Below are 121896 nucleotides of genomic sequence, written 5' to 3'. Positions count from 1 at the left end.
TTAGTAGCACTGAAAAAGTTCATAAAAAGCAGGGAATAGACAGGTGTGAAACAGTAGTACTCTGGTGCGTATTTGGGTCAGCTGTGGCCTGCCCTCTGGTCCCTTTGAGCCCTTAGAGACAAGCCCAAGTCTGGTCATGCTCTTTGAGTTTGGCTACTAAACTGGCATTTGGCAGGATCATATTTTCCATGTCAAACAATGGGATCAGAGCACTATCCCATTTCCTTTCTAGTTTTGAACCTGGTTGTATGCTTTTGATTTAATAGCTGTTGTTTTTGTTCATAATAGTGAAAAGTCTGAGTTTGCATTCCAACTCAATTCAAGGCATTTACTGTATGTGCACTAACCGTGGGTCACATAAGACAGCAGTAAATACGAGGCCTCATTATTAACTGCACGATTTATATAAATGAATATCCCGTAGCTGAACAGGAAGCAGTTTTAAAGACAATATATTTGCATTCAATCTAGTAAAACCTCAGCTCAGGCCTGAATTTTAGCACCCTTAAGACGTAGTTCTGACTTCAACTTGTTTAAGATAAATTTACCTCTTTTGCTTTTACAGTCTTACGGAGTCACAGATTGTATGAGGGAAATAAGCTCTGAAGTTAAAAACGGGAAAATTTAGTCCACAGGCAAAGTAGCTGAGCTACTGCACTGTATTTGAAGTGAGTGAAGTGAGCAGCCGAGCAACACGTAGTGGAACAACACGCATACATTCCCAAACCAGGCAACTTGAGGCAGCATATGAAGAGCCAATCTGTGCAGGTTTCCATTCAAGTAGTTTTGAGGGCTCATGTGATGGCCTGCGTGTTCTTCAGCCAGATCTCCATCAGCAGCAATGGCAAGGTGTTCAGAGACGAGCTGATAGATGCACAGTCATGCTGAAAGGCTATCAGCTCTGTTCTCACCCTCATACCTCTGACAGCCAGCTGGTCAGAGCATGATTCTCCCAGTGGAGGCAGAGACAGTAGTGGGCGGTACTTCTTACATCACATTAACTCCCCTCTAAGGGGTTAAGTGAAACTACAGAACCCTGCTGAGTGCAGGCTGGGTTCATGGCACTCGGCAAGCTTTTATAATACTGAAGGAGCTTTCAGTCATTTCAGTTTGACCAAACGTGCACTTACCCATCATATAATTGTGCATACAGTATGGACAATTTGAAACAGTATTTTAGTTAAGCCCAAAGTTAAGGAGGAAATGGTGTAGTCGTTTAACGTTAATTATAATTACTGGGCATTTGCATTAATCCAGTGATGGTTAAAAAAATGCTAAACAGAAAATTTCAGTGTTTTTGACTGCAGACTCATCCAAACAAGTTAAGCACTGTTAAGGAGAAGGTCCTTTCAGACAAACTTTCTTTACTCCTTTAATGAGGGACTCAGTGAAAGAGCTGCTCAAACAGTGTGTATAATTATTCTGGGAACAGTGGCAGGTGTTTATTCCTGTGGACTTTGTAGGTACAATAGAACCTAGCAACTCATGTCACAGAGCTGAACCATGGCCATTTGGCAGATATTGATATCTCCCTGTTCACACACAGACCACACTCTTGCTACCTCATGCCAAACGTCTCTCTCTAATACCCAGCACGGTTTACATTACAGATTTCTATGGATCCCGTAAAAACGCTGAACCAATATGTCAGAGAATCCGAGCAGAGTCTGTCCACAAAGATTTCACCAACGATTAAGTGTTTAATTAGTTTCCACTAAACAATACAAACGAAACTGTAGCTCAGCAAAAAAATCCCCTATTGGCGTTTCACAGCACAGCACAAGTTTTTAAAGCACAGTAACATTTCCGTACAGTAACATGGAGCTTAGGAGGTGTGTAAGAGTTATGAAGAAAGAAGCTGAGAAATCTTAATGGGATGATTTTAGTTCTGCATTCACAAAACGCCTTACATTACATGAGTCTTCCCAAGACATCTCACAGGTTGTTTTAGATAAGTTGCCATGACGTTATCAGTGCAGGTATATTGTTTTGGAGATGAGAAACATTATCAGACACATACTGTTTGCACTCATAGTCTCTTAATATAAACCCTGTGCCATTTATCTGACACTGTTGCATTTATGCCTACAACAGTGTTTATGATGTTGCATATTACTGATGCTCATATGCACATTTTGTTCAGAGCATCTGAAGCTTAAACCTTAATGTGAGAGGTATGATTTGTGGGTTTCTGAGATCTGTTTCTGTGGGTTGAAGGAAACACAAACAAATAATTTATGCATTTAAAAAAGGTAACAACCCTACTGTTTCATATTTAGACAGATTTGTTCAATTGTGTTATGATTTTAAATACCTTAAAACACATCAAGTATTTCTGTGCTGTGTGTATGTATTGGTTTAAATTTGAAGTGATCGAGATTTAGAGAGTTACTGCACCTAAACAAACAGCATATTTTTCAAAAAAAAATGTCAAAACATTTGTTATGTCAGTATTTTCAGATATTTTTGTTTCATTTCAATTCTGCCTGTCTACAAACATGGCTTTATGATTATACAGGCTAATTAGAGTCTAAGATGAAGGAACACATTTGTTTTTGTCAGGGGTATCAACTTCTACAACGTCATGCTGCTTAACAAAATAATATACAGTTACTGTAATTGCTGTAATCATTGTCAAATGAACAGTTTGCAGTTTAATTTCTTTGTCAGCATGATTTGGGTTTAATTTGGCAGAATCCATTATTTAACATCTAAAAATGATTCTCCAACAGCTTTATTGGCTCAAATCACAATTTTATTCAAACTGGCAGTTGACCTTGAATTCTCCACTCAACAAAAACACATCTTGGCTTAACTGAGTCACTGCTTGACTTAACAGGCCTTGTGTAAATAGGATTACTGAGAATGCAATTACTCTATGTGGGAAAAGTGAGAAGAGGAGATAAAGAGACAAAAAAAATGAAAATTTGGATATAATGATTAATTTAAAAAATTGACTGATTAAATATTGTTCTTCAACAATGTTCATGCTGACAAAGATAATAAAATAGCCCTCACAGGGAGCAAAGATCTCTGTTCATTATCTTCATACCACAAAAATACTTTGTTTGTGAAGTGTCTAAGCAGTTCTGCTTTTACACAATTTTATTTTCGTGTTAAACATTGTTGTGGTCTGTGTATTCTTTAAAGTGAATGAGTGCTACTTGAAATAGATGGATCTAGCTATTGTACTGCTTTGTCTTTTTCAGACTAAAACTGTGCCTGTAAATGTACTAATATGGATCAGCTAACCGGATTTCGGTTTTAGCCGTCTATGCATTTTAAAAACTGAAAAATGCATAATTACATCTTGTTAGTTGATTCTGTCATTAACTTCATTATTAAGTGATTGCTAAATGAGTTGTTTGGTGGTTGGTTAGCCACCCAAAGACTAAGGAGCTGTAATTACGGTGATTACTGCATGTTAGAGTGGCATAATTATAGTAATGGGTCGAAAGCTGGTGGGATGCCCATTCCTATTTTGGCTGCAGGCCATTCAATTAGTTCCAGTTGTATACAACCATGTACAAATCACATTACAAGAAGTCTGCTCAGTAGCCGCTCACCCCAAAGAAACATCCATTCATCCTCAGGGGCACAATGCATGTGTCATTCATATCAACTTAGCTGTTAAAACCTAATCGGTCGTGTATGTGTTATTACATCTGCTGCACTAATGTTGTGGTAATATTAGAGTTTTTTTTTTTTCCTGCAGTTTTGTTACAGTCAGGAAAAACAAACATTAAATTAAACATTAGAGCTCTAATTTTACTTTGACAGAAGGAGCAGCCTTAATGTTTCTCCTGCCCTTTTCCACATCTCTCTTTTTATTCTCTGTCTCTGTCACTTTCTCTGGCTGCTTCAGTTTTTTACTTTCATCCATGTGAGATGGCAATGTTTTTGATTGATGATGGTTTCTCCAGCATGTGTGCTTTTACAAAAAAGTTTCAGATCTGTTTCTAATTTCAACTATGTCTCCTGATTGCCATGACGCACGTAGGTTTTTGTTGCAGCCAATTTTATCTCTCACAGCCATTACATAGAATGACAGAAACGCATTGTGCAATAGTATTTAATGTTTATATCTGACCATATGAGATCATTTATTTTCCTCTATTCCTCTAGTCTTTGGATTCTTTTTCACTTCAACAGTTCAACTGTTTAGTTAAAACTAATGCAGGCTAGCCTAGTCTCAATTATATAAACAGAGTGGACGATGGTATAATGTATTAAGTACAACAACAGAACCGCAAGCTACATTTTCCAAAAGAATCAGTGTTATCAATGCCTCTCTTAAACAGTTTAAAGGTCTAATTTTGATAAACACTGGACAACCATGATAATGGCACATATCAGTCTCTTATTTTTTGTTTTGTTTTGTTTTGTTTTGTTTTTCAGGCTGTCTTCACCACCACAGTGTTTGAGAAGAACATTATAAAGCCCACCTTATTGTGAAGCTAAATTGCAATTTTTTATTATATCCTAATAAAAATCTGCTTCACTTTTAGTCTCATGCCAAGTGTTTGTACAACCGGCACCATTACACATTGCACTGTCTTGCACCTAAGTGCTTATGTGTGTGTGTGGGTGTGTGTGTGTCAGTCTACAGGTGGGCAGGTGTAATGCAGGGAGGATACCTCTGTGGTTTTCACAGCCTGGAGGCAGGTCTCTGCTGAACGGGTTTATGTGTGAGATGTTTCTGCTGTGGAAAATCGTGCTAACAGTAAAACAAGTAGAGACATTTTGTGCAAAATATTTGTTTACTATATGTTTACTATTATTGTTGTTTTAGAGTTGCTATCATAGATGATATCATTGAAAGTTTTTTTAGTACAGAAAAATCTGGATGCCCAACATGTGTGGGTGGTTTCTGCACAGTGTCAATAATGACTTATATTATAATTTTGGTTTTGGCATCTTGACCACCCACAGGAAAGTATATGCTAATGCTTGATCCTGCCTGATACCACAGACCGTGCCTCCTGCAACAGTGCCCACTTGCTAAAAGTATATTTTATACAGGAAATAAGAAAATAAGTGATTTCCAAACAGCAAGATTTTGCGATGAGTTTATGCAAGACACGAGTCAACTCTTCTACAATTATATGCACCGTTGAAGCAGTCCAGAATATGTCCTATGTTCCTGTGGATTGATATATAAATAGATTGTTTGATTGTTCGACTGTCTGACTAAAAATATCAGATTGAGGTAGTTTTGTCCAAGATTACATTTCATAAGTTTCTTGTGTTGTGTTTATTTGATCCTGCATAAATGCATTCTCCACTGGATATGTAATTATTTTACTCCAAACTGTTTTAGTCGTTGCTTGTTCCCACTTGCCCTGGAAACGCTGACACTGTTAGTGATGCCAGAAGCTCAAGATGATTTGATTTTTTTCATTGGAAATATAAAAAGGTGGATCCAAACCAGACATGAAAACAAAAGGAATGTCTTGGGGAAAATGTGCTATGTAAAATGAAAAACCTAGATAAAAAGATAACAGCTGGTACATAGACACAAGTTAGCCCCAAATATTAGCACCTGTTTGGAACCCTAGCTGTCATAGCTAAGAAGTAAAGGTATGTGCTTAAGACAAAATACCATATGTTTGAAATACCATAAGTTGCTTCATAGGCCTGTAGACCTGACATATGATATATGATATATGACTGTGCGGGATAATTTATATATTGCAATTATCAACAGAATGAATGTCTTGTGTACAAAACTGTTATGGTGAGACCTTGCTGCCCTAATCAAATGAGTAGTATGTGCAAACCACTACTGCCCCCTTCACCAAAAAGAGGTAATGTAACATCATTGCACTGTCCTATTCTGAGTCTTTATCTATCTCTGTGGTAATTTACAGATAAATCAGATACTGGATCGATGTGGGTTTTGTCTTTGTGTTCACTTAGGAACAGAACATTGGGTTCAATGCTCCCAACTAGAGGCTTAAATGCAATTAAACCTCCCTGTGAAACAATCAATCCCAATACACCCTGGCACATACTCACACACAGGCTCTACACACTCAGAGACCTTTCCACCTTTCACGTGTTGAGTGACACCTCTTCACTAGCTGTACTATTTTCTTTTAATGAGTGAGTGAGACACAGCAAGGACGCTTTTATTTTGCATCAAACCAAACATAACGATCTAAATACAACTGACATGTACTCTTTGCTGGATGATATTGCTCTTGTGTTACTGACCTCCAGTAAGAGGAGGAAAGGCTGAAGGGCTGATCGTGGATGACACATATCACTCCAAGAAAGCCTCAACAGACCAGTTCCACGATGCCTCCTGAAGCCACATGTCCAGCCCAGACTGACACCCATGAGACATGAGATGACAAAGTGGCAAAGACAAAATTCTCTGTCCCCACACAATATACTGCTGTTCAGAACTTTTGGACTCCAGAAGATCCTCCCCTCCAGGTCAGCGTCAAATCCACGACATAAGAACCTATAAATGAATCCCTGAACCACACATTGATGTTTGACGCACACTGTATCGCACTCAGAACACAGCACAGAAGAATATACCACACTGGTGAGTAAAAACAATACTATTTGAGCTTTTACTAGCTCCACAGGTCATGTTAAATTTTTTTAAATAGTTTTCAAGTAGGTTTTTAATCAAACCATTTCAGTCAATACATATTCTTGAAATAGAGGCAGAAGTGCCTAATTATTTACTTTGAATTACTCATTTCTGTTTAATCAGTTTGATATTATTTAATGAGAATTTTGCAATTACTTTGCCTTGTTAAGAATAATATCAACCCAGAGAATCGGATGTGAAACAATTGTGAATAAGTTAAAGTCGATGAAGTGTATATATGTGGATGGACGCAATCTTTCATCCAGTTTGATCTTTGATGAAACAGGTGAATTACTTAAAGCATATCGAATACAAATAAAATAATTTAGAAACCAGAAAGATATCTACATAAATACACAAAACAACCTTTGCCACTAACAGGTAATTTAGGTTGAATATTGTTGAGAGCACATGTTAAACCCTTAAATACTGCAGGGTATATAAAAGCTACCTTTTAATATTCTGTTATGTTTATTTCATTTTTAGTGGATATGCCTGAGTAACAAAACAATTGATTAAGTCTGCAAACTCCTGGGACGAGCAACTTGGCACAGCGCTTCACTCCTCCATCAGTGTGATTAGTCCCACGGGTGTGTGTGTGGCCTGAGGTAAAGCCTGCAGCAGACAGAGGTGAGAAACACCATCCACAGAGGGAGCAAGGGGAGCAATGCCATTTTAAACCAGAATAGACCCCTTGATGACTCTACAAGGAACAATCACAGCCTCTGGCTCCAATAGTCCATTCAGATGAGGGAGCTCAGGTGTACTGCATGTGAGGACTGTCACGTTTTTAAAGAGGTTGTGCTACAGCCTGACTCAGAGCTGCTGTAAATAGTCCAGAACAGAGTCAGAAATGTAAAGAGTGTGTTAGAAAAACTGAAAAAAAGATTCCATTTGTGATCTTCCTGTAGGGTCCAAAGAGCTCAAGGCCCAGGACACCTATAATTCTTTGGTTCATGTCTTATCCCAGTTATTATTCCATCAATCCAGTCATTATTACATTTATTTTCCAGGTTATTGTCCTTTTCTGTTCAAAAATTAGCTTAAGAAATATATAAATGTCAAAAGCAGGCTTTTAAGAGCTCCAGGAAATTGCCAAATTACCACTGGCCTTACTAGCAACAGTCTTAAGCGATCGTGTACGTGCAAAATATGAACTTTGCCATTTTTATTTGGGAATAGCTGTCCTTTTATTCTGCTGTGAAAGGGCGGTGCTTTTATCATGTGTCCCTTAAGTGAGTTAGATGTCCCTGCAAACAGGGAGTCACAGTTCCCAGAGGAGAGTCCACACAGACACAATAACAAGATAACAGCCTGAGGAGATGCACTGACGATGTTTGTAACATGTTTTTTGGCCTCTGGGAACCATGTCACTTTATTCTGGAGCTAGTTTAACTCTACTGAGATTAAATCAAAAACAGGAATTCTAATGAACAACAGTATGTTTGACATGAGAAAATATATTATTTGCCTTTGAGTGACAGAAGATAGTAAATAAGTATTTTTGTACCACACTTTTGTTTCTCTCCCATCAGGTTTCTGGTTTCTGCAGTTGTACAAAGAATGGAGCGAAATGTATCTTCATCACTTAACTTGACCTCTCCATCGACTCAGCTCCCTCATGTTAATACCACAGTAAAACCCTTCAGTGTGTTTGATGGCTGCGAGCATCAGTTCGAGGCACTTCTCTTTGACCTGGGCGTCCAGTGCATCAATGTAGTTGTGGGAATCCCTACCAACTTATTTGTCATTGCCATCCTCATCCACAATCGCAAAGATCCCTCCACTTCAGACATATTCTTGGGCTGCCTGGCCTTCATGGATGCCTACTTTGGTGTCATGACCATCATTAACTTCATTAACTTTTATTACTGGCATAGCGAAGTGGTGTGGTCCTCCACTGAGTTCTCCTATGGCGTGAAAGACACCAGTGGCCCATTGTTTCTCTCCTGTATCTGTCTGGACCGCTTTGTGGCTGTGCTGTTTCCAATTTTATTTGGGCAGCATAAAGATGCTAAGTACAGGATATACCTCTCAGTGCTGGTATTTTGTCTCACCTTTGCCTACTCAGCAGCCAAAGCTGTGGGAGATATACCCAACTTTTCGAAAGTGTTCACTTGTGAGATCCTGGCAACATTTACTTGGATGGTTGTGTGTAATATAAGCATTCTGTGGACCCTGAAGAGGTCACGTGGTGCAGGGAAAGATGAGATGCACCCCATGAAGAAGAAGGCTTTCAAAGTTGTGTACTCTATCTTTTGTATCATTGTGTTCAACTACCTGCCACTTGTAGCACTTTTCCCTTTTCAAGACCACTTCTCCCCTGACATGTTTCACTGCTATGTGCAGCCAACTGCCTTTGCCTTCCTCAACATCAGCAGCACCATCCAGCCACTAGTCTACCTTTCTCGTCTGGATAAAGTGCCTTTCCTCCCAGACACCTGCATGAAGAAGTGGTGTACCTGTTGCTCTGCGGAGAACACAACCCCTGCACAACAGCCACCTGCCTAGGTTTACATAAGACTGTCAGACACATGAGCCGTGTGGACCTTAAGAACACATCCTTTAAAGAAGCTGTGAAAATAGGAGCTGAATATATTAAATCTTATTGCAAATTTGTATTTATTTTCGTTATTGATTTTACTTTTTTATAATTTTCCAATATATGAGTTAATTGAATAGATTTCCGACAAATGCAAATATTTGATTTATATATATAATCATCCTATACTATACCCAATAATGAGAAGACTAATGGAAAACAACTGTTTAATTTAAAGAACTAATCACTTTTACAGAAGAACTTAGATGCATTTTTCAATGCTGCTGTCGCTCCATAGCAAAATTCTCAAATATTTGTTGGACTTTGGCGCCATCATGTGTAAAAAAGTGGTCAATAAACAGTAGGGTACAAAATCCTTCTGCTGTTGTTGCGTCCCTTTTGACCTTAGTCATTGACTATATTGAAATAAATTATAACTTAAAGCCACCATACACACATGTATATAATTAAAAAAAGTTTTCAAAGAAAAACCTTGCCTTTAGTGTGTGTCTGGGTGTGCTCATGGTATGTGGTGCATATTTCTTAAGTTGCATGGTGCTGGACATGGAGAAACCTCTCCTCTATCACAGTCCAGTGTACTAGTATAGTTAATTCAAACTCTTGTTATACAATACCCTGATGTTATGTTAATAGCGTGGTGTAAAAAGACAACTTCATAATTTAGCATTTTATGTGTAAATGTGTGAGAGAACGCTTGGAAAGGAGCTGGGCTACCTCTTTTCCAAAATGTCAATCTATTCCTTTAAGGAGGGAGTGCTGAGAAAAACAAATATCAAATGTTTTTGAAGCAGCAAATGTGTTCTTTAACAACCATAACACTGTACTTTTTTCACTGTTGTGATATTGTGACAAGTACCTTCTCTGGTATTATTCTCAGAGGATGAGTGCTCTGTGTGTAAAAATACGGAAGTAAAGTTTCTGTGAACGTGTGTATAAATGCATATATGAGTGTATTGTCAGAAGGATCAAAAAAAGACACTGTCCCTTTGTTGTAATCTAGCTGCACTTTGACCTTTTTTGGTGTTCTTGAAAGTGTCAGTAGAGTGGGTGGGGACGTCATTGCCCTAAACTCTCCCTCTCTGAAACACAGAGTCCAGAAACCATTTTCAGGCCGAGCTGAGATCTCAGCGCTCCTTGATACAGAGGAAGAGGCCACGCCCAGCAGCCAGTCCTGATTGCTTCCTGTTTCCACAACCCACTGGTGACTTCCTGAGCCAAGTGCTGTCATGGCGACCACTTCAGCACTTAGGTGGAAACGCTCCGGGTTGTCAGGGCAACAGCCAGGCTGCTTTAAGTAGTGGAGGGAAGCAAGGTCATCGGACAGGATGAGGCAGGGGTGTGCTGTGTTTGGGTCCAAAATGACTGGAGCTAAAACGTAAAAAAAAATAACAATCCAGAAGGACTAATGTCAACCAGGGTTAGGGTCGTATAACTATCTTCCTGAAAATGTCCAGGAAATGTACTTACTAAAGTCAATGTGGTTCAGCATTTTCTCCCAAACTCTATGCTTAAGATTGCAGAGATGCTCCGACACATTGATCAGTAACCCAGACATGTTAACTGACTCAAGATTGATGCTTTTGCATCTGTGAGAACAAGATATATTACACTGAGAAAATATCATAGCTAACCCATCACAGACAGAAAGAGTACAAATTCAGGATGATGTTGAGCTACCTGTTTTGAGTGTCTTTAAAATTCTGAAAAATAAAAAACAAATGCAGTGTCAAAATGAGAAATCTTTGAAAACACTGATTAAAGAAAACTCTAGTAAAACAGACTTTATGAACCTTTAACAAAATCATATCATCTTCTTTCAGCTGCTGCTGTATAACTGAGATGGCCTCAGTGAGTGACAGCACCTCTGCAGAAAACTCTTTAATTTTGTCCTTCATTGCTGCAAATTTCTCTTCCTCTTCTTTTTTAACAGCTGCTAATCTGGCTGACTCTTCTTGGTAGAGGACCTGGTGGAGCTGCTCGAACTGCCTCTTGATCAATCTCTGTGTTTCCAATGCTTGATTCTGAGGGAAAGTATGATAAATACTAACTTTTTTATTCAGAACAAATATGTAAGATTTGCCATCTCATTGCAGCTTACTGTGATAAACTTCAACATGTCCACAGAGGTCTTCTGAATTATTTTGAGACTGTTCACTTTATCTTGGAAGCTCTTAAGGGATGAAACAAGTTCGTCCTGAAAGTCAAATAGGGCTGAGTCAGCAGAGCTTAGACAGACACATTGATGTTTCAGAACCTTTAGTTCTTTTGATATTTTAGTCCTGGATTGACACTGAACAATAGCAATGTGGATTACAGTCAGGACATACTTGCTAAACAGCATTCTACATTTAGGAGTCACTGTAACTAGAAATAATATGGTCTGTTTCGCAATGCTCTTACAGTGTAAATGGAAAACATGATATTATTTCTCTTACCTTACAGTCTAGCCTTGCTTCTTCTATAGGCGAGCAGTCATGGGTTTTGTGAAGTTTGGAAGACTGGCACACCACACAGATGGGTTGTTTGTCAAGAAGACAGAAGAGTTTTAACTTCTCCCCATGGAGATTGCAGTTCATCATTTCTTCTGCCAGCCCTGAACTCTGCCTCCTGTCCTGCATTAGAGCCTCACAGACATTTTTCAGAGCCAAATTGGAGGGAGGACTGGACTTGGAGGCTCTTTTCCTGCACACTGGGCACTGGCGTAGTCCTGTGTCCCAACAGCACTTCAGACAGCTCCTGCAGAAGCTGTGGCTACACTTCAGCAAAACCGGGTCCATAAAAATGTCGCAGCACACTGGACATGTAAGATCCTCTTCTGGGAGCGACATGATCATTCACTTATTATGTACAAGTAAATCCACCGTTCCAAACAGTCCTCTGGTTTACATCCTTAACAATTTCTTGTTTGACAATAGCAACATAATTTAGAATACCTGCTAAACACATGCCACATACTAAACCCAACTGCCTATTGTTCCTGACATGAAGTAGCAAATGCTCTCGCCTTTCCTGTGTTTGAGTAACATAAATTGTAGCAGAGTTGAAAAAAAAAAAAAAACCCTGCATGTGAAAGCGCTGGGAAACAGGAAATAAGGGCCTATTGGTCAGTTGTTGGAGAGCTCTGGTTGGTAGGTTGCTGCATGTTTGGAATGTAATCATACAGGATATAACTGAATCTTGCTGACATCCATGTTAACAGCCCAAGTTTACACACTTGCAAATTTTTTAAAACCTAGTTATTATTATAATTCATGGTCGAACTGGCTTAGCAACTGACACTGGGTAAACATTAGGCAAACAGAATACTTCAACTAATTTCATACATCCTTGAGTTTCTTAACTGTAGCATTGTATCCCAAACTTCCTGTTGAGTTTTGATGGATGGAAAAGGTGCCACAATATGTTGTGTCATGTTGTGTTACTGTCTGCGTTTTAATCCTTTAGGAAATGAGTTTAACTAAACCAGCTCATGTAGCCTGTTAGGAAGCAGAGGCAACATTTTTTTTACTTGTGAAAGAAGACGCCTTAAAAGGCAGAATATAAAATAGGCGGTAGCTAAAAATAGATTAAAGAACACAGCGAACATTTAACCTGAAAGTCTACTGTTGGTAGGCCTGAATGTAAAAACCTAACAATGTGTAGTAGAGTATCTGTCCTTTAGGCATTAGGAGAGCTAATATTTAGTGTTCACACACTTCTGGCTTTTCTGGCTTACTGTCATAAAAACCTGGAAATAACACAAACTAAACAACTTTAACTTTGAATACTGACTGTGCGACTTAATGGGCTCATTACAATATCTGCAGGGTTGGTTCCTTTTTATGAGATCATGGACTTAATGGACATATTTTCTCTACTTTGCTTTGACAAATTATATTTATTACTGTCCAATATTTTCACACCCTCTAATGTTTTTGTTTTGAAATGTGTAGCCTCTGGTTAGCACTGTTGCCTCAGAGCAAGAAGGCTCCTGGTTTGAAACCCATCAGGCACCTTCCTGTGTGGAGTTTGCATGTGCTTGTGTGGGTTTTCACCAGGTACTCCTGTTTCCTCCCACAGTCCAAAAACATGTATTTCAAGTTGACTGGTGACTCTAAATTGCCCATAGGAGTGAGTGTGAGTGTGAGTGAATGAGGTTGTGTGTCTATATGTGGCCCTGTGATGGACTGGTGACCTGTCCAGGGTGTACTCCTGCCTTTCACCCAAAGAGAGCTGGGATAGGCTCCTAAATTTAGACCACTAAATAGGAATAAGCAGGTATAGATAATCCTATTTTTCTTCTTGTCCCATTTAAATTATAATAGTCAGTGGGAGTGGGCAAACCAGTGACATAAGACACTCGGCCTTATATGGTTGCAGATGTTGGGTATTTAAAAAAAAATCTTTCACCTATGTGTCAGCATGTAGAACTCATTTTGAAGTTGACTGGTTTAAGGTTAAGTTTTGGTAAGGAATTTAGTTATTATGATTAAGTTATCGGTAGGTCTCCAAGAAATTATTGCCAAGGTTGTGCGTCTGTGTGTAGCAGTTGGTGCGGGTATCCTCCCTCCACTCCACAGAATAATGAGATTCTCTTGCAGGGCCCCGCATCCTATCCCCCATTTCCACGGATCTTGGTTTTTCCCTCACCTCCGGTCTTTGGTTACCATGGCGATGACGTCAGGTTGCACCACCGTTTCAGCCCAGTAGACGGTCTCAGAGGCGGTGCAACAGATCCCTGACAATCGACCGCAGAAGCCATCATCCCGTGAATCACTGCTGCTCAGACTTCCATCTCCATCTCGACCATCCTCCTATCTGCATATCCAGAATGCGCGAAATTGTGCATTTGCAAGCCGGTCAGTGCGGAAACCAGATCGGGGCCAAGGTAGGTATATACATATATGTATAAATTTCCCTTTTTTGAGTTTGCATTCTGGTTTGACTTTGTGCAGGTATTCGTGCAGGTGCCCTTTAATCCATCCTCCAAGAATTCTCTAGAAGAAACCAAATGCGGTCTTGCGTTGGTTAAAGCCCCGTGCACTGGATGCAAGTTCATCAGTTCAAGCCATAGACGATTTGATATTTATTATGATTCTTTGTAGGGCTCAGGATGCGTGCACGCACTGATTTATGCAACACACGAAAACATTTATGCATCATGTGAAATGACTTTTAAAAAACACCCTAACTAGTAATTACAGGCAAATATTGATATTCCAGCTATTTTATGGAGCGTTGCAGACAATTATTTAAGTGAGTTATTGTAGTAGTATAGTAACCTCATTGTCAGAGGAGGAGAATCTCCCCCTCCCCCAACACATTTATGACCTATTTTTGACTATGATTCTTTTCCAGCCAAATACTATTAATAATGTTCTATTTTTATACATATTGAATTTGCTGTTTTTCAATTTTCCCTTTATGGCTTTAGTATTTTAAGTTTGTAACCCTTAATAATATAGTGTGTTAGCAATGCATCATAGATACTGTGAAATATCAAATTATCATCTGCTTAATAACTCTTGAGATGATCTGAATTTCAGACTAATAGACTGCACCTGCATGTAACTACAGATTGTTTTGCAGCTTCGTATGATTAAAAATAGGTGCCTATATAAAGTAGCCATGTGAACCTGCATGCATTTTTTTTTATTAGGTTCTAAATTGCTATTTTAACATCTGTCTGTGTGTCCTCTCCTGCCATGCCTGTTTTTTCTCAGTTCTGGGAGGTGATCAGTGATGAGCATGGCATTGATCCTACTGGTACCTACCATGGAGACAGTGATCTACAGCTAGACAGGATCAGTGTCTATTACAATGAGGCCACAGGTACACTACACCTTAAGATGTAATACACAACAGGGGAAACTAAACTATATATTTAATATATTTTCTTCCTTTTATTTACCCAACTTTACTATTGTGCCATATACACATCCATATTTTATGCCGAGCACATCATGCATGACACCTCCTAAGAATGACATTCATTTTCCCTGATTTTAGGTGGAAAGTATGTGCCACGAGCCATCCTGGTGGATCTGGAGCCTGGTACGATGGATTCAGTCAGGTCTGGTCCATTTGGGCAGATCTTCAGACCTGACAATTTTGTCTTTGGTAAGCTATGTAAATATAGTAGAGATGCACTTGTCTATCATCATATAAAATTACAATTCATTTCTTGCATGTATTTGTTATACCAGCTCAATAAATTATGAATTATGATACTGTAATACTCAAATTGTGATCGACCTCTTTAGGCCAGAGTGGAGCAGGAAACAACTGGGCCAAGGGCCACTACACTGAGGGAGCTGAACTGGTGGACTCTGTCCTGGATGTAGTGAGGAAAGAGGCTGAGAGTTGTGACTGCCTTCAGGGCTTCCAGCTCACTCACTCCCTGGGTGGTGGCACAGGCTCTGGCATGGGCACCCTGCTCATCAGCAAGATCCGTGAGGAGTACCCTGATCGTATCATGAACACCTTCAGTGTGGTGCCTTCTCCTAAGGTGTCCGACACTGTGGTGGAGCCCTACAATGCCACCCTCTCTGTCCACCAGCTGGTAGAGAACACAGATGAAACCTACTGCATTGACAATGAAGCTCTCTATGATATATGCTTCCGCACTCTTAAACTCACCACCCCCACCTATGGAGATCTTAACCATTTGGTGTCTGCCACTATGAGCGGTGTGACCACCTGTCTCCGTTTCCCTGGTCAGCTCAATGCTGATCTCCGTAAACTAGCTGTCAACATGGTGCCCTTCCCCCGTCTGCACTTCTTCATGCCAGGTTTTGCCCCCCTCACCAGCAGGGGCAGCCAGCAGTACCGTTCCTTGTCTGTGCCAGAGCTCACTCAGCAGATGTTCGACGCCAAGAACATGATGGCTGCTTGCGACCCACGTCATGGCCGCTACCTCACCGTGGCTGCAGTGTTCAGGGGCCGCATGTCCATGAAGGAGGTGGATGAGCAGATGTTGAATGTGCAGAACAAGAACAGCAGTTACTTTGTTGAATGGATCCCGAACAATGTGAAGACCGCTGTCTGTGACATCCCACCCCGTGGCCTCAAAATGGCTGCCACTTTCATTGGCAACAGCACAGCCATCCAGGAGCTGTTCAAGCGCATCTCTGAGCAGTTCACTGCCATGTTCCGTCGTAAGGCCTTCCTCCACTGGTACACTGGTGAGGGCATGGATGAGATGGAGTTCACCGAGGCAGAGAGCAACATGAACGACCTGGTTTCCGAGTACCAGCAGTACCAAGATGCCACTGCTGAGGAGGGCGAGTTTGAGGAAGAGGGGGAGGAGGAAGTTGCCTGAACCTCAGCCCACCCAAACCTCCTTTCACCTCACACATCCCCCAGCTCCATCCCTTTCATCATGAATTGAATGGTCCACTACATTGAAAAACTTTATCTAGATCACTGTTGCTCTAGTGTTAAACATTGGTGTTAACTGATATTAGTGATGTTTTTGGTTAAACGTTTTTGTATGTTGTGAATGCACTGAACCATTGACGTCCTTACATCTCTCACTGCCTTGCCGAATTCAAAAGCAAGTCATTTTAACTGTGAAGCCTTGAAATTGGATGATTAAAGTCTGATTATGCGGCCAATTTTACTGCCTCTGAGATTTTATTACTTCATTTAATGTGTGATCTGACATTATTACAGACCTTAAAGCACATCAGTGTCTTTGTGGACCATAGTGACATGAGTGTTGTTACTCAACCTCAAGGATTGACCCCTTTTGAGGGTAAGAACATGAATATCAATCAATAAAAACACATTTATTCGATACTGTTTTTAAGGCCTTATTTAAGTCCAATGACAACCTGACAATGAAAAATCTCTATGATCATAACAAGCAAACATGCTGAAGATTAAAAACAATAATATTCATATAATGAATACAAAAGTAGTCTTATCTTTTTGGCCTTAGAACTAATCAGACATGGTCTCTGAAGCGCACTTACTATAGCAAACGAGTATGTGGTATTCAGCATGAAATATTGCATAATCCATCCAAAAATATTTATGTTTATTTTAGCTCTCTCAAAAAGACACACCCAATCCAGGTAAACAGCAGTGGGAAGGGCACTTGGAAAACAAGCAAGTCAGTGGCCCTTGAGGACTGGAATTGCCCACCTTGCTGTAGATGCTTTTTTCCCCAGACAATTGTTTGACAAAGTGTTTTACTGACTTTCTCAGGTACAGTAAGGGGTTTAACCTTTCACTCTGTCAGTCAGGAGTGCTTATATGCATAGTCATTTTATCATCATGAGTAGAGAAATATTATGTTGATAGACCTATTTACATTTTCCCAACATTGCAAGGTATGGTTCATTTTAATTTCCACAAACTATTCCAATGCTTCACAGTCTTATTTTGACTGGGATTGCATACAGTGAATAAAAAGAAGCCTATTCATAAACTACAGCTGTCCCCACAAATTCTTTGAAATACTCCCCTATTATACAGATATTTAATTTATTTGACAATAGCATAAATAAACTTATGATTACTGTGTAAAACATATCTGCATGATTATGTGCTGCATCGCTGATCTTCTGAAATGAACCATTTTAAATAATGTGACTTTAAATCAGTATGCTTACTCAGATAATACTTAAAAGTGTAAACAATTCCTTGATTTTTTGCTTGATATCATTTCCCAGTATCACTGCATTTTCAACATACAGCAGTCTTTTGAAAAACAGTTTTTGTGCTTTGATAAGATGGTGGAGATGAAGACATTTAATTAAGTAAATTATTAGGCTAAAAAACATGTCTCAATTTAAAATGTAGTGGACTCATTGATACTCTCAGTAGCAAAACCAACAAGTATGAGGTAAAGGATTGAATGAAGAATGGAAACATGTTACGGAACGGAATCAAGAAAAACATCTCTAAACTATTAATGTTGATAAAATACTGCAGCGTCTGTTTCACTTGAGTAGAATAAATGTTGAAGACCTCCGTACCTCCATGAAATCTTCAATTATTGTTCAAATCTATTGGAAGATTAATCCAACTGATCCTCCTCAGAGTGCCAAGTCATGCGGGGACTATTCCGTGCTTGTTGAAATTAAGATGTAAGTAAATGTATCATGTTATAGTGCCTCAAAAGTGGCAATGTGACCTCGGCACCTGAGATTTTGTTTTTGGTTGAGGGAGAGTGACTCATCACATGGGAGGCCCCCGTGCATACATTTGCAGCCAATGTTCTCTGCAGGATGTTGCACAAACATAAAGCTGAAAGTGTCAAATGAGTCTTTCCTCCTTTGGTAACTTCAGTGCATCTGGTGCAGCCACACTGCGTACACCAGACTGTTCCTCGGCACTTGGTCTGTACGTCCCTTCAGTCTGCCTCTTCTTTTTCACTACACAGAAGACCCAGCCAAGAATGGCCAAGATGATGGCCAAGACTCCAATGGTGACTGTTGGGGCCACAATAGCTGCAATATTAGATCCCTGCAAATGCAAAATACAGGAGAGTTATCAATATGATGACAACTGATACTTTCTTATTTTATTTATTGTAAATGATAAAGGTTTTCCCTTACATGAGTGTTTTGTGTGGTGGCATTTGTAGAAATGTTAAAATTCCCTGTGAAAAGCACAGAAACATACAGACACTTTAGTGACATTGCAGACTCAGTTTGAATTCTCACTATTTGCCTGAATATACTATATAAATACTAAACTAAGCTAAGTGGACACAGGCTCCAGCCACATATACTGGCAGTGAAGATCACTCTTACCAATAAATCTTACTATCTAACTCAAAAACAAATAAGCATATTTCCCAAAACATTTAACTATTCCTTTAAGTGCAGGCATAGGCATTTGCCAAAAAAATAGCAGGTATACATTCTGTAGATTAACAAAGTAAAATGATGGCTTTGTGAGTGACGATAGAGATACAACTGTCTTTTTCCAAATAATATACAAATTATGAATAAAAATATCAAAATAAAATACAGAAATGTTTAACTAACGTGTGATGTATTAGTTAAACAACTAAGTGAGTCACAGGAGGTAGCCCTTGATCATACTATGACAGTGTGACTTAGTCATGGCCAATTTAAACTCCTTCTTTATTGTAGCGGTAAAGTTATTTCACATAAGTTGAACAGCAACAACAGAGCCATGGCAACAAACAGTATGCAGAATACCAGACATCCTACCAGGCCAGTGCTGTTTCCAGTCATTTTATCCATGACCAGCCATGTGATTGCTCAGTGAGATCATGAAACTACACTGTAGCTACTAGAGCAGGAAAGCAAGTATGGAGGAGGAGAAACTTAGAAATGGAGTCTACTGGAGCTACACAGTCTGCTGACTCAAACAACTAAAAATAAAAAAAATATAACGAACAACGCTTAAATCTGTTATTATCTTGTTTGTGTTCAGCATCACTAAACCACTTATAATCAATTCAATAAGAAAGTATTGCTTTGGAAACGTAAACCAACCCCCCATGACATTTTCTGAGTCAATCATTCACTAGGCAAAAAAAGCAAACTTTGCAGGGAAGAAAGTACAATCTGATAACAAAAAACTAGTTACAACAGGGGGCAGCCATGCTCAAAAGCTAAAGCCAAAACACACTGTGAAAATGAATTCTCTTACTGATAATAAATTGTAACTTCACCTCACTCTCTAATGTCAGAGTACAATTCTTAATACTTTTCTTAGTTCTGTGTTCTCACAACATGATGACAGGCCTGTGCATGTTAAAGATTTACTCTGGAATGATTTTTTTTTAATTTATTTACCACTGCAGGATTGAATAGAGTGTATATGTCTGTGTGTGTGTGTATGCGTGTGTGTGTGTGGGGGGGGGGGTTAATGGAGTGCAAAATAGAGAGATGGTTGCTTACTCACCCCACACAGGATTACTGCTCAGTACTATCAGTAAAACACTTCCAAACATAACTCCAGGATTGGCCAACACATCTGGACACACTGCCATGTCTGCGTGTGACCAGTAGAGCCAAGTGACTGGACTGGGACTGGACATCGGCTTGGGCCCACTTCCTTTGGTCCAACAATCACCGGGTGGATTTATCTCTTCCCTTGAGCAACTGAAGACACATTATTGTCAGTAGCTATAGACAGTATGTCATACACTATATCATTTTGTTCAGTTTAACTCTCTTGAAGGCTCCTTTAATCTGAGGTTTAGTCATGAAGGTAACACCATACAACCACTGAGTCACACATTCAGCCTGATGTTGAATCACCATTAAAACTTGTGAGACCTCAGGAAAATAATATGCTATTAATAGCACATGTGTTTATAAACTGAATCCAGCTTTAAAGTTCCTTTCTTATATGCAATTAAATGTAATCATAAAAATGACATGTCGTAAAGTTAATTTTATTCATAGGCCTACCCATGATCTGGCTGTTTCGGGTGATCGAAGCAAAACGGGAAACATCGAGCAGGTTGAGTCCTTCCGCCTCACCTTGTCAAAAATGAAACTGCAGCAGATGGTGGAGTCCAGTGGAAATAACAGATAACGGCTTAAGATTTAAGAGAAACTGTTTTCGTGAGACTAAAATTACTTTAATGGTCGTCTAGTACGGACTACATTTTCGATTGCACTGCCAGTCAGTGTTTTATGTAAAGCAGTTTTTTTTTCCGCCATTGGTCACATGGTTGAGTTTCGTGTTACATTACCTGAGCGCAGTTATCCACCTGCAGCGAAAGCGAACAGATCCTCCTTTGTACGGAGTCGAAAAACGCAGTTTACTGAAGCACAACGGACTTCTTCTGATACCATAAAAATGCTCCTCATAATATTCAGTACATTGTATTAAAATACATTAATGACATATAGCTATGTCACATTATGCATATTTATCTGCTGGTAATTAATTCAACTTTTTAGATAGTCTGTGGTGTGATGTCAGGTTGCTCTCACATGCTCCAACCTGCTGGAGTACAATGCCTGCCTTTTCTCTTGCCCAACCACCTGTCTGATGGTGGTGGCATGAAACAGCGCCTCCATCAGGTTTCATGTTTCCCAGCATGAGAAAGGATATCAACATTCCTGAGATATTTTAAGGATGAATTCGGTTGCCAGCTGGTCCAGTGGGCTCTAATCCTCACCTAATCTCCACTTCACAGACTCAGCAGGCGAAAGAAAATCTAGGCTGTTTCAGGCCTGATCTGTGCTGGTCAGATAGTTTTCATTTGGACAGTGTATGAGAGCACTGACTTGTGTTTTTAAAATCAACTTTTCCCATTATAGTAGTTTCTGTAGTCTGCCCACACCATTGTCGTTATACGCTATATATACATATATATATACACATTACATTCAAAAATTACATACAATTATTATTATATACACACCAAGATTGTTATTTTCATTGACAAAAAATAAATATAAAATGGGCTACTGAATTTTGAAAGTTATGTTGTATTTATTCAGTGTTTTAAATGTAAGTGCTAATTTGTTGTAAATAAGGCAAGCAAATCAAGTTGAGTTTACAATTTATTGATGTGTGCTGGATCGATATTTCTGTAGACTGGAAGACAAATTTCCTGTCAATCCTGTCAATGTATGACCACCTGGCTAATGGACTGATGCTTCAGTTTGAAAACTGAATGCCAGTGTTAGCCAGCTGGGACCAAATGACATCAGGTATTGGTTTATGCAGGGTGTGGAAATCATGAGTATAATGACAGTCCAGAGGACAGTTTAAACAATAATGTCATCGTTGTACTGGATGCTATTAGAGCGCATACAAACCACAGTGGAAATAAGCTTTTTAGCCCTGAGAATTTCATTGTTATCAAGTTAGTCTACTTATCCTTAAGTCACGAAGCATACATATAAAAAATTAATAATTTCCCTTCTCACCCCTATGGGTGGTGTGTGTTTTCCTCAATCTCGGGTCCTCTACCAGAGGCCTGGGAGTTTGAGGGTTCTTCGCAGTATCTTAGCTGTTCCTAGCACTGCGCTCTTCTGGACTGAGATCTCTGATGTTGTTCCTGGGATCTGTTGGAGCCACTCTCCCAGTTTGGGGGTCACAGCCCCGAGGGTGCCGATTACCACGGGGACCACTGTTGCCTTCACCTTCCACATCTTTTCTAGCTCTTCTTTGAGCCCTTGGTATTTCTCCAGCTTCTCATGTTCCTTCTTTCTGATGTTGCTGTCACTTGGGACTGCTACATCTACCACTACGGCTTTCTTCTGCTGTTTGTCCACCACTACTATGTCCGGTTGGTTAGCCATCACCTGTTTGTCGGTCTGTATCTGGAAGTCCCACAGGATCTTACCTTGGTCATTCTCCCTCACCTTTGGAGGCGTTTCCCATTTTGACCTTGGGACCTCCAGCCCATACTCGGCACAGATGTTCCTGTACACTATGCCGGCCACTTGGTTATGGCGCTCCATGTACGCTCTGCTTGCTAGCATCTTACAACCTGCTGTTATGTGCTGGATTGTCTCAGGGGCATCTTTGCACAGCCTGCACCTGGGGTCCTGCCTGGTGCGGTAGATCCCGGCCTCTATCGATCTTGTGCTCAGGGCCTGCTCTTGTGCTGCTACGATCAGTGCCTCTGTGTATATATATATATATATATATATATATATATATATATATGTGTGTGTGTGTGTAATTACATATGTAATACTTATAAGTAAATAACTTTTAGGGATAATATTTGAGATTGTATTGCAGCATTGCTGTATTGCATTGTAATGCTTAAAGCTATACTATAAAACATGCCTGATGTCCATAATTCTTGGCGTGGACAGAATACGTTTTTTTTATTATTATTTTACCTCCCAACCCAAGCTAATTCTGAACTACTGATTACCAACTCAGCAGAAAAACACTTGTAACAGATGGAATAAAGTTGATAGTTAATAAAAGGTCTATGTCCTGTTGCAATAATGTTTCTTAGTATTTTATGAATCTGGAAAGAAATTCTGTGTAAAAGGTAAATTACATATTTTAAAATATGTTAATAATGTTGTCGGTGTAAGCCCAAGCCTCTTCTTGCCATTGGGGGGTGATAAAGACACTTCCCTTTCGGATCATGGATGCGAAACGGCGGCTTCTCTTCCATGCAAGTAACCTACCGCTTGCCGTAGCCGCGGTGAAGTGTGGGTAGGACAGTCAAAGCGGCGGGAGAGTGGCATATCTAACCTCAAATTAAATTAAAGCTGGATATCTTAAACATTATTAAATAGTATGCATTTGGTCGTATAAAGGGTCTGAAGTTGGGTAAAACCACCGGAGTTTGACAGGAAACACTGCTGACGTGTTAGCTGCCCGTGTTGTTAAACCATTCCCCGGGAAACTGGTTTGAACGTTTGTTTTTGGTTAGCCCTCGTTTAGCTCCGCAGCAACAATGGCGAAGGTACAGGTGTTGAATGTGGCTGTCCTGGATAACCCAAGTCCCTTTGGAAACCCGTTTCAGTTTGAAATTACCTTCGAGTGTATGGAGGACCTCCCCGAAGGTAGGCACGCTTTTAGAGAAGCTGATACTGTTGCGTGTCTGAGGCGAAAGCATGAGCCCTTTGTTAGTTCAGTCTGTGTTGAACTGCTAAAGGCTAACGTAATATTAGCCACATTAGCTGCTTCACCGAAAGAAAGTCGCTACTCATACTTACGAGGCACTAATAAAGTCATGTCACACAGTTTGACTGAATGTGATCTCCGTGGTGGACACATCTCAAAGGTTTTCTGGCGTTAACGCAGATCATATCGCTCAGTAAATATTGTAGTGTCTGATGTTAAAACCCTATTAGTAATGTGCCCCCATATTGTTACCATTCACGTTAGTTACACATGATTTAGGCCTCTGTGTTGGCATTGTGAAAGTATTGCTTGTAACTATAAAAGTGCTATTATTGAGTGTATTGTATCCAGTAACTCAGTTTTCTCAACACTATAATCATTCATTGTATTTTCTAACAATATAAATGTAACTCTTTTTGTTTTAAAGACCTGGAATGGAAGATCATCTATGTTGGCTCAGCAGAAAGCGAAGAGTATGACCAAATCCTTGACTCTGTTCTGGTTGGCCCAGTACCTGCTGGAAGGCATATGTTCGTATTTCAGGTGTGTTTGGTTGGGGCAAGATAACTCAAGAAGTGCTTTCTGTTATATAAATTTATAACAACTTCTTCTATTACAGCTTACAGTCAATTTTCATAGTAATAGTAGTAAAATAAACGGAATTGTTTACATTCCTGGCTTTCATATTGACAAATAATGAGTAATGGTGCTATAATATAAAGAAATAGAGTTCATATTCCTGAAATGAACCTGATTTGTAGTTTTGGTCATCTTTATGTTGTTTCTTTCAACAGGCAGATGCCCCAAACACCGGGTTGATTCCTGAGAGTGATGCTGTTGGTGTAACTGTAGTGCTGATTACCTGCACATACCGTGGTCAGGAGTTCATTCGCATTGGCTACTATGTGAACAATGAATACACAGACCCTGAGCTTCGTGAAAATCCTCCAATCAAGCCAGACTACACACAGGTCAGGCTAATGGTTTATTTCAGGATAATTGCTGTTTGGATTCCAGTTTGATCACTTAATGCTCATTTACTGGTTGGAATTAATATTTTAATGAATAATTTTTCATGAGCTGTAATGAAGAATTGTACTAAAATTGCTCTAAAGAGGTTCTTGATGAGAGGCCTAATGCACTACACAATATTTTAAGCAAGTTTTTTTAAAAAATTCTGTTAACCATAAAAAAAGCAGTCGAACAGCATGGTGTGCTATTTCATCATTGAATTTGAACACAAAATGGTCGTTTAACCCTTCAAAATTTCTTGCTTGCTTAAACAGTTAGTTAAGCAATACATGTCGCCATTCACTCAAAATGAAATATCGACTTGATAAATCACTGATTTACAGTTACAAATGTTTAAAACAAGTAAATAGTTGTTTTTTTTTTATTATTCATTGTTGAGTACATGCAATCTTCTGAAATGCTTTTGTCACCTGATTCACAGGTTCTCCCCACAGTTTCATGCCAAATGAGTGGGATGTTGCTAACTGATGTTAGCATTAAGTACATTAGCAAAAATGAGTGCAGCTTAATTTTATCAGTCAGGAGAAATATGGGGAAAACTATTTTCAAATGCTCTAATCATATGATGGTGGAAAATTATTTAATCAAATATGGTTGTGAAGGGGCATTCCTCAATGGCTTTACAGAAAATTTTGTTCCTTTCATCTTCAGCTCCAGAGAAATATTCTGGCATCAAACCCACGTGTTACGAGATTCCACATAAACTGGGAAGGCTGCGCAGAGAGAATGGAAGACTCAGAAAATGTGGATCCCTCATCAAACTCCATGCTCCCTCCAACCTGTCTCCCAGGCAAAGCCCCACCCTTGGGGATACTACCAGATAATTCTATGGACTGCTTATAGAAATGACCCAAAAGGTGATGACGTACAGCAGGAGACTGTTTCTTTTTGAAGAATGCCTGTGGACATTCTAGTGTGGATGTGCAGACAGCTTTGCCTTATAGCTGCCATTATTTCCTTGGAGCTTAATATCAAAACAAACTCACCTCGAGCTTCACATGAGGAAGGAAGGTTATGAAAACCTCAATGGAGTAATCAATAGCTGAGGACTTCCTTTGCCATTATGCTGAACGCAGTATTGAAATAGTTTAGCTCATGGAAGGGACAACGGTAACTGTGAAGCAGTGCAGCTGAACTGAAACAGAGCAGAAAGCTGTGGTGTCTTTCACCCTTGTTTTGTTGGTGCAAAACAGATTTGTGCCCATATAAGAGGAATTCAGCACTGAAGCAATAGGCAAATAAATTGCAATATGTTGCTGTACAGGAATTTGATAATCTGACATTATATTTGTGTTCAAATTCCTTTTGCACTTAACTGTTTCCTACCAGGATTGTTAATTTTTGGATGGTCTATGTATGGGCTATATGACTTCCATATGTATTTTTTCTGTTTGCTATTTTGCGTTCCAAATAAAAGAACAGTATTTGGTATTAACATATGAATGTCTGTGTGATAGTAAGAGCTACTGCATGCTTGGCTTATGTTGTCTCCATGGTGTATACTTGCTAACTACGACCACACAAGTACTTTAATTTTTTTCACAAGGTTAAACACAACACTGTGCCAGTTCTGTAGCACACATCGGTGTGAGTATCTCCTTATATTTTCACATTTTACTAAAAATAGCTCGTGTTAACGTCACACCCAATCACGGATTCGTCGGGTAAAAGGAGTGGCTAGATATCAGAAGTGGCTTTGGACAATACTGCGCTGAAAATAGAAGGTTAACTGCGGGATCGCAGCCTTTGGTATATAATCTGCACATAACTCCATGTGATAAATACAAACAATCGATAATTTAAAAGAAAGAGTTTCAATTTGTGGCGTATTGGCTACTAGCGAGTCTGGGAGGCGGGACAGAACCAATTGACAGACGAATCACATCAACTGAATGATTGGCTGTATTGTGGCTTGTCCAATCAGAGTTTGAGTTGCCCCTTCAGTCACAGAGGGATCGGTGTATGTAGCCAATCAGAGGCAGCCAGGGGCGGGACTCGGGGGATGGAGGACTGGAGTTTCCCTTGCGGTCTGAAGATTAATGGAAAGGGTCTGTTGATCTTAGGAGTCGACTATCAGATGGTCGGTCCCAGGAAACCATTGCACAGTTTGACGGGTGTATTAGACACGAATGGAGAGCTATCAATTTGAAATAACCAACAGCGGAAAAAACGAATAACCGGGATACAACTTTTGTTATCCAGATATAAACTGAGAAGGCCTGGCTACTCAGAGATAGCACCTGGTTAGTTCAGGCCAGGATACGACTGCGAGGGACGCTAAAAGCTAATGCTAACTTGCTCGTTAGACAGACGGAAAAACAGCTTTCGACGACTCGTCTGATGCTCCAGACAGGATTTTGGATAAACCTCTGCGTATCTGGAAATAAACGAGTTTCGAGTGATATATTGATTTGCCGGTGCTTGCCTGGAAGTTAAGGAGCTAACGCTACCCCCTGGCCATTTCTGCTAGACTTAGCTACCGTGCTAGCCTAGCCATCCGAAAAAGTGTTGCTGTTAGCCTCAGACCTCGATATCACCGCTGGGCTGAAGTGTTTTTCCAATTCCCTGCGGGAAAAGTATTGTAAGACATACATTCACACTCTTTAGTCAATAATGGTGACTGTTAGCTAGTAGATAGTTGTCAGCTTCATCGAGCTCAGCGACTGCATTAGCCGTGTAGCATCACTCAGCGACTTGTGAAGGAAACAGCAGTCTGAACCCAGGGGCTCCACTATCAGCCTGCCATCATGGGCAACACGCCCACTGCAAAGAAGGGCAATGAGATGGAAAGCGGTGAGTAGCCTTAGCTGTGCGGCTAATAACTTAGCCTTATCATCCCGCCTGTCGTTTTGCTGTAGTCATTTCCTGTTTCCCACAATGGCAGCAAAATAAAAAGCACAACCTTGACATGTATTATGCATCAAGGCACAATGCCGCTTAACTGGATTGCTTTCTACAATATTTCACCTCCACCTATAAACTTGAGCCAAGCACTTTTGCTGCTCTCAGCCACCAGCTGAGCAGCAGCAGCAGAGGATGGTATTCATTCACTCCGATGATCCTGTGGGGAAGCTTGTGATTAAAACCCCCAGGTTATATTCAGAGGTACCAGTGAAGATGACAACAGCTGGCCTCATAAAACAGTCAGAGGTTTGTTTGTGGTTCGTGTGTTTCAGATGTTGATTCCCACTCAACACGGTCATGAAAGGCTGCAATAACATCGCAAACTTAAACCCTGGTGTTGAGTTTTTCTCCTCTGCACTGTCTAGTAACCCAGTTTCTTCAGGACTAATAAAATCCTGTTTGTACACAAAAGTGCATGTTGTAAAGAGTAAAGTAAGAGTTGAAAGACAGATACTGTTTACCAGTGTTTATGTAAGTGATGAGTTGAATTTTAATGAAATATGGACTTGAGTTGAGTCTTTCAGATTTTGTGACAGAGTAGAGAGGAGTTAGTTATCAGAGAAGGAAAGAGCCATCAGGATGGGGGTCAGATGATGCAGGAGGGTGTGTCTCTCCAGGCAGAAACTTGGAGTTGAGAAGTCTCTTGAACATCATGTGATGAACAGTTTTTCGAACAAGAGTACTTGCATGTGTCGCTATGTGTTTTTGTACTCATGTTTGCATGTATAACAGAGAGGAAGAGATGTTGTCTTACAACAATCATTTTTAAGGTTGCTTTGTCAAATATCAGAATAGCATCAATTTTTACTATCACATTAAAAAATAAAAAGGGAACATTTGTAAAGGCTGACAGAATAAATGAATGATAAATAAATAAATGATAAATGTCTGCAGCATGGACCTCTAATTTTAACTATGAATTGAGGAGAAATCTTCATTTTATTTCCTAATAAATGTGCACTGACCCTCTAGAAGGCCTGGGAGGACATTCTTTTATGTTTTTGCCATGACACCATAAATAACACTCAAGTGTGCAAAGCCTGAACAGGTATCTGCAAATAAGTGTCAGCTCCTTGTTTCTGGTAGCAAGTAGGTGTGAAGAATGGCCAGTGTTCCCTGTGTAATGTTAAACCATCACTGTAACAAATCCCATTTGCAAGTCTTATTGTGCAAAATTCTTAGAAATAATAGAAAGTGGGGTATTAGAAAAGTTAGAGTGAAGGACATGGAGGCACTGTTGTGAGGTTTGTGCTCATGCCATGCTTCACATCTTTATCAGCCTGATTGCTGTGGGCACGCCCTGATCCCCAGAGACAGGTGCAGACCAGAAGTCCAGAACACGCAGCAAGAAACATTAACTTTCGACAGAGCAGCTAAAAAGTATGGACAGGATGGCAGGCAGCCCGTTTCAGTTTCCACAGAAAATGGAAAGGGAGTGTTTAGAGCTGATTCAGGTGTGGAGAGTCTGTTTCCTCCTGCAGGATGGAGAAGATGAGCGGGAAGTCACTGCAATAGTGTAGAATGCTGATTTCTGGCCCACAGGAAGAAGCAGGGCGGACAGACGCTGTGAAAGGCAGCAGGAAGTGAAGGAGCAAGGAAGGTCCAGCCCATGCTCTGCACAATTGGTAATCGCCTCAACAGCTCTATAAACTAAATACGGTCAGCCAGGGTAGCTTGAAGTTTCGGCCATTAAGACTGCTGTTGGCATCACATATTCTGGACTTTCCATTTGTTATAACATCCGGATATACTACAGTGTTGAGACTCTACATAGGCAATCGACTGGCTTCCTCCAGCCTTGTATAATGTCTGTTATTCACAGGCTGGCAGGAAGGCTGTTTCAACGAGCCGGGCCATGTTTAGGGGATACGAGCAGTGGAGAAGACAGACAGGACCAACCACAGGAGGAGCTAGAGGCTTGCTGCTGGAGTGAGTTTTCATTCTGGAGCTGGACAGGAGTATTGGTTAGGGGTGGAGCTGTGCTTCTTCCTTTGTCCCTCTAGCCTAGCCAGTCACAGTCTGAGCTCAAGCTCATAAATTTAACAGATGATCTTGCCTTTTTTTTTCGTTGATTAGGTTTGAACGAAAATGACTATGTGCTGGTGAGTTTGGCTTTATTGTCTCGGGCGAGGTGATCTGTGTGTGTTCACATGTCCATGCATGCGAAGACACACAGACATAGGTTTGCCTGTTGTGCCCTGTTACCTGCTTTTTTTTTTTGTTGTTGTTGCATTTCTAAGGTGTTGTGGATGTGTCCGTCAGGCACCATGCTGCACAGCATGACACTGTTAGCCTTTAGATGGTTATGCAGTATAATAATGAACCTATCCAAGATCACTTTTTTTTTTTTTATGTGCACTTACTGACTATGTATTCCTGTACTTCACACAGTTAAACATCCGAAGAAGACTACTGTGCTGAATTAAATCGTAGATTATGAATGTGGCCATATAATGAGGTGACACCCTGTCAAAGTGCAACTCCCTCTGACTATAAATATCTGTACCGTTCATGTCCTGCCCCTGCTCTGCACGCAGCTGGCTTGTGTAACAGGGGTAGGTTTGTGTTCATCATTTCCTGTCTCCAGTAAAAGGGGCTTTGTTATAAACCTTCACTGATTACCAGTAGACCATCCTGTTGAAATATCACTGGCACCTTAAGATAAACTTAGAACCCTGAACTGGCACCTTAGCTAACTAACATACTACCCGGGAATGCTCAAGAGACACAAAATCCAGCAGCAACCAAAGCAAAACTGATGGAGCGTAGTGATTTGAAAATGAACAATATTTTGATAGTTGGCTTTGGATTCTCATGTCAGTAGGTGTGGTGGCAGTGTGGATGTTTGTTTGTCTTAATTTTCAAAGGTATAGTCACGCAGGTAGTTCTACTGAAATTACTTGTTTTTTGCAACAGATAAAGCCATACCAAACTGTAATACCATGCTACAGAAATGAAGGCTCCAAGAGGAACAGTAGAAACCCAGGAGAAATTTGTGAAAGTTTGCATTTTGTTTATACCTTTTATGTGAAATACTCTCCCAAAGAGGAAAAGTGAAAACTAAGACTGTGTTCAGCAGTCCTTGTTCATAGTAACAGATGTATGTAGACACCACTTGTTCTCATTTGTTTGAACAGAAGAGAATAGAACATGAAAGTGCATCACAACCATCAACAGTTCGTCTCCTCTGTTTTTGCATTTGTCAGTAATGTAATTAGTCATTGTATTTGCAGCAGTAACATATAAATCAGCTTGTTGATAGCGGTAACTGCTCATTCACTAGTCATAGTAAAATGTCCACTGACAGTGTTCAGCTGATGGCTATGATTGATTTCTTGTGTTTCCAGACATGCAAGCACTGTTCTAGTTCACATACAGCTCTGTTGACCCTCTGAGTAGTTTCTTATGCACCACGTGGGGCTGTATCTGAATAAGTTCTGGTGTGGACTGGGACCTGTTTTGGCGCCCTCCACAGTTAAATGTCGGTCACCTCGCCCTAATATAACCCTTCTGTTTTTGCGTCAGAGTGGGCCAGTGAGGCCCAGGGGAGAGATGCAGAATTGATTTTTAGTGAATCGATTCAGCTCTGGCACTACACAGAATCTCTGGTGCATTTGGCCAGGGAGAAAAAGTTTCACTGTGTGTTGTGTGTTTCTGCTTTGCTTGTGTCTCTTCAGAGAGCTACTTTTATGTTTCTGAAAACACCCAGGTCAGTTATGAAAGTTTTCATTGCAGTTGTGACATCTGATCAGTTTTGCTAATTAGGGGAAGTTTTAGTTACATCTAAATGTGTCTACTTCTCAAGGGTCTTCTGTCAGGCCTAGTTTTCCATAGGACCTCCTCTCTGGGTTGGATAAATATACCAGTTAGTGTTTTATGCCCCTCCCCTTAGTGATTATGCTCCATTTAGATCAATATTTAGTGTTTGTGTGTGTGACATGAGTGAACAGAGTACGTTGTGTACAGAATAAATATTGATACACACCAAGCAAGGGTCCAATTGATCTGTGTGAGTGTAACAGGAGCAGTGCTGCTCTCCCTGCCATGTATGACTGCACACTGGATGTGGATGCAGGTTTCTGAACTTGGTCCCACGGCAAAGTTACAGTCAAAGGAAAGACTGAAGACACCCTTCTGGCAGACACACTTGACTGGTATCTGTGGATAAGTGGTGCAGCTGACCTGAACAGAGTGCTCTCAGAGGGGAAGGATAGGTCATGAGTCAGTGGCTGTGAGGAAGAGGCTGAGGAAGAAGAACAGGGGAGACTTTGCAGGGCTAATGTGTGACAGGAAGAGCTCCAGAAGGCATGCAGGGAAGAGGGAGTCATCTTCGCGCTCAAGTGAATCAGGGTCGCGCTCGGCAGATGCTGCAGCACCAGAGGTACCCATAGTCATCCCAGATGGTAAGACATTTGGGGGGGGGGAACTTTATCACCAGAAACTCCCATGTACTTATTGCAGTCAAGCCACCTAAATCTAACAGAAACACTGCAGTTCAAAGACATTTTCCTTGAGGAAAACCATTCATTTGGCCATTAAGCTCTGGGGTACTTTGTAGCGGCACCTGAGCAGTTCCAAGCTAAAACAAGAAGAGCTCCATTTGTGACTCTTACTGTTTGGAAGTGAGAGTTGAGCAACTTTAACAGGAAATGTTTTGTCCCTGGTGACCAGTCTGCTTTCATAGCTCTCTATGGGAGCAACAGTGCTCTTGACATGTTTATGCGAACTTTGGTCTTTGCTGTTCTTACTGGCTTTCTCCCATCCTATTGTTGGAGCTGATGGTCTTTAGAGAATTTCCAGGAAATCGCATTAGCTAGATGAGGATTAATCTTTCATTTTAGTAATGAGTGCATGCATGTGTCGACTATCAGACGGAAAATACATACATGCCATGCATGCATATATATATATCACTCACACTGCCCATTAAGTTTTTTTTTTTTTTTTTTCATCAGAATGTGATTAATAATAGCTTATGCACTTTCACTATTGACAGCTGACTGGCTTTATTTAAACTATGCCCTGGGCTGTTGTTTTGCATCGATTACCTGGGCAGATTCCACATTGTCCTGAAAGACTTGACATGGTTCATGTTTCCACTCTTTATTTAGCAGATCATAAAGTAATATTTTTATAATGTTAATACATTTTGAATTTGAATTCACATTTATGAAATCGCAGGCAGATAATGTGAAGCACTCAATTTGAATCCCCCCCTTTTAATGGCGAGTATTTTTTCCATTTTCTTGCTTGATATCCACTGTTGTAATTAGCAACACAGTACATTGCAAGTATGGTCTTTTTCTGATTACCAGTAGTACATTTACAACCTTGACCATCTTAGCAACTAACAGTTCTAAATACAGTGCTTCCTCAGCTGGCTAGTGTCCTTAAAACTAGTGCACAGATAGTATGAAGGAATGAGGAAGGACTGGTTATCTACATGTTCCCACAGAACCCTGCGATTAGTCTCATAAAGATAAGGCCAAGAAAAATGAACCTCTGTATATAATGTGGTGTGTGCCAAGCTGTCAAAATCTGTCCACAGGCATACATTTGTTTGTCAGTTTATAATAGCATGTGTGTACATGTATGTGCAGTGTTAGATGTGTGATTTTGTGCTGCTGGTCTGTGTTTGAAAAGGTTTCTCCAGTGTAACCCCTGAAGGCCTTAATGTGTCACACTTGACTCAAACTGAAATCAACTTTGAATTCCTCAGAAATGACAGAATTCATGTTCAAATCCACAAGTCTGATTTTTGTACTGTGTGCTGTGACTGCTACCAGCATGTACTCAGGTTTGTCAGGTTGAATGGGTGTTGTCAATGAATACCAATATTTCCACAAACTCTCAGTAGGAATAAGGTTTAGATGTTGACCAATCCCCTTCAGGATAACATTCCTGTGTTGCTTTGGTTTTTAATATGTGGGTTTGGGATCTGTGCCTTGTAAGTCATGCGTTTCATGTTTTCACGGAGAATGTTTACATGTTGTGCTGCATTCATTGTACTTCACAAGCTGCGCCGAAGCATCTGCTCATTATGATGCTGGCACCACCATAAATCCTACTGCGATGATTAGGCCATGCAGTGTTTGGCTTTTGCTGAACCAGTCCAGTTTTAGTCTCATCAGGCCTTAGAAACTTTGCACTTTATTTCAGTCTCTCACATGACTTCTGGCAAACACTCAAGTTTCACACAAGCAGCCACTTCTTTGCCACTTTTCCATAATGCTGTGACTTGTGCAGCAGCTGGGTAACTGTTGTTGTACACAATGTCTCCCATCTCTGCACAGTAGCTTCTTTAGACTATGTTTTAAGAACAGTCTGCACAAAACAAATTTATAGCTGTGTCATACTTACGATTGACCTTGCTGTACTCTGAGGGAGTGCTTGGCTTTTTTTTTTTTTTTTTAAAACACCTCCTGCCAGTCATAGATTGGTTTGTAATATTTGTTAGTCTTCATTCGTTGTAATATTAGCAAAGAAATTCATAGACTCACCAGCTGTTAATGGCACATAACATGCACCCTGCTCAGTTGCCGGAATACCTTGTTAAGGTCTCCTTATGCACCAGTACTGTCTGGGCCTTGATGATTAGGGGCCCAGGTACTTATTATACAAGATCGATTAAAATGTGGAGCTGGTGGTTTTTACAGTGCATTCACTTTGTCTAAAGGATACACATTTTGTTTGTAATTACAGTGAAGGAGTTTCTTGCCAAAGCCAAAGAAGATTTCCTGAAGAAATGGGAAAATCCAGCACAGGTGAGAGAATTACTTCAGGTTCTGTATAGTTGTTTTCTTTGTTGTTGTTATTGTGCAGTGTTATATAATTGTAGTAATTTTAATTGTACTTAATGTTTACACAGTGCTAATGTACTGTGATAGTATTATTTTATGATCTTCCTTGAATTGCCTTTCACATGCTTCTTCACTTTCCCAGGTGCATTTGTGGAAATAGCCCTGACCATAAACAAATTCTTATTTATTTAAGAGTAACAGTGCGCCCCCTGCTGGGATATAATATATATATGTCTGTGTATATACAGAAAGATACATTTTCCCCAATGGTTGTACCTTTGATCTCTACAAAACATGTTTAATTTACATTCAAACAACTGGCATTATTTTGTCACTACTTATAATTGATACAGTATTACTACATTTTTACCTGGGGTACCTTTTTGAAAATAGTTAAATAGGGTTGTTGATGCTACAGTTGAAAAATGTTATGTACCTTTTCCTACATTTAACTACATCGTCTACTACCTCTTTAGCAAACTGCGGCATTGGACCACTTTGAGCGTTTGAAGACCTTAGGCACTGGTTCATTTGGTCGAGTCATGCTGGTTAAACACAAAGAGACAGGCCAGCATTTTGCCATGAAAATACTTGACAAACAGAAGGTACAGTAATAAAGCATAGCATTGTTAAAAATGGAAAGTCTTATTGCAAGCATGTTTGTGTATTTGAGAACTTTTATACTGAAAATCTAAAACTAAAAAATAAGAATAATCTATACATAGCCTGAAATTGAGGGTAAAGTTTAGACTTTGACTTGAATGTTTTGGTTTGTTTTTTTTTTTAACCCTAAAATTTTACTTTTATTTATTGTTTGGATCTTACAAATTGTCAGATCCAGTGTAACATCACACATCAACTTTTGAGTTCTAGCACTACTAGTGCATCTTCTAATGATGAAACAACCACAGTGATGTTCAAATGCCCTGCAGTGCCATAAACCTACCCTATCACTGAAAGAGGTCTCAGCTTTACAACATATCAGTGCTATAGATCATATCTGTCTTAAATGGGTGTCAGGGGGCTGATGTTTGAATGCTACTAGGGTGTAAGAAGGACATAAACTTATTTTTTTTTAATAAAGCAGCTATGCTCTTTTTTGTATGCATATTAATTTATCCGTTGTGCTGATTTGTCATCTAATGTTGCCTTTGTCCTGATACCACCAAGGTTGTGAAGCTGAAGCAGATAGAGCACACACTGAATGAGAAACGCATCCTGCAAGCCGTCAGCTTTCCATTTCTGGTGCGACTGGAGCACTCCTTTAAGGTTTGCATTGAAGAGTTTATCTGTTTATGTTCTACGTTCTTAACCTTACATGTATGTGTGTTTTGCATGTCAAGGCAAGAGTTTGCTCATCTCTCTACAGGACAACACTAATCTGTATATGGTGATGGAGTATGTACCCGGGGGCGAAATGTTCTCACATTTAAGGAGAATTGGCAGATTCAGGTAAATTGACTTTCAGGTAACTGAACCATAGGATTTCCACGTGCTACTGGTTGACTGTAGATTTTGTGGTTGATCTGTTTTGCAGTGAACCACACGCCCGCTTCTACGCAGCCCAGATTGTACTGACCTTTGAATATCTTCACTCGCTGGATCTCATCTACAGAGATCTAAAGCCAGAGAATCTGCTCATTGACCAGCAAGGTTACATACAGGCAAGGATTGCATGCTTGTTTTCTTAGCAACGACAGTCTCTGTTTTCTTTCAGTACATGGTACTAAGGGGTGAACCCTTTGTCCTCAGGTAACAGATTTTGGATTTGCAAAAAGAGTGAAGGGCCGAACTTGGACACTTTGCGGGACCCCAGAGTACCTGGCACCAGAAATCATCCTCAGTAAGGTAAGTGTTCAGCTCATCACATATTAAACATTAGTGCTTTTTATAGTAAGGGCAAAAGAGTTCTCTTCTTTTGTACTGGGTTTCATTTCTGAAACCACCAACTGTAGATCTGTGGGAACAGTTTGCAGCTTACTGTCTCTTGTCAACATTATAATGTGCAGGTTATCATTTGAGGATGTACCTGATCGTCCTTTAATTTCCTTTGTGTTTTCCAGGGTTACAATAAAGCAGTGGATTGGTGGGCTCTGGGAGTGCTGATATACGAGATGGCTGCTGGTTACCCCCCCTTCTTTGCAGACCAGCCTATTCAGATTTACGAGAAGATTGTATCAGGCAAGGTGAGTTTAGAGAAGAGTCAGTAATCCCTTTTCAGTTTTGTAAGTAGTTTGGTTTTTTTATCGCAGTGCAGTGCACAACTGACTTTAATTTTTCATCGTTTTTATCTGATGTATGTCAGTTTTCTTTTTTTAATTAAAAGGTTTAATGTGGCCTTTGTATACATGTTTTTAAATTCTACAACTTGGTACTACGTGTTCTCGGATATCTGAAGTTGTGAAATGTTGGTGTTGTAAGTGAAGTAACTTTTGACTCACTGTATTTTTATTTACACTACTTTTGGGTATTTGTCTGGTATTGGCGTAGAAATAATAACATTCATACTTTGTGTCCCGGGGGTCTCAGGAATTGGTCACAAATTTTTCTAGTTTATTAGGTACATATATGAGTGCCATACACATTGTACATTTTACAATTGTACAAATTGTCCATCGTTATGTGACTAGTGGATGGTATAAATGTTCCTTGGTAAACGAGTACCCTCAGTGTCCTTGAACATGACATTTGGTGGGACAGTTTTAGTATTTCCCACATGACTATCACCTCTGGCTTTTGTGCACAGTTGAAACTGGTCAGTGAAGAAGGCAAAAATGTAGTAGTGCTAAGTGATCCTGTGGACAAAAATAGCTTAAGCATCATTGTGCTCTAAGGAAAATAGTAAAAACAAGCAGATGTGGCATGAACAGGCAAATCACATCCAAATTTAACATTAGATAGCACATCTCATAGGCTTGTACTAACCTATAGCTGTAGGCCAGAGTCTTGCAATCTCTTTAAAAGAACAGAGTGTTAAGTCTAAACTTGAGAACACACCCTGACACTGCTTTTTTTGTTTTACAGGTTCGCTTTCCCTCCCACTTTAGCTCAGACCTGAAGGATATGTTGAGAAATTTGCTGCAGGTGGACCTGACCAAGCGCTTTGGCAACCTCAGGAACGGAGTCAATGATATCAAGGGCCACAAGTGGTTTGCCACTACTGACTGGATTGCCATCTATCAGAGGAAGGTGAGAGGCCAGTTGTGATACAGTGGTAATGCATACAAATAGAGTCCAACATGCTGATAATTCTAATAGACACACTTTTCTTATTCATCACATGAAATTGCAAATGGTCATTACATTACAGTACGAATACAAATTTTTGGCCCAGATGTACTTCAGGTTTATTTGCATAAGGTCTAAATTTAGTAAATGGCTTCACAGAGGGCAAATAACTGAGAAAATACCCCTTATACCTTGGAAACAATAGATAAAGCTGGGGGAGAAATGAGGCACAAGGAGGCATCCCCCTACCAAGGCATGTAATGAGGGCTGACAGAGTCCAAACAGAAGTTGCATGTTAGTGACAATACATATTAGAAACACCATAGGAATGTGAAATTTAAAAAAAATCACTCTTTGTCTTGATTTATCTCAGTAGAAAAACTTTTGAGCTCTTAGTGTTGGTATCAGTGTTATCTTCTCTGCCATCATTTTTCTGAATGCCACAAGTTTATTTTATTTTTTTTCTTTCTAAGAAATTACCAGCTGAATTAGAAATACAGGAATTAGCTTCAGAGAAGGCAAATGACAACACATGATCACATGATTAGTCCTGTGCTGTGACCACAGTTGGATTAATAGACAAGTCTTTCAAGTATGATTTCTGGATTGTGTAATGCATTTTACACCCACATTAATCACCTTAAGTGACTACGTGCTGATATAAAAATAAGTATTAATCTGTTTTGAGTTATCTCTCTAGCTCCTGGAACCTACTGCAATGCCATCCAGCAGTTTTTGGTGCATGCTGTGGTTTTGGTGCTCTCCAATAGACTACACTGGACTATTCTGATGAATTGATTGCCCTGTGTGTTCTAGGTGGAAGCTCCCTTTATCCCTAAGTGCAAAGGCCCTGGTGACACAAGCAACTTTGATGACTATGAGGAAGAGGAAATCAGAGTCTCCTTCACAGAGAAGTGTGCAAAGGAGTTTGCTGAATTCTAGATTCCAAGCATGAGTAGCAGCAAGAGACAGGGATTTAGAAAGTAAAGGGGGTCTGAAGATGGGAAGCACTAGGGTGGACTGCTAACTTGCTCACTTACAATGACGACAACAATGTAAAATCTCCCCCAGTGGAAAGGTAGGCAAAGTGAAAAAACATCCAAAAGAACCAGCAGTGTTGCCTTTTCTTATTTTTTTTCCTCAGCTGTTAACAATTCATTTTATTTATCCCTCTTGTGTTTGTGGCAGGGGCTTGAGGAGAGCAGATATAGGTTGTGGCTGTTCTGCTAGATTTGTATCTTTCTGATGGTGTAATGACACATTTTTAGTCTTTGCAGGTTGAGGCGCATTGATTTTCTGTTACGGTACAGAATCTGCTGGGCTCTTTGTTTGTTTGTTTGTTTGTTTTGTTGTTTTAAAAAGGCCCTCTCACCTGTCACACTGGTCCGCCCTCTATCTTTCCATCCTGAATCTATCCAAGCAATACCAAGTCTAACTGATGTGCCTATCATAAATGCCAACTGGTTGGAAAACTGTGTTGAAAGCACTGGTGTGCAGCTTTGGCTATGGTGGCGTCGGCCCTTGTGCCCGTTTTGGTTAAAAGCTTGAAAACTCTGCACCTGCCTTTGTCTGCTCAATGTGGCATGATTATTGGGTAGATGATGCACTCACTTCTTGCAGTTGAAGCAGTGGTGACCTCTTTGATCAGCGTGAAAATGATTTATCACAGTAAACTTCATCTAGGTCTTACTCCTTTTGGGGACCTGTAAGAAATGTTAAACATGAGGTCTGCATTTACGACAGTCTTTCTCTTAGCTGAATTTATAGAGCATTTTAAAAAAAAAAACAAAAATCCTATTGGTGATCATTTTGTCCTTTTATGTCAATCTCTGTGCTTGTGTGTTATTTAGTGCTCAAGGGTGGGTTAAAAAGCTGTGATTTAGCAGCGACTGACTAATGTTGTGGTCACACTCCTGACTATTGTTTATTTAATTCATAGTACATTTATACATGTATATTGGGATATCTATATCTATCTATATATAGATAGATATATAACATGAAATATCCTCTTTTTTTTTTTTTTCAACATTGTCTCATAGCTGTGAATCTGAATAAAGATTTCATAAGTAAAGAAATATAAATTCTGCCAAATTTGCAAACTGAGAACATTGCAAGGTTTTCTGTATGTAACTGTTGGTGATGGATTTTAATACGCAAAAAAGTAGCAAAACCTTTCAAAATGTGCATGTTATTTTTGTACAATATCACTTTTAAAGAAAGATGGCAGAGCAATATGCTTTACTTGTGCTGAGGTACCTGAGATCATTGATAGCTTAACTATTAAAATGGACTCTTGGCTGCTCTATTTTGAAGATGAAACAAGACCCAATTAAATATGTCCAAAAGTTTTTTGGTTTTTTTTCTGGGCTTTGTTCATTATTCAGTTGTAGGGCAACAATTTGCTGATAATTGTCACTAAAGTTCTGCTTCTCACTTTGACAGCTGTTTCTCCCCTTCCTCTTGTAGATATCTAACATGTAACACCCTCAGATGAATTTGCAGTCCAGCCATATTTGGGGAGTGCTGAGATTGGAGTGTTTTGTTTCTGTTTTCCAGCTTTCTATGTAACAAATTAAAACTAAGGAAGCTATCCTAAAGCTGTCCCCTTTTGCCAAGTTTGTTTCTGTGGATGCAAGACAATCGCAGACCAAATCTTATTGCTGGTTTGTTGACTGAACACATTGTTTTGATTTCATGAAGGATGTTTGCTTTCACGCACACCCTCTCCACCCTCCATAGTTCCTAGGTGCTAGACTTTGTCCATCTCATGTTAATTGTTTGTGCGTCGGTCTATTTGTCCTAAAGTCTTGTAACATGACATTTTTGAGAATGTGTTAAACTCAATGATTTCAGTAGGCTGGTGTGTTTTTGGCAGTCTCATAGTTGAATTGAGATCAAACGCAGGATGTCTTTTTGAATGTCTTGAATTGTCTGATGGGAGATGCTGTTTGGAAACGTTTTATTTTTCTTCACGTTTCTATGATGAGCTTTGGTTTTTCTCACACATGGTAAAGCAAGACATCCCTTGGACCTGAGACATGTTTGAGAAACTGTTGTTTCCACCAACAGCCTCATCACCGTCTAACCTTTGTTTTGTTGGAGCATTACATTGAACAATGCAGCAGATCACCAACCAACCTATACAAAGCACATGCCGTGTGTTTCAGATGTCCTGTTTAACTAATTTGTGCTAATGCATGTAATATCTGTGGTCTTTTATGTTATAACAAATGACTAAATCAGAGTTGGTGAGTAGAAGGCAGCACCACTTGATCTACTTTACAAACCAAGGACATCACAGTTTTTTTTTGTTTGTTTTCCCATACTAAACTGTCTTTAATTCTTTCTATCACACACTATCAACTGATCATTGTGAGTTCTTCTCCAGTGTTTGCCTTTTATTTTCAGGTTTCCACTCTTTATTCAAACATAACACTTTTTACATCTGAGATGTTTTGCGCTCATATTTTCTAATTGTATTTTCAAAAAAAAAAAAAGGAAAAAGCAAAAATCTTTTCCTCATGACCTGGGTACAGTGATTGTGTAGTCTATTGTACCTTTTGGGAAACAATACTGTATATCCTTGCCTTTGACAGTCTTAACTATCTTTACCCTCTGGAGAACTTGACAGATTCCCTTACAACACAATGACTATGTTAAAAAAATATACATAAAGTAATATTTTGCAAAATGTATCATTCCAATAAAGTTTTACTTGTTAAGACTAATATGTCTGTGTTTTTATATATGTATAAACTCTCACTTGACCTTACACAATGTCACGGCTAGCCATGTCTACATTTTGTTTTCATAACGTGCAAATCTAAATGTAGATATTTGTACTTTCAGACTACTTCCATGGCTGGACCAGAGTAACAGAATTGTTGATAGGCGATGGCAGGTGCTGTATTTTCTCTGTCTTATGTTATTGTAAATGTTTTAAGAGGTTGGGAGGTGCAATTGAATAATGCAGTCTTGTGTTCATCCTGTCACAGTACAGGATCAATTACCTGCCAGCTTTTCAGCCTCACCCAATATATTCCCACCTTCAGTGCACTCCTTTTTAGGATCACATCTTTCTGCATCCTTTATATGTGAAGGGCCTAGAGAGACAGTTAAATGGTTGGAAAGCAATTAAGTTAAACTTAAAAGACCTCATAGTGAATAAATCCATTAAAGACTGAAATGTTATGGAGTAATTCATTATTTGGTAATTAGAAAATAATGAGACTAAATGATTAAATCAATCCTAGAATGATAATATATTTAGAGTATATACATTTTAAGACCCACTTGCACTAAATAAATATGTTTACATACACATTTGGAAAACTCAGAATTTTCAGATTTTATCACCTTTATCAAAACTATGCTGGTGTGAAAACATTTATTTATATGGAACTACAGGACAGCTATAAAAAATATTTTGGTAAAAAAAAATAATTGTGTTTTAGTTTGTAGTGGGACTACTGAGTGTTGTAACTGTGGGATCAAAGATTTGCCTACAAAATAATCTGTGAAGTGATATGAAATAGCATACAATGTTGAAAAAGGTTTTTCAAAGTTTTACTGCAGCAGTATTTTTTTATATTCTGTAACTTAGAGTTTTATGTTTTATCGATGTGTTTGTCTTCACTTTAATGAATTGCCATCGTTTGATCTTGTGATAGGGTAGGACACGGAGCCTAAAATTTACAACACCACATTTGATCGTGTGGAATTGATTTTTTTAAAAACAGATCACGTGAACTTCCGTTCCTTGTAAAGGCCGAAGCAGACACCCCTTTCTAACTTTTTAGAGAAAACGTCACAGTTTGAGCCCATAAGGGTTAAACACGGGGCCGGGTGCGCGCGTTCGTTGCTGCAAATTCCACCTTAAAAGCCCCGTGGAGTGAAACTTTTCTCTATAACTCCGTTGGTCCACCTTAAGCGCACACGCAAACGCAGGAGGCGTACAGAGAGGTTTCCGCTTCTCAGTTGGGCTCGGACCGCGGCTCACGAAAAACACCGTGTGTAACATACAAGGTTGACGCACGCAAGATAAGAAAAAAAAACAACCTAAGAAACCGACCGAGCAAAAAGATGTCTGAGTCCAAGTACCGTGAGTGGATCCTGGACACTATCGACTCGCTGCGGTCGCGGAAAGCCCGGCCGGACTTGGAGAGGATTTGCCGAATGGTCCGGAGACGACACGGGTCCGAGCCCGACCGAACCTGCGCAGAACTGGAGAAACTGATTCAGGAACAAACCGTGTTGAAAGTTAACTACAAGGGCTCTATTTCATACCGAAACGCCGCCAAGGTTCAGCGGAGAAGCAGGAAAAAATACGATGTAACGTTAACGATGGCTGCGAGAAGGAGCGCGGTGGAAGAAGCCAGTCATTCTGACTTGAGCAACGGGGACAGCGCTCTCGGTCCCGTTGACCAGGACGAGGAGGATTTGGAGGTACGTGGGGGCTGATGCGAGGCGGCGTGTTAGCTCACGTCTCATTGCCATATCACATCATATCGCATTAACAGGTGGAGACAGGAGGAAGGTACGGGCTGAGTGTTGTTTGGGAGAAGAAACGTCTTTTTGTGTGTGTGTGCGTGGGGAGTGGTGAGGGGAGTGATTTGCAAGTGCACCCAAAACTGCCGCAGACGGGGAGCGGCGGTTGGACCTCGCACGAGCGCTACCGATTTGGAGAAGAAGAAGAGAGAGAGAGAAAAAAAAAAAAAACAACAACCGAAGGTGCGCGTGTAGTCGGTGTGGCGCATTAGCGGTTGAAAAGCACTTTGTGCGGACGACGCAGACGAGCAAACACAAGACATGAAAAGTTGCACCGTCCTGTCCGTACGCAACAACCCGGTCGAGCCACCATTATCAGCAGCAGAAAGCGCTTTTCAAGCCCCAAACTCGGCATTGAGCGAAAGGGAGGGGGACGGGGGGGCTGCGTCAAGTTCACGCAAACTGAGTAGACTGAGGCCGGATGTTGGCCAAATGTGCTTTCGAAATAAGCGCATCACCCTACGCGCTTTGGCGATGAGGCTTTTATTTTGAAGGCCATGGGCGGAAGTGCGTGTTTTCGTTATCAGCGTTTTGTTATGTTTGTCAATGTGGGAGTGGGTGAAGGAAAAAAAAGTCTCAAACACCGCGGATGTAAGAGCCTGATGGGGGACGCTGGGACATTGTTGGCTTGTTGATTGTTTGTTTTTTTTCTCCCTGAGATACACGAGAGCAGTCACACCAGGGGGAGACGCATAATGTCACCAGAGCCATGACCAGACAGATTTGTCCCCCTTCCGTCTGGACTTTAAAACATGCCCATCACTATGTTTTGCCCCGTAAAACAGCAAGCAAATCGATGATTGTCGATGCCAAAGTACCTATAATAAACACATATCCTGTTTATTTCTGCCAAATGCGTCTGTTTTTCGAGTGATCGGCGATTGGCGACGCAATGCATAAAGTCGAACCTCTAGATCCATTGTCGGACACGCTGCCAAGCCCGGTCACGTCTAATGCTTGGTGTTGGCTGTTGTTACGGCCTCTCTCGTCCCGCACAGCAAAGGAATCTCTTCTCTCTGTGTCAGCTATTTGTTGGCAGTATTTTAGGACGAACCATGGCGCTGCTGTAATGAAATGTGACATAGAAGCCGGTAACAACGTGAGACCTGAACTAACGTGAAGCGACCGCAAACTGTTCGTCCAGCGCTAGATGGCGGATGCGCCTGTCCGATTTGGGTTAAGCTGAGATCAAATTGACTTTGTTCTCTGAAAGGCGTGTGTGTCCCTACAAAACCGAATGCCCGATTACTTTGAACAGTCTGATTCTCGGGGCTTGTTATTCAGGTTTTATCCGAATGCGAGGGTCAAATGTAGACAGTGACGTGTCCGATAACGGACTCATTTTCGTTACTCTTTCCGTTCCTCGCTTTTCCTGTAAATCGTTGACCCGGTGCAAAGTCAAAGTAGACTGCGATCGAGGCGACTGGTGATCGCTGTGAGCGGAGTGTTGCGTTGATCTGCCCGTCGAGTTAAAGCTCGGTTTTTATCCCCGGTCTGCTTTGACGCGGCTCGGCCCCGGGGAGCGCTCCGTTAAAGACCACAGACACAATGGCGAGGTCTTTGCCGCGGCTCCCCAACTCCATGCGCACTTTAGATGAAATTTGAGAAAAAACAAGGAACGCCTCCCATCGGCCCTTTCTGTGCTCTCGTATGTTAGAAATATCAATCACAAGGCCTCTGAAGACAGGGACGCACCAAGCACTTCGACTGTGTTTGTGAGCTGGAAGGAAAACCATGATTGAGACCCACCGGGCTATCACGTTTTTTTTTTTTTTGTGACGGCGTCTCGGTGAAAGTTAGACTGTATGAATTGCAGTAGGTGGGTTAATGCCATACAAGCGGCTCTTTCCACAGGAGCGGGGCGGGCTTTAGTGCGCTCTTGTGCTCGACTGCTGGGTCTTGGACACGCAGTCGCACACAAGGTAATTTTTCACTCAGGGCGCCGTCGACAAAAAACCCCAAAGGAAGGAATGAGTGCGTATGTTAAAACTAGTATGCGATCAGATGCCATTAGCCCCCATACAAGTCTTTAATTGCGTAGAAACACAATTTTGGTGGCAGAGCTCACGGACTGTCTGCGGAGTGAACGCTGCACCGCGGAGAGGGACGGGGGCATTCAAAGGCAATAATTTGCCACCACAGCGGTCAAATTGCGACATCTGTATCTGTGTGTTTTCATGTGACAAGCTCAGCCTACAATTAGTACTTAGTCAATAACAATCCCTTGTAGTCTTGCACGGTGCACTAGCTTTTTAAGTTGTCAGATAATGAACTTGATTGTTTATAGTGGCTTTTCTTCCACTGAATTAAGCTTCAAGCTCATTGTCCCCATTGATCCCAGCAAAGAGTAGTACATATTTGAGGAATGTATGTTCAATGGTGCAATCATTGTTAGAGATAACAATCATAAAAATCAATAGGGTGGAAATGACATGTTGCACCTATGTCCCTGTTTTACAGGCTGACACCTCTGTGGCTATGGACACAGACAGCAATGCAGATGAAGAGGGGGCTGATGAGAGCAGGGATGGGCAGGACAGACCCTCTCCTGGCCGCACATTTGAAGATGCCCCTGTGCGCTGTGCCTCAGTGAGAGCTGTCTCTGCCCCATGCTCTCCCTCTGGCACTCGGCCTGGCCCTGGCCCTGGCTGCAGCCCTGGCTCGGGGCTGGACTGTGTTTCTTTGCAGAGGGCTGCTGAGAGGCCCAGCTCCTTGCCCCCCTCCAGCCCCAGGGCGCTCACACACAATGACTGGGCTTATGATTCTGCTGTCTGCCCAGTGGAGCGCCAGAACCCAGGAATGCAGAGAGACAAAGGTATTCACTCTGCTAGACACAGTCTAATATGCACACCCAGCATTATGGAGCACTTTAATATTGTTTTATGTGCAAGATGTCTGCCTAGCTTTTGGAAATAGGGATGTGAGGTTTTAACAACCTAGGAGACTAATTGTTGCACAACATAATTGTTGACAGCAGAAATACCTTAGTTTAATAAAGGCAGACAGAGTTACAGGAAAAGCTAGAATTTGGCAAGAATAAAGTCAGGTGTGGACGGTATGGATGGCATCAGCATGTGACATGCATCGTTCACTCTGTTAGCAGCAGCCACGAAGCCCACAGTCCACTCTGTAACTACCAGCCCCTGTGCTTTGAAGAACAACGTGAAGAAAGAAGTCGGAGACAAGCTGGAGGATAGCAGCCTTTCGTCAGACCAGTTGGTACCAGACTATGGAGCACGCCTGGTAATTGGCCTGTATTCTTTTTGACACACAACATCACCTGTACGTCCCCTGCTTCTTTGATCTCTTTCTTCCCACCTGACATTTTCATCTTGCATTTGCTCTCTTCTGTTTTGTCTGGCCAACAGGAAGAGACAAAGAATATATCTGATGGACGAACACAGGCTCTGCCGTTGCCATCTGACAACTGTGAGTTACAGTTTTCCCATTTTTATTTAATAAAGCTGCTGTGTAACTTGCATCAGATTTGCAGAGAACAGGTTGGACTGCTCTGTCTCATCAGAAAATGGTTTCTAATAAAACAGACATTTAATAAAGGAACATGAATGTTTACACATGGGAGAATTGAGAATATGTCTCATTCATTCTTTACAATATGTATGTGTTTGTCATTTAGTGAGGCAATATTAAACCTTTAGATTTTGGTATGGACTCTAGGGAAGTCTCATCCCTTACATCAGAGACCCTGGGTTTAATTCCTGCAGCTTGTTTGTGTATATCCATGAATATAATTAATTGTGTTTACAGTGGGAGGCCTACAGAATTACTTTCTTTGTCGAACATGACATGCTGGCTTTTAATGCGGGAGAAGTAGTTATAGATTTTTATTTATCCTCCAAGCAAATGACTAACGTGGGGTTAAAGAAACAAACACTAAATTGTTGTACCTCTGCATGAGCAATGTGTCCCTGTACAGTGTACACTGTAGGGTCTGGATATAGTTCGCCTGGGAGGAGCAGTACCCAGTAAACAATGTGGACTTCCTCCCTGTTGTGTCACATGAATGACAACAGTCCTGCCAGTATCCTGTAAAATCAGACTGGTATAGGAAGGGTGCTTTATCAATGCTTATTGATGCTACTGTGAACATTTCGCTTCCATGTCATTACAACTTTGCTGTTGTTTAACATCATGCAACAAAGATATGAAACTGCAAATAACTTAAAAAATATTAAGAGGTTTTTAATGGCGCGCTTGTTCTCCTTCTCATTAAAAATATTGCAGCCAGTAATTCAGGTTTCTCCAGGAGCGTGCCATGATATCCATTAAATCAGCTGAGTGTAAAATAAAGTTCATTGTTGTAAAATATGCTGAACTTTTATAGTAATTTAGCTTCCATTTTGTCCACAGGTACCTTTAAGAAGAAGATAGATATGTCATCCTTCACAGAAGCTGAGGATGGTATGCTGAATGGCGGTAAAGGTGATGAAGTGTGAGTATTCTGTTTTTTAACAAGTTATTACAAAAGTGCATTTTTAGCAAATTTCTCAGATCATATTGCCTCCTCTCTCTATGGTTCAGCACATTTTTATCAGCCTGTACCCTTCACTTCCTCTCTTAAATAGTACATCTACACAGGGATAGTCCTTTAAATAATTCTTGTTAGCTACACAGAAGGCCTGAAAAGACAAAAAAATCAAGTGGGAAATTACCTTCTATCGTTTGTCATTGTTTCAGACTCTTTTTCTCCCGATTGTCCTCCAGCTCCATGAAGAAGGAGAATATGAGCCAGAACTTGTTGCAGTGGACTGTGGCAGATGTGGCCAGTTACTTCTCAGCTGCAGGTTTTCCAGAACAGGCTGTGGCGTTTCGAACGCAGGTTAGTGCGTCACCACATTCCTGCCACACGGAGTGCTGCATGTACATACACCCCATCACCCCAATGCATTCTTAGAGGCAGTTAATATGTAGTGTGTAGAAACAGAAACTATGCCTTGAGGTGATTAGGAAAATTCAGAGATTTATGCTCTTGAAAAGCAAAGTGTCAGGGTTCAATAGCTAATCTCACTTTTTTTACCATGTGTCCCGGTGGCCTATTAAAGTTTCCATTAAAACATCCATTTTGAAAACTAGTGGTGATACTAACTAAGCAAAATATTTTTTTCTCTCCCCAACAGGAAATTGATGGGAAGTCTCTGCTTTTAATGCAGCGTAGTGATGTGCTGACCGGTCTGTCTATCCGACTAGGCCCTGCCCTCAAAATCTACGAGCGCCATATAAAGGTGCTGCAGAGAACCCACTTCCTGGAATACGAAGACCTCTGAAGTGGTGATTCACATGGCAGACAGACAATGCTGCACTGACCCAAACATGCATGCAGTGCCCTCTCCCATCTGGATCCTGCCACCCACCTTCATATACATAAAATAAAGAGGGTGAGTGGAGGGGGAAAGGTTTTGGTGGAATTAACTTTCACTGTGAGAATGACCAGAAACTGACACAGTCATCCTACCTCTCATTATGGTCTTTGGTTTTCAAATGATTTCAATTTCACCCATTGTGACCACAATGGCAAGGAAACAGACTGTTACAATCAGAGTATGTTTTAAATGGAGGGACAGTGATATTTCTGCAGGAGTAAAAGACGGATGATTCGGTGGATGAAGGGGCCCAGGCCTTTCACCAACCAGATCACCTATGGGCTAATGTACCTGCACAGACATGACTGCATTGTGCCGCGAGTAAAGTGCTGTCACAAGTAATGCTGGTTTGTTGCGGCTCTGAAGTTTCTCCTTGTCCCCGCTGTATCTACTGCGATGGTACCTTCTGTTAGACCAGTTTGTAAGACACATCTGATGTGTGTTTTCCTCTTCTCATATGATGAGTTGATTTAAATGTCCTCAAAGTGCTGGGGTGAAGTCAGATTATCTACGTATCGTCATCAAAACACAGCAACGCCTGATTCCTGATTTATCATGCCACCAATAGCTGCTGATGTTGGATTATGTCTTCAATGTCTCTATAGCACAGGATATAACCAGTATGATATACTCCTACTTGCTGGCAAGGCAATATGTTATGTTTTTTGTTTCGTCTTATTTAGAAATGACTGTGGTCCAACTTTATATAGTCGCATTTTGGGAGACAATTGGAGACAGATGTGACTAGAAAAGTGAATCTGCTTTTCTACATAAGCAAAATAGAGTAAAAAAAAAACTTGTGAGAAATGTCACTTTAATACTGGGTATATATTATTTTAAATTGAATAGAGCTGCTTAATGCCTGTTTACAGAGCAGATACGCTGATCACATGCAATATTTTATGTTATCATCCATTTATATATTTGTCCAGTGTCGTTTTTCCTTTCGATCTAAGCCAGCCACTTGAATTGTAACATTCCATTTGACGTTGTCTACATCTCCAATGTATTGCTTCCCCTTTTTATCTGTAAGGCTGACAATTCTTCCAGAGTCAGAAATAAAGCTTGTGTCTCTCTGTTCGCTCACTTGTTTGTGATACAGTTTATTACCCTTGTATCAACAGTTCACCTAAAAGCAATTGTTTCAGTGGTCTAGTGTCTGATGTCCCTCTGCAGTCTCAGTCGAATGTCGTAAACAAACCTCCCACAGAAGATAAATATCCAGCTCAATGTTGAATGTTTTCCTTACATGTAAAAATAGCAGCAGGGGTATTTTAGCACCAAAATTCCTTATTTAATCTGAACGTTCAGTTGATGCAGCGTATTCTGTGAAATGCACATTCAGTGGAAATGAAATGGCAGTGATGAATACTTTCATGTTTTGGATGTATTCTTCCAAAGTTCTACGTCAAATGTTTTAAAGCACCAGAAGATATTCTGTTTACAGTGTAGCTACACAAATCAACAGATTAACCCAAAAATAATGGTGAGGAAAAAGCATTGACGATTCACAGATATGTACATGTTGTATAATGATAAAGGTTTGATGACTGAAAACTGGTCTCTGTTATTTTTCCACTGAAAGCAAGAGTTGTATTTTTGTAGTTCGGGTCTGTACACACAGCAATGTTTGTTTTTTTTGTTTTGTGTTTTTTGTTTGTTTTGTTTGTTTTTTTTTAGTTCTTTACTCTAACTTAGAAATACACTTGATCAATGTTCATACTTAAAGAAGAGACTCATCTTTGACCAGATGGAAAACATAGAGAATAACACACAATTTCTAATCCAAAGCTAATAGCACAACCTTAGTGTAAAGGTCAGTTGTATCAGTCAGATCAGCAGTAGCTGCATGAGGCCACACAGCTGTCAGCTCCAGGCTGCATATTAGTTTGATCATGTAGACTAGCCTTTTTGTTTCTAGCTCTGTGGGAAAAGTCACTGATTAGGTTGTAAAGATTTTTAAGAACTGAACAGCACTCTACATCAAGTATTCTACAACTGAAAGTAACAAAATAAAAAGGACATTTTTTATCTTTGTCTTAGAACTCGCATCGAACATTAGATTAAGACTTGCAAGGCTCTACTTCACTGTGAAGGCATCATTTGCTTGTACCAGTCCTGCACTCACCAGTCCACTATAGCCAGAATAACTGTAGCTACCACTTCTTGTTACAGAGTGACATTTAAGACCCATGTAACCAAAATGTGTCCATGATGTTAATCTCAGTACACACTTTCAGACATCCAAATGGAGGGAGGGGCCCTTGAACAAGTGTGTATCAGCCACTGCTTTGTCTGGCAGGTTCTACAGGATGAAGGGGAGTATGGAGGAGCGCAGGCTTGGATAATCTCTGAACTCCTTTAAGTAGCTGCGGTGTTTGCCTTTGGCCCACACAGTCATCTGGATGAAAGCCACGAGAGTGAAGAAAGCCACAGGCACACACTGGGTCATCACCGTGAAGCCGATCCAGGAGCCCAGCTGTGAACAAGAAGTTTAAAAACACACACACACACACACACACAAAGAAACACACAGTGCATTATGGCACAAGTTTAGGATGTAACCAATAGATGGCAGCAAAAATGCTTTTATATTGCATGGACAAATTACGGTATAGGCTGTTGGGTTGCCAACAATGAATAGCAGCTGGCTCATTATAAAAATCTAAAATATTGGTTGCTCTAAAAAAAAAACCTAATAACCTGAATGATAAAGGCCAAAAAGTCCAATGATTTAAATGTTTCATATTCTTACATTCTTATTCATAAATACAAACACCGGAAAAAATGATCACTCATAAATTAAAATAATCTATTATTAATCAGAAAAACAGTTATAAGAAAAGTTTTTTGAGCTATGATCTTATTTTTATTATTAAAAACAATTGTAGTAAACAGATTGTATTCACCTCATATGTGTAGTTTGGACACGAGACCAACCAAAACATCCATGTGAATGGGTTTTTTGTTGGGTAAGGAATCTTCTTGGCTTTTGAACCTGAGATGAAAGAAAAATACAATATAAAAAATGACATTGCCCTCAAATGTTGCCTTGTTTTTAAAAGTTATATATATATATAATATATATATCATTTTTGAAAAATGTTCACCTGGAATTTTGAGGTTCCGTAGCACAACATGGATGGAAAAATTCCCCACTTGAGAGATCTGTGAGAATAAAGACATCCAAAGAAGAGCATCTGCAAAACAATCTATTAGGTTTAATACCTGAGCCAGAGAAATACAACTTTAGCGTCTCTGAAACTTACCAAGAAAATAAAAAGTCCTGTATTCACTTGCTGCTGCCCATAGTCTATTGATGTATCACAGAAAGGTAGATTAAGATGGACATCAACTGTGACTGATGAGTTAAAGTAAGACTTACAATGCACTTACAGGGTGTGGTGTAGAGAGGGTGGTTAATGTAGTACGCCATCCAAGCTGCTGAGCACCAGTAATAGCCACAGTTCTGAAATAGAAAGTGAGACTATAATAAGTCGGGCTGTCTGGAAAAAGAAAGGAACAGTTCCGATTTCTGAGAATAAGAACACAGCACTAAATAACAAATAGCACCTTCAAAGGTCAAAATATGCAACTGACTTACCTTAAGTATGTTTCTGAGAGGCATGGTCCCATGAGAGATACGATGGACAAACAGTGTCTCCAGAATCCTCTTGATGTAGTGGAAAGAATGACACATGCAGGCCAAGCTGCAACAAGACACGCATTTAATTATTTAGCTGTGATTAAAATGTTGCCCCACCACCACGGTCCGTTACATTTGGCCCAAATTCACCGTTAACATACAGTTGTTATTTTCTTCACATCTGTTTTGTCATGTTGAAGTAGCATCTGTGCAAGGCCTGGAGTTGTGTGATGCGCTGCAACAACAGATCCCAGAAAACATAAGCATGCTGGCACTCACTGTACAACCCAGTGCTTGCTGCTGGAGAAGTCATATTTGGGAGCATAGATGAAGGGAAGGCGGAAGTAGAACATTAAGTAGATGATCAAGGGGCCTACACACTCTGTCAGGAATACCTGAAGTGAAAACAGATACATGAGAAGTGCAGACATATGCAAAAAAAAAAAAAAAAAAAAGCAGAAAAACTTCAATACACTGACCAGAGAAATATTTTCTCTTTGTTAGACTGACACCTACTTTAAAGCCATTGGCAAAGCACTTGTCAAAGCCATTTTAAAGCAAAAACCGTTAATCTAGTTCTCCACAGCACTGACAGCCATTCAGTGTAACTATAATAATATTTGACATGTGCCCATAGAGCAAATGAGACACTAAGACAGCTTGTAGTACAAGCTGTCCACTGATGATATGATCAAGCGACACAGCACAGCTGACAGTGAAACTGATCCCTGAATCAGCACCTCGAGCAGAGCAGTGCTTCAGCATGCCTGACCATCAGCTACCGGTGAACTCCGCAGGCCACATCACGCTCCTTCACACTGGCATCGGCTTGACACCTGGCAGGGCACTAGGGGTTGTGTGAGGGTTGGCCAGGGACAGGGAATGTAGGGACCGGGCGGGCAAGGTTGAGTAAAGAGGAACAGTCAAAGGCAAGTGAGAGGTCGGGGGATAAACACCACAGGGAGATTTGGGTCCATGAGATTATATGTCCTAGGACAGAGGACATGCAGTGCAGGAGGCTGTGGGCTGATATTTATATTTAAGGGTTACTGAGTGGGTGAGAGAGTGTGTTTATATTTAAAATGTGAGAATTTGTAAAACTCATACCAATGGTTTTGCATGCCTTTGGTCCATTATATGCAGATCCTGTAGACTATATTTTTATACTATTTCACAAAGAAAGCTTCTTTCCCTTTCTACAAATTAAATTGAAAGATGATTAAAATCATTAAAACAGATATTTTTCAAAACATACTCAAGACTGAACTGCTTCACTCATATCTCAGCAAGTTGATTATTATTATGGGATACCAAAGAAAGGTGGGATTCTAGAAACATATCACATATTTGGACCAACAGCTCACAGTGTAGTAATGTAGAGCATTAGAGCTAGAACATGCAACACCACTGATCATACATATTTACATGCACAGGTGCACTCACAGTGCCCCGTGTGACCTGAGGACCTAGGTCACTGAAGTAAAAGCTGGCCGTGGTTCCAACAGGAAGAGTCTGGAGAATGTCCTCATCCCTGAGACACTTGGCCTCTGAGATATGACAAATATGACCAGGCATCATCACACAATGTCATAACTACTCTTATCACTCAAGTGAGTTGGATAAATGCAGAATTGTTGTTAAAAAGCACATTTACTTGGATCCAAACGCAGGGATTGTCTGGCTGGATACCACTTAGGATCTGCCAAAATGGAAAGCAACATAAATTTTAAGCATGCTAAAGATTTTTTTTTTTTAATTTCTTGAAGTTTCTTACATGATTTGTGAAACAAAGCCTTGATCTCCAAAATAGTGGCTGTTGGCTCCACCTGCAATCAAAATGAAAAAGCTCAGCACTGTTATTATCAACATTAATGTAGAGACTTCCATACTGACATTTCTGTGTACATTTACCGTCCTAAAAATACAAAAGCAGAAGTTGTGAGTATTGCTGTGTTAGAAGTTTTTAATGCAGAAGTTTCAAGATCTTTTGGAATTAATGTAACTTGCGTTTGACATTTTGTGTTTGACATTTTCACAATCTGCTAAGGCATATATGTCTTCCTGTAGCTGGAACAGAAAGTTCCTGTCAGATGAAGCTGGAATTCTCATCTCCTAACTGCCCTCACCCAATAGAAATGTAACAGATAACGGCTGCCCGTGAAGTAGACGCAGTAATTCATCATAAAATCTAAGGCATGCAAAGAATTAAGTTTTATATAGGACTTACATATCCGTGGTCAATATGCATTATGCACTAATTAATGTAATGTAAGTATTAGCCATCTTCAGTGATCATTTTGGTCAATACAAAAGGGGAGTGTAATCAGAAATATTCCATCACTGATGAGCACCAGTAATAGCCACAGTTCTGAAACACTCACCTTATCCAGGAGTAAGAGTTTCTCCTTGGTCTTTAGGTCCACAATCTCCACCTCAAAGTAAACAATGCGTTTGGCCTTTTTGGGAGGTTTTGGTTTTGGCCTTGGGGCAGTCTTCTTTTCAGGTTCTGGTGCTTTTATATTCTTTGCCTCTAAAGCGAGTAGATCCATGACAGTTTTTGATCCCAAACCTCAATAGACTAAAAAAAAAAAAAAAAATCTGTAATATTGTCGGTGACGCTGGTTGTTCTCCACTAGTACAGTATGTGTAGTAGCTCCCAGATCTCCCTCAGTAGAACTGTCAGTCAAATCAACTGTGTCTTCTTTGGTGTCTTTTGGACTCTAGGAATAGCCCTCCACCTCCAGAAGAAGGGTAACGGAAACATGTGAGACCATAAACACTGCTTTCCTCACATGGAGTGTATATGTGTAGCCAAGAGTGGTGGCAAATCAACAGAAAAGAAAGTGATGGGAAGTGGCAGAGCTGGTATATGCATATGAAATGCACAGGCTTCTCACCTGAAACGCAGCCGCTTCATGATTCACGGCCCCCCTCCATGCAATAAAACGCACTGAAGACGAAACCGGAGAGCCCTAAGACATAATCCATACTGCGCCATTTGCAAAGCTAAATATAAGTAGCCTGAGTTGCTCTGCACTGGCTTGGTAACCTTGGGAAGCCACATACAGTCCTACCGAGTGTCAGACGCCAGTGTGCTCTCATTAGACCTATAAGATCCATAAGCCCTGCCCCTTGCTCGGTTACACAGCAATAGGCCCCATTAAATGCCTAATCCATGAGATGAGTGACACCCCACCACCTGTGAGATTGGTATTCTTTTCTCTTCCTGAACTCTAGAACAAAGACAAACAAGTTTATATCAGTGGCCGTGAGGTTTAAGAGTTGTGTGCTGAATGAACAACAGTGTTGCTAAAATACATTTGTGGTGGGAGGAGGGTGCAGAAAATGCTGACTGGGAGAAGATCACAGATGCCTTTCATTGCACAGGGTCAACTCATCATTGCAAGGCAACTGCGTATCTATATTCTATGGTCTATTTATAAACAGCAGCTCAAGCCAGCAGGACACAGTGGTATCACTGATTGCATACCAAGTTTATTTTTTAGTCTTGTATTAGAAAAGTCCGTTTGTTAATGCTAATCCTTTTAATGCTAATTGTCAGTAACAATGAAATACATGGAAATAATGGATCTCATATAGACTGAACTGCACCTCCTTCTTTTCCAAACACTGCAACGCTTAGCTGAGAGGACTGCTAAAACACGACTCCCTGGGATTAGTTAACCTGAGAGAGCTGTGGTAAGAAGCTCTATAATGTGGTCTCATTATATCCTCACATAAGCCAAGTTATCTGGAGATTCTCGAAAAGGCCCCATTATTTCTAATGTAATTGAAGATTTGACATTAAATGAAGAAATGAACGTAATGAAAGAAATTTGGATGTCGGATGACTGTAGTATCATACACTGATTAGGCCTTTCATTTTATTTCTATGAACAGAAACAATGACTTAATAGCCATCATTTACTAACGTGTGGGAACCAGCTATTAACGCGTGGCCTTGAGATACGATCTTATGGCGCAGCGTAATAATGAGCAGCCACAACACTGTGAAACCTGACGAACTGATTAAAAAAAGGACTAGCGCTGCTCTTCAGCGACAGGCTGCTACACCCACAGTGTGTAAAGGAGCTGCTGCAGAGTCCACACTGTCATTGTTTGCCTCTGTATTCATGTCTTTAATTACAGACTGACACCATGTGGCACTGATGTCTGACTCTTGTACATATTTGTTACCATTATTATTATTATTATTATTGTTGTTGTTGTTATAACAATAACGAGCTGGAAGAGCATCTTGAAACTAATTAGGTTAATGGGCAAGTGACATGATTTGGTGTAAAAAGAGCATCTTAGAGTCAGAGTCTCTCAGAAGTAAAGATGGGCAGAGATTCATCTGTGAAAAGCTGCGTCCACAAATTGTTGAAGCATTTCAGAATTTCATAAAATATCAAAGACTCCCAAAAGACTTTTCTCAGTTTAAACGTTTGATATGTTTTCAATGTTCTATTGTGAATAAAATATGGGTTTATGAGATTTGCAAATTATTGCATTCTGTTTTTATTTAGATTTTACACAGCGTCCCAACTTCTTTGGAATAGGGGTTGTATTATTATATGTGTTTTAACTGTCTTTATTGCAATTTTTCAAAAATTTCATTTTAAAAAAATTCTAGAAATACATTTCTAAACACTATGATTTTTTTATCAGCATGTTTTTGGGGAATACATTAGGAAAATATTTGGCGACGTAAATATTTAGCGGAAACTGGCGTCGCTGAAAGCAACGCGGAGGGTTTTTAATGTTCAGTCACACGCTCTACACTCCTGTCCAATAGGTGGCGCTAATTCACCGATAAGTTGCTCTACAAACCGCCAACAAACACCAAAGGAGAAGTTTTTGCCACTTATTGTCAACTGTGGCCGCAGCGAAACCGGAAGTTGCTGGGAGTGAATCCTCTTGGCTCGGCTGTGATGACACGCATCAGCAGCACCAGCTTCTTCCAGAAGTTTCTTCGTACGGTTTTGCCGCTCAGCTGCACCGCCCGGACACTCCCGTACGGACAAGTTGTGTTAAGCTGCGTGGTTGAAGTTGCATGACATTTTTCTCCTCGTCCCGGTGCAGGGGTGGGAAGCTGACCACGGACCGTGACGTGTGAGCTAACAGCTGTACCGTTTACCCGGAGCGCACGCCGGACACCCTTGATGCGGGTTTGACACACCGGACAGACACCGAAGCGTCTGGGCTAAAAATGTTTTAATGACCTGGGATAACCCCTGCTGGTGACTGTGATGGGTAAAGACTATTATAAAGTGCTCGGAATAGCCAAAGGTGCCTCCGAAGACGAGATAAAAAAGGCTTATAGAAAACAGGCCCTGCGCTACCATCCCGACAAGAACAAGTCTCCCGGAGCAGAGGACAAATTCAAAGAGATCGCTGAAGCCTACGACGTCCTGAGTGATGCAAAGAAAAGAGATATTTATGATCGTTTCGGAGAGGAAGGTAACTCAACTTTCCTCATCACTTGCTATAGTTTGAAGGTGGTGTCACACGATGTTCATTAAACCCTCCACCGGTGGCCTCACAGTGTCACTGGGGCGTGTGTGGAGAACTTGCTTGAAACAGCGAGGTCTTTCCTGTCCTATCGGTCTGTCGGTAAAATGATCATTGTGGTTTAACAAGTTTAAAAATACCTGCAGGCTGTCCACATTCTTCAGACACGGATCTGACTTTTGGTTTAAAATATGAAAGTAGGAGCTGAAACTCTACATGAGCCTCTGTAACTTGCAGCATGATCATTATTAGTCCTGCATCTAATTGATATTTTCATTATCAGTTTATTTATTTAATATCTTTAATTAGCCTACTGGTAAAATGAACAGGAAAGTCTGTCACTGTTACTTTTTACTATTTGTTAACCTGAAAACAGCAACATTTGGATGTTTTAACTTACATTTAAAGCCCAGTCTAAAGAATCAATGGTCGCTTAATCTATTTGTCCAAAGAAAAGTAATCAACAGCTATTGATAATACTGGATTGTTGATTGTGTCAATTTTCAAACCACTTCTCCAATGTGAGTTTTTTTTTTTTTTTTGTCCCATATGATAATAAATGAAATCTTTGGGGTTGGCTGGTCAAGAACAAGCATTTTGGAAACAACATTTTGAGCTGTGAAAAGTTAATTACTGAATCAAACAAAATAAGCACTTGATTAACTGAGAAAGAAATCGGTTGTTAGTTACAGCTATCGAGTAAGACGACAGATTTAAAAAACAAAAAACAAAACAAGAACAAAAGAGGAAATGTTATTTAGCTGTCAACAAACTCTTATATGTTGAAGTGTAGGTTTCCAGAGCTCTGATTTTTCTTCGTCTTAGGATTAAAGGGCTCTGCTGATGGTGGAGGTGCAGGACACAGCAGTCCAAGCTACAGCTATACCTTCCATGGAGACCCTCACGCAATCTTCGCTGAGTTCTTTGGTGGCCGAAGCCCGTTCGATCATTTCTTTTCTCAGAATGAGGAGGATCAAATGAACATCAATGACCCTTTCGGGGCATTTGGCATGGGAGGAATGGGAGGCATGGGTGGCTTTCACAGGTCCTTTAAACCTCACCCAGTGGGCTCTCACAGAGCCCGTGCGAAGAAGAAAGACCCGCCCGTTGTGCATGAGCTGAAGGTGAGCCTCGAAGAAGTTTTCTCGGGCTGCACCAAAAAGATGAAGATTTCCCGCAAGAGGCTGAACCCAGACGGCTGCACCATGAGAAACGAGGACAAGATTTTAACAGTCGACATCAAACGTGGATGGAAGGAGGGGACGAAAATCACTTTTCCTATGGAGGGAGATGAAACCCCCACCAACATTCCCGCAGATGTGGTGTTTGTGGTTAAAGACAAACCTCACCCAGTGTTTAGAAGAGAGGGCTCAGATATAATTTATCCTGCAAAAATCTCACTCAGAGAAGTAAGTGAACACTGAGAACAGAACCAAACACTGACAGCTCTATTTGTGTAAAGACCTTGTTTTCTATTCTCCCTCTCTCTAGGCACTGTGTGGATGCACAGTCAACGCTCCAACACTGGACGGCCGGACCATCACTGTGACTTCCAGAGACGTTGTCAAGCCCGGAATGAAAAAGCGTATTGTTGGAGAAGGGCTGCCGCTGTCCAAGTGCCCTGAGAAAAGGGGTGACATGATCTTGGACTTCACTGTTAAATTCCCTGACAAACTGGGCCAAAGCACACGTGATGCACTGAATCAGATTCTTCCACCGTGATTTGAAATGCTAACAAATTCGCCTACAAGTCTAAAACAGTTAACATTTCTTGTGTACACTCTTCTGTGTGCAGTCACGGCCTGGATGATTGAGGCTCTGGGCAGATTTGGCTCCAGCTGAGTTTAATTTCACTGCCTGAACACCAAGTCCATATTCTTACCCAGTCAGTTTAATAAGTGTCTTAAGACCTGGAAACGGACAGAGCAGCTGACTTTTCGCTTTGTGTGTGCATTGAGCTGAGGTTGACTAAGGCTGGAGTCACAATGATGTTTGACCTGCATTAAAACAACACCAGGTGCTGTGTTGGTGGGAGTGTGATGTTTCATGTACTGGTGGGACAATGCAATATGACCCGGGCAGTACATGTGGTGGAATGGATTTATGTGTTTAAATCTTCTTAGATGCCAAAACACAGCACGGTGGTTTGTTTTCCTCAAAAGACAGAAATACAGCATCCCCCTTGTAAAGTAGGAGTGTTCTATTGTATCTTAATGATTGGTCAGCGCAGCCCCTCTCTAGATGGGTTTTTTCTGCATTTGCAGAAAAACTTGAACCAGATTCAACTTTTTTTGCCACATGATGTGGTGCCATTTTGGATGACCCTACCTCAGTGCCCACTTCACTCCACCACCACACTTTACCCATTCAGATGAGTGGGGCTAGAAGAATATAGCCGAACAGCGCTAAGTAAGAGCCTGCCATATTTTCAGATTCAAGGAGGAAAAGTAAATAATGTTGATGAAAGTATGCAGTGTGTGCATATAGACAATAATAATAGATAATATAGATAATAATGCAAGGTGTCAAGTAGTAAGTTATTGTTTAGCTACAAAAATGAGATTCGAACCATAGAACGTTTTGTAGAATTGAACCACTTAAACACTGAATTCAGTAACTGAAAGTGTGGTTTCACAGCAAAGCTTTAAGGTAGCATGCAACCAGCTAATTAATAATACCTCAGGTACAGTGATGCATGTTTGAATGTAGCTATGACTACATTACCCAAAAAGGCATGCGTTCGGTTACTCTTAGATGAAACTGGTGCTAAACTTAAAGAGTGGCTCTTGAGGGGTGAAAATATTGGAGTTTTACTGCAGATCAGATCAGCGTTTGCCAGATGTGGCGGGTCAGCATTAAATACATTTTAACCCCACTGAAATTCAATGTGTCATCTATTAATTAAACTGTGTTTCTGAGCTACAATCTCATCGAGTGTCTGGAAGATTATACTTCCAATACACACAGACCTAAAAATAATGCTAGTGTGTGAACATCTCCAGGTGTAATTATGAAGTGATAGAACGTTTTAGTTATGTGACCTTTCATATAAATGATCCCAATGAGAAAAAGTCAGATTGCTGCATCCCTTGTATTTAGAATGGCACCTCATTGTTTATTAGAGTGCACATTTATGTGAAGTATTTGAGGTTTTGTGCCAAATAATTGTCCGTACGTACTTAGATGTGTGTGTCAAAAAATATGTTGAAAAATTAGTGTATCCGATCATGTGACACTGACAAACTACCATAATCTTATTTACTTTATTTGTGCTCTGAGGATGTACAACACATGTGTGATGTTTGTTTCTCATTCTGTTTGACTGCTTAATTAATTTAAAGCCAGTGAAGGGTTTTACCCACAAGAATAAATACAGTAGAGGGTTGTGAAGCAAAAAGAAGTTGAAGCCCCAGCTGAAATACCTGCAGGATATATTCCCCACTGATTCTGTCTTATATCATGCATTGTCTTATAGCTCAAACACTATGTGGATGAAAAATGGGGTAATTTATTGATTCAGTCGGAATCCTAAAAAAAAGGTAAAAGCTACTGCCCGGTCTGATGTTCAGCGATGTGAGCCTTTAACTGTGGTGATATTTGAATTTAGTAAATCCCTTGGGGCATTTGCACATTTTAAATGTTTTTTTTTTTTTTTTTTTTAAAAGATGGAACTATCCAGAAAAAAAAAGGCAGTCGATATTTTCCTCTTCCTACTCCTGCTGGAAGTATTGAAGTCTAATTGACACAAACATGTGGTTTAACATGAATGTAGAGATGTGTAATCTCTAGAATTTTTTTTTTTAAATTTTATTTTAAAAACTGATGTTTGCTTTTTTTTTTTCATTGCAAATATTTTCCTTGTTAGGGAAGAAAATGTGTGAGCATAACTGTAAAATGTGTGAGCATAAGTTCTTCAAGGTGGGAGCTTTTATGAAATAATAAGTGGATTGAAGTTTGTAAAAAGGCTTGCCTCTGATTATTTGCATTTTTGCATTAAAGAGACAGGTCAACAAAACTGGAAATATATATATATACACACGTACACATATATGTATGTGTATACACACACACACGCACACAAGGAAACCATGATGAAGGCTCTGACTGAAGGTGATTTATTTGTGCTCTTCTCCCAAACTAGTAACCAGTGCAGACAAAATATGTACAAAATTTATATTTATAGAAAAAAAGGAAAAAGAATATCTGTATATCTGTACCTCAGTTACTCTCTACATTTTATTTGTACTCCTTCACACACTGAATAATAACAAATATTTAAGAATATATCAGTCTATTTAAATCACGGTACTGTTTCACTGTAGAAGAAAATGTTTTAATGAAAAAGGAAAAGGATTTGTTTGCGGTGACGTAAACACGTCACCCACAGGTGCCCCGCGCATGCGCTCTTTTAAACCTCGGAAATCAGGTGGCTTGTTTTGATCACTGACCCCGCGAACGAGAGATGCACGCTGCTTGCGTGCACCGTGAAAACCACCGTCACTGAAAGCCAAGTCACCGAGTGTGACCGGTGATATACAGCGAGGAGGAAACCTCCTAGATTCCTCAGGGCAACATAAAGAGGTAAAGAAAAGATGATTCCTTGGGCTGTTTAATGTGCACTTGTCTGTGTGTCCGTGCAGACGTCTAGCGTCTGTTTGTGTTGGCCACATCCGCAGTTCATGACGGCTACTCCGTCACTATATGTATATTCATTTAAAACACTAAAATCGGGCCGAAATATCATTAAAATTAGTTTCTTTTATTTTATTTTGAAAGTACTCATTGGTATTGTAATTAAAGCATTCTGTATATTTAGAATAGTAAGTGTTCATTGCCCTCTAGTGGTCCAAGTGGGGAACAGCAAGACTATACTATAATTGCTGGTAATATTGTAATCCTAAATAACACGGAGATGACACAGATTATAGACTGTAAACAAATATTTAAAATATCAAAATATCTGTTAATATTATGGTTTTAACCGGAAGTAGTACTACGCTTTATGTGTCCAACTTGACACTAGTGTCTTTGTAACTGCTCACTATCACCACTAGAGGGCAGGATATCTCATGGTTATAGTTTCACTTTATCAACACCAAATAAAGTTACAAGAACGAAACTGTAAAAATAACGAATAACGTCAAAGAAACATTGTTTTCTTTTTCATGAAGAAAGTGACATGCGCTTTATTTGCACGTTTACGTAATCGTCAAGTCAGACACATCAGGAAAAAAAACGTCTAAATAAGACATTTACTATCATGTGTAATTGCGCCCTGTCACCACTAGAGGGCAGTGGCTAATCTCTACTAATTTAAATGTGGAAAAACTTTTTGAATAAACCTTAAAACAACCAAGACGGGTCCCATGTTCTTATCGCAACTAAACAACGAGGAGTTGTAACTACTCTTGGTTTTACCTCTAATGTAATAATATCACCTGTGACTGTATCTCATACTGATTTCTTGACCATTTGTACTCAGGTTTTGAGAGTAATATTGGGACTGTGAAACTGGGGTTTACGAGGTACCTTGAAGGCGTCATTGTTCCACCCCTACCGGACTGGCAATAAGCTAAAACCACAGCAGCATATCTCCACACAGATCCTGTTCGTACCCCCAAATCAGTCCAGGCCGAACCAGTTTATCCGGGCCGGAGAAAACTAAGAAGATATCGAGCTTTCTCGCCCAACAACAGTCCGTTAGCAGGCTAAGCTAGCAGGAAGCGCTAACGACAGTTGGCTAAAACTCCTGCTCCGGTAAGAATGACTGGCCTGCTATGTTTACTCTCTTCTCTTCACACTGAGCGATCATAGTTCAGCCGACTATCCTCAGCAGTTAAGAAAAAGTAATGTATGTTGGTTCTGAGGTGGCTGAACACAAGCTGATTCAGCTTCTGTTTGGAGTAGCTAAATGCTAAATAGCGGGCTACATGAGATTTATGGGAAATGTGTCTCTGAGCTAGCGTTAGCTGCTAACATTAGCCCAGTCTGATGCCTTATGTGTCTGAGTTACGAGTTATAAGTTGATATTAATGAAAATGATGGCAAAGCTCTTTGTAATATTCGTTTAGTGTTAGTAGCATGTACATAGTCCTCAATGGGGCTTCAGAGGGAGACTGGTTATTAAACAGATAATGTTTGTTCTAGTCAACATATGAAGATGAAAAAGTTTGTTTCCTTCTCTTCAGCTGAAGACTTCCCACTGCAGGTTGCTGGACTAGATGGATCCAGCGATGTGAGCTGCTCTGATGTGTGGATTTGTAAATCCATACAGTGCCTGGTTGAGACAGCTTTTTAGCTGGTCTGGAGAGACATACTGTGAAATAAGCATCCAACAGACCTGTAGCTGGTTTGGCTGACCAGGTTAGACTGGGTCGTAGCATAACTCCCCAGATCACCCTCCTTTCCTCCGCTCCTTCTGCTGGCCCTGTAGGACTACTATGCCTCTAGGCTTGGGAAGAAGGAAGAAGGCTTCCCCCTTGGTGGAAAACGAGGAAGCGGAGCCGATCCGTGCTGGTCTCAATGTGCCGGGTATGGATGGCCTAGATGGAGGCGTTGTCGGGCTTGGAGAAGGTGCCACCTCTGAAGGTCTACCGCCTCCACCCAGCAGCATGAGACCTCGCCTCATCTTCCACACCCAGCTTGCTCACGGCAGCCCCACAGGCCGCATCGAGGGCTTCAGTAATGTGCGGGAGCTCTATGCCAAGATTGGCGAGGCCTTTGGGATACCGCCGTCTGAGGTGAGGCATTTTGCTGATTGTGGTGGGTGTGGGTAAATAGCTTTACTTCGGTTCATTGGGACAGAAAGCTTTATAGTAAATCTTATTTGTTTGTTGTTACTTTGCACAGGTTATGTTTTGTACACTGAACACTCACAAGGTGGACATGGACAAACTGCTGGGAGGTCAGATTGGGCTAGAAGACTTTATTTTTGCCCACATTAAAGGTCAGAAGAAGGAAATAGAGGTTTTCAAAGGGGAGGATGCTCTAGGGCTGACAATTACTGATAATGGAGCTGGCTATGCTTTCATCAAGGTGAGGAACCTTCATTTAGAAAAAATAAATAAATGAATTGAGGTTTGACCATGGACTAAATGTAAGAATAGTTGCTGCACCTGAATTATAAATAAGTTACTGTATAATCTATTGAAAAAGTAAAAAAAAAAAAAAAAAGTTCAGAGAACACAATGACAATTTGAATCTTTGATGTTTTCAGAGAATCCGCGAGGGGAGCGTCATCCACCAGATCCAGGTCATCAACGTGGGCGATATGATCGAATCAATAAATGGCCATCGCCTGATTGGCTGTCGGCACTACGAGGTTGCTAAAATGCTAAAGGAGTTGCCCAAAGGGAAGGAATTCACCATCAAGCTAGTGGAACCTCTCAAGGCCTTTGGTAGGTGTGGGAGGAGGAAACATGATGTCACCTGAGGTACAAGTTTAATTGTGGTATTTAAGACAGTTCAGCTCCAGGGCGCCTGTGAGCTGATTTAACAAAACATGCTCCTCGTTCTTTGTCATCTGTCCTCCCTGAACAACCACCGTGCAGCGGAGCCTAACAATACACTGATAACAAATGAAGTGATACTTAGAACATGCTAAAATCTAATTGAAACCTTATTGTAGGTTTATATTTATAGCATATCATCATAAATATTGAATATAATGAATATTATTTAGTTGTGCCTTTGCTGCACGTATATGGGATTTGTCTTTTGAGGATTTGATAGTCTGACAGGGCTTGATGTTCAGCAGTTTCACAGCTGGGAAATAAAAAAGTGTTGATGGGAAGCTTTACTGTTTTGCATAGATATGATCAGCCAGCGTTCTGGAGGGTCTAGGTCAGCGTCAGGAGTTCAGCTGGGAACTGGGAGAGGAACTCTTAGGCTGCGTTCTAAAGGCCCTGCTACTGTGGAGGAACTGGTGAGTGTGTTCACGACATCTGTTGATTAATTATATCTCTGTACTGTTTAGAAAATGTATTTGTGTCACATTGCCTGAGTTTGTTGTTTTTTTGTTTGTTTTTTGTCCACCAACAGCCTTCTGCATTTGAGGAAAAAGCCATCGAGAAAGTGGATGACCTGCTTGAAAGCTACATGGGCATCAGAGACAGTGAGCTTGGTAAGTGTGTGTGCGTGCGTGTGTGTGTGTGTGCGCTCTGGTGTTGTCATGATTAGTTTGTCATTTTCTAGTTTGGGTCCACTAAACTCTCTCTAACCTTTCCGTCTTCTCAGCGGCAACAATGGTGGAGCTGGGAAAGGACAAAAAGAACCCTGATGAGTTTGCTGAGGCTTTAGACGAAACCCTGGGAGACTTTGCTTTCCCAGATGAATTTGTTTTTGATGTCTGGGGTGCCATCGGCGATGCTAAGGTTGGGCGGGTGTAAGCACATAAACTAATGGCGCAGATCATCCCGTGTGCGCGGCACCCACAACATTCTGCACTACTAGTAAACACAACACTACTGTCAAGAGTTTGTTTTTATTCCAGTGTCTACTCCTTTTATTTTTTTAATTTAGAGTGCACCCTTTGGGCCACTCTGCCTAGACAAAGAGGATAATGCCAGTAAAATGGGAGAAGGGGACTGTGATGACTTCCCAAGTGCTTTTAATTGTCTTCCGGCTTTTTCCCGACCCTACGAGCACGCTGACAAGCATTCCCTTTGACCCCGTGTCACATGAGCCTGCATGTCACTGTTGTAGTTGCTGGCAGTGAAAAAAGTACAGCACAAGCCTCTAATATGGGAGAAATTAAGGACAACAGCTAACACCAAGTAGATCTTTGATACTTAGTGAAAAAAAAAAACAAATTAAAAAAAAAAGTGACTTTTCCACTTTGCACTGTGTTGCACTGCGCTGTAAACCAACAACAGAAGTGAACAGAGACCACACTGTACATTGCCTGGTGAGCAGCACAGTTATTGCACAGTACACGACACGGGCCTCCCCTGAGATACAGTGTCGTTCTGAACCACTCGATGTTACAGTTACACACGCATGTGCTGTTACATTTTTATCTTCATGAAGAATTCTGCTGGTTTTATTTTCTTCGTTTTAGTTGCAAAAATGTGGTCGCAGAAGGGTCATAGTAAATTGTAGCTCCTGACTAAAAGATTAGTGGTGTTTGTTCAGTGTAAACACACTCCATGCTGTAACGAAGTTAACCATGCAGACAGTGGCTCATTCCAGTCTTTCATACAGTGACAGTGTTATAGAAAATCAATGTTAATTTACCTTTTATTGAAGACCAGTAAATGGGAATGAGAAGTGGATTGATTTCCAGCTTTGTGCATCATGTTGACGTTTTTTTTTTGTTTGTTTGTTTGTTTTTTTTATGGTAGTGTTTTTATATAAAGTGATGTGATGTTTATTTTAAAGATTTGTGTAACGGATGAAGAATTTGATCTTGTATTTCCACTACATTACAGAGAGCAGTATTAAAGAAGAGGTCATGAGATGGAAAGCTGTGTTTAGAAAAAAAAAAAAGATAATCCTTAATTTCTTTTGATTTTTAGACATTTTTATACATTTTGTTAGAAGTATGCATTCTGGTGCATGGTGCCGAATTATCAAATATACTGTTTGTTGGAGGGGAATGATACCAAACTACTTCCATCATGTGTTGCAGTGACTTATGTTGTTCATTGAGAGGAAAAAAAAAAAGGCAGTGTTGCACCAACTACTCAGCGTAGTAAACGCACGTCTTAAACACCCTTGGTGTTAACCTTTTCAGTATATCCAAATGTATAAAGCTATTTTGTAGGTCTGTTTCGTTATTCAGAGTTAATGAATATATAAATGGGGTTATGTAATGAAACTGATGTTAGAACACTGTAACACTGAGAAAACACATTATTTTGATGGCTTTGTATTACACTGTTGTGAATGTCCAATTATAATGAATTAATAACATGGAAATGTCAGTTTTCCTTCTGTTTGGTCTTTCCTAAACAACACTGTGCTCTGCAGCTCTAAGTAGTGACTACATACAGGAAGAACAGTGGCGGTAAAATGTTTATTTGGATCAGATTGTCTTAACTCTTAGCTGCTCTCGCTGGAGCCATAGCTGAGGGCATTGGTGTTTGTGTTTCTTCTCACTCCCGTGTCCTCCTTGAAATATGTATGACATTTAACTAGACAAAGAAAAAAACGTGTGTCGGCAGGCCATCGGAGGTAATGTAATCAGAGACACCCTGGCAAAACTTGATAGTCCTGGTCAAGTTCAGCGGGGGCACTTGCATGGCTTACATGTAAATCAAGGAAAGTGGCAGACTGAAGAGACCTGTCCTAGTTCAACACAAAAACATTTGTGTGTTTAGATTACAAATATGGAACCTGGGGTGTTTTGAGTTCTGTCTGTAGTGTCTAATGGCTGATACTTTCTTTTTGCTCAGAAGTTGACCCAAAAGCTGCCAAAGCACTTTTATCAACATTCCTGCTTATTCTACAAAGAATAAACAGTAGTTTGATTGAGCTGGTGTTTGCCCTGTGGCTGGCAGATGAGGGTGTTGAGATGTATTTACTAGGGGTGACGCAAACCAGTTCTTCAAGTCCATGTTGCTCTATAACCCTGGTTGCTCATAAACTGTCCAGATTACTCTGGTCTGCAGCGGGCAAGCAACACTTGTTCTTAATAGTACACTCTCTGCAACAAACAACCACCAGTAGAAATTTGTAATGGCGCTGCGCCCACGAGCTTCCTCTCAGCCTGTGAAACTAGTTTTCTTCCACAGTCCTAAGATAGCCTCAGCCCCTCGGCTGCGGGCTGCTACCTCACACTCGGGCTCCATGCTGGAAGAAGAGCTGTGTTGTACCATTTGCTGTGAGATCTTCAAGGATCCCGTGGTGCTCAAGTGCAGCCACAGCTTCTGTCAAGCCTGTCTGAAGCAGTTCTGGAACAGGAAGAAGGCGAAGCGCGAGTGTCCCATCTGCAGGCGAAAGTGTTCCCTGACAGAGCCCCCAGTAAGCCTGACCCTGAAGAATGTCGCCGACACCTTCACGAGAGAGCACGAATGCAAGGCGACCACAGTCGGGGCAAGGGCTGCCGGGACAAGGCCGGAAGCTGGGATGGTGGAGGTGAAGTGCATCACACATGGAGAAGCTCTCAAGCTCTTCTGTGTGGATGACTCTGAAGTCCTGTGCTGTGTCTGTCACACCTCCAAGAAGCACCAGGGACACCAAGTGTGTCCCTTGGAAGAAGGAGCTCAGGACCTCAAGGTAAAGTGCTCTTGTCTTTGTGTTTTAGGACTTTAAACAGACTACATGCTTTTAATAGTCAGTGGAAACACACTGAAAGGCTTATGCTCTGTAATCTACTTTCAAAAATTTCACACCATTGCAGTGAAATTCAGAAAAGTGGTTATTCCTGTCTCTTAGTAACTGCAAACGTTTACAGTTTCAGGCTCAGTGTCAGGATGATCTTAGGATAACAAAGTAGGGTGCATGTTTCTGACATTTTGGCACATTCTCTACCCTCACCTCTCAGGACGAGCTCAAGAAAGAGTTGATTCCTCTGAAGAAAAACCTGCGCCGCCTGTATGAGGCCAAGCAGGAGTGTGATGACACAACTGTGCACATCAAGGTATCAATAAATACTAAGATCCCTGAAACACTAGAGGACCTGCATGACGTGGCTGTGGCTCACAGGCTTGGCCAAACACTGTTAGTGTGTAAACATTCAAGCCGAGGTGTTAGAAAATCCACTGTTTGCCTTTAAGGTGCTTTTGGTTCTCAGATTGGCTCAAAATGTTTGTTTTGGACAGAGCAGCAACAGTATTTTGAGATTCAAAAACGAGAAGAAAAAGTTAAATGTGTGACACTCTGGGGTTTGTGACTTGTTCAACCTGATGCAGTATATTTTGTAAATTTACTAGAAATGAAAAAAATATATTACAGTGATGCTGTTAGAGAATCTATATATTATAGATATAGGTCATATATTATAATGATTACATATTTTATGGAAAGTCAATATGTTTAATCATTAAATGGACAAAATATTAGAACACCTACATTTTAATACATAGATGATTTTTTGTTTTTTTTGTTGTTTTTTTTTTACATACATCTGAGATGAGTACTACACAAAGCAGCGGCATCAGGCCAGTATAGTTGTGCTGACCCTCACTGCCATGTGTGCCAGAACCAGACTCAGACCACAGAAAAGCAGATCAAAGAAGAGTTTGAGCAGCTCATTGAGTTTCTGAAGAAGGAGGAGGCAGCACGACTGGCCGCCCTGCAGCAGGAGTGCGAGGAGAAGAAAGAGCTGGTGAAGAAGAAGTCCGAGAGCATCACCAGGGATATCTTGACCTTCTCTCATGCCGTCATTGCCATTGAAAACGAGATCGCATCCAGTGATGTGCTCTTCCTTCAGGTGAGCTGGTTCAGTATGATTTTTGTCTCTGAAGTCATCTGTCCAAGGGCCAATGTTTCTAATTGTCTCCTTTGATTTCAGAATTACACCAACACTAAAAAAAGGTAAGACATTTTTAAAAAAAAGCTTCTGCAGTGTGTGTTTATACCAGATTCCGCTAGTTACACTCCTCAATGTCACTTTCTCATCAGAGCACAGATCCCGCAGAAGGATCCAGAAAAAATATCAGGTGCTCTTATAAATGTGACCAAGCATCTCAGTTCCCTCAAGTACCACGTGTGGGAGAAGATGGTGGATCTGGTCCAGTACAGTAAGCACTCAAATGACGCTGTGTGTTGGTAACATGTAAAGTATAACTGGCATGGCATTTTTGTACCTAAAGGGCCTTGAATTTTCAGTGGAAATCACCCCTCCCCCGTACCTCTGCGTAAATCATGTTTCTTTTTTTCTTTTCTTTTTTTATTTAGCACCCATTACTCTGGACCCCAATACTGCCTACTCCTGGCTGTCCCTCTCCACAGACCTGACCAGTGTGGCAAATAGTGGATCCCTGCAACAGCTCCCGGACAATCCTGAACGTTTTGGCCACTTTGTGTTTGTGCTGGGTTCAGAGGGCTTCACCTCGGGCCGCCACGCATGGGAGGTCGACGTTGGCGACAAGGTGGACTGGATGCTTGGGGTGGTCAAGGAGTCCGTTGACAGAAAAGGCCACATGTCGGGCTGTCCCGAAGGCGGCTTTTGGATGATTTCACACTGTGATGGCGAGTACTTGGCCATGACAAGGCCCAGCACCCCACTGCACCTGGAGGGGGAGCTGACCAGAGTCAGGGTGCAGCTGGACTTCGACTCTGGAGAAGTGACCTTCTCCAACCCCATCAGCATGACGCCTATCTACACTTTTGCTGACTTCTTCACTGAGAAGATATATCCCTTCTTCTGCCCTGGAGCCAACATCAATGGGAATAACCCCAACCCACTTAAGCTCTGCCCCGCCAAAGTAGCTGTGTGGAACAGTGTGACGTGGTGATTTGAAAAGACCTGACACAGGACTTTAATATATTATGTAAGTGGGAATCTAATTATTTAAAAAGATAATGTCAGTCCATGTTTTAATGTGTGTAAAATGAGCATGATACAAGCACAGTCATTATGACAGTTACGGTGTTAATTCACTTGGGGTCAGTCAGTGGTGGACTGCAGCACAAAGTGGCTGCTTTAATCCAGGAAGGCTCCATTCTGTGTGTCATTCAAGGCAGCCATCACTGCTGCACAATCTCCCCCTGGTGGTCAAAAACACACAGTTAACGTGAAGTTAGACAGTTCCCAATAGTCATAGTTGGGGGTGAGGGAAGTTGGATTTCATTTTTTGCTGAAATCCAATTATAGATCCTACAACTACATTCACATTCAATGTGGTGCAGATCTGGTGTTTAATAACAGTGTAAAAAGAAAACTTTGTCTTCTTCTAAATATGGGAATCTGCCTAATTTGATAATCTGGCTTTGTATTGATTTGAATATCTGGATTAGTTCAGTGGGGAAGTTGTTCAGACGCTACACAAAACAACATTTTTTTGATTAAATGCCAAAATCCTTTTAATGCGAATGAAACCTGCTTTGTAGCAACTTCTGTCACCATGAGAACTATGCACTTTCTGTGCTATTTCAAGCTGCACAATGATTGCATGAACACTTAAAACCCTGTGAGAAATGTGAAATCATACAGATTGATGTAAATATTTTGCATCTTAATTAATAAAATAATTATATATTTCAGAGTTGATTCCAGTTCTAGTTCTAGGTTTCATTTTCCATTACTGACTCACCTCCTCTCCACCCATGTCAGTGAACACCGCGCCAGGGTTCAGCACAGAAAACAGGATCTCGTCCTTCTTCAGCTCCTCTGAAGCACACAGTGTCAGCATGTTCAAACCTGCCTGAGAAGAGAAGAATGGGAGGAAAAGAAGGGCACAGAAAAAAAAAAAAAAGAACGGTCACAGAGCAATTGAGGTGATGGAGGGACAGTTTCCTTTGGTGCAAGTATGATGAAGCCTGTGGGTAGCAGCAGTGTGAGCAGCTTGTCGCTTATCTTGCTGATGTGATAGGAGACAGCATGGGAGAAGGCAAATGAAGGCACCACGTTTTTCATCTTTCATTCTGAGAAAGTACAATATTCAAATTGTGTGTTAATTATGACAGAACAGTCCTTACTTTAACGATGCTCGTGGTGTAGGGGTGAGAGTATTCTGCATGTCCTCAGGACATGTCCTGCAAGGTGCCATTGGCCCAGGATCCCTGCGATGTTAATCAGCAGGTTGAGATCCCTGGCCCCATCACAGAGCCCACCTGCTAGGCAGACTGCTTTATGCTACAAAAGTCAGCAGTGTCTGACAGAGAAAGAAAATGGAGCATCAGTGGTGGTCAATAGCAGAAAGTCAGATAAAAATCAGAACACTAGGCTGGTTGAGGCCAGTACATGTCTGGACATGAGAGGTTTAACATAATGTAATAGAGAACACACAGTAAGACTGATGATGGCGGTGATATTTGGATACATTTCGTTTGTGTGTATGTGTGTGTGTGTGTCAGAAGACACACATTTCTTTCTTCTCAGTCAGATCAGTCACTTTGAATTTTTCATCTCTAACATAGGGAGGAAATGGAAAACTTAGAAAGTTAAGAGTTTCACCTCAGCCTCGGTTCCATCTGGGTCCCTGCAACAGATGAACAGCTTTTCCACGGGGGAGGGGGGTTACTCCACCATTTTCTTAACCATCTCCAGTCCCAGGCCTCAGTTGGCTCCAGTTATTAGTGCACTGACTGAGTCACCATTTCCTATTCCTCACTTTGCACAGTTTTCTCTCTGAGCTCTACTGTTCACCCTGTTTGTCTTATGTTATTTGGTCTTTAGCTTTGACCACACCCATGTATTCATGTCGAGCTGTGTGTGTGTGTGTGTGTGTGTGTGTGTGTGTGTGTGTCTTTGTGTGTGTCTTTGTGTAGACGTTCTTCTACTTTCCGCTCCCCTCAAAACTTAGACAAGTCATTGTAACAAGTGGAACAATTGGCGGAGCTGAGCTCACAAGATGATGAAGGCTTTAAACAAAATAAAGTGAAACAACCTTGCAGCAGACAAAGACATACGTACGACAGCACGTACAAGAGGCAAATACGATGGTGATGTTTAAACACACCAGATGTGGTTCTTGTTGATTTTTCAGTGTGCTTAGAACAACAATGCAGAGCCTTACAAACGGCAAAAGGCCTTTCTGATGACAAACATGAAGAAAAACTCCAGTGATCTGATCTCTAGTTAAAAACACACCCCCTATTTTGTTCAGACACAATTGCCTAACAGTATACACACGAGACACGAGAGCCATGTTGGACTTTGTGTATTAAAGTCACATGGACGCATAGACTCACTGATGAAACTTACATTGCAGTATTGTGTGGTCTTTTGTGAGCTGGGGTACAGTAGATGAATTGGAGCCATTTACGTGAGTCATTCACAGTGTTAATGTACTGAAGCGAAAATAGCTGAAGAATGTGATCATGTTAACACAAACAACATACTGTGTCAGAGAATAATGTCATTCATTTAAAAATTAAAATAATGTGACTACTTCAATCTAATGATGGAAATTTTCTGTAGAGATTCCGTGCACAGCCGCACAAACTGACACCAAAACAGTAATAAAGCAATGATGAGCTATAATGACTCTCTTTAATATGTACATATACTCATCTGTTATAATGGCACTGAAGCTACAGCAGTAATGTTGGCAGGGTTGCCAGTTAGCATGCCCACCACATGGCCACACCATTTCTATGTGAAAGGGCACATTCAGAATTTCTGGCTAAAGATTTACAGAGGTTTGTAAATCCTTGGTAAACAAACAGCATAAATGTCCACTATAACAAGTGATTTACGCTAATATTAATTCTACTGTAAAAATGCTGTGACAGAAAAAGATTGTGTTTCTTTAAACAACTGAAAATCTTTAAAATAATATAAAGTAGGTCAATAAACAAGCAAAAATGATCTCACTGACATTTAAGAGAAATAAGTTTTTTTTTAACTGAAAACCAAATTATATTTGAACTACCTACTTGTTAAAGTGTGTATTTATAGCAGTGTGCAATAAATACAGCAAATACTATTGTAAAGCTTATGTTTTCAATACTGATTAGTTGAACCAACACTTCTGACACTGTGTCCAAAAATCTTACATTATAAGCTTCACAAATGTATTTATTGCAGGGCTGCTGCAATGGGTAGCATTATACTATGGTAAATGTTATTTTGTCCATCGACCTACATCTCTAACATGCACGTCAGGAAAAGCAAGCTGGTGGCTGAGCGACTCACACCGACTGACAAAGGCAGAGAGAGCAGCAAAAACAGGCGAACAACCAACTCAAGAACAGTTTTGTTTTCTAAGAGAACTCACATAACTACGGACCGTAACGTACGTACGACAGCAATGTGACTGAATGCCCTGCGCTGACAACGTGTGCTCACTGTCTATGTCCATTATTGAGACTGGTGCTCTTTGGATTCCTTCACTGCTGGTGAGCGTAAATGAGATGTGTACATTTGAGGATGAATGCAACATGTAAAGAAAAAAAAAAAAAAAAAATCCTTTATGAAAACCACGCAAATAAATAAAGAAGTGTGTGTGCATTATAGTGTCACTTTCAAATACGTAACAACATTAAGTGTGACAAAACACACCTACAACACAGATAAATACATCCCTTGGCTTTCATTTGGCAGCAGATTCCTTTGGCTGTCCAGATAAAATTGGCAGTGTCTTGCTCTTAATCCATAAACACACATACACATCCATTCCCACACCTGCACATACACACAGTACACACACGCTGCACATACGTGATGCAGTACGTAACATGCACATAAACAGAGAGAAATACATACAGTTTTTCATTAAATGCACTTCTGTGTCCTCAGTTTTCTGCTTTGAAAATAGGAAGGTGCATAAATAAAAACATTCCTATTGTTGTAGAAAAGGTCCATGCATGTCCATGCACCTCTGAGCGAGACTGAATGTGGAGAAAATATGTCTTCTGGCAGCAGCCCGCTCCGTCTAAAGAGTTCTCGATTTCTGCTTCTCTCTCGAGGGCGTGTTGTTGTTTCTCCCTTGCAGTGTTTTGACTATTTTTGTCTTTTTATGTCTCTCACAGATGGGTGCTGTCCTGCGTATCGAACCTGTGGCTCTCTGAGAGCCCAGTGCTGCACTTCCTGCTGCTCCCCTGATTGGGCACCAGAGAGAGGGGGTCTGGTCTAATCAGGTACCTGCAGGTGAGACACAGACAAGGTGACGAAGAGGACATGGTAATATTTGTAGTTTTCAAACCGTGTTCATTTTACAGTGCTATCAGTTATATTTGACTTTGTGTTCTCACACAACATCATGCAGTTCCAGCCTCGTGTCTGGAGAAGGGTTGATGAGGATGTACGACAGTCTGTTCCCTTGGTCTGTCATCCCATCTGACACAGGAAGAAAAGAGGTGAGTGAAGCAGGAAATAAAAGAGGCACAGGATACACAGCAGGCAGCTCTACATCCGTAAACAGAGAATATAGGCTATGTAACACTCAAGTCAAAAGAAAACAGACAAATTCATTGATAAAGTCAAATAAAAGCAGACTGAGTTGGCATACATTCAGATCAGAGAGACACAAGATATACAAATTTGTATAATTTTGTTGGAATTTTCTCTAATTATTGCTTTTTTGTTAAAATTTTCAATAATTTAACCTCGTGGGTATTTGAAGTGTGACAAGGGGGCCCAAGTGGACACTTTTTGTCAGGGCTCAAAATACTAGTTGAAATTTTTAGTATTGCATTATATTATATAAATGTACCATATGTTTTTAATATAATTCTTCATTTGAAATGCAAATAACCCCATAAATATAGGAGAATAAAAAGTTTCCACCATGAAATGTAATAATTAAATAAAGTACAAATATCTCACAACTGTACTTGAGTAAACGTATTTAGTTTGCAACACATGCAAAGAATGGAATCTACGTTTGAGATCAGGAGCAGAATATTTTCATACACAAAGTGCTACAGACTTACTAAACCCAGTTGGAGAAAGGCCCAAATGTTTCATCCTCGTTCGCACCAGGGCGTTGAGTTCCTGCCTCTCTGAGCGCCTGAACAGGGTCAGTCTTTGCTGGCTGATCCTCTCTGCAGCACTGCCCGCACCCCCTTTGACCCCGCTGGATGCTCGACCCCCCTTCCTGCTTAGTCGTCGTGCCCACTGCATGCTCTTCCTCCTGAGCAGTGGGTGGTCTGAGGAGTGGGAGGAGGTGGAGATAGGCTCAGAGGAGGTGGAGTTACGGTGGGTGCTGGTCCGAGACAAGAGGGGCTCTCTGGGTTCCCTGGTGTCCTCGTAGTCTTCCACTGTGATGGATACCTGGGACTGAAACACACACATAACTACATATTCACACAAATCATTTATTTCCTCACAGATTTTCTTAAATCAGAGCTGTCTCTGATTTCTCACAGTGAAGAGGAATTAGTATTTTCCTTTAAAGGTAGAAATTAATAAGAGACTTTAGCCAGTGGACGTTTGGCTACAAACTCAAAACTAGATAAGAGTAGCAGCTGACCTCAGAGACTGGAAGTTTGTGGGCCTCTGTCCGGTAGATGCCTATGGGAATGTCCCCTGTGGAGGAGCATAGTTTCTGGTAGAGTCTGCCATAGGTGCGGATCCACAAATCATCCTCTGTGATTTTCATCTTTAAAACAAACAATAAATTAATCATCTTCAGAAACAGTGAACGGATTGAATTCAGGCTGTTTGCGTTGATTTACTTACAGCACAGAGAAAACCTGATCCAGGCATCGAGTCTAACCCCAGTAGCAGCCTGGTGATGGAGATCATGTAGTCCTTCACAAATGACTGGCATAGCAAACAAGTCAGCAGAAATATATCATATCTGGCATCTTTCAATACTAAGAAACAGCATTTCAGTGTTTTAGTGAGTGTGTTTTAGATACCTGGTACAGGAGTGTGTCCAGCATACTGACACTGAACACCTTCCCTGCAGCAAAGGGCAGGCGAAACATAAACACCAGGTTGGACCCCTTCTCCCTTTCCTTCTGCAGGACAAAGAAACACACACATTTGTTTTTCATACCTCATGGTGATTAACCCCAACCTCAGCCCTAACTCTAAACCTGACTGACATTCACTTCCTGGAGTCTTACACAAAACCTGAACTACAATCAAGACTGGGGTGAGAAGAACAAAAACCATAAATCATTTATAAATGTCCTCTAAAAAAAGCAGCTGTGACAAAAGACCTTTGCAGCTTTTCATTATTAACACAAAGTAATACTAGTGGTAGATTAAGGAATATAATAAGAACACTTACTACACTATGGATTTTTAATGCAAAACAGTCAGCAAAGCTTGTTCTTATTGATTTTTTAATATGACCTCAGTCTGACCTCAGTCTGGATTGAGGGAAATGGAAGAGAAATAAAGTAGCAATTCAACAATTGAGCGTTTACCTTTTCAAGTTTGGACAGGGCCAGAGAATAGTGGTCTTTGACTTTGAACTGCATGAAGCGCATGTTGGCTGGGTGTGTGAGCTCCGTGATGATACTAAGTGCTGGGAACAGTCTGAGAGGGAGAAGTAGCACAAGTCAAAAAAAACCAAAAACACTCAGGTTAAACAACAAACTTGGGCAAAGCGGACCTGAAGAGGGTCTGGACGTTAACAATGGTCTTTGCATCAGCCATGTAGTCCTCCTCTGCAATCATGGAGCTCTCCTTGTCAACCACCACCATGGTGTCAGCAAATGTCACTCCGCATCTCAGCAAACTGTCCAGACTGTGAAAACACAAAGATGAGTAGCATGATAAAGAAGAAGCTAGGCCAGGAAGAAGCTAGGCCAGGAAGAATACATCAAAAAAGTAAACAAAGGCAAGTGAGAGGCGTATAAGCACATAAACAAATAAAGATAAAGGTCGTCCTAAATTAAAAAGGAAGAGGAAAAAGAAATGATAGCAGTTTAAAGCGTACTTGTCGATGGAGCCCACTGTGTAGAACACCATTGGGAACCAACAGATTGCCTCCAAGAAGTCTGCCTCAGGTCTGAAACAGTCAAAACACAAATTGGCTTGAGCTTCCCACCAGTCGAGATTTATATGTGCTAGGATGAAGAGCCAACGTCCCCAAAGAGAGAGACCCCCCGTCACCCAGTCTGAGAAATACAACACAGCCAAAGTGCCTGCAGAAAAAGCCGAAAATAACAGCACTACACTGGAGTGACTCAGCATTTTATTGCCTTTTTATTGGATTCCACTCTCCTTTGGCTGACTGTGTTTATGTACCAGCCACAAAACTCCATACAGGATTGTGGAGTGCATTGTGCTGAAAGGATTCAGCGTTTCACAAATCATGTTTCCTGTGACCTTAAATAGCTCAGCTTTGCTCCCCCGCTTGGTTATTTAAGGAGGAACCCGTGTAGTGCAGCTGTTACGCTCACAGCAACATTTTTAGGCAGCACTAACATATAACCTATTTCTGTTTGAAGCTGGGTTTGCAAGCATACCCACCGCCATCACACCCAATAACACAGATGTGTTCTTACATGCTTTCTAGCAGCAGCACGATGGGGTTGAGCTCCTTCCTGGGTCGATAGTAGGCCCGGAGAGGCACAATGAAGTTGTAGAGACCATTCCCTGCACTCTCGGCTGACACAATAATCAGTTTGTTTTTGAAGCCGTATGAGCGGGCATCCTCGAAAGGGATGTGGTGACAAGCCTAGGAAAGAAGTAGAGTGGAGACAGACCTCAATGTAAACTTGTAAAATAAATACAGCAAACCATTTAAATTCAATACCTTATCCATGCGCAGGCAGCAGAAAGGCATCTTTTCATGGAGAAGATGGCACAGTGCCGGTGAGCTGCCGATATATGGAGAGTTCAGGGGGTATCCCTTCACCCACCTGCAGCAAAAGCCCATAGTTATCTCTGAATAAGTTTATGTTTCATCATCCCTGTAAACTAAAATTCTGCATCCTAAGTTCTTACTCGCAGTGTCGACCCCACCAGTGGGCACTCTCATCTCTGTCGCTATCCTCCTTTCCCTCATCTCCTCCTTCATCTTCTGACTGGTCTCCCAGCAGGTCAAAGGTAGGGTTGTTGACACCGTCCACCAGCTCCAGGACGGGGGCAATGCTGTTCCTCCTCTCTTCAGCTGAGTCCCCCATGGCAGGCAGGGCCAGAGTGTTCACACCGCCCATCTCCGTCCTGGAGCTGCTCCTACTTCCTCTCCCGCTGCCCATTCCTGTGCTCCCCGGGTCGTGGCCCTCTGGGCTGCTGTCACTGGAGTCTTGCAGGTCAATGGCCACTGTGCCTGAATCATACACACACAGAGACACCAGGCTCATCGAACTCATGATTAAATAATAAAGACAGGTTTTTGCACATACAATAAAATCAGTGAGATACACAGCAATAGCTGTCCACCAGGTGGTGTGTTTGTAAAACCGCAGTTTCTGACATTTTGGATCATTTGACATTTGCTCTTATCAAGTGAGACTTAGATACTGTAGATGTTAATTCCTTTGCAAAGTAAGGTATATTTTTAATCATCACAGAGGTTATAAACATGGGAACTGTGTAATTGTGTCTGTTGCGACTGTGCTGCTGTCTAAGATGGTTTAATGAGAGGTTTGCTAATTTATCCTACACAGAAACTACAGACAGAAGGTCAGTGCATAAATGTCACACAGTCTTTGTGCTGTGTACATCTGACTGACCCATGCTGGCGATGATACTGTGGACAGGCAGACGGGTGAGCCCATGGTAGATGGTTTGGTGCACTCCCCTGGCATTTCCTCCTGCGCTGCCCCATGATGGCTCCCTCTGGCCCCTGACAAATGCTGAGTTCTCCTCTTTGGAAATATTGATGTAAAAGCATATGTCAGAGGCCCCCATGATGTGGCACGGACCAGGGTTCAGCAGGATATTTGTGGTGTCCAGCCTTCGTACTCCAATCAAACACACTCCATACCTGCGACCACAGAGGCAAGGTCAGCTCTGAACTGCTGTGTGTCTTCACTGGTTGGCTTTTTCACGTTATGACTTACTTTTTGTGAGCATGAAAGGATGCAAAGGTGAAACTCTTGCCCTGGTACTCCCCAAAGAATTTACTTTCCTCCAGGCGGATGTGATGCACCTCATTGGCTGAGCAGCGTCGATAGGTTCGGTGCCATTGGTCTGCTGAGCATGCACCACCCTCCCTGAGACAGAAAAAAGAGGATTGATTGGCCATGTTAGGAAAGCCTGACCTTTAAAACATAAACCACAAAGCACCAGCACCACATCAGAAGATTTTCCACTCAAGGTTGCAGAGGTAACATCTTACATCTTTGTTAGAGCTGCTGATCAATACTTCATCAACACATGGATGTAGGCAAGGACACCTAGCCTGTCTCAACAATAGGTCCCAGGTGTACACATTCACACAGTTAAGTGGACAATGTTTTCTCAGGGGGATATGGCTTTAGATGCGGAGGATAAAGAGGTGATAACAGGAAGCAGGGTTGTGGGGGCAGTGTGGATGTAGGAGGACTGCGACAAAGACTGCATTATATAAACAAAGTGTTATAGCGAATTTGCAGTTTACAGGAACTAAGTACAAGGCAGGGGAGGAGGACAAATTCTCGTCATGTAGTGTTGTCACAGGCAGTAAACCAAATGGCATCAAGTCCAGATATAGAAACATACTTACGAAACATTTTAAATGTTGAACTCACAAACACTAGGGCTAAACTTGTTCAATTAATACATCTCTTTTTACATGTAAGGAAAATGTTTTGTTTTGTTTGTTATGTTACTTTCCTAATGATAATTGAAAAAAAAAATACAGCATGTTTAGGGTACTGTACAATCATTACTGAAACCAACCTTTCAATCCTGAAAACCATCTGTATTTTGAATTAGCTGCTTTGTTAGTCTTTGTTTTATCTCATTTCTGGTGTTTTACTTTAAGAGTAATATTAGGTTCATTTTTGTGTGTGGATTTGTTTACATTATGTATTTCATAAACATTTGCTTAAAGCTTCACAAACATCTCATCGCTTAGCTCTAACCCTGATTTCTCATGCCTACTTGAATTCAGTTATTTCAAACCCATAAGCATGCTGCCATAAATAACAAGCTTTTTTCTCAGACAAAACCTCCACAAAGAACCACACGTGCCATGCAAACTATTAAAATTTACAGAGGATTTGGTTGACCATTGCCCACAAATGTGGTTCTAAATTCCTGGATCTGAACACAGATAGTATTTATCCTACCTGTTGAGGGCTTGAAAGGCTCCTACACGTTGTTTGAAACCCTCTTGAGGTGCCGTTCTGAGCGAGAAACAAGAAGTCACTTTTCAGGTCAGATCTGTCCACCAGGTCTACTGTATATTTATCCGTGTAAGACAGTGCTATGAACAATTAAACAGAAGAGTGACAGGGAGAAAGAAACTGAGCAAACTCACTGTCCTCTGGAGGAGTGGATCAATAGAGTGATGAGAGTCGAGGTACCAGGGCACACACAGTTTAAAGCCAGCATGGCGTACTTAAACTCCTCTTCACACACCACATGATCTACAAACACAGGAAACAAAAGAGGCAAAGCGACTGAGGTCACACGTGCCTCTGCAAAACACTTTCTGACACTGTGCTTCATAGAGGTTTCAACCTTTCAAGCATACAAATATGGTTCAGAAAGCGTTTCCTGGCCTCAGTGTGTGTGTACGTGTGTGTGTAGATGAGTAATTGACAAAACTGGTCATCATACAATAAGATACTATACATCACTTCATTATCCAGCTGGAAGAAGTGACTAATTTTGCTTTGTATGACAGCAATCATCAGAATTATTATGGCTTCTTCTGCAAATTCACCACAAGTTAATCCATTAAATGTTTCCTCACTAGCTCTAATCACTGAAAATCAACATTTGAAGAACCTAATAGCAAGATCCATTCATCATCACTTATTCATATTAAGGCTCATTGGGGGAACCAATCCCAGCTGACTGGACAGATCACTAGTCTATCACATTCACACCTACAGGCAATTCAGGCTCACTAATTAACCTAATCTGCAGGTCTCTGGACTGTGCTGGAAGCCAACACAGACACAGGTAGAACATGCAAACTCCACACAGAAAGGCTCTGGGTTTTGAACCTGGACCTTTCTTGCTGTGAGGCGATAGTGTTAACTGCTGCGCTCTATGCCACTCAACAACATTTTGTTCATAATTGTATATTTTCATATATTTTATATAACTGTCTAAATATTGTTTGATGTTTGTTATATAAGAAATGAGTCAGACAGATGTGACAAAAATCCTCCATCATCCTCCTCTCTTTGTTTTGGTACATTCCCGTGTAATGATAATAATAATAATAATAATCCATTTAATTTGAAGCGCCTTTCAAAAAACTCAAGGTCGCTTTACAAAACAAAAACAATAAGAAACACTGATAAAACACAGTGATAAAACACAATAAATGAACAGTAAACATGGAGCAGTGCAGTTACAGGGAATATGATGTTTTGACCAGGTGAGTTTTGAGTCTGCATTTGAACAATGGAAGAGAGTCGATGTTGCGGATGTCTGAAGATAGTGAGTTCCAGAGTTTGGGAGTAGAGCGACTTAAAGCTCTGCTCCCCATGGTGCTGAGGCGAGCAGAGGGCACGGTGAGGTGGATGGAGGAGGAGGATCTAAGGGAGCGGGAGGAAGTGGTGATATAAGGAGGTCAGACAGAAGGGTGTGTGGGAGGGGGCGGGGCGAGGTTATGGATGGCCTTGAATGTATGGAGGAGGATTTTGAACTCAACTCTGAATGTGACTGGTAGCCAGTGCAGACCTTGTAGGATGGGGGTGATATGGTGAGAAGAACGGCTGAGTTCTGGAAGCTTATGGAGGGATTTGTGAGGGAGACCATAGAGGAGAGAATTACAATAATCTATACGGGAGGTGACAAGGCTGTGGACAAGGATAGAGGTGGAATGGACGGTGAGGGACGGGCTGAGACAATTAATGTTTCTAAGGTGGAAGTATGCAGACCGAGTTATATTATTGATATTTGACTGAAATGATAATGAGCTGTCAAGGATGACACCCAGACTCTTAACGTGAGGGGAGGGGGAAACTGAGGAGCTGTCGATATTGAGGGAAAAGCTGTCAACTTTAGAAAGTGTAGATTTAGTACCAACAAGAATTTCTGTCTTATCACTGCCGTTAAGTCCCATGAGAGCTATTTTATGTCACTGCTGTATCCCGCTGCTCAGTTTTTTGCACCAGTGATTCAGTGTCAGCTGTATTAAACCACCCTTCACTCACAACATCAAACATTTAATGCAGCCCTGCCTGTGAGCTAACCAAACCGAACTGAACAAACACAGATGACAGTCTCTTATTTAGTGTACCTGTTGACACACAGCCGCATCTTTGATAGGAAAAACCCACAGAGTAATTCATGTTCTAGTAAGTCAATCAGTGAATTAGAAAGCCTACATTTCCCTGCTGTGTAATTCTTGATTGTATTATCGTCAGTGATGAGCACACATGCATATTAGTGCTGCCTTGTTTACCAACAATGTTGTGCTAGGTCCTAAAAGCACAATATGTGCTTTGTATTAGGAAATAATTGGTGACAAACGTCAGGCCCTGACGTATCAAGCAGCAAACAGATTGAGTAACAGGAGGCCAGCTGAGATGTATGTATGTCTGAAGCTGCACAGGTGACATGCCAATTATAAATACATGATTGTGGATGCCAACGTGCCAATATTCTTTTGACTCTGAACAAGACATCATAATGCAGCTCACATACAAACACACACAGTAGCCTCTTGCTATTCAGCCTGTAAATTCATTCCAAAATGAAAGCTGTTACAGTGCAATGGGTATCTGAAGCCTGCAAAGGAAAAAGACAAAAACACTGTTTTATCTATGTAGCAACAGCTTTCACTATTGTTACACACATACACACTACTATCTCTGTTTGTCTATTACCCAACAATATGTACACATATCCCCAACTCCCAAAGCAGACACAGTAGTCACACACCAATCAAGCCTTTTCCCCAATATCCAATTTCCAATGTCCTTCTTGCACCTCTCTTCACAACTGTGATCCCTTCTCTTCCCATCTTCTCTGCCCACCCTTCACCACAGCCCTCTGCTCTGCCCTCTGTCCTTCAGGTGCCTGAACCCACACCAGAAGAGAAACCAATTACCGACCATGACATGCTGTGCATATACACGAACACACTGTCTCTTTCTGTCACCTTCATTTTGTAGATCAGATCTGAGTTTTTGTACCCATCTTTTTGTGTTGTCTTCTATCATAGAATGGTATTAAAGGTATAATCCTGTGTGTGTGAATATGTGTGTGTGTGTGTGTGCACAGATGTGGTTATTTGCACACTCTACAGAGTGCAATTGCAATTTGACCACAGGTCCACCAGTTGAGCTAATTAAATCAGTAGCCTCTTATTGTGAGTGAGCTGCTATCAGTGTGGCTACACTGAGCTGAGCTCAGGAGGGCGACTGGCCATTGTCGTTCAAAATATAAACTGGGGAGATAATCATTCGACACCCTCTACCCAGTTCTGTTTGGTTACTCAAACACCTCAGGGTTTCCCGCCCCGCTGCAGCATCAAACGTACAGATCTTTTCTAATGAACGCCAAGCTGTTATTAAGCTATTCCTGTGGAACAAATTAAATCTTGTATCTCTTGCTCATTAATGCCTCCCACACTAGCACTTAGAGAGTATATTCCAAGTGGTGTCAAAACATGGTGTCTGAACTTACAGTACATGTTAGAAGGACATCACAGTTTAACATTAACTTTCTTTTGTTCTTACTCGTATTTCGAGGGCTTAAAAGGGTATTTTAGTCCTGCTGGGTATTTCTTATTGAGGACTGAATGTTACATCACCAAGGACTCAGCTCGACTGTTTCATAAGAAATAATATCCAAATCAAACAGTATGGTTATAAGACAATACATAAAAACAATTCATGTGTTACAGTTGTCTGACTGAGTATGAGTTTCAGCCCACGGGACCAGCTAATAATCATATAATAGACAGAGTGTCATCATATATGAACATGAATTTCCTTTCTGCCTAACAATTCCTGCCTCACTAATAACATGCCCTCTGTCTGGCTGTTGGCAGTGAGGTGTTTAAACAGCACCGCAGAGGCAAATGAGGACTGCCTGCGGGGAGAGCTCTTCTGCCAGGTTAGTGCAACAACAGAACTCATCAAAAGAAAGGGATTTTCTTTGCCAAGGTAGCAAAGTGAAAAGTTCATCATAGATAGAGACAGCTGGGATGAAGGCGGTGAGCTAGAATTAAGTTTGACGTTCTCCCGGGCTGTAGGCAGAGATATTTTCAAGAGAGAGAGAAGAGGGTGAGAGAGAGAGAGAGGGATAGAGAGAGAGAGAGTTTGGTTCTTCTTTCACTCATAGATGATTGACTGGCATCTTCTGTTGAGCAGGAGAAGAAGGGACACTCTCCAAAAACTCATAAAAAAACCCTCAGAAGGCTTACAGCCAAGCTGAGGCAATCTGTCCTGTACTTCTTTAGAGCTGAGAGGACAGAGAGCTGTGCTTCTGCACAGGCATCCTGACAGAAACATTTTAAAGGCTCACAAATCAGGCAGATGAACTCAGGTAGGAAATGGGCTATGACAGCTGATGACACATACTGGAAATAAAGCACAGACAGGACAGCTCAGTTTCCCCTGTCAGTTTAATGAAACCCTGCAGTAACGAAATAAAACTGCTCCCCTAATCACTCATCTTTTACTTTTTCATGTATCATGACAGTGACAACACAATTCCAGTAACAAACCGAGCAAAAATATCTGAGCCAGGAAGAGATATTTTTAGCAGGTGTCATCCTATTAGTTCCTACATCCTGATGTGATCAAATAATAGTACTTGCATCCAAACAACACACACACACACACACACACACATCTTCACTGCCACTGTATCTGATTTCACACTAACTGCCCACCTGCAAATTTGACGTGGAACTTGTTCTCTGGCTTGAGAATCTGAACATACAGGGGGCAATTTGGAGCGAAGTCTTTCACAGCCCAGGCTCGGAGGATGGTCTGATGATCCTGAGAAAATCGGAGACGACGACAGGGTGATATAGATAGAATGAAAACAGAGGAGAAATAACGTGTGGTAGAGAAAGAAAGAGATCTATAAATCCATCATTAGCAGCATCATTGCAGCTCGTTTCTAAAAAGCCTCTTAAACCACTCACTGCACAATGCAACTGCATTTCAGAGTAATACAGTTTTGTCACATTTCTTTGGAGAGGTATTCAAGGCTACGCAGAACTTATGGTGTGGCCATGGACAAGTGAGTAAAACCTTGTTGAGTGAAAGTGCTGAAGTGTTGTTGGTGTTGAAAAGTCAGTCAAAGGAAAATCAAGATGAATAATTGATACCCATGCTTGCAGCGCTCTGAGACTCTACCTGGGCACAGTGGTGCTTTGAGCTTAAAAGCACCAATGCAATGACAGTGCTAATATGCTGATGTTTAGCAGCATTTACCATGTTCAGCATTTTAAATGAGCACTTTAACATGCTAATATTTCCTAATTAGCACTAAGCCCACATATCCAGCAAGCTGTTTTCTAATGCCAACTCTGTGTTTTTACTGTGTTCCAGTAGTTTTTTTACTGTGCAATTAATATTATTTTGGGGAAAAGGCAAAACAATGTAAGAAGAACAAAAAAAAAATGAACCAGTGCAATGAGCTAAGTCCATTTTCGTCAATTGATGTGTCAGTGAATCTGAAAGGAGCCGATTCACGCCAGAGAAATATTAAAAGCTAAATTTTGGTAAAATCAGTTAAAAACCTGACTGGTAATCAGGCAAGAAGACATGTTTTGCAGTGTGAAGATGGTGGTGGCAATATAAAGAAGCAGTGGAGGACGTACAGCAGCAATGCGGTCCACTTCAAACCGGTTACTGAGGATAAAGCAGGCCTCAGCATCGTCCATCCTGCAAGCAGTTAGTGGAGCATGTGGCCGTGGAAGCAGGAGAGGTAGATAAATTAAGAGAGAGAGGGAGAGGTAGAAAATGGAAAGACAGAAAAGCGATGAGGAGAGAAGACACGAGAAGGAGGTTGTTGTCATGTTATTGAGCGAAAGGACAAAAGAGAAAAAAGCAGGACAATAGAATAACAAACAAACCAATGTCTTTCAGGCCCACGCCATTTATGGATGAGATAGTAGGAGGCGAGCAGACAGAGAGATTAAATAAACAGGCTTTCACTCCCTTTCTTTCCCTGTGACAAAACTAGCTTGTGGCGTTCTGGCTGTATTATCAGAAGCTAGGGGGTAAACAATAAGCAATATGACTCAAACTGTAATTACAACTGTTCAACTTCAAGATTGCACTGTAGGTGATTTAGGTATTAATTATGAGCTTCAGGCTCTTCATGTGAGGTCTCCTTTCAAGATGTCTTCTCTGGATTTCTTCAGGGCTCGTTCTGTGACAATAATGTTTTTAATAGATTTGTATTGAAAGATAGAATACATACAAAACTAAATACAGCTATAGAATCAGGTATGTTACTGCTGAATCATTTAATGCTGTTTTGTTTGGTTGCAGGGACTCACTTGGCCCTCATCAGATCTTGGTCTTTGAGGGCAGACCCCTGCAGGTAGATCACCCTCTGGGCCCAAAGAGGGACATGGAGGACCCTCCGAACTTGCACATCCATCTCTGCTGGGCACAGGATCACCACATAGTAGTCCTACACAAACACACGCCCACGCACGCACACATAGAGTTTGTGTTGTGGCTTTAAGCAAGACATCAACAAGATTTTCATTATTGACAGATCAAAGTCTGTTTGCTTACTCTTTCCAATTCATAACAATAGAACCCCTGCACAGAGGAAAGGGATGTGATTTCCACTACATAATAATATTGCATGACCAAAGTCCTATACTTAGCTAAGTTTAGATTAAGTTCAGATTTCTTTGTCAGCAACTGTTATCTTGATATTAACTTGGTTGTGCAGATAATAATACTTAATCTCAACCTAAAAATACACGCCCAGCCCACTGCTCAAACAATACTTTGTCATGCTTGTAGGGGCCAACAGGGTCATAAAATTTATTTCCATACACTAAATTTCCAAGTAAATACACAGATCGTGGTCATAGCTTTTTGTAGTCAGAGGGAACAGGATTTTGGTGTAGCAGTGAATGTGTTTCATCTAAACATCTTTATAAATTTACTTCTTAACTTTTACACCCTAACCTTATACACTAATTCCGTAACGTGGAGTCTATGATAAGGGCCAATCAAAATAATCACCTTCCCCGGCACACACGCTATTATTAAATGTTAAGCAAACACACACATAAGATAGTGGTTTGTTCTGTGCTATGTCTGAATTTATCCTCTGTTTTCACCTTGGCTGCTCGGGCTGCTGGACAGAATTACAGGCAAACTGCACAGAAACACAAGATACAAGCAGCACTCTCTTGTCCAACTTAAAAACATTTGGTGAGACCTGTAATCGGGGGTGAGCGAAGAACTCATTGAGGAAGTCCATGAGGAGATCGATCTTGAGACAACTGACACACAGCACCACATGTTTCTCCGTCTGTGCCCTGTAGCGGCTGTAGTTCCCCCCGGACTTCTGCCGCTCCATCCAGAGAAAGGCCAGCTGCTCAAACTGCATTCAAGATGACATTCATCACATTCAGCTGATGGAAACTGGATTAGGTTAGCTGGAATACAGGGTCGAGCCAGGTGGTATATGAAACGAAAACATTGTCTTATAGTGAATATTGTCTCTGTTTGATTAAGGAGAGTGTTTGGGGAAATTAAGATAAGTGGAGATTTGGTTCAGGATGTGGCTAAATGTAACATGATAGCAGAGATTAACAGGGGAAGGAAAACTGAGAAAATAACTGCAGGCCTGAGTGAAGCTGCAAAGATTTCTTTTTTTTTAATGTGCTGCGGAGCGCCGGGTGGATGGATGGAGGGTGGAAAGTGTTTTAAATATAGAGATAACAAGTGCCAGGAGTGAGGCAGATTTTTTTTGTTTGTTTTGTTTTTTTTTTGTTTTTACAGATTGTCACTAAAAAATAATTAATGACCACATAAATTTGAGATTACTAACAAAAGAAAACTATAAATTTTCCTACACAGAATTAATCCATTTGTTAGTCATAGGTCACAAATTATATTCAATCATTTTCTTTTCCAGGGATTTTCTTGATTTATGTGACAGGAGGTTAATACTGAACAGGTGATGAACTGATGTACTGAACCCTGTGACATCTATAAACAAGGTCTTCAGCTCTTGAGCAGCAACAGCTGCCGTGAACGGCTGACAGTACTTCTAAACATACACCTTGTCTACGTCAATAAATTCCATTGATACAGCTCATTTGTGAGCTACATCTCCGCGATGTAATTTGTAATCATTTTTCCCCTGATAAATTTGATCCTTTTTGTGCCGAGATAATGTCAGCTTGTTAAAGTTGGAAAACATAATCAAGTCATACACATCCATGTGACAATGGTTTTTAATGGAGTCATCATTTGTGCATAGCCAATAATGTAACAATCAAGCATCTATTTAGGAATATAAGGTGATTTGCCTGAAGGAAAGTCAAGCAAATAAGAGAAGTTTTCTAGATGTAGGTAATTTTAGCTTATTTTGCTAAATCTTTGTTTTTATCTTCTTTTCAAATATCCTTTTTCTGGCTCAGGATTACACAAGAAGTATATTTCCTGTACTTTTGTGGTGTTCTGTGGTCAGAATCCTGATGTGCTCTGTGGCTCCCATGTGCAGTCTAGAGACTGGTCATGGCAGGACTCAGAGTCAGATAGACACGCACACACACACATACACACCGGGTGGGGGTTTATGATGGTCCAAGGGGGGCCAGTTTCTAAATGTCGAGGGGTATTTATGGATGAAAGCTGGGGAGGGAGATTGGGGAGGATGACATGTTGGTGATCTACATTTTCTCCATTTTTTGAGTCAGCTCATGAAAGTTCAGTAAAAGTATCTTCATATGTTGTGTTTTGTTCTTGTGAAGATATTTGCCACCACTCAGTCACAGCTGATGAAAAAAAACAAACAAAAAAGTAAGTATGTGTTCAAAGGCTAGTTGAACAGGCATGTGTAGGATGTAGTCCTGCACCTACTCCTCATGTGATTGCAATTAAAAATAGCCATCAAAGCTGTATGGTCATCACAAAAGAAATCCAGTTTACAGAAAAATAGGATTGTCACGTAAACCAAATCATTTGGGAAGTGTTCATGAGTAGTGTGTTTGATTTGCAGCCCAGAGAGAGAGAGACCCTCCTCTCACTGCAAGTGCATCCAAAACATGGAGGAAATTCCTTCTATTGGAATTTTCACTTTTGAGAGATGCCCAAATACATCAGCTACCTTAGGGATACAAGCTTTACACAGATATGACAACCATCAGAATAAAGCAGAACTGGCACATTCGTCAAGGTGTTTTTATTAGTCCCTTTACAAATAGGAAGTGTGTGTGTGTGTGTCAAGGGTTCCTCTAATTCTGTCATGCACTTCCCTCTGTGCAGCAGCTAAATGACAGTAGTGGGATTTGGGGTAGACATTCTTGCTGTGCTCTGAATAAAAGTAATGTTGTAAGTGCATGTAGGATGCAATGAGTCGTCCCATTCTTGTGCAAGGGGGTAAAAAACCAAAATGATTTGTCTTAAGAGAAAACATTTTGCCGTAATGAGCTTACTAAAGAAAACAAATTGGATTTTGTGGGATGCAAAGCTGTCCCATCTACTAATTTGGGAATGATTTTAGTTTTTCTTCTGATCCCTTTGAAGGCAAGCAGTTTATCTGAGATTTTTCTACCCCTGTATAAATGGTAGGACAGTCTGGCCGAACCCGTTTTCCAGCTCTAAATGTTAAATTGAAAAGAAAAAAAAAGAGAATATTAAAATGGATTTTTGCCTTAAAAGCACCTCAACTCATCAAATCAATATAATTCTTTGAATCAATCTTTAAAACTCATTTTTATTTTCTGTTATAAAGGTGGATCTTGTTTGTTGCACTGCAAAATCCAATCTTGCACGGTTGTACTCTACTGTTAATCACATCTATTTTTTCACTGCTTGTTTTTTGATGGTATTAAAGGCTATGTCTGTTGTTTCTTACCTGAATAGGAAGCACAATGAGCGCCACAAAGATCATGATGACCACCAGAAGCTGTGAGGGCCAGATCTGAGGGGTGACATCTCCAAAGCCCACTGTGGAGAAGGTGACCACGCAGAAGTACAGCGAATCAAACAGCGTCAGGTTGTTGCCCGCTCGTTCGAGGTGTTGGATGCCGCAGATGCTGATGGGGGTTGGCAGGGTGCAGAAGATGAAGAAAATAAGAAAAGGTAATCATACAGTCCCAGAGACTCCACCTCCTGGGTGAAGTATAGGTTCCTGTGGGGGGTGTTGTCGATACAGTATATGTGTGACATCGTATGTGTGGAGATGGGGGTGGATGAATGCTCGACTGCCTTTGTTGTGTGTACAGTTGCGTATCTAAATGTGTGAGGGCAAGCTGTGCATATTTTTGTGATTTTTAAATGATAGATGAGTCAACAGGCAAATGATGAAGTGGTCAGGGAGCCTAATTTATGCTACTGTATATTATGGATTAGCTTAGACTTTAACACCAAATATGCAGTGAGCTGACACATCCCCCACTGTACTAATCACTAATTGTCATTTCAGGGCATCTTACTCTCACAGTTTCTGCTCCTTGTCATTTATTCTCTTTGCTCCAGGAGCAGCATTTTTTTCTCCTATTACATTTTTCTGCATGTATCATGCTTTTGTTTATCCGTCTCATCCTCTTTCTCCATTCCTAACCCTGATATCATCTACGGCTATGACTCCCTTCACTTTCTGTCCAGCCTCTTCTTCCCCTTTTTCTTTCTTGTTTGCCCCTCTCTTAGTTCAGTGTTAGCAGCATAGATGCTTACCATGTAAACATGAGGCAGACCAATGTGCTAATGAGTATCACCACCTGGTTAAACATGGCTGAGTGTGTCCGCTGGATTGCCCTGTGGAGATCATTCTGCACACAGACAGAATAAAAGGGATAAAAAGATGGAAATGTCACCAATTGTTAAAGTGAAAGTGAGGATGAAATGTAGGTTGATGGATAGTAGGAAAAACACAATATAAATATTGGATTAAACAGAGCAAGCTTTGTTAGCTGGGTGTTAAATGGAGGCAGGGAAAGTGAAAAAATTCTTTACCAAAACCTTTTTGCAAGTTTAAGTGAGACCGATTCATCTTAGTGGCAGAGAATCTAAGATGAGGATGCTGAGTTGAAATGCCAGAGACACAAGGGGGAAAATTCATTACTCCACTCACTATCATGTTCTCCAAAGCATGTTTGGCCAGCCAGCAATTGAGAAAAACAGGGATGAAGAGATTCCTCAAGGAGGGCAAAATCACCTGTGAAGGAAAAAAAAAAGCTTCAGTCTGCATAGCTCTCACTCTCATTATTGTGATTATTATGTTGTACTGTATATATTCACAGGATCTCTCACAAGGAAATTGGCTGTGTGAGCATGTGCCTCTTGTGATATTTGTAATTACTATAGCAGGTATTAAACATGTGAAGTGCATTGCTTGTCCTCAGTGCTTGACAGCCGAAAACAACCAGCTGCCTGAGAGACTCCCTGTGCTGTCAGCGCTCAGTAACGCATATCCTTCCACTCACAGTGATCATGAAGGGAATGGCGCTGATCATCTCCAGAATGAAGGGGACACGTAATACTTGCTCCCAAACGTTGCCCTGGAAACACAAACAACACATAAGGGTCAGGAAACTCCATTGTCATGGTGACCTTAGGGGATTATAACATAACAGGCCCAATGCAGAGAGCTAAAGGAGAGAAACTGACCAGCCTTTTAACACCTGAATTGATTGAGAGGCATAAGGGTTATACAACTCCCTTGTGCAATTTGAGAAAAGAAGCAGTTTCTACTAAGCTTTGCCATTCAATTAAGATGTCAGCCATGACTCTTTTTATATTTCTGCTGCCTGCATATGGCTGACCCAAATCTGACTAGTGTAGGTGGACAGGCACAGGGTATGTCCACAGGAATCAGTCAGCTCTAAATGCTAAGGCCGCTAGCCTCCAGAGTAATCCGTAGAGAAACCATTTCATAGGCTTATAGTGTCAAGTACATCAAAGGCAGGGCAGCCCGTTGATGGATCGGCCCCCCACCGCAGAAACACAGGGGCCTCGTCTAAAGTCTTTCTGTTGTGTCAATAACAGCACGATGCTGAGGAAACCTCAAGGCCCACTAGGTGCTTTTCAAATTTAAGAGCAAAGGACCATCAGAGTTTAAAAAAAAAAAACCTTTGCTTTAGTAGAGAACACACACAGATGAACTGGATAAACTTCCCCCTGAGGCATATTACATGCATGTCCCCACACACACACACCACACATGTAGACATCATAGTCACAGACATCACAAAAAGCTTCAGATTGGCTGTTGGAGGTCATGAGTAACTCACCTTGTAGCTTAGATACACAAGCAACATAGTTTCTGAAAAGCTGATGAAAGCCACAAGCACCTGCAGACAGGGAGAGAGGGTGAGAGAGGAATGTAGAGATACAGACAAAGAGGAGTTGAGAGAGAGAGACCAGAGCAGAGAAAAATTAAGAGTCGCAGACATGGAAGAAGAGAGTGTGGGAGGAATCAGTAGGTGTGCTGATGATTGAGCTTTGTAGGGGACAGATTCAAGTGAAGCAAGAGACAGCCTAGTGTCTGAATGTGTCAATTCATGTGTGTTATTACTCTGTAAGTGTAAATACATATCTCATACAATGCTTTTGATTTCATGTATTCAAGCCCTGACATGGTGTGGTGTAAGTAACTGTCCATAAATTGAAAAAGAAATGCAGAAATTTTGCCATACGCCCGGGTGTGCATCCATGTATGCAGAAATGTGTGTAAACAGAGTGAGGCCCTATTGACTGCTGTGTCTGACCTGCAGTGCCCACAGCGGTAGAGGTCTATCCACCCAGATGATCAGTTTCCTATAGAGTGAAGAAAAATATAAACAAATAAAGAGTAGTGGACAGAGATATGGTGTAGAACTGCAAAGATTTGACACTGACTGCTGAAATTGACAAGATATTAAACTTCTTTTCTGCCCAGCCCATTGGCATTCAACAGGGACCATTAACACAATTTCTGAAAAGTAATATTCATACAGTCAAATGGAAATTTATAGCCTTATTGTGAAGGAAAGGCATATTTTTCCTGAAGACACCCTTGGGCTTATGTTGACCGCTTGCTTGCTCTTATTTGGTCCTTTGAGCTTGCTGCCTGGAGCCAGATGTGGCCCATCCCTTTCCTGAGCTCCCCCTGTCAGGCTCCTTATTCACGTGGAGCCAGAGCTTAGCCAGTGTCACCAGCCACCAATTAGATCAATAGGTCCCTGCGCAGGAGACATGACATAGCCTCAGGTTCATGTGCGCTTCCAGGTCTCTCTCCCTCTCTCTGCTGTTGTATATTACATACTTTATCTCCACTAGATCGCTGTTGATTAGGCTGCACAGGCACGACATACATATTATGCTGACAGGTAATCCATACAGTTGAATTGTGACAAATGAATGTGCATCTGTTATGCTCAGTGTCAGCACTGTGAATTGCATCAGTTAAGTAAGGTTGCATTGACTGTGTTATACAACATTTCCGACGAGTGGGCCGGTGCTGGGGATGCCAGTTTTCTAGTGTGAGCGGTTTCATGGTCCTTGTCAGCAGGCTGTAGCCATCACTCCTAATTAGAGACTCACGTGCTTACCAGTCAAACTCACTCCAGGGACGGGTTGATGTGTTTTGTTTGGTGCAGTTTACCCCGCTCACGCTGTAGGAGGGGCACACAAAAACTGTAATGAATGTAACTTTTAGTCCAGATCCTATCACCAAAACTGGACTAACCCTCTGAGCCCTACAGTGAGTTTACTTTCCTCCACTCCACTCTGAATCTCACATTCAATCCTTTCACAAGATACTCTATACAATTTGTTATCTCAGCTACTGCCCTGGTTCTCTTGTTCGTGTTATCGGGCCTCTACACTCTTTGTTTCACCTCATTAAGTCCCTGTTATCACCATTTCTCTCACCAGTCCTGTCTTTCCTCTTGTGGGTTGTCCAGTAAGACTCTGACAATGTAGAGAAGGCAACTCAGCACTTTCAGAGCAAAGTTAAACATTCGAACCCGCAGACCTGCAATGCAAAAAGAAGATAATCATAAAAAAATAACAGTCATTAAAAATAAATATTGCTGTATACAACTGTATAGGATTTTGAAGAACTGTAATCCTCTATTGCACCTCAGTCATGAAAAGGGGATTAGAGGGCATGAAATAGAATAGCTCTGGGGAATGAATAGCAACTCATAAGGCGTTTATCATCATTACCACAAAGTTTAGCAGTTCCTCAGATTATTCTTCAAAACACAACTCATCACATCTTTTCAATAAACTATGTGTAGCCATGGCTGGATTACTGTAGCAAAGAATCTAGACACTATTTTATCATGTCTTTGGAAAGTTAATCTCAAATTCCTTACATTTTGAGTATGTTATTAAAGAAAGTAAAGTCCCTTAATAAAAAAGAATGAAGGCTGTAATTATTTTGTATTAAATACTGAATGATTATAAACATAGAGAAGAAAATATAATCCAATGTAATATAATGTTCTTATGAATGAGTCCACAGATAATCTACACAGACATGTAAAACAGTCACAAAGAGTGGACAACTGATGATGAAATGCAGAGCTAGAATGACAACATATTGTAATCGAAAATGAAAAATAGCTTTTCAATGAAAAATGAGAGCAACTCATGGGACCAAAACAGACAGCAGGCAGGACATTCATTTATATAATTACAGACAAAACTCACTGGATCTTTGGTTTTTGATGAAGAACAGCTTGAGGCGCTCCTTGAAAGTGTTTTCATTCACATAGAACTCTACCTGCACCCTAGGAGAGGGATGGAGAGATGGGCAGAGACAGTAAGAGAAAAGGATGCAATAAAAAAGAGGTAACATATACAAGAGGCTCTGCAGGTGATTGAAGAGATAAATACTTCTTTTATGGAGTCAACCCAGGAGACACAAAAGAGAAAACAGGTGGAGGGCTGGGGGATACAAGAAAATAGAACAAACCTCAGAAAGAAACGGTACAATTGAGCAAACTAGAGATAGAAAGATGTGATGATGTTTATTTGAACACAAAAAAATATGGAAATAAAACATCATGACTGGCTGCATTAAATGCTAATATGTTTTAGAGGAAATGGTGTTCTGGTTTGTCCGCCTGCCCATAGGCCCAGACAGCTGCAGTCAGTCTCGTTATCTCCACTGATTAAATATAGAGCAACAAATTACTTCCCTCTGATGTTTCTGCTGAACATGGGAGGCCATAATTACTGCTCTTTTCCCCTTTTCCATTCTGGCACCCTCCTGTTGGACACACATACATATATACAGTATGTATATATATATATATATATATATACATACATATATATTTATATATATATATATATATATATATATAGATATATATACCTACTGCACACACACTGGCCTAAAATACACAGTGACCCAGTCATTATGATTATTAGACCATTCACGCAACCATGTGATATGGACACTTATGGAGAGACATGGTAACAATGACAAAGGGACACTCTTCAGACACCTCTTACATGTGTACAGACTCAAAACAAGACCGACTCAAGGTGGCTGTATTTCCTGTCTGACCACCACCGGGGAGAAGTCTCAGCAGCCCTCCTTATAATCCTATGGAGGGAAGAGCGGATGAGTCAGGTCGAGGATGAAAAACGCCAGGCCCAGCTCACTGGTGGGCTCCACACAACACACAGACGAATAAAAGAGAGCCACAACAACTGCAGCCTATTCTCCTGTCTGCAGGAAGAGGAAGAGGTGGGGGTGGGTTCTTCCCAGGGTTTCAGAGTGACAGTATGCCAGCACCCCACATACACACAGACCAAAACCAGCACATTCCCAACAACATTTGGGGGTAGAGGGGTTAACGTTCGTCTTTGTTGCTATGGCAACACAAGATTCGTTATCTTTTCCCTCTTTCTCACATGAGATGTTAGCAAACACATGCCTGTGAAGTGTGTTCAGCCATAGCCAATAGCCTCACTCCAACTTTTGACAGCTCCCTTCGCCTTGGGCAGCCTGCTGATAATAATGTTTTTACACACATGGAAATCAGAGGTACATCCTGATATGCAGACTCGCAAAAGTCCAAAAGTGTGTAATCACACCTTTTGATTAGAAAATGACTGTATAAATTGCTGAATAGATGGGATGGCCTGGAGTATTTGCAGTCATAGACAGCAGGGATGTAAGAAAAGATTTTATGTGCATATGTCTGTGCATGTGTGTCTGTGTATAATGAATCATACTGAGCTAATTGACCATATAACGGCAGGAGAGCCTTCATGCACAAAGCCATGAAATAGTCAATACTAACAAGCAATAAGCATAGTGTACCATTATATATTTCTAGTAAATATTATTATTATAAACCGTTCTTACAGTACATAACATATTAGAGCCTGATCGATATATCTTTTTGCCGAATATTCCACTGATATTAACATTTTTTAATGTGCACTTAAAATGCGTTTATGTATATATATCCTGTTTATGTATATTGTATTCTATATACAGTACCAGTCAAAAGTTTGGACACACAAATTGAAATGCCATTGCCTGTGCAAGTGTATCCAAACTTTTGACTGGTACTGTACTATAATATACACATAAATAATAGCGGCCGATATATATCGATATCAGATTTTTTTTTTTTTACTTCATAATATCAGTATCGGCATTGGCCCCAAAAAACCCATATCGGTTCAGCTCTATAACATATAGATAACATTTTTAAAAGTAGTCAAGTGCAATTTTATTTCTACAGCCCACCATTCCAATAGATCCAACACATCCAACATGATGGCATTAAGCTGGAAGTGTGTGCTTAGCTGGCGCTCCCATGACTGAAACTATGCTATACTATGTTGGCTCTGATAAGATCATTGCTCTGGAGAGCTCCACTGTGGCAGGTTTGGACAAAATCAAGCAACCATATCCAACAGAAACTGCATCCCTGCATCTGAACTTGACAGTGTTGTTGTTATCCTTTGCCAAATCTCCAATTTCATATCGCCTGTTTATTATTGTTTTAAGACACTTAGGGTGACATATGTTCCTAAAACTATCTACCAATACAAGCCTTCATTCATCAGAGACCTTAAAGGCTCTAGGCTTTGTGAGAAGATAACTTCCCCTGAGAAGAAGATAATTTCAGAGGTCATTTTGCCCTTGATGCGTTACACTAAGCAAGAGCTTTTCCACTTCAGCCTACAGCAGGGAATAAAAAGTAAAGTGGAAATATAGACCAATAAAAGGTTGAGCTGTGAGATAGATTGAAAGTCTGGATCTTTAATCTAAAGGGAGGATTGGAAGGGAAAACACATTAAAAACTCATAAGGAGAATTATTTCAGAACAAAAGATGCACAATAACATCATGAGGGTACCTCTGGGTAAAACCCACATATCAGTGCTCGAGGCCCTTCAAAAAGGACAAAGAAAATAAATGATAAAATAATTGTTTAGAAAAACTGCTTTGGGAGCTGGGCAGAAAAGAACATGTCTCTGGATTAAGGAATAACCATTTCAATGTATTGTTCAAGATCCACCATGAGAGGACCTCTCGTTCACTCCCTTCTCTGTTCATCACTCATAATATGGGCATATGAATTTAACTATTTTGAGCCAGTAAGCTAAGAACATATCATTGGCTTTTAACAAGGTAAATATCAGTATATGTTAACAGTTGGAAACAGGAGAACACGAAGAAAGGGGCATGGCATAACATTTCAAACCTGAGCCTCAGGAGAGAATTTGCATTTCTGTATTTGCATGTACACTGTGAGAGCTGTGGGTGAAAGAGCAAGAGACAGAGAGACAGAGAGAGAGAGAGAGAGAGAGAGAGAGAGAGAGAGAGAGAGAGAGCAACAGCAGAAAAATACAGACAGATCAATAGACAAAGACAGATGGACAGACAAACAGATAGAGGGGGACATGCGGAGGAGGATCTTTGAGAGAGAAGAGAGAACTGAACCTTGTTCTCCTGCTGCTTCCACCCATGCCTGTGCTCTATAATGACACAGCACTGGCCATCTAATGACACAGTGGAGGAGACTAAAGAAACCCAAATCTATGCATGCACAGCAGCACAGCACTGGCTCATCACAACCTCCACACACAACTCAGAAGCAGCATTCATACCAGCAATGTAGGAAAAAAAACAAGATATAAGGTAACCAAGAGAAAATTTCAGCCTGGCAAACTGCAAAGGAAAATCTTTCTTACCAAGATTTATGTAATTTAATTAGATGAAAGCAAACAAAAATGAAAATTCAGCTTTGGAGCATGAAAATCCATAATAAATATCCAAATCTACTCACAATTAAATTGAAAAAAAAAAAAAAAATCAGTCATAAATTTGGATACAAATTCAGGATCCATCTGCCATGTTTATTTCATGTTGTGAAAATTAAGACAATTAACTCTTCTGGCATTGACTATGTGTAACAAACCTTTCTAGATTAGAAAAAAGGCTAAGATGAATGAAAGTATTTTTTAACATATAAAAGGAGACATCAGTGCACCAGTGGAAATATTCTTTTTAAAGAAACTGTTTCCATCGACTAGAAAAACATGTAGCTTCTTGGGGAATGGAAAATTGCTGATGGCCATAAACCAGTTTGAAGTTTATTACTTAACATACTATATTGCTTGAGATGAATGGGTGAATAGGGAATCCTCTGAGAAAAGGGGGCACAGTTAAAAGAGCAAAGACTGGAAAAAGTAGACAAAGACATGCAATAATAATATACACAAAGTACAAATGAGGGCAGGAGATGACAAGAGACAAACAAATTGCATATCTCCATTGGACTAGTCTAACAGCTTTAGAGAGGCAAGCTGTACTATGCTTCATCCAACCAATGGTCGACAGGCTTGTCCCTGACCCAGATATGCAATGATCACACACATTAGAGTGTGTTAATGGCAGGTGAAGAACGATCAAAAAGAAAACAAGAACTGAAAAATGAGAATATGTGGACACATTACTGCTAAAGAAAGATCCTTTCCTCGCAGTTAAAGGCACATTTTCTGTGACGAGAGACCATGCATGAGTTCTTTGTGACTGAAGTCTAATGCAAAGAATGTCAAATTTTAGAAATACCACTCATCACTGCTATAAAATTGATGTGTACACCCCAATGTAACAAGGAAGTAGTTCATAATAACGTAATACTGAGACTTTAAAAGATTCTCATTTTCTCCTTGTCTCTCAATGGAGAAAGCCAAACTGTCTATGTTGTGACCAATTTTATTTACCATTTTATCTATTCTATAGTCTCCAGCAATCAGTCTTTGTACCTCAGTAGCCCGGGCAAAGCACAATAGAAAAGCAACAGCCATCATTTGCACAAAATGTGCAATGTATATCGACAGTAAGTAAGGGTGCACTGCAGCTTTACTCAGAACCATTTCCTGAACAACCTCTAGTTTCCCAGGGATTAAAACTTCCCATCCATCATCAATGGAGAGCTCCAGCTATTCCTCCTCCCTACTCCCTGACGTAACCAACCTTCCCTCATCCTTTCCTGAAATGTTCATTCACTGCGCGTTGCTTATAAAAGGATTGGTTGACAGACTCAGATACTCTCCTTTGTTTACCTGAAGAAGGAACAGAACACAATAACTGCTTCAGGGGGAGGGCAGTTCCTCTTAACTGTTGAATTCACAGAAAACAAATACTTGGCCCTATTACGAGGGTGTGCTCACCCAAAAACGCCACATTTATCTCTCCTGTCATGAAACAAAATATGGCTTGAATTGGTACATAACTCTATTAAAAGCCATCTGATGACATTCTATCTCCCTGTCCCTTCAGATTACATTAGCCTCGGATGTGGGCAGACTTCTAACATTTGATCAAATTAACACAACAGATCAATCTGTTTCAAAGCTGTCTTTCCTGCTTTGAGAATGACAGGCTGACACTCAAAAGATGTGAAATATGAGTGAGGGATCATCATTGCTTGTCTCTGAGGCTTTTTGGATTTGAAAGTCAACTCCTGAGGTGTATTAAAACTAACCCAGTTTGGGAATAAGGGAGCTGCGATCTGCAGTTCCCTGCCCCCCACTCTGATGCCAGGAGACCTTAGCAATACAGAACCAGGCCAGAGACTAGAGGTGCTCAGACACATGCTAGTCAGTGCAATGATTGCGTTAATGTCCACAGCAGGAAAGCATAGGTGCTGACAGCATGTATCTACAAAAGGCCTGTTCAGGGAATTCAATATCTACCTTATGAAACCCAGTGGTAGAAAAAAAATCAAACCATGAATGGGACACACCCTGCACTGACTCTGTTGTCTCTACGTCCTTGAGCTACTGTTCATTAACAGTAACAATGAAAAAAGATGCAGATCTACCACAGTACATATATTTAGATTAATTATGGCTACCTACAGGATACAGGGATTGCTGGAGTACAAGGAACAAAGACTCAAATGTAATAAACTCTGACTGTGCAACCAAACTGAGGTGTCTCTCACTCTGCCTTAAGGTAATGTCTTCCCATACACAACCTTCTCAGACAGCAGCAACTCATTTTCATCAGGTGCCCAATATTCTTTGCTGCAGGATCACACTCAGGCTGTATTTAAAACCTCCTTCAACCATGCCTTCTCATTTCTTCTTAAACAGACCTATCATCAATGTGGAGCTCTTGCAACCTTTTCTCTTTGCCAATATTAATTACAATGTTGTTTTTCACAGCTTTCTTATTAGCCTACCCTGCTCTAGGCCCCATCTGCAGAACCCACCAATTCAATCCATTAGCAACCGGATGTTTTTAAGTTAACTTTACTCCAGTTGTTTATCAGCAAAATGATGTGCATGGCTGTGAGGACATGCACAAGACTCATGAATGAAGTTATAAGATCTGCCATCACCTCTTTTCTCTCACCCAGCTTCAAATCTGATATCACCTTTTCATAGAGTGACTCCTCTCATCATACGGCTTGCTATATTGCTAATAACTTTCCCTTGTGCCTGCTCTGCTTCTGCAGACATGCTGCATAGTGCACTGATCGTTCTACAATTCTTAACAAAGACTGACATCAGCTTTCTAAACTATCTTATAAATTGTACGACTGAAACCCATGCGAGCTTTGAAAGTCTCTATTGGACTCCAACATGCATCTTGGAGTTAAGTCAAATCATAGTAAAACTGGCATGAATATTGATGATATTGATGGTTCATGCTCTGCACTGGCCTTACTATATTAAGGCTTAACTGGAAGGATTAAGAGGAAGGCAAAGGGAGTATGAGCATGGGGAGAGAGGATGATGGAGCGACAGAAGATGTGGAGGCGACAACCAATAAGAGATTGTTTCAAGGACAAAAGGGCTGTCATTTCCATGTAATCCTGGATTCAGAGAAAAGCTCTTGCTAAGGCCATTTACTGTGGAACAATGAAGATTCATGTATTTCGTTTCACTTCTAGCAAATTAGACATATGAGCAGAGTTGGGCTGGAAGTTGTATGTGTTTATAGTCTTTTATTAGCATAGTATCGACTAAAAAAAAAAGTATCTTGCTTGCTGGGCATTACGGCAAAAAATGTATTGTTTTGAGCAATCTGAAAATGTATAAAAGCAGTTAATTTGTCAACAAAAAGCCTTTACGATAGAGCAATGGATGTTTTGGGGCAAAAAACAAGCTAGCTTACTATAATAATTTAACCTGGCCGTGAGAAAGAGACACTAAAACAGTCAATAAATTTCAGGCTTTGGTTCAAACTTAATTTTAGGGAAAACCAGATGGTGCTTTTACCTGGCAAAATTCCTCTCATCAGCCTGCAAAAGATCTGTCTTTAATTGTTTAGTCATCTGGCATTTCCTCAAAACAGAAGCCTCTGACTCACTGCCAGAAAATAGAAATAGTGTTGGTGTAATCAGAAGAGTGGCATTAAAAGGCTCCTACTTCTCTGTCTGCTTTTCTGTAATAGTCAGACACACATTCACTTATTGATCAATTATCAGGCACAACCCTGATTAAAGCTATAATAACCATACAGCTAATGAAAATTGGCTGTTGTAACCAAACTTTCAGCAGAGAGAGTGGGTTTTTTTCACTCTATACAAAGCAAACTGAACCTAATTTCATGTTCATTTGCTTCAATTTGTCAAAAACTAGATAAAGCCCAATGCTGGGTTATCAAAAAAAAGTTGACAATTTTTGCAATTTTGTGTACCTAGCATGGTGGCTTAGTGGTTAGCACTGTTGCCTCACAGCAAGAAAGGGCCTGGGTTTGCAACCTGTCAGGGGCCTTTCTGTGTGGAGTTGACATGTTTTCCTGTGCTTGCACAGTTTTCCCCCAGGTACTCTGGTTTCCTCCCACAGTCCAAAAACATCTATATCAGGTTGAATGGTGACTCTAAATTGCCCATGGGAGTGAGTGTGAGTGTGTGTTGTTGTCTGTCTCTATGTGGCCCTGTGATGGACTGGTGACCTGTCCAGGGTGTACCCCTGTTTTTCACCCAAAGAGAGCTGGGATAGGATCCAGCAGATCCCCATGACCCCAATTAGGAATAAGCGGGTATAGATAATGAATAGATGTGTGCTTTGATAGATGCGTGCTTTACCCAAATTGTGTAAAAATCAATGTGAAAATATAAAAGTGTAAAATATATATGAATATACACAAGGGCTAGGGCGCACTCCACCCACATACACAAACCACAGCACCCCTGGACACAGATCCACTGAAAAAACAAATAGTAGCAGAAGTTAAAAAAAAGGCAGTATTATAGAAACTGATAGTATAACGAGGACAGGAGATTCCTGTGTGTAAAATAAATTACCAATACTAAATTAATTCCCATTTTAAACTCTGTGCTGATAATTGCCTCACCTTTGAGAGCCTTTCAACAACTTCAGCAAATGGATTCCACTGAGTTACAGGAGGGCTATTGAAAGAGTGAAAAGCCCGGTACTGGGGGCACTTTAATCAGAACTAAGATGTAGAGTGGGGATGTTAAAGGAGGTCAATGTATGGACACATGCAGGTGCAAGATTAAAGGAGGAAAGGAAGAGGACCCACAGAGGAAAAACAGAGGGACTGGATACAGAATGTGTTTTCTCAGGGCAGTGTTCAACCATATGTGTCAATGAGAAAAGTAGGAAGTACAGATGTTGACATTCTGATGTGCAAGAGTATGTTTCTGCGGGGGCTCGGTATAGCCCCATATTGCATGGAGTTATCACTCGCTTCCATCAGGACCGTCTGGTTCTGTGGGGGCGTTACTTAAAGTCTATTTCTAGATTAATTGACCATGACAGACAAACTGTGTGTGATTCAGCCATAATTTAGCTTCCTGTCACTATCAATCACAACTCTCACTTTCTCTCTAATCAGTCCATTTTATATCAGCTAATACTCCTTTGACACTTAGATCCACATCTTCACCCTCTGTTAATTGCTCTTTCTCTCTTGTGGTTTGTATAAGAAAGCATGCATGCAGATGCTCAGACACACAGACATTTTGCTATAAAGAGTGGCAAACAAACACACATAATAGCACACATTAGAGGTTCAAAAGAGTGAAATTTCTACTTTGTTAGGTAGAGAATCTTATAATTACCTACTATATGATAAAGGCAGCATATATGCCTCTGACATTACAGTTATGCAATATGACAAAACAAATTTAACAAACACAGCCCACACAAGTTTAATTGGCACTTTGGTGGTGTTAAGTGACTGACACCAGGACATCTCTGAAAACATTCATCATATGATTACAGGGTATTACAGCACATCTGTGGCACAAAAACACACATATCCTTCTCCAACTATATCAGCAGTCTCCAACGCAGCCAAGTCAATCACAACCGCACTGCCACAGTCCCCCTATTTTGTTCTGACATTCATTTGGTGAAATCAGAAGGCCACAGGAGCATGACCAGAGTGAGCAGGCTTTTTAGACTTCAGCTGTGCAAAGACCCTTTTAGACACACAGTATAATAGTTAGATTTCACATAGTGGGTGCTATAGCATGGATAGTTTTAATAATATGATGAGCACTTTTGACAAAGTAACATGTCATGTACAATGTAAAGGCAGAGTTTCATGATGAATCCTGGGAATGGCTAGACTTGGAACTGTTATCTCCTCCTCGAGTAGCAACTTTCCCCAGTTATTTGATACCAAACATACACCCACTCAAGTCGACAAGCAGGTGTCTTGATCCCTTTTTTCCCACCTAGCAACAAGAGACACCATGCCTGAAATAGAGGTTAGGGGGTTCCATTAGACAGTATAACGAAATAGCCAAATTAAGCAATGCATATCATATAGGCCTAGCACTTCAAATTCACTGCCCTGCAAAAGGAGTGTAAGCAAAGGTTAATTGCCAGTTACTGAGAGCACCAACTTGAAATTGCCTGTCCAGGTAGACAGTGGTTCACTGTACCTCTAAGGAATTATGTCATGATAATTAACATATAGGGTGACATACTATAGGTCTACTTCCTCAGTCTTCATTTCCTTCCTGAAGAGTGATTTTCATGTTTTAAATATAGACACGATGCGCCATTTGAATGGAATGAAAAATGCATGAAGTATCCATGATTATTTAGTCTCTCAGCTTTTTTGAGTATTTATCTCTATATATGGTTTAGTTAGTTAATTTCCGTCGGTGCGGTGGTTTTATACCAGCAGTATTTGCAACAGTTGATTCTGCGCACACAGGGGAACGAGTGAACCTGTTGCAGAATCCGTAACAACAGAGCTGCACAGCTGATAAGAATATAGCTACTCCAACACAGTCGCATACCTAGATGCATGAGAGCGCTGAGGAAAAATTCAAATGCAAAACCAAAATAAGTACTTTTTTGGGCAAAATGACATTATGCTCTCCAGGCGTTCAAATGCGCACAGCGGATTCAGTGCGCCGTGCGTAAACGGTGCGAGTAGCTGCATCCTTACCTGTCGTCGGTCTGCCAGTCCCCGAGCAACAAGTCTCGGAACCGGTACCGAGGTGGCAGCGGGAGCACCTCCTTCTCCAGTTCGACCATGGTCCTCCTCCTTAGAGCCCACAAACAGAGATAGATATCACCGCAAACCGCACCTCCACACCGAGGAGGTGGACCCCCCAAAAACCAACTCCGTGCCTCTTCCTTCTGCTATTCAAGCCGTAGACTAAGAACGAATGCATTGATACACCTCATGGCACTGGTTTCGACCTGCCTGCTAAAAAGAAAAATGAACTTATCTCTTTTTTTGGCACCTGTCACAATGCAACTACTTTTTTCTCCGGTCGTGGCAACAGGTCGAAGATGTTCATCCGTCGGTGCGTAGGGGAGGTTCCACTTTTACTGTGACAGCTGGAGAGCAACTGGTTGTCTCTCTCAACACCAGCATCCTCCCTGCATGAGCTCCGCATGGACGCACTGACTGCTAATGGGCAATCAGCCGTTGGGGAATATTATAGTGTTGCGACGACTTTTCATTTCAGGAATAAAAACGCAGCAATAACAAAAACAATACTCACAAAAAAAAAAATCTAGAATAATAAACAAACAGACTCTCCTGTCAACGTCTGCGCTGCGCTGTGGTCATAAAGCTCCTCTCTGCGATAATAAAACTGTCACACATTCACGTGTGAATTTCCAGAAATGTCTGTCACGGTTCTTCGGGGACCTGTTTCTTAGTTGTGATCTCCAACGGCGCTTACGTAATTTTATCATCTCTGCATAGAGAGCTGTAGGGTTGTTGTTTTTCTCTTAATTTGAATATGCTTCTATTAAATATTATGCGGTTGTAGTTCTTTGTAGAGGCAGTTTAAGGAGGCACATATAATATGTTGGGAAACCTTCTTGCTGAAATATTAATGAGAACACGTCCGGTTTATTTAGTGAGACGTTTTGGTCGTGCACATTCATTTTCAGACACATAACACGATTCTACACAGCTTGCCAACTGAGCTTTGAGTGCTGCTGCTCCCTCACTAAGCTTCCATATGCTAAATATAATCAAAGTACACAGTCGAAGCACAAGCAGATCTAGGGTTGGGGAAAAAAAATCCCTGTTCAGGAAAAATAAACACAAGCAATAAATTAAAAGCAATAAATAATCACAAAGCTAGAAGTTATTGACTATAATAGAAAATTACAAACGGACACTTTCTATTATTATAGCATGATTCCACTTAAATATATGTTAGCTTTTAATGTAAAACTAATAATTAAGGGTATAAGCTCTTCTATACTACTATCATTATGTACCAAGTCCAGTTTTCTATTGTATCACCCCAGTGTCGTGCTAAAAACTGGCCTGCCAGACAACAGGTGTTATTCAAATTGATTTCAAATGATTAATATTAATCACCTACAAATGAGCCTTGGCAAAGCAGCACTTCTATAAGCTCCAAACAAAACCTTCACTTAGAAGGTCAAAAGGGACTGTTACCTATTGAATTAATTAGAAAACTAACAATGGATTTCAATATTAATTTGAGACTCTTTAGACAGATGCAGACTAATACTACTTGATGTCAGTGTTTTTGTGTCCTCCTACATTTTAGTTTATATGGCTAATCTAATTATGTTATTTTTATTTTGAACCAACTGAACTGCTGTTTACTCTATTTGGAAACTTATGTAGCATATTTTTATTGTTTTATTGTTACTCATTTTGTCTATTTTGCCCTCTGGTGGTCATGACACAAGCTCACAATCTGTAGTGAGCTTTTTTTTTTTTTTATGTGATCAGATGGGTGACAATTACTAGTGAGTTAAAATGTAGGTTAAAACATTTCAATTTCTGTACATTTATTAGTCTTGTGTCCTTAGGGGAGATGTAATACCTCTGTGATAGTCACTAAAAATATGACAGTTAAAAGGAAAGCAAAACATTTCATTTCAAGTGGGTGGGCCTAGCTGTGTAGCCATGGAAACAACAAAATGTCTGAGCATATCACAGGAGATAGTTCATGTGTTTCAAACCTCATTTAAACACTATTCAGTCTCACATTATCATAATGTGTACTCTGAGAACAATTTGCAGAGGCTGAGTAAAGCAAGTTGTTGCAGAAGACAATCAAGTGTTATATCTTCAGATCAAAAGCCATTTCCTTCCCCACCCACAAAACTGGTAATGCAAATACAAGTGTAAACAAAGAGTACAAAACAGTCATCAGTATAAAAATATCATTTAAAAGACATAAAATCTTTCAGTCACAATGTGATATTTAACCCCACTAAAATTAAACAGACGCTTTCCATCTTCTATTCCAGTGTGATGTTGACGGAGGCTAGAGCGTCCACAGCCCAGCTGGGGTACTGGTCACGGGAAGGAAACATTCGCCTCATGAACATCTGTATAAACTCCGGGAACCGGCCTTCGACAATACTCTGTTTCACAGAGCGCATCAGGGTAAGCTGCAAAGAGATGAATTGAGGAAAAACAACATATCTGAGATCCTTAGGTCACTTATATTTATATTATCAAATTTCAATTTTTTGCCCAAAGATTTCTGTCTGAGCAATTAGATTCTGAAACATGCTGATATGGAGTAGATCTTACTTCATGACAGGACTGTAAATACAAGGCACTAAAACACATTTAAAACATGCATTAGACGTAACTATCAACTATCAACTCCTTTAAATAAAATGGAAAAAATCTGAACAATATAAATATTTTATAATATTTGGTTTTATTTTCTTTGTGGTCGTTTCTGTAAGGTTACCTGTAATCTGTAAACACTAAACAGCACTTAGAGCAGCATTTTGCACTAGAAACTATCTACTAGAATGTCACTCATAACAATGCAAAAGTTGGCATGTACAAGTTAAACGAGTGCAAACAGATTATTTCATTCCAGTCTGTTTTAGAGGCAAATGAACAATTCTGAGGCAATTAAATTATTCTTGATATTGTTTGATCTGTATTGTGGATTGATATACTTATATTAACTTTTTTCCCAGTATTTACCTGGTAGGCAATGTTGTGGATGGTGATGTGATGCATGGCTGCAGTGTCACTCTTAAACAAAGCATGCAGGTAAGCTCGACTATGTCTGAAATGGAGAACAGACACATTATTTACATAGGCCTTCCAGTATTAGAGTTTTACATCATATCCATGGTACAAAATGTCTAGACATCAGGCATCATTCAATGACAAACAGGTGACTAGCCACAAGGAGAGCATGTGTCTCTCACAACATAGTATTAAGTTGTTAGAAACCTTTTAGCTATATTAGCTTAAAATAATGATTTAAGGTACTTGAAAATCTATTCAGGTATTTTATTACAACAAATACATGAATCATAAATTAAAAACAAATACCAATAAAAATAATATAGTATGGTCTTTGTTCATCAAACCATCTCTTCTTTAGAAATAAGTCAGTACCAAGCCAGCGAGTCTAAATGAGGTCTTCTTGGGCATTACAATCACTCAACTGCAACATTAAATGTTTTGACAAACCAAAGAGAAAAAACCTGCAAGAGCTATCGTGATCCAGTTCTCCACCTTTATACAGCGATCTCTTGTTTCTTCTTAACTTACCGCTTGCAGGTGGGGCACTGGCAATCTGGGTCTATGGGCTGGAAGTCCTTGGCATACTGTTTATGTTTTACCTGGAGAGATCCCCAGGGCACCAAGGCAGAACCAAACCTCTAAGGTAAAAGAAAAATGACTGCCAGAATGTAGTTCTTGAAATTGGTTTTTGATGTTAAATGACAATGACTCATCAGTGTGTATGGTAATGAGAGCTTACTGCAGTGCGGGTGGGGAACACACAGTCAAACATATCACATCCCAGGGCGACACACACCACCAAATCCACAGCATACCTGCAGCATCACACAAATTCTTAAGTCAGTAATAATAAACAGCACAGTTCTCACAAGGAATTTTACAATAGAAAATGTCCTGAAAGACATGCAAACATACCCCACACCCATGAGGTACCGAGGCTTTTCTCGTGGCAAGTGGTCAGTGCTCAATGTGACCATCCGCCAGAAATCATCCTTCTCCTCTCCTCCACTCAGGCCTCCAATGGCAAAACCAGGAACATCACGTTGAGTCATTTCTACAGAAAGAAGAAGAAGAAGAAGGAGGAAGAGAAGATTACTAAACTGCAAGTTTGAACCCTTATCAGTATCTCATGGTTAAACTCTACAGATCCTGCAACTACACTTGAGATTAAAATGTGTATGTGCATTTGTGTTGTGCTTGCCAAAACATAATTTTGCTGCCAATATCTTTGCACACTCTTTGTGCCCTTTACATTTCACAGTAAATAGCTTGTATAACTGGAGTCCTCTGCACATCATGACAGTTTAGCAAGACTGTTAGTATCCAAGCTGCCTGCCACCTGTTTGAATCACACATATTTTCTTATTGGATTGGGATATAAAAGCTTATTTGTAACGTATAAATACGTGAAGCGGAGAAACATAACATATAAACCGTAAAGTTAGTGTGATCTCTTTCATAATTATTTAAAATAAGTATATTTTTAAGGCATATAAATATGTTCTTAGGTTCAACCCAAATATGAGACAATCATCCAGGGCGCATATATATCTGAATAGAGGTAGGTGATCAAAAGTGAAAAAGGGATCACAGAGCAGGAGTTTTACCATCTAGACAGGTCTTGCGCAGGTCTGCATTTAGCCCTCCCTGGATGATGGCAAAAAGGTTTTGTTTGTCTGGATTTTTATTTGCTGCTATGCAGCGGTCCAACCAGCGAATTGATCTGTGCATGGCCTCCTCCACTCGTGGTCCTGTCATGGTACTACTGACCACGTCATCCAACTGCATCATGATGTCTGACCCTGGAAGAATACAGAGGAACATGAAGAGGCCATCTGTTAGGTCCAAGCCTTTATTATTTGGGACTAATACTTAAAACAATTTTTTTTTTTTTTTACTACTTGCAGACCCAGACTGTTCTGTATGCTGATAGATTTCTCAGGACTTAGGAGGATTTCTTTGCCATCATAGGGCGACTTGAACTTGACCCCTTCCTCTGTGACCTCTGAGAGTTCAACAAGAGACACCATTTGAAACCCACCACTGTCCTGTAAGCAGAAGAAAGTGAAAAACAACATTTCACCACAAAGTTCATCAGTGTTTGCACTTGTGCTCCTTCTTTTGGAAAGCTACACTCACTGTTAAAAGATTTTTCTTCCAGTTCATGAACCCATGTAAACCATTGGCTTTCTCAATCAGGTCAGATCCCTGTAGGCAGAAGAGTTGGACAGAAAACACATTTACTAAATAAAAAGGTCACAATATAGAGCGTATTAAAGTCCAGATGTATTACATGTATTACTGCCTACCGGTCTCATGCCGAGGTGGTATGTATTTCCAAGACAAATCTGACATGCAAGACCCTCCAGCTGATCCACAGTAATTCCCTTGAGAGTTCCCTGAGTACCTACTGGCATAAAAACCGGAGTGCTGACCGTCCCGTGGGGCAGCAGGAGATCACAAGCTCTCGCTTTTGTCACTGTACATTCAGCAACAATTCTCAGAGTGAGGGGAGCAGCGGCGGACAAAGCTTTCTTAACCGGCATGTTGTTTACTGCAGCATTCCTATCAACTCCACACTCTACACATGCAGCCATGTTTCTACTGACCATGTGACATGACTCAACTATGACTGACACAGGGCTTGACCTATAAGAAACGAGTTCTTCTTCTTCGAGGTTAGAGGGCGATTGGAATTGGGAATTAGTTATTGGTTTAGAGCGAAGAACACGCCTTTAAGTTGACAAATCAGAACGCTGGTTTGATTGGGAGACAGCAGGGTTAGCCAATAGAAAGCTTAGTTTCTAAAACAGGCGCCGGGTCTATACTCACCGGTTTGAGCGGATGTCGTCTCCTCTAACCGGATAGTGGTTGCGTAGAGGAAGTTTTGTTTTGCGAGTTTGTCGTCCGTTTCGACTGACTGGGTATTTTCATATTGTGCTTAAAAGAACATGAAGTGATATCAGCGTGAACCATAATACAGGAAACGATTGAACTGTTCGCCGGAGGAAAAATAACACGGGTTGTTCGAAGCGGTGCAACGCAACACTTCAGAGTAACCCGAGAGCACCTTACTGCTAAGCTAACGTTACTTAGCTAGTCGGCGCGGCTAGCGTTAGCTCCTAGTCCGTGCTGTGTTGAAGGGGTTCTCCGAGCTAACGAAGCCATGGGGAACCGGGGCATGGAAGATCTGATCCCCCTGATCAACAAGCTTCAAGACGCTTTTAGTTCAATTGGCCAGAGCTGCAATTTAGACCTTCCTCAGATCGCAGTGGTCGGCGGACAGAGCGCTGGGAAAAGCTCAGTCTTAGAAAATTTTGTTGGTCGGTAAGTGATTATTAACTGCGATCATCTTTGTAATTAGAGTTTTTTCAGTGGTCATTTTCAGAGTTTTTATTGTCTTGCAGGTACAATAAATGTGGAAATACTCTGTGCCATAAATCTGAATAAACGTTAGTTACTCTGTCGGTACGTAACGTCAATATTAGCTAAGTTACGCCCTTGTTGTAAACCTTCCCTCATGCTGGCTGCAGGTTCAACAGCGTGACCTGACTTTACGTGGCAAATAAACAACTAATATTAAATAATAAATATTTCAATGAAGTTTAACAGGGCTAAACCACTCAGGTAATAGCGCCGGTTCTCTCTTTACACCCTGTCATTTTGAACACGACAAACTAAGATCTTTTTAAATAAACCATTAATTAAGTTTTGTGTCTGTGAAGTTCACATTCACACGAAACTTCATTTTTACTAAATCACAACGTAGATTGTTTGTTTTTTCACTTGGCTGTTCAGGCTTAGTTCGGGAATGTTTTTTTTTTCAGCGGGTTCATTTGTAATTTCTGGACATATTTAGAAAGTCATACAATATTTGCATTTAGCACTAACTATTTGGTTTATAGCTCAAGGCAGTTTTATTGGGACACATGAGACTTTGTTCTTTAATTAGCATGTGCGTTCAAACAGAGTAAAGCAGTGGAGAAGGAATTATTTCCTTAGAGGTGTGGATTTTTTGACTGAATTTTATTGTCTTTGACCTCAAAGCACACAGTCCCTCATAAAAACAAAACATCAGCACAATCTTGCATCTGTAGCAGACACAACTTCCCTAACTATCTTCCTCTTTTCCATTTCTGTTACTGTTTTTGGCAAAAGTTTAGAAATTAAGGAAATAGGCATGATGTTGTCCCAGTATCTGTGGGGTGAGAGTTGAGCTACAACACTCCTCAACAGGCTGTTCTTGTTGTCCTCAACAGGCTTGGCCTGTTGTCCTCTCCCACATCAACTGTGTGTATGAGTTCACCTTGCAGTTAAAAAAAAAAAAAAAAAAAAACAAGATTCCTCTATAAGCTTGTTTAGCAGGTTTCTGCCCAATTGAGATATCTCTCTCCTGCTCTCCTTCTCTCTGTCTCTGTGTGCGTGTGTGTGTGTGTGTGTGTGTGTGCACGTGCATGTGCGCGCACGTCTGCCTGTCTGTCTGTTACCTAAGCCCGCCCACACAAGTCACACAATTACCCACATACATACATGCATACATGGTGTCTAGCCAACAGAGAAGTGGCATGCAAACAAGTCTTTGGTTATAAACACACTGTGAGAAAGCATGCGATAACTAGGCAAGAACGCACATGCAGCTTGGGCTGCCACTCGGTACACAGTAATTCAGTTGAGTGGGACTTTGAAATGGGAGAGCAGTTGACACACACCAGCTGTAATTAACATGAGAAATTTCATGGTGTCCTCAATTTCACTGCCTTCACTGGCCTTCCACTTTCTGCCTGCTGATAGCACTAACAAACATCCATTTTCTGAAGAGTTAAACAAGCACTTGGCATGTATGCTATGGCATACATTTGTGCATACTTATCCTTTTATAAAGTATGTCAGTGGTGCACTTCAATCTTTTTTTTTTGCCTGTATGATAAAATGTAAAGCATCTATTCTGAAAACTTGGTGCTGCCGTGCAGTTGACCTTTAGGGCTGACAAGGTGCAACAAAGTCAAACTCGTAGTTACAAAGTCAAGTTTTACTTCAACCTGGAAGAGCTTGGGAGTTACTCTATGTCACTATAGCAACAGGTGCACTCGTGGAGCCGACTCATTGTTGATCTAAGGGTTTGTTTGAGCTCAGGAGTGGCCAATACATAAACCCTTTACCATGTTTTCAGTCATCTCTTACAAAAGCTATAACTGTTCTGTGTTGCAGGATAATTGATTTAAATTTTCTCTGTGGTGACAATAGACTTTAACAATGAGCACTAATCTACTGTTACTGTCAGTGATAGTTGCTCTATGATTTCCCTAGTGGCTAAGGTCTTTTTCCTTGCTGAGTAGTAGTTGTGTATAAAAACCTGGCTTCATCTGTGTGTCCTGGGGCATGAAAATAATCCGTTTCACTTTTCTTAGCACAATACACACAGAGTCACTTAGTGCTGGGAAAAGTCCTGGACAATGGACTATATGATTCAGACACTGAATGCTCCTCATTTTCTGTCCCCTGTGAGCTCCATGCTGATGTCATGATCTCTGTGACTTAACTTAGTGCTGCAGTGTTTTTTACTGGCAAATCGTCGGCCATCATAATCTGGATGTTTGGTATTGCTAATCTCATTCTCAAACTCGTCACATTTAGTTTCTGCTTCACATTTCCTGGCTGTGATGGAGAGAAAGTGGAAAAGTAGGGTGAAACCTTTTTTTTTTTTTTTTTGCTCTGTAATTTCAGTCCAGGGAGATAAGGTAGAATTGATACTGCTTGCTGTTCTGCATGATCCATACTTGTGATGTGATTTGGGCCTCTGTTTGTTTGTTACTGGAGACCAGCGCACACATTAACTGGCTGGCCTGCATACCTTGCTAGACAGGGGCTAATGAAATCACTCTGGCTAGAGTGTGTATATCATTGCCTTGTTTAAGATTGCATAAATGCAACCTACTACAAGATTTACGATTGGCTGAGGAGTTGAACATACACAAAATACAGTGTATACTGCACACAAAACTCTGCTGCACATTATAGTTACAAGGAAGCCTGACCATTTGTGACCAACAGCTTCCTCATAACAGATGCTTGTGTAACTCAAAATAATAATCATGTCTAAATTCTATTCATGTGTATCAGTGCTAAGACCCTAAAAGTGTGCACGGCTTCATTAACTTTGGTTTTTCTTTTCCGCATGATATGGCTAAGTTGGCTAGAATTATCATCAGTGTTATTATGTGTGCCAGTGCTTCTTCTGTGACAAGTTAAAATGTCTACTGTGGAAAATGGTCGAGGACGGATAACTTAAAGGAAAAGACATCTCTTTTCTCTCTTTTCTACTAACTGTAATATGAACACCACAGGGTGCATTAGAATCTCAAGTTTGGTCTGCTCTTGACTTGTTAAATGATACCATCACTTGAAATGAATAATATGGATGTCAAAAGAACATTAAAAATCGACACCTAAAAAGTTTAACGATGATATTGTTGTTGAATCATAATGAACTCAAAGTTTACAGATCCTGATAAGGTCAGTGCCTCTATATTTGGCCATGTTGAGATAGTTATAGTCCCAGTGGAGAGTAAAGACATCATATCTGGCAGTGCAAGCTGGCTTGGGTGGAGGTTCTTATCAGATCTGTGACAAGTATACTACTGAAAAACCAGGTTTTTAACATATTAGATCAGTTGGCCTAAGTTTAAAGTCGTGCTACTTGAGTGTGTCTAGTAAGCTTTAACAACATGCCACCTTGCTGCAGAATGGCAGCATGGATATATAAATAATAATAATAAAACAGAATGGTCTATCCACATGGATGCTTATGTAGACATCCATGTTAGAAAGAAGAACAGACAGCTGAGTGTCAGAGAGCAAAAGGGATTTTTCATTAAGCAGTTGGATTTTGGAAGTTCTTGCTGCCTAGTGATGCCTCCTGATCCTCACAGCGACAGGCTGTGCTGTGGGAATGTGGGTAGCCATAATTATATGCTTATTGCTACACCATAGACCCATGTCCCTTGAAACCTCAAACACTTTTTTTGTGTACTACACCCTCATATGAGAGCTTTTTGTGACCTCAGTGTTTCTCACACCAGCTTTCATGTTTGATAATGAGTCCAGTGTAGAGTCAAGATCAGGATCAGCTGTGGGCTATGATTCTCAGAGCTGCTCTGCCTGTTTGTAATAGGCAAAGGCTGTAGGGACAAGCAGGCAGGGGGTGGGAATTTGATGCTCTCATTCTCTCCAAGCCCAACTCTTTCTTGCTTTTGCTTTGTCTTATATTTGATGGAGGGAGGCTCACAGACTGATGCTCTTTGCTTAGCCATTCATAATGTATGAAATGATACACAATCTGCTGAGCCTCGTCTATCATTTACAGCGCATCAATAATGGATTCCTGGCCTCTTGCTTCTTTTCAGTTTACCACTGCTGCTTATCCAATTCTGTCTATGAAGACTGACTGGTTCAATAATGTTTCTGTGTTATCACATCTCAGCAGAGTCTTTGTGCATGTTTTCATATAAACTTTATTAGCACTATTTTTTTTTATTGCTGTGCCCACCTGTTGAGCCTGTGCTGTGGTGTTTGACTGCTGAAAATCCAGCAAGAGTTGGCAGTTACTCGTGAGATAGATCAATACAATAACATTTTCTTGAAAAGGTCTTTGTTGCTGTGACCTCTGATCAACATCTTGCCATCGTTTAACATGTCCAGTCTGTTTAGTTTGTCCCCAGTCTGTAGGGGCGATGTTCTTTATTTTTGACTCACTTGCTCATCCAGGACTTTCTATGCTGTCTGCTGTGAGGACAAATGTCTGCATGCTTCTATATTATGTGTTTGACACAGCACTAGTGCTGAACCAGAGACCTGTGGATTTTTGCTAATGTAAGCAGCATCTAGAATGTTCCCTGGTGTTTCACCATAGAGCCAGTTTAGGAATCACGGGCAGAATGCAGTATGGAAGTCCCTGTCCTATGGCTGACACATTGCTTCTAGTCTGAAGTCAGCAGGCAGGCTGCCATCATAGCCCCCTCAGGACTGTAGGGAGGGAAAGGAGAATGTGGGTTAGTGACATGTTCAGCTCTGCTAGGATTGCTGCAGGACTGGGACTGATGATTACCACCAGATGTAGTATGTTTCCAGAGCAGTAGAGGGGTCTCCAGAATTGAAGGATAATGCAGAAGACTGGATGGAGGAGCCTCATCTGAGGGCTGACTAAGCAACTTTGGTTTTATGGTTTAAAATTCCTCAGGTACCATGTCACTTTAAAAGCAACAGACAAGCCCAGTGTGAAAAAGTTCTCATTATTTCCTATAGATTTGTGTCTCAATAATTCACTGTTGCGCCATTAACATTTTCTGCTTTTTATTTGCTGTTGTCTCATAACATGCATTACTTTGTGCAAGTGAGATGCATGATTCAGGTTTGCAGTTAAAATGTGCACATAACAAAACAGTGTCAAGTTTCAGGCCCCAGTTCATTGTGGTTAAAGTGTTATCTCCTGTCTTGACACAGCCTTGGTTCACACCAAAGCTAAAAGTGGCCAGTTGAAACCATGGTCCTCACCAGTCCTTTAAATCGGCTGTAACTTAAGCATATTTATAGTTCAGAAAAGAAAGCTCCTCCATCAAAGAAAGCTACATAACAAAGTCATTAGAACCATTAAGCCTAAATCTACCATAAAGCAGAAGTTATATTGCACTTTTCAAATATTTTGATCAGTACAATTGTTACTTTCTCCCCAGGATTAGAAATCGTTTCATCAAGACTGATGATGACATGGATTGGCATGTTTTATAGTTGGCCTATTGATATTGAGTCTCCTAGGTTTTGGTTGATATATTATGTCAAATTGAGTGTAAGCTAATGGCTATTCAGCTGTAAATCAAAAAATGTATTCATATCCCAGTCAGATCACCATAGTTGCTGTCACTGTCTTAGAGTTATTCCATTATTCACTGTCTGTGAAGCAGTGCTTGGATTTGTCCTTAGATGACATTATTATTACTGCAGTGTGTTTGTTTCAGCATATAAACAGTGTCTTGTTCAAAACCATGAATTAAAAGTCAACTGAAGTGTAAAATTGTAGCTGTAACATCTGTGAATTCTATTTTAGTGTGTTTTTTTTTCTTATAACAGCAAGAGTGACTGTGCATGAATTGATCTGTAAAGCTCTAATGATGAGAGAAATGACTTTGTCACATTTGATTTGTTGTGATACAAATTGTAGGTGTGAAATTTCCTGGTGCCCATCAATTTACCAGAGGCCACACTGCAGGGAAATGGGCGTTGAGTTTTATGAATAATCGAAAATTGTCTGTCTTTTTTTCCTCTTTCTGTTGCTTTGTATGTCTTTGTCCTGAACCACCCTTATTTTACCCAACATGTCCCACTTTGTTTTGATGTCCCTTTTCATCCCCTTTACTCTCCCCAATTCTGGTGTTTATTTTTCTTTTTTTTCTCATCTCTCTCACTCAGGGACTTTCTTCCACGTGGATCAGGCATTGTTACTCGCAGACCTCTCATTTTGCAGCTGGTCAACAATAAAGCAGGTGAGTGTGCTTGTCCTGTGCAAAGCCACATCCCTGTCTCCTGTCATCACTTCCCTGCACATGGCCTCTGTTGCAGTACATCAAGCTGAGCGCACACACTGTTATTCTCTATTTTCATTGTTATAATTTTATATTCTCTCTTCCTTTTTGTCATTATCTCTCATTGTGCCCTCGGTTCCTGTACATCACCTTGTCCTTGTTTGTGCAGAATATGCTGAATTCCTGCATGTCAAAGGGAAGAAGTTTGTGGATTTTGATGAAGTGCGGGCGGAAATTGAGGCAGAGACCGACAGGATAACAGGCTCCAACAAAGGCATATCTCCCATTCCAATTAACCTGAGAGTCTACTCCCCACACGGTAATGGAGACAAGCCTTAAGACAAATATATACGTGCTCTTTGACTAATATAAACAAAATTTACATGTTGTTTGGCAAGACAAATCCTTCAACCATCAGAGGTATTTGCTCATTGTTTATAACATATTTATTCCCTTAATATTTCTGGTTGCATTAGCAAGAACCAGAACTTCATCTTTGGTTTATTCGTAACTATTTTTTCTTCTAAATTTAAGTAAAAGAAGTTTATTAGATTATTTAGTGTTGTGATCATATGATGTTGTTACAAGAGATTTTATCTATTTTCCCAGAATAAGGAAAGGCTGTCTGCATCATGCACATGTTTTTGTAATACCATATGTGCTACAGTTGTTTACCTTTCAGGTTTTCTAAAGAGCTTTGTATGATATCCATCAATGCTGGTTTGGACCAGTGTGGTTTTGGTAAAACCTTGTAAAACTAGAGGTCCATTTTCTGAAGTTCTAATGGGTCCATGGGGCTGTCACAGACAGCTCTTAATCTCATTGTGGGAGCTGTTACAGAGAATTCACCATCAAATTTTGACATTTTTATGTTGAATTATGTCAGTAAATGTAACACTTGTAAGTAATAAAACACCACAGGTCATTCATTTTCATGAAGTCTAATACATATTAGACTCTCTTTTATGAAATTCAAAGTCTGTCTGCTCAAGTACAGAAGATGAAAGCTTCCTCTCCCACCATGACACCCAGTGACTTGTTATATTGTCAGAGAGGCTTTTATGAAAAGGGAGGAATATGAATTTGACACTTGCATAAAAAAACATCAGACTATATTTTTGTTTAGCTTACCATGTAAAAGACTAATAACATAATCAAAAGGCTGTGTGTTTTACCCACATAGAGGTTGCCATTTCATTGAAAATACTTTTTATTAGTGAAACATATCCAGCATTTGTCTCACATCCATAAACATCTTTGATTCAGATGTTGTATCAAGTTAATGATGTGTCAAATTGAAAAAGCCAAATGGAAATGAACTCCTTTTCTACAAAGAAATATGGAAAAAAACATTACCTGGATCACTGACATTTTGTTAGGATATGTGTAGGAGATGAAAAAAACACATCTTATTTGCATTTGATTTTTTTTCCCTGTGACTTAGTGCTAAACCTGACCCTCATCGACTTACCGGGAATGACTAAAGTTGCCGTTGGAGACCAGCCGCCAGACATTGAGCACCAGATCAGGGACATGCTGCTGCAGTTCATTACCAAGGAAAGTTGTCTCATTTTGGCCGTTACACCAGCTAACACAGACCTGGCCAACTCAGATGCTCTGAAGATTGCCAAGGAAGTGGACCCACAGGGTGAGCATGTAGCTTTGTAGTAGTCCCAAAGTGAAAGAGCATGGATATGAACACAATGTAACACTATTTTATACTCTTACATGGAGGAAAATTTTCTTTAAAGATGTTTTAATGTCAGATCCCTTACCTCTCATTTATTTCATGGCAAGTAAAAAAATTATCCAATGCAAAGCTGATAGCCTGAGTCCAAGAACAGCTCCAGTGGAAAGAGACCAAAGATGAAATGTGACCAAAGCCGTACAAAAAAATAAAACAATGGGGCGAAGTAACAGGCAGAATTCACAGTAAGAAAATGTGTCTGTGAAAGAGTGGGGAGAGCCATGCAGTCTGTGCATGTAACTGAGTGCAACGCAATGATGTCTCTGTTGGGACAGATGCTTTTAATAATATTGTATAGTAGAATGCATTGCTATTTTCAGATCTTAGGTGCCATGAGGCAAAACTAGGTCTCATTCATAGTGAACAGCAGCCATTGCTGGTCCAGCTTTTTGAATTGGCATGTGTAATTGATCCTTAAGGGTGAGTCCCAGTCACACTGCAGAGGAGGAAACTCATTTTAGCTGATTGTTTTCATTTGTTGTTGATTGTTTTGTAGGCTAACCAAAGCGCATCACCATATGGAGAGGGTTGGAATGTAAAGCAAATAGTGAATTGAAAGCTTTGCCTTGTGGCTTAGCTCCCTGCTCACCACAGCCCTCCAGTAAATCATCTGCGCTACTTCTGATGCCCATCAATCCACTTGTTACTCATGAATAAGGCACTTCAGAGATACTTGAATAGAATCCACACAGGGGACTCCTCTCTTTGGGTGTTATCCCTTACTCAAGTGTTACTGCTGTTTGGTCCGTATTTCTGTCTCTGTCAAACTTTTTAGTTGTTAAACAGACTTCTGCTCGAAAAACCTCAGACACTGGCATAATGATTCTGCATTTCAGTTCTTTTTCTCTGTATTATTCTGTAAGGCATATAGTAGGAAACAAAGTTGTGAGAGATGGTAGAAGTGATGTAACTACATGTTAATTTGATTGATTGCATTTTGTGTAGGTTTGCGTACCATTGGTGTTATAACAAAACTTGACCTGATGGATGAAGGGACAGATGCAAAGGAAATCCTTGAAAATAAATTGCTGCCACTGCGTAGAGGTGAGGATGATATCCACTCCCACACAAAAACACATTTTCAGGCTTTTTTTCTGGCTTTTTTTCTAGAATGACTGTTG

At 40.7% G+C, this 121896-nt stretch overlaps 14 protein-coding genes across 27 annotated transcripts in view; 9 read left to right on the top strand and 5 right to left on the bottom strand.

The window, feature by feature from the left end:
- Positions 1-8170: 8170 nt before the first annotated feature.
- Positions 8171-9118, top strand: LOC113140601 (psychosine receptor-like). Its single transcript, XM_026324505.1, has one exon. It carries the CDS (start codon positions 8171-8173, stop codon positions 9116-9118), a length of 948 nt encoding a protein of 315 aa, XP_026180290.1.
- Positions 9119-9362: 244 nt separating this feature from the next.
- On the bottom strand, positions 9363-12190 carry LOC113140764 (zinc-binding protein A33). The gene is made up of 6 exons (XM_026324755.1): positions 11606-12190; positions 11269-11364; positions 10961-11191; positions 10848-10870; positions 10638-10756; positions 9363-10538 (listed from the first exon to the last, which is right to left on the bottom strand). Exons 1-6 carry the CDS (start codon positions 12002-12004, stop codon positions 10000-10002), a joined length of 1407 nt encoding a protein of 468 aa, XP_026180540.1. The 5' UTR covers positions 12005-12190; the 3' UTR covers positions 9363-9999.
- Positions 12191-13905: 1715 nt separating this feature from the next.
- Positions 13906-16719, top strand: tubb4bl (tubulin, beta 4B class IVb-like). The gene is made up of 4 exons (XM_026324757.2): positions 13906-14037; positions 14873-14981; positions 15159-15269; positions 15413-16719. Exons 1-4 carry the CDS (start codon positions 13981-13983, stop codon positions 16468-16470), a joined length of 1335 nt encoding a protein of 444 aa, XP_026180542.1. The 5' UTR covers positions 13906-13980; the 3' UTR covers positions 16471-16719.
- Positions 16720-16950: 231 nt separating this feature from the next.
- On the bottom strand, positions 16951-21075 carry crb3a (crumbs homolog 3a). Of its 3 annotated transcripts, XM_026324759.1 has the most exons (5): positions 20839-21075; positions 20552-20639; positions 20040-20239; positions 18716-18759; positions 16951-18623 (listed from the first exon to the last, which is right to left on the bottom strand). In XM_026324759.1, the coding sequence occupies exons 3-5, from the start codon at positions 20173-20175 to the stop codon at positions 18414-18416; spliced, it is 390 nt and encodes a 129-aa protein (XP_026180544.1). In that variant the 5' UTR covers positions 20176-20239; positions 20552-20639; positions 20839-21075; the 3' UTR covers positions 16951-18413. The 3 variants fall into 3 exon arrangements, with proteins under 3 accessions (XP_026180544.1, XP_026180543.1, XP_026180545.1); XM_026324758.1 differs by lacking the exon at positions 20839-21075 and having other exon boundaries at positions 20552-20823; XM_026324760.1 differs by lacking the exon at positions 20839-21075 and having other exon boundaries at positions 20624-20823.
- Positions 21076-23273: 2198 nt separating this feature from the next.
- Positions 23274-26163, top strand: asf1ba (anti-silencing function 1Ba histone chaperone). Its single transcript, XM_026325187.1, has 4 exons — positions 23274-23635; positions 24124-24239; positions 24491-24667; positions 25380-26163. The coding sequence occupies exons 1-4, from the start codon at positions 23527-23529 to the stop codon at positions 25569-25571; spliced, it is 594 nt and encodes a 197-aa protein (XP_026180972.1). The 5' UTR covers positions 23274-23526; the 3' UTR covers positions 25572-26163.
- A 566-nt stretch (positions 26164-26729) lies between these two features.
- On the top strand, positions 26730-41167 carry prkacaa (protein kinase, cAMP-dependent, catalytic, alpha, genome duplicate a). 3 transcript variants are annotated; one of them, XM_026324601.2, is made up of 10 exons: positions 26730-27521; positions 34335-34396; positions 34909-35037; positions 35603-35701; positions 35802-35884; positions 35970-36096; positions 36185-36280; positions 36496-36618; positions 37457-37621; positions 38477-41167. In XM_026324601.2, exons 1-10 carry the CDS (start codon positions 27476-27478, stop codon positions 38600-38602), a joined length of 1056 nt encoding a protein of 351 aa, XP_026180386.1. In that variant the 5' UTR covers positions 26730-27475; the 3' UTR covers positions 38603-41167. The 3 variants fall into 3 exon arrangements, with proteins under 3 accessions (XP_026180386.1, XP_026180384.1, XP_026180385.1); XM_026324599.2 differs by lacking the exon at positions 26730-27521 and adding an exon at positions 29279-29561; XM_026324600.2 differs by lacking the exon at positions 26730-27521 and adding an exon at positions 31650-32035.
- A 1351-nt stretch (positions 41168-42518) lies between these two features.
- samd1a (sterile alpha motif domain containing 1a) lies at positions 42519-49672 on the top strand. 3 transcript variants are annotated; one of them, XM_026325040.1, is made up of 7 exons: positions 42519-43108; positions 45671-46025; positions 46314-46453; positions 46579-46639; positions 47582-47663; positions 47936-48050; positions 48349-49672. In XM_026325040.1, the coding sequence occupies exons 1-7, from the start codon at positions 42746-42748 to the stop codon at positions 48493-48495; spliced, it is 1263 nt and encodes a 420-aa protein (XP_026180825.1). In that variant the 5' UTR covers positions 42519-42745; the 3' UTR covers positions 48496-49672. The 3 variants fall into 3 exon arrangements, with proteins under 3 accessions (XP_026180825.1, XP_026180824.1, XP_026180826.1); XM_026325039.1 differs by having other exon boundaries at positions 42524-43108; positions 46311-46453; XM_026325041.1 differs by lacking the exon at positions 42519-43108 and adding an exon at positions 44393-45132 and having other exon boundaries at positions 46311-46453.
- On the bottom strand, positions 49666-55515 carry tecra (trans-2,3-enoyl-CoA reductase a). Of its 2 annotated transcripts, none has more exons than XM_026325042.1 (12): positions 55135-55515; positions 54619-54975; positions 54012-54063; positions 53892-53936; positions 53681-53784; positions 52517-52632; positions 52196-52301; positions 51988-52060; positions 51861-51904; positions 51702-51759; positions 51501-51589; positions 49666-51070 (listed from the first exon to the last, which is right to left on the bottom strand). In XM_026325042.1, exons 2-12 carry the CDS (start codon positions 54784-54786, stop codon positions 50897-50899), a joined length of 1029 nt encoding a protein of 342 aa, XP_026180827.1. In that variant the 5' UTR covers positions 54787-54975; positions 55135-55515; the 3' UTR covers positions 49666-50896. The 2 variants fall into 2 exon arrangements, with proteins under 2 accessions (XP_026180827.1, XP_026180828.1); XM_026325043.1 differs by having other exon boundaries at positions 54619-54815.
- Positions 55516-57153: 1638 nt separating this feature from the next.
- Positions 57154-60951, top strand: dnajb1a (DnaJ heat shock protein family (Hsp40) member B1a). Its single transcript, XM_026325706.1, has 3 exons — positions 57154-57700; positions 58577-59160; positions 59243-60951. Exons 1-3 carry the CDS (start codon positions 57490-57492, stop codon positions 59471-59473), a joined length of 1026 nt encoding a protein of 341 aa, XP_026181491.1. The 5' UTR covers positions 57154-57489; the 3' UTR covers positions 59474-60951.
- Positions 60952-63239: 2288 nt separating this feature from the next.
- Positions 63240-67663, top strand: gipc1 (GIPC PDZ domain containing family, member 1). The gene is made up of 7 exons (XM_026326061.2): positions 63240-63508; positions 63940-64491; positions 64601-64786; positions 64968-65148; positions 65563-65675; positions 65792-65873; positions 65987-67663. Exons 2-7 carry the CDS (start codon positions 64192-64194, stop codon positions 66136-66138), a joined length of 1014 nt encoding a protein of 337 aa, XP_026181846.1. The 5' UTR covers positions 63240-63508; positions 63940-64191; the 3' UTR covers positions 66139-67663.
- A 710-nt stretch (positions 67664-68373) lies between these two features.
- LOC113141019 (tripartite motif-containing protein 35-like) lies at positions 68374-72092 on the top strand. Of its 3 annotated transcripts, XM_033325336.1 has the most exons (7): positions 68374-68968; positions 69237-69332; positions 69894-70124; positions 70206-70228; positions 70316-70434; positions 70592-71187; positions 71970-72092. In XM_033325336.1, exons 1-6 carry the CDS (start codon positions 68429-68431, stop codon positions 71149-71151), a joined length of 1569 nt encoding a protein of 522 aa, XP_033181227.1. In that variant the 5' UTR covers positions 68374-68428; the 3' UTR covers positions 71152-71187; positions 71970-72092. The 3 variants fall into 3 exon arrangements, with proteins under 3 accessions (XP_033181227.1, XP_026180981.1, XP_026180980.1); XM_026325196.1 differs by lacking the exon at positions 71970-72092 and having other exon boundaries at positions 69900-70124; positions 70592-71820; XM_026325195.1 differs by lacking the exon at positions 71970-72092 and having other exon boundaries at positions 70592-71820.
- A 2672-nt stretch (positions 72093-74764) lies between these two features.
- kcnt2b (potassium sodium-activated channel subfamily T member 2b) lies at positions 74765-106721 on the bottom strand. The gene is made up of 30 exons (XM_026325033.1): positions 106394-106721; positions 96179-96258; positions 95393-95495; positions 95071-95133; positions 94249-94297; positions 93772-93831; positions 92965-93039; positions 92613-92696; positions 92216-92310; positions 91395-91575; positions 88746-88910; positions 87841-87977; positions 87157-87220; positions 86218-86326; positions 81673-81781; positions 81482-81538; positions 80270-80422; positions 79940-80193; positions 79209-79533; positions 79018-79123; positions 78767-78939; positions 78196-78267; positions 77869-78003; positions 77681-77792; positions 77165-77266; positions 76983-77066; positions 76774-76902; positions 76235-76580; positions 75554-75638; positions 74765-75443 (listed from the first exon to the last, which is right to left on the bottom strand). Exons 1-30 carry the CDS (start codon positions 106480-106482, stop codon positions 75326-75328), a joined length of 3714 nt encoding a protein of 1237 aa, XP_026180818.1. The 5' UTR covers positions 106483-106721; the 3' UTR covers positions 74765-75325.
- A 1464-nt stretch (positions 106722-108185) lies between these two features.
- qtrt1 (queuine tRNA-ribosyltransferase 1) lies at positions 108186-112065 on the bottom strand. Its single transcript, XM_026325231.1, has 9 exons — positions 111763-112065; positions 111593-111661; positions 111363-111501; positions 111061-111255; positions 110369-110507; positions 110193-110268; positions 109982-110091; positions 109403-109487; positions 108186-108846 (listed from the first exon to the last, which is right to left on the bottom strand). The coding sequence occupies exons 1-9, from the start codon at positions 112063-112065 to the stop codon at positions 108694-108696; spliced, it is 1269 nt and encodes a 422-aa protein (XP_026181016.1). The 3' UTR covers positions 108186-108693.
- Positions 112066-112308: 243 nt separating this feature from the next.
- Positions 112309-121896, top strand: part of dnm2a (dynamin 2a) — a 26942-nt gene continuing 17354 nt past the window's right edge. For all 5 annotated transcript variants that reach the window (XM_026325733.2, XM_026325735.1, XM_026325734.1 and 2 more), the window contains exons 1-5: positions 112309-112780; positions 118916-118989; positions 119198-119347; positions 120473-120676; positions 121721-121819. In XM_026325733.2, coding sequence (XP_026181518.1) covers positions 112620-112780; positions 118916-118989; positions 119198-119347; positions 120473-120676; positions 121721-121819 — 688 coding nt within the window. In that variant the 5' untranslated portion in view covers positions 112309-112619. The remainder of the gene's footprint in view (positions 112781-118915; positions 118990-119197; positions 119348-120472; positions 120677-121720; positions 121820-121896) is intronic.

This window comes from Mastacembelus armatus, chromosome 8 (genome assembly GCF_900324485.2).
Source record: "Mastacembelus armatus chromosome 8, fMasArm1.2, whole genome shotgun sequence".
Classification (NCBI taxonomy): domain Eukaryota; kingdom Metazoa; phylum Chordata; class Actinopteri; order Synbranchiformes; family Mastacembelidae; genus Mastacembelus; species Mastacembelus armatus.
The sequence above is the reverse complement of the archived record's forward strand: the minus strand, read 5'-3'. Positions and strand labels throughout refer to the sequence as shown.

Coding starts and splice junctions, on each gene's coding strand:
- LOC113140601 (XM_026324505.1), top strand. CDS start 8,171: ATGGAGCGAAATGTATCTTCATCACTTAACTTGACCTCTCCATCGACT.
- LOC113140764 (XM_026324755.1), bottom strand. CDS start 12,004: ATGATCATGTCGCTCCCAGAAGAGGATCTTACATGTCCAGTGTGCTGC. Junction 11,365..11,605: donor AAGCAAGGCTAGACTGTAAG/GTAAGAGAAATA, acceptor TTTGACTTTCAG/GACGAACTTGTTTCATCCCT. Junction 11,192..11,268: donor ACATGTTGAAGTTTATCACA/GTAAGCTGCAAT, acceptor ACTTTCCCTCAG/AATCAAGCATTGGAAACACA.
- tubb4bl (XM_026324757.2), top strand. CDS start 13,981: ATGCGCGAAATTGTGCATTTGCAAGCCGGTCAGTGCGGAAACCAGATC. Junction 14,982..15,158: donor CTATTACAATGAGGCCACAG/GTACACTACACC, acceptor CCCTGATTTTAG/GTGGAAAGTATGTGCCACGA. Junction 15,270..15,412: donor ACCTGACAATTTTGTCTTTG/GTAAGCTATGTA, acceptor CGACCTCTTTAG/GCCAGAGTGGAGCAGGAAAC.
- crb3a (XM_026324759.1), bottom strand. CDS start 20,175: ATGTCCAGTCCCAGTCCAGTCACTTGGCTCTACTGGTCACACGCAGAC. Junction 18,760..20,039: donor GAGCAGTAATCCTGTGTGGG/GTGAGTAAGCAA, acceptor TGCTTTTCACAG/GGAATTTTAACATTTCTACA. Junction 18,624..18,715: donor CCACCACACAAAACACTCAT/GTAAGGGAAAAC, acceptor TTGCATTTGCAG/GGATCTAATATTGCAGCTAT.
- asf1ba (XM_026325187.1), top strand. CDS start 23,527: ATGGCGAAGGTACAGGTGTTGAATGTGGCTGTCCTGGATAACCCAAGT. Junction 24,240..24,490: donor GGCATATGTTCGTATTTCAG/GTGTGTTTGGTT, acceptor TTCTTTCAACAG/GCAGATGCCCCAAACACCGG. Junction 24,668..25,379: donor TCAAGCCAGACTACACACAG/GTCAGGCTAATG, acceptor TTTCATCTTCAG/CTCCAGAGAAATATTCTGGC.
- prkacaa (XM_026324599.2), top strand. CDS start 29,438: ATGTCTGTTATTCACAGGCTGGCAGGAAGGCTGTTTCAACGAGCCGGG. Junction 35,038..35,602: donor AAATACTTGACAAACAGAAG/GTACAGTAATAA, acceptor GATACCACCAAG/GTTGTGAAGCTGAAGCAGAT. Junction 35,702..35,801: donor GACTGGAGCACTCCTTTAAG/GTTTGCATTGAA, acceptor ATCTCTCTACAG/GACAACACTAATCTGTATAT.
- samd1a (XM_026325039.1), top strand. CDS start 42,746: ATGTCTGAGTCCAAGTACCGTGAGTGGATCCTGGACACTATCGACTCG. Junction 43,109..45,670: donor AGGACGAGGAGGATTTGGAG/GTACGTGGGGGC, acceptor CCTGTTTTACAG/GCTGACACCTCTGTGGCTAT. Junction 46,026..46,310: donor AGGAATGCAGAGAGACAAAG/GTATTCACTCTG, acceptor TCACTCTGTTAG/CAGCAGCCACGAAGCCCACA.
- tecra (XM_026325042.1), bottom strand. CDS start 54,786: ATGGATCTACTCGCTTTAGAGGCAAAGAATATAAAAGCACCAGAACCT. Junction 54,064..54,618: donor AACTCTTACTCCTGGATAAG/GTGAGTGTTTCA, acceptor TTTTGATTGCAG/GTGGAGCCAACAGCCACTAT. Junction 51,760..51,860: donor CAGGACTTTTTATTTTCTTG/GTAAGTTTCAGA, acceptor TTATTCTCACAG/ATCTCTCAAGTGGGGAATTT.
- dnajb1a (XM_026325706.1), top strand. CDS start 57,490: ATGGGTAAAGACTATTATAAAGTGCTCGGAATAGCCAAAGGTGCCTCC. Junction 57,701..58,576: donor TGATCGTTTCGGAGAGGAAG/GTAACTCAACTT, acceptor TCTTCGTCTTAG/GATTAAAGGGCTCTGCTGAT. Junction 59,161..59,242: donor CAAAAATCTCACTCAGAGAA/GTAAGTGAACAC, acceptor CCCTCTCTCTAG/GCACTGTGTGGATGCACAGT.
- gipc1 (XM_026326061.2), top strand. CDS start 64,192: ATGCCTCTAGGCTTGGGAAGAAGGAAGAAGGCTTCCCCCTTGGTGGAA. Junction 65,149..65,562: donor GGAACCTCTCAAGGCCTTTG/GTAGGTGTGGGA, acceptor TGTTTTGCATAG/ATATGATCAGCCAGCGTTCT. Junction 65,676..65,791: donor CTGCTACTGTGGAGGAACTG/GTGAGTGTGTTC, acceptor GTCCACCAACAG/CCTTCTGCATTTGAGGAAAA.
- LOC113141019 (XM_033325336.1), top strand. CDS start 68,429: ATGGCGCTGCGCCCACGAGCTTCCTCTCAGCCTGTGAAACTAGTTTTC. Junction 68,969..69,236: donor AAGGAGCTCAGGACCTCAAG/GTAAAGTGCTCT, acceptor CTCACCTCTCAG/GACGAGCTCAAGAAAGAGTT. Junction 70,229..70,315: donor TACACCAACACTAAAAAAAG/GTAAGACATTTT, acceptor CTTTCTCATCAG/AGCACAGATCCCGCAGAAGG.
- kcnt2b (XM_026325033.1), bottom strand. CDS start 106,482: ATGGTCGAACTGGAGAAGGAGGTGCTCCCGCTGCCACCTCGGTACCGG. Junction 79,124..79,208: donor TGGTGGGGTCGACACTGCGA/GTAAGAACTTAG, acceptor CTTTTGCTGCAG/GTGGGTGAAGGGATACCCCC. Junction 76,581..76,773: donor ACAAACTTCCAGTCTCTGAG/GTCAGCTGCTAC, acceptor TGTGTGTTTCAG/TCCCAGGTATCCATCACAGT.
- qtrt1 (XM_026325231.1), bottom strand. CDS start 112,065: ATGGTCAGTAGAAACATGGCTGCATGTGTAGAGTGTGGAGTTGATAGG. Junction 111,502..111,592: donor GGAAGAAAAATCTTTTAACA/GTGAGTGTAGCT, acceptor TTCTGCTTACAG/GACAGTGGTGGGTTTCAAAT. Junction 110,508..111,060: donor GCGCAAGACCTGTCTAGATG/GTAAAACTCCTG, acceptor TTCTTTCTGTAG/AAATGACTCAACGTGATGTT.